The sequence below is a fragment of the Paramisgurnus dabryanus genome, chromosome 18 (assembly GCF_030506205.2).
Source record: "Paramisgurnus dabryanus chromosome 18, PD_genome_1.1, whole genome shotgun sequence".
NCBI classification, from domain to species: domain Eukaryota; kingdom Metazoa; phylum Chordata; class Actinopteri; order Cypriniformes; family Cobitidae; genus Paramisgurnus; species Paramisgurnus dabryanus.
The window spans coordinates 29,665,131-29,806,384 of NC_133354.1; the positions used below are offsets into that span (position 1 = coordinate 29,665,131).

Sequence of the window (141,254 nt, forward strand, 5' to 3'; positions counted from 1 at the left end):
AAAAATGTTTAAGGCATCAAAGTTGCTGCATTATAAAGAAATTAATCCACTTTGATTACTCCAATAAAGCCACTATCTAGTAGCACCACTGTGCCCGGCAATGACCATGAATAAACAGAAAGGATGTAATATCATGAAATAAATAAGAAATCTCAAGACTGTGAGGAATTACAAAGAACGAACCCAAGCGCAGACGATGTGGACAACACAAAAGACTTTATTACAAAACAAAAACCCACGATGGGGCAAAAAAAATATCCTACAGAATATATACACTGACTAGTGATGGGCGATTTCGAAGCACGCTTCACAAGGCTTTGAAACATTTACGAATCTTTTGTTTCGAATCATTGGTTCGGAGCTTGTTTCAAACTGGCCAAAAGGGGAGTTCGTTTCAACACAGAATATATTTTTAATTATGTCTTAATTAAATTAAATACATTTTTCTTAAACATATTTTTAGAACAATCTTGCTATTATTTTGTAAAAAGTGTAAAACCAGCAGGTGTCGCCAGTGTGTATTGCTTTCGAACGCTTCGAAAAACTGAATAAATTTACGAAGCAATTGGTTTAATTGATTCAAAGCTTCGAAAAGCTTTGTTTCTTCCATCACGAACACTGACAAGACTATACAATATATCACACAAAAACAGTAAACTGGACTAAAATAACATATAAACGATAAAATTTACTTAACTGGATAAATATTTGCAGGATACTTACAGGAACAAATCAAAACGAACATATACAGAACATAGAGCAGAAGGACTTTAAATAGAGAACTAATGAGGGGAACAGGTGAAAATAATAACAGTTAAGGGAGCGGGTAAAAAGTGACGAGACACGGAAATACGTGGTCAAATATAACTAATACAGAGGCCACGCAATTCCCACACTAAACATGGTAGTGTCAGAACCCTGCCACAAAGACTAGATATAATACAAGACAAGATTCTGACAGGATCCTGACAAAGACTTCTTTAAAACTACAGTAAGGGCTCTTTCTCTGTGATGTATATTAACTGTCAGTATGCAATTTTTTTTTAACTGAATTTATTAATTGAAACTATGCTGTCCATACATAGCTGCCATCTGGCTTCAAATGAACTGAAACAGAATATCAGACCATGGCTAATATGAAAAATCTTTCATAAGAGATAAACATCAAAACAGAGCACTTGAATTAGATCTACAAACTTAAAGTGAAAGCACAATATTGGGTCTTAAATATTTTCCAAAAATGTACAGCGCATTTGCAACCCATGTACAGATCAAATGTATACCCACATAAGTAATTCTTGAAAAAAATCCAGAGGCTAAAGCATAAATGGTCCATTTGGTAACATACTTGGGGTTTGGGTAAAAATGACAGTCATCGAAGGCGAGGTCTAGACTGCTGCACTTAGAGAAGTACACATAGTGAAAATCACCTGTTATTAAGGTCAAACCAGACGTGATGACTTTTCTAGCAGTGGGAAAAATGGCTTGGACAGTTAAGTAATGCCTCTGACACTTTTGGAAAGAAAAACCTTAACCTTAAGTACTTTTAAGAGGCGTAAGAATTTTTTTTAGCAACTGGGAAAGTGGACAAAACATGAAGAGGGAGACAAAAAATGTTGCACACAATACATGACAGTAAGTTAATAACATGCAACACATTAGATCGTGCAGGAAGTTTGTGACCGATCTTATTAGAGACATTTATTTAGTCAACTAAATAAATATAACATGGCAAAGATGAATGCACATTTATATAGGCGATTGATTCAATAGATTTATAGCATTTTGAATAAAAACTTGTCATGGATTTATTGCATTTTGTGGAAAAAAATAATCCGTTTTTATAAAAAATCTTTGAAAATCAAGTTATGGATTTGAATTTTTTATGTTTTTATAACCTAAAGATGCTATGTGAAAGTTTGTAACAGAAAATAGTGGTTTTCATCTTGACACTTTCTTGGTATAGAAAACACGTTTTTACCGAAATTTGTCAAAATGGATTTATTGCGTTTTGGAACCAAACACTTCATATATACTATGTTAGCTACAGATCCTTAAATCTTGCCTGGCTGCCAAACTTCTCTTCGCATGAACAGTAATCCATGATCGCAATCTCTCTTTATTGAACTGAAGCATTTTCATTTTTAACAAGGTACACTGTAAAAAATAAAGCATTTTGTCATTTCAACATATATTTTTATACTAATTTAACTTAAAAAAATAAGTTCAATTTCAACTTTTTTTTATAAGTCATGTCAACTATTCACAGCAGTGTTGTTTTCACGGCAGCCATTTTAGTTTTAGTCTTAGTCTTTTGGATGAAAATGCTTTTTAGTTTTAGTCACATTTTAGTCACTTTAGTCACAAGTTTTAGTCGACGAAAACACAAAAAGGTTTTAGTCAAGTTTTAGTCAATGAAAATGCAAAAAGGTTTTAGTCAAGTTTAAGTCAATTTTAGTAAAATGTTTAGCTAGTCATCGTCGCGTTAGCGTCATAAAAAAAGTGCGTCAACGAAATCATTTCGTTATCGTCATCGTTGACGAAAACAACACTGATTCACAGGTCAAAACTTAAAATAGTATGTTGAATTGACATGCAAAACCAAGTTGTTTTTACTTTTTTTTTTACTGTGTATTCATTCCAGAGGTCAATTTAGCCACTAGCCATGGGTGCGTTTCCAGAACAAAGACGTTACTCGCTGCTGAACGACCATAGTACGATGCATAGTTGGAGAAACTAACTACATTGTAACATCTGCTTTCTGAAAGCATAGTAACTTTGTCGCACATTTGTCGTTTGAATCATGTTGGTTTCACAATATAGTTGATGATGTCATGTGGGAGGTGAGGTGCTAATTAATATGTGCAAATCGATTTAATGTCAGAGTACTGCTGTAAATAACACATATTGCATCAGAAGAGTGATTTGTTATTGTGATTAAGTAATCTGTTGTTTATTTTCAAGATATTCAATTAATTCGCAAGTTCCCTCTTACGTCACTCCTCCCAGGGATTCCCCAGGGTCTTAAAGCCCGTATGTCTGTGCACATGCGCAGATTTCAAATGCAGCGCTTTAATTCTGTTTACAAACGTAAAGACGTAAAATAAAATGTTTATATGTTTAGAATAATGGATATTGACTGTACTACATGTTTTTTGCTTATTTTGTTCAAAAGCATGATTAAAGGAGCTGTCCGCAGTGTTTCTACTTAAATTAATCCCTTTTCAATTGCCTTTGTGTGAAGGGGTTGTAATCTCACATTAAAATGATCCACTTTGCGGGTTTTGCTATTACCTCTGAAAAAAACTATTATTATTTTTATGTGAAAGTACCGGGCCGGATTTGGCGCGAAATCCAGTGACGTCACCTGCATGCGCGCTCCCGAACCTCTCGCCTCGTCTACTGACTTTGCGCTCAACAGCGACGACACTGATAACAGACTGAAACGACCTGCTCCCAGCACAACACAGACTCCACATACTGTGAAGAAAAAAAGTTATCTGCTGAAGGACGTAAGGCCAAACGTGAATCGGATCAACTTCGGACAAAAACACGGATTAACATTGGCAGGGCATTTGAATTATGGAGAAACCTCCGCTTTGTTTTGGGTATAAAAACGGATCCGGAGTTGGCTACAAAGCTTGTCAAATATATTTCGATTATGTGCTTTAGTTTTTTAGATGTTGTTTCCGTTTGCTAGCCTTCGCTTTAGCGTGTTTGCCCAGCCGTCGTCGATCGATGATGTAAAACTGCGGACGCGTTTGTTTGCGTGCGTCCGCTTTTTAAAAGTCCTTAAACTCGTACAGTCTGACATTGATGGAAACTGAGATTATACAGTGTGACATGGATTTAACTACGATATTGATCGCACAGTGTGGCAAGCATCAAGCCTAAATGACTATTTAAAATAGCACAGTGTATACCAGGCTTTACTGTTATACTGAAATTGTTCAGTGTAGTTCACTAATTGTTTTCGTTATCTTACCGTAAATTTACCTACGTAACACCACATTACATAGGCTAAATGCAGTCAATTAAACGTTGCAGTGGGAGATTACCTGAGTTTCCAGCATGTTGTGTGATGCTTTCTCCGGTGTGTTACATCTCAGTCTGGCCGTCGCTCATGAGTTCGAGCACGCGCTTGTAAACTTATTGGTTGCAATCTGAAACATCACCGCTAGAGGCTGCTGTAAATTACATACAGCGCCTTTAACGTAAGTCTACATATTATAATAACAAGGAACGATGCTTCTAACGACAGGTGAAGAGCTGTCATTCAAACCACACAAGTTTGCGATGCAGCTTGCGAATGTTAATTTGAACTATGGTTTCGGGAAACACCAAATTGTTGAACTTTTGTTTCAGTCGAAACTTATGACAGTAGTTGGCTAACAATGCTTTTGGGAAACGCACCCCAGATTGATAAACAAACACAGACAAAGATACCTTTGACCGGTGCGTAATCATGGCAACGCACATTTTACAACTAACCAGCAAATAACTCTTGATTCTTGAAATCACCTTTATTTACATAAAATGTTAGACAAAGAAAAAAAGCGAATGCACTCAATGTAACACCATAAAGTGAATTTTGTTCCAAAGTCTACTTAGCTGCCCCATAAGCCTTTCTTCATGTTTATACATGACATCACTGCACAAGCTTTCAAAGAGAAACAATGAAAGTAAAAATGCTGACGTGACTGAGGAAATTGAAACAGCAAGATTGTGCATTTCTTGTCAATTAGCACCCTTCTGCCATTTATCAATGACGGAAATAAGCACAGTTATGACAACAAAATATGTGGGAGAGCATCACTAGAATATAAAAGTGTAGATAATGAACAAATGGGGGGTGCGACCCAGAAACAAATTTCTGTTTTTCTCAGCCCTACAAACATGATAATGATTACTGACTAAATGAATCACAGGACCTTTCACCCAAGACTATATTCAGATGCAGTAAAATTGCTGTATTAGGCTATTATAAGTATTTTTTTTTTCAAAAATTACTCAGCTAATTAAAAGATTATGATAAATTAAAATGCACAGCAGACATGAAATGGAAACAATTTGTACATGGCTAAAAGCAAAGTTATCTTAATCATAATCATGCATTTTCACATAGCTCATTTACAAACTCACAGCGCTTGTAACAAATTGATGCCTTTCACATAAAAATAGAACTGGAGCTCCTTTATCTAATTTAAAATGTCATTGAATGTTTTACATCAAATTCAAATCAAATGTTCATATATATATATATATATAGAAAGATTGTATTTAGAAGAGAACACATTTCATGGTTCCCTGACCTGGAGGAAATGTTGGTACTGAGAAAAGAAAAGCAAAATCCCAAATTAGACAATGCTGAGGGCAAACTAAGGCTTTTAAGAGCAAAAACGTTGGTCCAAATTAACCTCAGTCAATTACATCTCTGAATCAACTGCTCTGGGTTATTTCAGCTCTTAGTGGAATAAAGATGGTGATGTGCATCTACAGTGGATATGGACAATAGCATGTCTCTGTCTATTCATCTTTGCACTCTACAGCAATTCTTTTATCAGCATCGCTCACATCTTTTCTCCATCAAGCTTTCTTCACGACATCTTCTCGCTGGAATAACACTTTCACCTTCAACAGACCTGAGAAACATACTTTTGCACGAGCCAGGTTTGCTAGCAAAAATGACACACTTCACATGATCTAGGACACATCACGCTTAGAGGAAGCCATTTTTACACTGTAGTTGTGACTTTGTCACCAAAATAAACATGACAATTAACCCATTTAAGCCTGTATGTGAAAACAGAGAAATCTTACAAATGAAGCAGAAACCAAGTATTTCCAAAACCGCTAGCGTAACCGGGCCACAGACTAATGCGGGGTTTATTGTTACACAGCTTCTTTACATAATTACACAGGGCTGAGCTAGTTAAATTAATTAAAGACATTTTTCACACAGCGGGGTTAGTTGTAACACAGTGTTACAACTAAGCCACATACAATAATAATGAAATGAAAACACTGTACATTTCATTAACCAAAATGTTAACTGTATCAGGTGGAATACATTATGACAATTATGCTTTAGTTTCTTAATTGTGCAGAAAATGACTACATGTACTGATGCATAATAAAATGATGGTTAGATGAAGGATCCATGTGCGGAGATCTATCTGTTATAGACAGATGTACAATTTACAGTTTTAGTATATAAATAGAATAGTATTGAATTCTTTGCATTTAAACTGAATTTTCTAGCAAGTGTTACAACAAACCATCTGTCTGTTACAATGAACCCCACCTATGGTGTAAGTTGATACATTTGCACTTCTGTCACTTTCAATGTAATTGTATGAAAATAGTTGGTTCTAGAAACTTTAAGTATACATTTGTAGAAGGGATGTGTGTTACTTAGTCGGATTAAAATTCAGGCATTTGAATAGGTTAAGATTTAGCTCGTAATTTTAGGGCAAAATGTAGGGAAGAACCTTCCCAGTCTTATTGTAGATGCGTATAAATAGCAATACATACGCCAAATTCCACTTTGGCTTGCATATGATAAGCCAGTCCTTCTCATTCACTTAAACAGCGCATCTTTTTTTGTCGTTTTATTTACTGGTTTCTCATTTTTTTCTGTTTTTTAAACCATTTTTGCTTGGGTTTAGGGTTAGATTTCAGATTTCCTTAAAGGTGCTCAAAGCGAATCTGTGAGACGTCACTTTTTGTTGATGTTTGAACTGTTTTCAAACAAACGGAGCATAGTTATTGGCTGGAGCCTGGAACACTTTGTTATGGTTTATGGTGGTAGGTTTGGCCACTTTGTTTTTATTGCAGTTTGTGAAGCCTGGGCTGTCTACAGAGATCGCGTTTTTTTACAGTTTGATCAGCGGACAGGCAGCAAGCAGATAGTGAGGAGATGTTTGCTGTATTTAACAAAATATTTGTATGGTCTAAAACGCGTGAATTCGCTTAGAGAACCTTTAACCTCCTAAGACCTGGATCAGTTGGAATTTTTTTGATGTTTGCACCATAATCATTTTTCACCAGTGTTGATCTCTCTCCATTGGCTATCAGTCAAATATCGTATTCATTTTAAAACATTGCTGTTTGTGTATAAAGGCATTCACGGACTGGCTCCATCTTATATTTCTGATCTTCTTCTGTTCCAGCGTAATGACTCTTGGAATCTTCGCTCGTCTAACAGTCTTCAATTAACTGTTCAAAGGACATGGATGAAAACGAAAGGCAATCGTGCCTTTTCTGTCGCTGCTCCGCAATTATGGAACACCCTCCCACTCTATATAAGATCCGCACAATCTTGCGCTGATTTTAAGTCTCTTCTTAAAACATATTTATTTACCGTCGCCTATGGTCATGACTTATGAGTCATGAGTAAGCAAAGTGGCATAATTGTTGTGTAGTCTTTGTTGTCATGTTTTATGTAGTTTTCTTGTATTTCGTTATATGTCTACATTTTGTACAGCACTTTGGCCAACAACTGTTGTTTTTAAATGTGCTTTATAAATAAATATGACTAACTGACTCACTGATAATACTTAAATCTGTGTAACTGGAACCTGTTGTACTCAAACATGGACAAATTCACTGCTTCTTGTTCTTAGAAAACATTTTGGTTATTATATTTGATGGTTCTTCCTAAACCCAAAATAGGTTGTAGAAATCTGAAAAAAAAAGACAAACCAAAACCTGGGTCTTAGGAGGTTAAGGAGGTTATTTAATATACAGGTTTCTCCATGTTTTTTTCTATATTTAAGCCATGGTCGCTTGGAGTTGGGGTTAGAATTGGGGTTTGGGTTAGGATGTCAAAAAATTGAGAAACCAATAAATAAAACGACAAAAAAAAGATGCGCTGTTTAAGTGAATGGGAAGGACTGGCGTATCATATGCACGCCAAAGTGGAATTTGGCTATGTATTGCACGATTTTCACACTTCTTGCTGTTTATACGCAACTTTGTAAGACTGGGTTCGAAAAACCGGGGCGAAAGTAACAAAGTGATTTTCTCAGAGTTCCTGTCGGAACAAAAGAAAACTTGTTCCTTTTGTCCCCCTGCTAATGTTGCATTAAAAATTATATTATGCTAATTTGATTTGATTTAATTCACAGTGTTTATACTGTACATTTTTTTTATTCTCAACCAGTTTGTACTGTAAATAAGTAATAGACAGGCAGGAAGAGGGACCAAGACATACACTGTGGTAATGACACAAACCAAGACAACGATCCAGCAAATGAACATATAGGTGACCAGGATATATATACACAAAGACTAAATGGTAACAGGTGTGATGATTGGTAATCAGTCCAATGTCCAATGTATCAAGTCCAGATGACAACAATCAGAACAGAGACAACAGAAACACGGTTGAAACCGTGACAAAAAACAAGTGTAACACAAAAATCTATTTTGTTCTGTTGTGTTACTTTTGACCCACCGGTGTGTTACTTTTATCCCAGCTGTAACAATTCGCTAATTATACTATTAATACTTAAGTTTTCAGAATTCCTCCTGGCATTAATAGACAACACTTGTGAATTACTGACCACAGCAAAAATATATCTCTGTCTTAAACATTATCTTTTAAATTAAATGATATTTTCGCCCCTGCTCTCCCCTATCACAACACACTTACAAACCGCATTTGGCAAGTTAACCTTTGTGCTTGTTGTGCCCCAAAAAGTTTTCTTGATCCTTTCATGGAAAGGACAACGATGCTGTTATCTTGATTTTGATTGGCAAAAAGACTGTAAGTGCTGTAACCAAAGATGTTTTAGGAGAAAAGACGCATGCTAGTCTGCCCATTTCTGATTCTTGTGAAGTTTATTGTGCCTGCCGACCAACACCCCCCCCCCCCCATTTCCCCCACCCCCTACAAGAAACATTTTCAGTTCTACACAATTTACACAAATGACATATTTTAATTCAAAACAGCAAGTATTATTCATATTATTAACATTTTATCCAAAATCTAACTCAAATAGAAAGTTTTTTATATATGTGACATTTTGTCGGTCATTAGAGGGGCTGCATGCATAAAGCATAAGAAAATATGACTAGAACACACATTATAAATTCTGCAGGCAAGCAGATGAGCCCAGAATATGAACAAGCTTTTTTGTAATACTTTTCATTTTTTAAATATTTCCAGAAACCCACAGGCATGTAAATGGTGACCAATCATAATGATTTATAAAAAAACTTGCCTGACAGCAACGGGATGTCGGGGGTTTCAGAAGAAATCTCAACAATGAGCTCAGATCTGTCAAGTCAAGACCAGCTTGACAAGCTAAACTCATATCCAGTATAACTTATTTTAGAAGGAAAGTCTGGCTAATGCCTCACACAAGACATAATACAGGATGTAAAATATCAATCATGATTCCAAAAACGTTTCGCTCTCTTATGCAAATGGCCCATGGCAGCTGGTAAGGGCTTTAATTGTTTTCTGCTAATGTGTTTTTCATAAAGGGAAAAACTTTAGCTGTAGATTATGGATTGATACACTCCTAATTGCCCAATGAGCTCATTCATGGGCCCATCGAAACACAAGCGGGAGTCCACAAAGACAGATGCTTCATTCAGACTCACCAAATTAATCAAGCAAAACGACACAATACCATGATCAGGACAAAATAAAAGCTAGAAGCTCATTGTTTCCTATGAAACAAAGCAAAATGCTTCTAAAAATCCCATTTATTTCCTTCATAGAGAAATTATTTTTTGAATTAATCTATAAGAAAAACCTATCATTAGATCCAAGATTGTTAATTGTTGTACATGCTTCTTTAAAACTACACTACTATGCAATTTGTTGTCTCAACAACCACAATGAACAACAATTTTAACATTATTTAAAATGCATCAATAATGCAACCAAAAAAATATATAAATTATAAACTAATCCCATAAAAGAACAATCTAAGCTGTTTCAACTACAGTTAAAATAAGTAAACATATACATTTTAAGTGCAATAAACACATTTTCTGTCAAGTCACCAGCAGTGCCGGCGCGCTGATGAGGGGGCGTCTGAAATACAGAGAGGGGGCGATCACATAATTCTCCCAGCTAGAAAATACATATAGCTTTGGTACGTTCCTTAAGTTTTAACTTGGCAATACAACCCCAAAAACTGCAGCTATAGTGAGCAACGTACAGAGCTCTGAACAATCTCACTATACTGTATACATCAACAACAAAAACACATATTAGAGCACAACACTGCTTAATGGGAGCTCAGACCCAGAGGTAGTTGCTGTAGTTTCTTTATTTTTTTTTATCCATTTTCGAATGTCCATGGTGAAATTAGTTAATGCAATATAAAAACTTGAAATTATGGAATGTTCGTAGCCTTTGTGATTGCTTTCCGTAGTGCAAGAAATTTTACGGAATGTTATTAGGGTTGGGGAGCTTGGTTTGTCAAGCGACCAATCAAAAATCGACCTTGCCTCACAGACCGTCCTTATATTGGATATTTTGCTATTGCTATTATTGCTAGGAAGACAATACACTAGGCAAATGTGATTTTTTAATAGCACATTTTATCATTAAAATCCCATTCAACATTATATTGGATATTTTGCTATTGCTATTATTGCTATTTTAGCTTATTTTTCAATGCACTAGGCAAATGTGATTTTTAAATAGCACTCTTTATCATTAAAATCCAATTCAACATTAATGGTGGGGGGCGGGATAGTGCCGGTGACGATTTATCCCCCCGCGGCACCGGCCTTATATACATATATATTTGTTAAGTAAACCCAACACATTATTATTTTTTCAGTGTGTGCCATTTTTACTTAGTTTTACAATTTGTTACTTTATTTCCAAAATTCCAGAACTATGCTACCTACAATCACGAAAATGTAATCTTTATTTATTACTTAGACCTTAATATGTATTGTTGGCATATAGGAACTAACTATAGTTGTATTTTTTAACTCTATAAAGGAAATTAATAGGACAAAATGTCTGGAATCAAGACTGCTATACAGCCAATGTTGCAGTTCATAGCTGATGGATGTATTTTACTTTAACGGTGCCAAAGAATGCATTGTAATAATATGTTAAATTGTTCTTTGATAGAAGCTATGTAACTTTATTAGGTGCAAACAAACAAAAGTTTTAACATGTCCATTTACCACTCTAGGATTTGTCCTTTGAACGAAATAGCCTATTTTTGCCCTATTTGAAAGGGTCATGAATAATAATATTGAGCTCTGCTCTGATTGGCTCTGAGGTTCATGCCAGTAGCTCACATTAGTAAACATCTTAATTGTAACATCACAGTCTGTGTTATATTGAGATTGGTCTTCTGCATGCACAAGGTTTACATAAGAATGAGGAAACAAAATGCGTTTGAGACTCATGATATGTCATTAACTTGTACAGAACTCTTATTATTCATCTATGCCTAGATAAATTGTTAAGTTTTTTAATTCTATGGCACCTTTAACCATTAAAGCCTAAACTTGAGACATTACTCCACTGAAAGTTAATTTTCAATCCTGCCCACTCATTAAAATGAAAAATCACAGATAAGATCTCTTTAATATCTCACGTTTTTATAGCAATGAGATTTAATGACGGCCAAAAGAGCTGAAATATTTTTCCTGAAAAACAAAAAGAAACAAAAATCGCAGAAGAAATCTGAACAAAGCCACACACAGAGCTCAGATTTGCCATTACAATTATCAGATTTCATTATTATTGAAGGGTTCAATAGAAACTCAAACATTTCTCATCCATTATTATAGCACAAAATGCATTTTAGTGTACTGCAACATTGTCTAATTTCTTAATTAAATCTTTTGAGCCATGAAAGAGCAACTTCTAATTGATTTTTTCTTCCTGAAGGAACTTTACTCTGGCCATGTGTCTGTGATACCCACAGAATCAATGACAAACTTAGGAAAGCAGGGAAGAGACTCTCAGTATATGTGCTTTCATCACACACCACCACAGAACAGGGGCCAAAACACTTTAAGTGATTTAAGACCTTTACCAATAACTGCCAAGCAGCATGCATTAAGATAATGAACCAGAATGAAGATCTCCATAAAAAAGCTCACAAAAATCTGCATCATCTCACCAGTTATAAATGAACGCTTAGCCAATTCATCTGGGTTTCTCTTGTTAAGATGAAAACACATTTTCAGTATCAGTCGTTTGGACATCCATTGTATAGGAAGCTCACCTAAAATGCCTCAAAATGTTATCTACTGTACAGTGGCATATTTATCATTTTGGGGCCCTAAGCAAAGTCAGAGGACCTGGGGCCCTCCATGCCACAGCATTGCCCACAGTTTTTTTTTTTTCCATTTGAATTGCACAACAGTAATACTGATTTTATAGAATTAAGTTAGACATACAGTTGCAATCAGAAATATTTAACCCCCAAAGAGTTTTAAGGATTTATAAATAAAAATTCGGATGACTTCTTTATGAGTTAAGTGATGCATAAAATCAACACAGAAAATGTACGATGTAGTATTTGTGTGTCACAGTATATTTTGTTAAGATAGCCATGTCACAATTATTCAACCCCAATATAATATTGTTATTTTTAAAGCTTTCTGACAGATTTTATGGCCTGAAGTGGAGCTGAAACATCATTAAGCCTATAACAGTCCTTCATTTGCTTTAGCTGTGATGCATATAAACCCCAGCCATGAAGATTTTCAAGGTGAGTTGCAATCATGGGAAAGACAAAGGAGCTTCCAAAAAAGCTGAGAGAGGAGATTATTTCATCACATCTGAAGTTTAATTTCCAAAATATTAAACATTCCCAGACACACCATTGGGAGCATTACAAGGAAGTTTAAAACTTATGAAACAGCTGCAAACCTGTCTGGCCATGGAAGAAAGCCCACAATTTCATCAAGGGCCCTTAGCAACTTAGTCAGGACAGCTAAGAAAACCCCGTGTGACTGCAAGACAGCTACAGGATGACCTGATGAAGGCTGGTACAAGTGATTCAGTGGCAACTATAAGATGTGCACTGAATAAGCAAGCACTTCATGGCCGGACCCCAATATGCACTCCACTCTTTACCTCAATGAACATCAGGAGTAGACTAGAATATGCCAGGAGGAATTTGGATAAAACTACAGAGTTCTGGGAGACAGTTCTATGGACTGATGAAACCAAACCAACTTTTTGGACATATGGACCAGAGATATGTCTGGCGTGCAAAAGGTCAGGCTTATGACCAAAAGAATACCATTCCCACGGCCAAGAACAAAGGTAGGTCATTGATTATGTGGGTCTGTTTTTCTGCGGCAGGAACTGGCAATCTTGATCTTGCACCTGGCATCATGGATTCCAAGAAAAAAAAAACAGGTAATTTTAAAGAAGAATGGGATGCCTTCTGTTGACCAATTAAACATTGGTGATCATTGGATCTTCCAGCAAGACAATGCTCCCAAGCACACCTCCAAATCAACAAAGGCTTGGTTGGGGAAAAGATGCTGGAGTGTCCTGGAGTGGCCTTCTCAATCACCAGATTTAAATCCAATTGAAAATCTTTGGTGGGATTTGAAGAAGGCAGTTGCAGCACGGAAGCCATCAAACATCCCTGAGTTACAGACTTTTGCATGTGAAGAATGGGCAAAGATTCCAACCGAGAGGTGTAAGAAGCTTGTCAACTCTTATCGAAACCATTTCTTAGAAGTTATAAAAAATAAAGGACACTCCACAAGGTACTGAAGCTGCCACAAGGTACAGAAGCTTTCATTTGAACTTCAAAGTTAAGTCAACTTCTGTTGTCAAAACAACCCAAACTTTTTCCACCTCCCTCCCCCCTTTGTACAGAAAAATATTTTCAGCCCTGATCTAACAAGCTCATCTAACAAACACCAGCAAACAACATTGTAAGTTGGTTATTACATGGATTTATAAAAGTAATCACATAGCTCTCATGTTCCTCTTGCAGAAACAGACTTACTGTGAGATACAAAAAGCATATAGACTAGACATACACTAAAGATGAGATTTTGATGACATTGATGAGACAGAATATGATTTTATGTTACCTCTGCATGGTTTTTTAATCTATCATGATGTTTCTACCTGTGTTTCACGACAAAAGAATATGCATGTCACTAATCAAACCACCAATCACAGGTGTGAAGCCCAAAGTCTCAAAAGTCAACTTGACAATGGAATGAATGTTGTGCAGTTGCGATAGCATAGATAAAGTCGAGCAAGCGCTCACTTTAGTACTTGCATGTGTGACTACATTTGTGCACATTGAGCAAAGGTGTGCTTTCGCGTCTTTATACCCATGAACTTGCCTATATGCACCCTTGCAGGGATGCTTTTCCGTCTTTACATAAGTGGCTTAGATTTGGGTTTGAATAAATGCAACATACTTTCAAAGCTATGCTTACCACGCCCCCCCTCCCCTTCATGACTCCACACACCCCCAGTTGGGAAACCAAGCACTGCCTTAAGCAAGAGTCTTCTTTTTGTCCATTTTCTATGTATGTGGTCCGCAATCATTAAATAAAAATTATTAAATAAGTTAACTGCTAGTAGAGATGCGCGGATGGGCTATTATTTCATCCGCAACCGCATTACAAAACTCATCATCCGTCCGCCATCCATCCGCACCAACGTTTCTGACCAGTTTTCAAAACCGCACCCGCCCGCCATCCGCTGACTGGGCGATGCAAGACGCTGCTGATGACAGCCGCGAGACTAGAAAGCTCTAGAATATCAGCAGTGAACTCAGTCTCCGATCGGCGCACACGGGACAAAAATAAATAAATAAATAAATAAATAATGCCTAAATTAAACGCACAAATTACATAGTCTGCACTGGTGTCATCCTGATTTACCACTTTGTAAAACTTATTCCAGGCAAACCTTTTCTGACCTTCTATTTCCTTTGTTTTTAATTCTCATTTTTTGAGGCGTTGATAAGAGCTATGTCAAAATGCGTCCTCATTTCTCTGCGCTGTTAATGATAGAACGAATGGATTCTTAACATGCCGAGGCTATCCCAAACAATTAAAACCTTTATTAAATAAAAGTTTATTAGAAAACTTTTTCTTGTCACTGTTTTAGTATTATAAGTTATGTTTTGTGTTAATATTATTCTGTTTATGTTGCGTATATTTGCAACATAAGATTGATTATTTGATATACTGTTGAATAGTTTAATCTACATCAATGTGTCATATTCTCTAAAATAAATTAATATTTTTGATTACATATTTATTTTAATAAGTCAGAAATGTCTCCGCTGTTTTCTGCTGACAGGCGCGGTGGGGGCTACTGGGGGCGCGTGCAACAGGTGACGCAAATTATGGGTCCTCAGAAGGCTAGACCGTCTCATTTCAGTTCTCTTTGAGAACTTCTGAGGCTGCCACCCTGAAAGACAGAGTGCTCACCTTTTAAGGTTGCATGCTTAGAAGGACACAGCTAACAAGCAGTCGATCCGCCACCCGCCCGAATCTAATTAAAATATTATTTTTCGTCACGTCATCCGCCCGATCCGCGGTTTATCCGCGGAGTCCGCGGCTGTAACCGCCAACCGCGCATCTCTAACTGCTAGTGACCAATAGGGGCCCCCCCAAGCCCGCGGGGTTCCCATGCAATTGCGTGGTTTGAGTGGTGGGTAAACACCACCTGAATTAACGGTTTCACCGTAGTACATTTATATTTATTTGGCAGAGCCTTTTATCCAAAACAACTTACAATGCAAGGTATATTTTTATCAGTATGTGTGTTTCCGGATCAAACCTATTGATGAATATCAGTCATGTGACCTTTTATGTCATTCCAGTTGCCTGCTGCCATCTTGAGTACATAACGAGTACCAGTAGGCTACTGACCAGCATTGGCTAGCTTGCTACGATTTAAGGATTTGTTATCTTTTACTGTCTAAGATTCTTACGGATACGGGAAATGGCTGCGAAAGACAACATTTCGCACCTCGACTGTCATGAAAAGAAATCCTACTTTAATAAAAACAAATATCTTGGTTAGGGTGTGATGCCAACACTAAGAAGGCACGACACAACATGAAACTTTGCTCGAAGTATCACCTGGATCTCTACACATGAACGCAAGCATTGAAAACATTGTTTGTGTAAACAGAGTTTACTGAAAAGAAAGGTTTTGAACAACTGACTTTGGCTGTTATGGTGTCCATCTTGAATTGATTTCCGAATGTGAATGAATGAATCTCTAATGAAGCTCCTTTTCAACTAGAAGGTCAATATTGTTTTTCATTTGCGACAAAACAACAAATTAGCCATGCATTTATATGGAACTATGCTTAGGAGCTATCTATCTTTACTCTCCTCCCTCCTTACGTCACATTCTGAGATCGATACATCTTGACTGGCAAGATGGCGGCGAGTGGACGCCAAAACAACCAAAGTCAGTTGTTCAAAATCTTCTTTTTAGCAAACTCTGTGTACACAAACAATGTTCATAATGCTCCAGTTCATGTGTAGAGACACAGGCGATACTTCGAGCAAAGTTCTTAGAAATGCCCAACCAGGGACAGGAGTTGAGAATTAGCAATAGCTATAAACTCTATATGCAGCGCATCAGTTACAGGCTTTGAACTATAACTATGTTTGCTTGTATGGTCCCTGTCAAAAAAAAAACAAAAAAAAAAAAACAAAGTACTTGATGGTCACAGCATATTGAAGGCATAGCTTCTAGTTCTTTTGCGACCACTTCAGGTACATAAAATGGCAGAAGCCAAGTTTGAGATGGGAGTGACGTCAGCTGATATTCATGAATCTACCACTGAGCTATACAGGAGCAGAGTAACAAACTAAAAATCACAATAGGAAAATGTGGCTACCTCAGTCTTCATTACTTTAGATTTGTGTATCATTATTTTTAACTGTTTAAAAGTTTTTTTTAGAATGCACGTTTGCAATTTTAATACTGTAAAATCAAAGATCTCATCAAAAGTCACTTTTTATGCACTTTTGTGCCACATTTTTTATTAATTGTGTTATTCAGTTATATTGTTACACACAAAGCTAGCACAACAGATCAGAGTTTGTAATTCACATGCCACTTTCTTCATCAAATATCTTTTAAAACTGTAAATTCGGGTTAAAAACTGGTTTTCAAACACTCGGCCCATTATATGAGTGTGTTATGAGAAAGCTATAAAACACCAAAAATAATTAAAACGGTTGCTTACCAAATACAGTTCTGGCAGGTACTGACTCTTTGTTAATCCAGAAGGAGACTTGTGACAGAATCACTGTCATAAAGCATGGGATGTATGTTTGGATCAAGAAGAAACCCATCTTCCTCTGCAGGTGGAAGTAGACAGTCATAACAATGTATTCACCTGCGAGTGAAGGACACAGGAGATCTTATGACATATTCAAACAAGCCAGAAAGTGTAGGGATGCTATAGAAACTAATAAAAGATGTTACACAAAATTCAAACCAAGATAACACAAAAGTTGTAATTCAACCGAAAAAGAAATGAGATGGGGTTAAACATTTCTGGAAATTTGTGTAATAAGAATTGAATGCAAAATAAAGCCCTACAGTATACCTGTATTTGACTTTAGCTTCTCGCTTGACACTGTCTGACCAATGAGATCATACTGTAGCAGACTGGAGCTTTCTTGAGGTACTTCCACAGAAAACAACGGCCCTTTCTTCCATGTATATACAATCTCAGTCATAGGGTATGCATCTACAGTATGGGAAACAATAGTTAATATTAAAGGCGCTCTAAGCGAATCTGTGTGACATCACTTCTTGTTGACATTCGAAGTGTTGTCAAACAAAATGGAGCATAGCTGACGGTACATTCACATGGGGCGAAAGCGTTAACGCTTGACGGAAGGCTTGTCTGAAGCGTGGCCAACAGCTAGGTACAGTGGCCGCAACCCTTTTCTCCGGTCTTCCATACACGTAATTGACTGGCTCTGCCTAGGTTATTTGCATAAGGCAATCTGATTGGCTGAAGCACGCGTTGCCGCTTGAAAAGTTGAGAAACGTTCAACTTCTGCCGCGAGCAACAGCACTGACGCGGCGCCGACGGATCCACAATTCAGTTCCGCAACGCATGACATTACCCATTAAAAGTGAATGGGAAGTGTTAATGCTTACGCCCCGTGTGAATGCACCGTAACTCCTCCCCTCCCTTCTGTGCTTTATGAACGAGTCATGAATGCGCCCAACCCCCACTCCCAAATCCTTCTTGTCGTTTATTGGCTGGAACACACTTTGTTATGTTTCGTGGTGGTAGGTTTGACCACTTTGTTTTTGTTGCAGTTTGCGGAGCCTGTGCTGTCTACAGAGACCGCATTTTTTACAATGTGTTCAGAGGACAGGCAGCTAGCAGATAGTGAGGAGATGTTTACTGTATGAAACAAAAAATGTTTTATGCCTAAAACGCGTGAATTCGCTTTGAGCACCTTTAAATCAATTAAAAGGGAAACCTGAAGGAATACTGTGTTTCGACACCTGAGTCACACTTAAAATGCATTAATATCTTGATCTTGAGTTTATAACACAATGTCCCGTTGGTTTATTATTTTCTTATTTAATGCAATGAAATATTGCCATTTTTAAGAATAATTGAAGTGTCTAAATAATACATAGTGCCTGAAGAGACTTACAGCTGCCAAATTTCAAAGGGCACGTATGGCCATCCATTGGAAAGTTTATCAGTTGCATGGGACATTCTGCATTGATGGTTAACCTGAAAAATAAATAAAGGACCAACACTGGAATTTAAAGTTATTGAATTTCCGTCTACGTTTTAGCAGCTAACTGGTAAAATGTATGCTTATGAGTGTACAATAAAATTACTGTAGCGTTATATGAAAAGCTAAAAAAGAAAATGTTATGATATTTTCAATTCTACTGCCATTTCAATATACAATCCATCTTTAACTTGGAGAGCAAATGGTTTGGCATGCAGCTCACCTCATAGTGTACAGGACAGTTCCGTTCTGCATGATGCGAAACAGCTTGTTGGGAGTGGTCATGTTGTGTGAAATAGAGCGTTTGCCATTTCGGAAAAACGTGTCCGGTGTCCAGATCTTGCTGACCATTAGGTTGTTGAGACGTAGGATCTCAATCGGGCCCTCAAATTTCAGCCTGTCGTCTATCCAGGTTTGCCGAAAAAACACATCCATTGTGTATTCCTAAGAAAACAGATGTACCTCAATGTATTTTTTGCGCTGTCCTTTATAACTGTATAATCTGAATTATCACGCAACATACAACATGTGATAGTAGCAAAAACAAAATTATTTCTATTTTAATATAACAGATACTATTTGATAGTAGACACATTAGAAATGTGTCATCGGGTTTGAAACAGGCTAGTATGCATTCACTCAAGAATAGTATTTTTATCTTTTTCTCCACTAATCTTAGCAGAGTCTTATCTATACTGTCTTTCAGATTGTCACAGTATATCACATGGCAGATGAGGTGGCTTTGGACACAGTGAAAGAATGGTGTAACAGAGGAAAGAAAGCTCAGATGGGACCTTGACTGTCAGGGATTGTCAACCAGATTAAAATCCCTAAGCTGCTGTAATGACATCCTGCCCAAATGTCAGAATAATGAAGCCTCGGACTGACTTTACTAGAGGCTGTGGGCACCGAAACCATGCAATTACAGTGGATGTTTGTTCATATGCATGTAAATAGAAATAATGTTTAAAAATAATGTCACATACCATTTCAACATCAGAGACAGGACCAAAGCTGGTGACAAAGATGTCAGTTTTAACCTCTGTGACAGGACCTACAGTGTTTCATTTACCAAAAAGAATATAATGCAAAAACTAAAATGATCTCATTATATATTTTAGCAAACTAAAATGATAAATTAATAATGCACTTTCAATAAAAAAATATATTTTGTACTTAGAATCCGTTTAAACTTGTTCTGAAAGACACAATGCTACAAATTCCGATTGATGTTCAAAACAAGTCTTTTTTAGTAAACGTCAAACTTTAAGACGTTATTAATAATAGTTCAAGATATTAAGTATTTCAACAGTAGCGATTTACAGTACCTCCAAATCCAGGTCGCAGTCTGTTGTCATATCCATTTAATAATCTATCCAAAATGCGCGTAATGTTATCCAAATAGATTCTCGTCTCAGCCGGTGGATTTGCTAACACCTGTCCAGCACTGTAAACAAACTCACAACTTTATTACCGCTTTCACACACTAATAAGCTGAAATTAACACACAAACAAGCAGAAAATTAAACATTCTGCACATCCAAAGTCAGATAAAAACTACTTTCTACTTACCAAGACAGCAGAAAACACGTGCATAATAAGCAAGCCATGCTTTACGCGCACTGTTCCCTTGTCAAATGGTATTAGTAGCACATCCCATAACTCGTGAGGAGCTGTGTGATTCCAGTTCTAGTGTGGGAAATCCTGAAGCTTTTGTGCGGAAAGTCTTGTTGGAGTTCTTTAGTGCGGTTGCGCTTCTTCTGACTCCCGCTGAAGTGAAGCTGAAGTGTTTTTAAAGAGGCGGAGGAGATGCGACCAAATGACATTGACAATGATCGAATCAAGCATTATGAGAGATTAATTGGGAAAGATAAAGAACTGTCAGAAACCCAATGCTCTGCTGTGAATGGATACACAACCCAAGAGCTGGTTAGATTTTTGTATCTGTTTTAGACTATTTTGACAGTTTGAACTTTGAAGAACTTTCTTTGTGGGTAACATTAGATTATGCAATTTCATAATATTTAATATTTACATGTGCAGTTGATGCATCCACAAGCGATTGATCTTAAAGGGGTCCTATTATGATTTTTTTAAAGATGTAAAATAGGTCTTTGGTGTTCCCAGAGTGCATATGTGAAGTTTTACCTCAAAATACCCCACAGATAATTTATTATAACATGTTAAAATCTGCACTTTGTAGGCCTAAGCAAAATTTTGCCGTTTTGGGGTGTGTCCTTTAAAATGCAAATGAGCGGATGAAATACAAACACTGATCGCAATGATGGTTCTTTGTTGCAATTGAAAATCAAATGTGCTGTCAATTATCCTTTCTCTCTTTCTTTCTCTTTGCACTAAACGGCAGTGCCGTGGTTGGATGGTGCAGATTAAAGGGTGATATTATTGTAATTGGCCTTGTTACCTACCTCACAAAACAGGCAAAATCTGAACAACCTAATTTTTTACATGCAAGAATGGTTTACCGAAGCAAAGTTACTGGGTTGATCTTTTTCATGTTTTCTAGGTTGATAGAAACACTGGGGACCCAATTATAGCACTTAAACCTGGAAAATGTCAGATTTTCCTGCTATGACCTCTTTAACAAGGCAATAAACAAGAGAAATGTATTACAAAGTTTCAGTCACAACATTCAGACAGCCAGGATATGCAGAGCAATTAGCTTTTTTCCAAAATACATTTAAGAATCAGTAAAGTAAGTTTATACTCCTAATTACTTGCTTCACTAATAAAGGGACAATATGTAGTTTTTGTGTTTCATTATTTAAAATCAATGTATTTATTCATAAATATGTCCTCATTAGTGTCAAATGACCTGTGCAAATGATCTGACTTTTCTTTGTAAGATTAGAATTTCTTTTCTTTATTTACATTAAACGGGTAAGTCCAAGGAGGCGTCGTTCCGCCACACTGATAAACTATAATCCTGCGTTCACCAACCGGGTTTTGAGGCGTCAAAATCACGTCTACCGTGCCTAGTTTGCTGCTTGAACAGTTTGAATGCATTCGCGCGTCTAGAGCGAAGTAGACGTGTGGAAAAAGCAAGCATTTGACGCGCATCAGAGGCAAAATCCGCTTCTTGTGGGAGGGGCAAGTGCTATGTGGTTGTCTGTTTGCAAGATGACTGATGTTGATTGTTCATTTATCGAGAGAGTTACCAGTTTGTATTTGGTCACCTTACTATAGGGGGAAAATAAATGGCCCGGGTCGATAAACGGCGTGGGTCGATAAACGTCACGTGACTCAAAAGTGAAATGTGTATTTACAACTTACCAGGTTGCCCAATGTCCTCACTGAAACTCTTCCAAGCGAGGTCCTTTTTATGTCCGTCTCTATAGAAATAAGAACTTGTGTCGTATAGCTCCAGGTGACTGCTTACGGACAATATCAAGCGTTCCTTCATGTTGAATGAGTGACTCCGGGCGCGGCTGCCGCCACAGCAGCAAGCAGGCTCCTGATTGTTAACACGGCGCGAAATTCCACCAAAGTAAAAAAAATTCAACTCGGGGCAATTTCGCGTCAAACGCAAAATGCACAAAAAACACCATTTGCGCGTACTGCGCCATACGCTCAATTCACGCCATTCGTGCGTCTAGGCGGAATCGCGTCTACCGCGCCGCGCCAAATGCCTCATTCGTGCCATGAGACCTCCAGACGCGCATCAACGCATCTTCACATTGACTTAACATTGAAATCACTTGCGCCTCCTCCGCGGCTGGTGTAAACGCAGCATTATAGCAGAGAGGGACAAAAAGCACTAGCCTACTGCAACGTAATTCCACAACGCGTTTTCGTTCAAAACACGTGAACTGAAACAGATAATATATAAGATAATTATAATTACACGCATTTGGAAAAGCGAGGCGCTAGAGAACAATATTTGTTTGTATGCAAAATACAATTTCACCACTAGATGGGGAAAATCCTATTGTCCCTTTAATATTAAATAACTGTGTTATGTGATGTTCGCCTGCGACTACTAAGGTGTTATGAAAATAAAAAAAAATCTGCCAATTATTTGTGGATATAATTTTCATATGAGATGATACTGCATACTGTATGACGTATAGATATACTTTTAATGTTTGTATTCATATTCTCTAACTTCATCATATAATTATAAAGAATATCAAAAACCTTCAGGAAAGCAAAGCGTTTTTTGGATAAGTATGACATATTGATGGTTTATATAACATGGTTTATTTTTGTTTTGTGATCATTTAATGCCATATATCTGGTGCTGTCATTTATTGCACATGGTTTGTAATGTATTATAATAAAATGGCCGGTCTGTGCTGAGAATTGATAGGATCATGGGTGTCAGTTTCTCATATAAAATTTTTTTTGCTTCATTATGCTAATCCACAGCAAAGTTTAATGCATCAGGCACCATTTGATGTATCTTATATTTGATGGGCCATGCAAGCTAACTGTCACAGAATGACCATGCATGGGATTAGTAGGATGTACCTCAGCTGGTCCACCCATTCTGTGTGAAATGTCATGCAATATATACGCCAAACTCCAATTTTGCTGTAACGTGTGTAGTCAAAACATGAGACGAAGGCAGGATCTAAGTGCAGATGAAAACTTTAATAATACAAACCTGAATATAAATCCATGAACCATGAAATCTTTGACAATGACAACAATGGTTGCAAATGTGGACATGTACAAACACAAAGCAACTACATTCAATAACCAACCCAAAAGACAATGGAAACATTAGTGCTATATATACAGACAGCGAACCAATGAGAACACGACACATCGGGGTCAAGGAACAGGGAAACTAGAGACAAACATGGGAAGACATGATATCAAAATAAAAGACATGAACATAAGAACAAGAACTTCAAAATAAAAGACATGAACATGACAAGACAAAACCCTTCCTGTATACTTAATACGGCACATCTTTTCATGCTGTTTTATTTATTGGTTTCTCGCTTTTTTGTTTTTTAAACCATTGTTGCTTTGGTTTGGGGTTAGATATGGGATTTGCTTTAGGATGTAATTTAATATATACGTTTATCCATGTTTTTTCTTTTTTATTCAAATCATGAGAATGGGCTGGCCTTAACATAAGAATAAGAGATGCTGCTATGAGCTCACTTTATCCAGCCTGCTGTACACACTCAGCAATTTTAATTGCACAAGTCCAAGTTTTATCCCAGAAGTAATAATCATGAGGACTTTAAAAGACGGAATGATAGCAGGGGGTTAGCTTTAATTTGACTATTGAACAATAAGGTTGTTAGAACGTGGCAAGCCAAACCACAGATCAGCTGATTACTGAGGCATATCATGAACAGGGAAGAAAATCCGGATGAGCCGATCACTGGAGCATGAACGGTGTAAGGGTGTGCCAAACCAACACAGATCCTTGGCTTCTGGTCACAGCAGCGCTTCAACCCAAAGCTCTCTGTTTGGTCAGTATGGGTATCAGTAAACAATTGTGTTGTTGTTGGCCCTGACAGAGGGGAAAATATGTGTGAACACAAACTCACATAGCAGTCGCATTATCCAGTTAAATTTTGCGTAACCTTTTTTTTTAAATACACACCCTTTAACAAATACTAACCATACTTAATGGAGTATTATGTGCTTTAAGTTTGTCTCATGAAACTCATTTCTGTACGGAGCTTGTGATTATTATTCTGTTGAATGTAATAACTGTCATCAAATGGAACGTAAATCTGCTACTCTTGTGTTTTCTGGGTTAAAGGATGATGCAGGACATGAAGAAATGTTTTCTAGTAAGTTGGATTTATGTTATGGGGGGGGGGTTTAAGAAAAAATGCAGTGATTCTGTGGATTAAAACAAACCTACTGTGAACTACTGGAACAGCTTAGAAATGGGCAGTCCTTCACTATCTATAGGCCACAGCTGTTCTGTGTTTACTTTCTGTTGTCTATAAAAATAAATCAATTTAGCTGAAGTTTGACGTTTTCTTTTTTAATTATATATATATACCGTAAACTGTTTATTTATGTTTCTATTGTTGAACATGTTTTATCATCTCAAATCTTGATTTCTGTATAAAATGTGCAACTCATACGTATTCTTTTCAAAATGCAAAATCAATTGTGAATTGGAATAACATTGAAGATAGTCTTATTTAAGAGGTAGTCTGTCTTTTTCTGCTTTCAGTCGCTCACAACAAATACGTGTTATGATTCTTTTGATGAGTATTGATTTTGGTAGAACATAAGTAAAGTCAAATAACACCGGGTGGCTTCTCTTCTAGCCGGGAGGAGAATAACATTATGAGGGTTGGCTTATAGTTAACTTGAGTGCAAGTGTCAGACATCTACAGTACTGGTTTTGACACATGCTCTTATCAAAATTACAAAGTATCGAATTACATGGCGGTTAGGAGTGTGAATGCAGTGCGACTGCCAGGATTCTGGAATGGAGAAGGTAAAATCGAAAAACGCTTTTATATTCCACCTGACAAAGCGCTTCAGGAATACAATGAATTTCAAAATGGATTTTTTTTTATCAAAAAAGCTATTGAACACTCATTCCTGCAAAATGATATATTTCTGCACTTGTGTCAAACATCCCATTAATGTATATAATAGATCCATACAACCATCCATACAAAGTCAACAGTTCCCACTCACAAGTGATGTTCTAGTCCTTATATATGTGTCCTGTCCCTGCTTCAGTGTAAGTCTGTTGAATTTTATCATCCGTTTCATAATCCTCTAGGCAAAAATCATAAATCTAAACTCAGAAAAATACCAGCACAACCTGAGTTACTATTTACTGTTGATTTGTGAAATATTTCAATTAAATATTATGAATATGAGTATTAACAATACTAGTGATGCTTGCCTTGATAAATACCATATTCAAACACTGTTTCCTTTGTTTTCCTTACACTTTAAAAACAAACAATGCTAAATAGCACTAAAAGTGGTTCTTGGCTCGTAATCATAGAGGAACCATTTTTAGTGCTATATAGCCCTTATGAAGAAAGCACCTATGAAGAACCATATGGGGGTCATATAGCACCACATATAGTTCTACATAGCACTTCTGCACCGGTGCTACACTGGTACTTCATCGGTGCTATATGGCACTTAAAAAGGTTCCTCTAGTGCTATTTTCTAGTTCCTTTTAGTGCTATTTAGCATGGTTTGTTTTTAGAGTGTATTAATTAATATGGCTAACTAGGCACATCATGGAACTTTTTGGCCACTAGGGGGTGCTAGACATGTATTTTTCATGTCTAGCGCCCCTAGAGCCCACAAGCGCCGCAGCACTGTCGCAAAGGAAAAGAAGACAACTCTTTAGGTCACAAAGTGTGCCTTTCAGCATGTCATGTCTCATATAATATAATTTCATGGGTTATATTTTCATCCAACGGCAAAAAAATTGCGTAGCTCACGTTTACAAGCCAGTTGTAAAGTCCGATTTATAGTCGTGCGTAGGCTATCCGTAGCTGTGCGTAGCTCTGCGTAGCCTGACGTGCACCTCGCAAAATTTTTAACAGCGCGTCATGTTCTACGCGGAGCGCAAACGCTGTGATTGGTCCACCAGAACCCCTCCCGTCAGGTAAAAAAACTGCGTCATAGGTATTTCCGTTTGCGACGATGAAAACAAAGACGGACCAAGTTGAGGAGTGATTTAACTCAAACTGCAAAAAAAGTCGCTGTTTATTTTCTTCCATCATTGCTGGTCTTCTCAAATCATACACAACAAGTTGCTGTTTCTTCTTCGTTCGTGGGTTAAAGCAACACTATGTAGTTTTTTTACCTTTAAATAATGTCTCTAAAATTATTTCAGTGATAGAACAACTTTTAACTGGACAAATTGTACTGTTGCTGCAACCTGAGCAGCCTCCTAGCTGCTACGTGGCGGTGGAGGATAAAGCACACAGCCCCGCCCCTCCCCCTGCCTGCAGAAGAGTGTCTGATACCAGGCACTGTTGCGCTTTTCAACCCCATGGGGGAGCTGTAAATCATTTTTACATGGAAACTACATAGTGTTGCTTTAACTTGCCAAGCTGCTTCTTCTTTGACGGTTGCTCTGCTACTGTGGTTACACGTGTGGATACTGCCTACCAGCGTTCTGCGCGTGTTTGCACAACGACGCAAAAGTATAAATGAAAAATAATGCGGAACCTACGCCGTAGGACCTATGCACAACTATAACGAGCCCTTAACGGTGGTCGCTTGGTTAAAGTTTATATTTAAAAAAAATTTGCCCTAAAGGGGAATCAAACCCAGATCACCCATGTTGCAGATCCATGACGCTACCACAGCGCCACAATTCCACATGATGTAAGTCTCTCTCTAAACTCTCCAAGTAGCCTCCAGTAAAATTCACATAAAAATAGTGTTTGGGCGCCAGACAGGACTTATATATGCAAGCATTATAACATACTAGTACAAAAGCATGAGGGCCAAGTCAGCATCCGTCAGAAACCCCTACTCCTCCTTCTTTAGTTCACACCAGCGAGTGAACGCTGGCCCAATATAATTGATCCTCGTCCTTCTTTTTATTCTGTCACTCTTCCGTTTTCTCTTTCTGGTCTCCTCCAACAAAACCTTGGGTTTCTTTTCTTAGTTGCTGCTTCGGCCATGACAAAAACATCAGGAAAATAAATAGTTGCGCTCTCACGTCTGAATTTGAGGAAGTGGAGGAAGTGACAAAGGCGTAAAGCAGATTTTTGTAGTTTTTTGTTTTGTGCTCGGGTTACTATCCGAAAACCCCAAGTTTAAAAAAACGATACAGACGCCGTCAGGCTATGGTAGACATGCCATTCAACCTATTTTACAGTAAGTTGATGTACCATCACAAGGGGCTTGAAAATATATTATTAAGGTTGAAAAACTACAAAGTGTCGGTATATCAGTTTAAGGCAAGGTTACTAAAAGAAAATGCAAAGCTAGCTCTATAAACAGCTGTAAATATGTCACTAACATTTTGTGTATTAGCATGGGACATTAATGGTCACGGGGTAAAGATAACTCTAAACAATTGACCAAGATAAACATTTATTTCAGCGTTCTTATATATAATCTAAAATATATAATGAAGAAAAATTCTATTGTATTTCTGTAATCGCATGTTATCTTCTTATATCAGTACCTTAATCTAAATTAATTCATAAACTTGACTGCAAAATAAATGACTGCGAGATGGGCAAAAACTACTGCTACTTCATAAAGTGTCTGTGGTAATCTCTGAGTTTAACAATCATAAGGAATAGCAAGGCACTGCATCAACTTTGTTTCATTGTGTTATTTAATGTTATAAATTTTAACCCATTCCATTGTAATGTGATTTTTAGCCCCTAACACATAGAAAAGTATGTAATAAAAACACAATACATTCATCAAAAATCACAAATCTTTAAAGGAAATGTCACTCTCTTACATCATGTTTTATAAAGAAAACAATGAGAACACAGCTTGAATTTGTATCACAAACATAGTGCTTGTTTAAAGTCACTTTAGGTTCTTCTGTTGCATTTCTTATTCAAGTGTAAACAACATTTTACTTTTTTGCAGTTAAATTATTCTTAGCATATGACTTTACCTGAGTGCGAATCACTGAGATTTAAGTGGTGTTTCAAGTTTGCATGCCCATTTAGTCTTAATAAGTAATGGTAATTAAACTTGGCTTGCTGTTCTCAAAGGGAGTTCGAACACGAGGCTCCAAGTTCAACACAAACCCCTTCCACGAGATTGGAGAGAAAAAGGGATGACGGAAGAACTTTAACTGGGAAGGCATGGAGATTGACGCTCTTAATAATTACTGGGACTAAATGTTAAGGCTCCTCCTGAAAGAAATTCATTTAATTTGTGATGGGTTGATGTATGCTGCATTCAATTGTTTTTAAAATCAGTACAGCATTTTTGTAGATTCACAGTATTCATTCATTTTTATTACACATGTGTACAGTAGATTTATATATGTATTCTGTATATAGGCCATACTTAGTTACACAGCACTTAGGTTGGTGCTACAGCATTTTTTTATTTTTGTTTTATTCAGTGGTGGGTGTTTGGTGGTCATTTAGCATTAGTTATTTGTTCGTAGTTAATGTAAGAGATTTGTTTAAACTCTGACCATCTGTATATACAAGTTAAACATGTTGCCATGTGTGTTATTACTTTTCTAGAGCACCAGGGAAAGCTTATGCGCTTTTAAAAGACCTTGGCCACATCTATAGATAAGAATATCATTGAGACCTAGGGGATGGATATTTTTATATGCAACCATCCACAACACTCTAGCATTGCCTAAACACGGCCCAGCAACAAAAAAATATGCCCTTGGACACTTTTTCATTTTATTTCAAGTGCCAGTGAACTGTTACATTGTACATTAAATCAGTACAGCATTGCTTGGCTTCTATATCATGCCTTGAAAGATTTTCAATATAGACAGCAGGTATCTCAGACAGGATCATGGCACTCTGTGGATTTTTTTACTACTGTCTGTTTGACAACCTAGATTAATTTTACGGGACACTGTATATTTTAGGTGCTGTTACAGTACATTTATTTTAACCTTATAAGTTTCAAAGGCCCTTATCAGTATGTAGTATTCAGAGTGAAAATGAAATGACTATAATTCTATAAAATGGCTATACAATTCTCAAAACTTGAAATAAGAAACTTATCCCACAATGATTATTTCACATGGGTGTTTGTTTGAGAAGTAGAGGGGTGAAATGAAGATTACTGAGGCATTGTGCAGTGCCAGTCGGAGACTATTGGCTCTGGCTCGCACAGCGGCTAATGTGTTTCTGATGATCAGGGCTGAGGCTCTGTGTGCTGCTGTCCTTAGTCCTGAAATTCATCCACTGGGACAAATGCATTTACAGGTTTGGAGTCATAATGTTTAAAATGATATTGAACTATTGTACATATTTTAAATTATATGAAAAAAATCATCACTTTTGCTATTGCTCATGCTTAAGATTGAAGATTTGAACAAGTATTAAACTTTTGTGCTATTAACAAATGGTAAAAAATAATGCATCTTGTTTCCACGGAAAGATGTGCCATTACCTTTCTAATTGACCATATTTTCAATTTGCACCTAATGGATGATAAAATGAATGAGCGCCACAAGCCTAATCAAGAGACTAAAGTATTAAGGAGATTCAGGGGTGTTCAGTTGACTTAGGCCACTAAGCACCACCTAATAATGCGTCACCAACAACCTTAAACACAGACGTAATGCGACAATATTCAACTGCATCATGTTTGTGTGAATATTAATAATTTAAGTTTTTTTCAAACATTTATTTTTTCTTTAAAAAATCAAATTAATAATAAAGGTAATAAAGGTCTACCTTCAGATCATCCTCATGAATAATTATATAATTTACACACTAAAAATTGGTGCTAAATATAGTTCTGCATATATTCAACATAGGTGCTATAGCACTTAGGTGGTTCCCCTTTGATTCATGTTTAGTGTCATTTAGCACCATTTCTTTACAGCCAGAAAATGAAAATTACCTTCAAAGCAGCAAATCATCAGGTTCTAAAGAACAGATCACGTGAAGCACAGCAATAATGGCTTTTAGATGTTGTGCTGAGGGCGGTTCGAACTCCCTGCATGAGCATTAGTCAGGATTTAATCTGGAAAGTTGGGAATACTTTCATGTATAAATAGATACAAATTCTATATTCTAAATTTCTAAACAAATAATAGATGGATTGTTAGATGAGGGATGGGTAGATACTGTAGATGGACGGATGGGCGTATGGATAGATGAATGGATGTGTAAATATCGGTCACAGTCCTGTCTTGTGTCTCCCCAGTCCATATCTCTTATTTTGAAGTTGTCTTTGTTTGCCATAGTTGTAGTTCTTTTTTCATTGGTTCTTGTCTGATAATCTTCCCAGGTGTGTCTTGTTGGGTGTTTCTCAAATGCAAGGATGCATTCTTGGAAGGCTGCATATTTCGGCTGCCACGTCATCACGCATTGTCGAAGGACATCTCAATCCAAAAAATGCTTTGAAAGTAACCTCTGTTTCGTGACTTTCATTTGGACACTTTTGAAGGATGCATGAACTGTATCCTTCGTGTCCTCAAATCACGCACAAACCTTTTCACACATTCAAAAAACTTCACAAGAATTGGCACTTCGGTCACTTATAAGACTGTCTCATTCTAGCGTTTAAAGATGTGGAGGACTCTAACCTTGAACTGTCAGAAGGATTGTAACTAGGAAGGAAGCAGCCTTCTCTTGCCCCCTGCTCTTGTCTGCCTTCTTATCCACCAAATTTTACAGAACAACCCACCACCAATGGATCCAGCAGCTTTTTAGTATACAACCATGAGACTTCTCATGCACCGCCAGGGCTCCCACTCCCTTAAAGACCACACCCAGGACTTTCTAGACCTTGTTCCCGATACACTTTCTAGATACGTCACTCATTGTGTTCTATCACAGCAATTTAAATGAACCACTCAAGTCAAAGCTTTTGCAATATGATCCTAAAAGGATGTTTTTTTTATTTTTGTTTTGTAGTGCTGGCCCTGGCGTTGAGCAGATCCCTTCACTGTGTACGAGCTGGAGGCAGATGCCTTGCTTAAACATTTTACTTTTTTCGGGGGAGCAGTAAGCATAAGTAGCCATAAGGCTATGGAGCCAAGCTAGTTGCAGAGGCCTGTCTGCACCACATTAATGACTGCCACGCCCGAGCCAGTTTCCAAGATGGCTCCCACACCCGAGCCAGTTTCCAAGAAGGCCGCCATGCCTGAATCACCAGACAAGATGCCGGTTTCTAGACAAAGGTTTCCGATATCTAGTTTGACCGATTCTCCATTGGAATCTGTACGGGCGGCTGGTGTCCCAAATCCAGCAATTTCAAGTCCTGTGGGCCTCATGGTTTCTGATGTATGATCTTTGTCAGGTGTACAACAAGTGATGGTTCTGTGGGGTGTGTGGTCTACACTTAATTCTTCAGTTTTCACAGAGGTTGCGGCAAGCCATGAACCTTAGTCTCCTGAGTTTTCTGCCATGGCGAAAGAGGATGAACCTGAGTCCCCTTTGTTTTCTGTCCCAGCCAAGATAGCTGAACCTCTGTAACCTGGGTTTCCTTTCATGACCGTGTGGGCTGCATTCTTGTTCCCTGGGATTCCTGTCACAGCCACGATGGTCACTCCTGACTTCCCTGTATACCGTTGGTCAGCTAAAATGGTCGCCCCAGAATTCCCTAGACTCTCTGCCCTGTCCAAGATGGCTGTTCCCGAGCTCCCTAGTCCCTCTGCCATGACCAAGATGGCCGTTCCCAATCAAAAATGGTAGCTATGTGACCAAACATAAAACAATCTAGATCATACAATGTTTATATGTTCCTGAAAATTGTGAATTCCAAAATAAATAAAAATTCGAGGGACAAATGAAGTCCAAGTTGTTTTAGGGCATTTCAGTGCAGAATGTGAGAATATCTATAATTCATCTAAAAATCCAAATTGAAGACCAGACACAGGGTCTAGATTTTTAAAATATTTTTTTTTTGTTATTGCTAGAATTGTGAACTCCAAAATGACAAGTATTTAATTTTTGTTGGACATCATTTTCAGCTTTAGTGGAGCAGTGACTGCATATCCCCTAAAGTTTTCTGTCATATACTGTATGCTGCTGCCAAAGTTACTAAAGATAAAATCACTACATAGAAAAACATTCATAATGACTTTATTTGCTTTCTTTGCCACTCTAGCTGTCACAGCTTATCACACATTTCCAAACTATTGCCACTTTTATATTTGTGAAACCTTGAACAGATTTATTTTCATAACTAGTAACAGAAAGAATGCCTAAATCAACAAAAAAATGTCTGCCATCACACATATGTCTATTTTTGTATTTGTACTGTAAATATTCTTTGTTATTTCAATGGGAAAAAATTTTACCGTAAAAAAACAATTGTTAATTTATTACCTGTTAAAAACCTTCACATAATCAGAGAAAAATTTAATAGATTCAACAAGATATTGCATTTAATTTTATTGTCTAAAATTGTACAGTTTGTAAATCTAAGGAAATGTATAATTTTTACTGTAATGTATTTTAACCTGCAAAAGCAAACAATTAATGATATAAGTATTTTGGGTGTTTTATGTTACATTTGTGTTGTTTAATTGATGTTTTATGATGCAATTATCTAAGGTCACTTAATTCATCGTGTTGGTTAACTGTATATCTTTTTTACCAAACAGATGAATCCCTGCTAAAACAAACAAACAAAATATCACAGAAATTCTATTGGATTTAATGGTTTTAACAGGAAATTCATTGGTTTTGATGGATACCATAATGGTCTCTGTGGGTCTCCACTGTTGTGTGTTGGATTCTATTGTTTGTGCAATCCTAGTGAAAAAAATGCCCAAAACACACTACAGAAAGGATTGCAATGGTTGTACAGTTTTTCTCAGTTGCTTTGGGGCATTTCTCAGATCAGAAAAAAAATGTCAAAACACTTTGTTCATCCCCCACATCATCAAGCAAATTCTCATTGTTTTGGACAAATTGCAAATGCTTTTACAATTGTCTGCTGATTGCTACATTCTCAATTGCTTATGTCGTTTTCATAAAAATACATTATACTGGTTTCTGTTGAATAGTCTTAGTCCTCAAAACATTTAAGAATTAGTTTATCGTACAAGGCATGTCATGCAAAATTGTTAACCTTTGTGTCATAAACTGTTAAGCATATTTTCTATTGTTGTTTTTTTTGTCTTTTGTAAATGTGAACTGAATTGATAAATTGCTGTCAAGTGAATCCTAAAATTTTGAAATTTGTAATTATTTATTTGTACTTTATTTTTTTCAAAATCACAATTTTTTAATTTGTTAACAAAAATAAATGTCTTCCACAGTTTACATCAGAAAATACTGACACACTTAATTGTGTAAACTTGAACAATGAAACACGGACATGTCATTTTGTATACTGTACTTTTAAAGTGATGAACTAAGTATTTAAACAAGTTTCAGGCTTTTGAAGGACATACATCATGTTGTGCAGTTTGTAAGAATTGTTCTGAGAAATGCGTGCATTATTTTGCAAATTTTAAGAATGATTCGAGAAAAGCCCCAAAGCGACTGGGAAAAACTGTAATGGTAAAAGCTAATGATATTTTAATGGTAACCATTAAAATTTCTGTGATGGTTTCTATTGCTTCTTTCAGCAGGGATATTACACAGCTGCCACGGCTACCACTGCCAGATTTTGTACCGTAAAAACAATCGTTTTTTCACAGTGTGGGGCCTGTTCATTGACTTCTATTGTTTTAATATTGAGCTCATATTTCCCCTAATCCTTAGCGCATAGAAGCTAACAGAACTTTTTACTGTTTCTTTGTAGTTTCCCTTCTTTTTGTAGAAAACAAATAAGCTCTTATGTGTATAAATACCACCAGGAGAAAACGTCTCTCTGCCAGGACTTGACCATCATGTAATTTATGGAGACTTTAGTTCCTGGAAGCTCATGGTGAGTTACAGGCAAAGAGATGTGATTTTTTTTATTTTATTAAAAGCCAATACATGCATTGATTTACAATATTACACCAATATGTGTAGGTAGTATTTGTATGTTTTATCATCAATGTTTTTTGACAAATAAAATACACTAATATGGGAAGATTAGTATGGTTAGCTGCTGGTATGTGCCTTGTTTACATGTTTTACATTGCCTCCCACAACTTTAAAGCTTTAAAATGCATCACATTGTAATGTTTATGCATGTTTATAATGTTCAATTGACTGTGTGCTGTGTATATATCTTGGGCCTGTTACATTTATAAATATACAAAGAACAAGATTAATAAAAAAATTGTAATACCCCTGGCGGTTTTCTTTTTGTTGTTAATGTAAACATCTGATGGAAGATGCCATCTTCATCACTTTCAATTATTATTAATCCCATTAATACAAGTTATTAATACATTCATTTGTTGCATTAAAATTAATTAATCAGCAGAATCACAGTGCCAAAACACTCCACCCTTTCGTTTTATGTATAAATATGCACTATGTACCGCCACTGCATTTAATAGCCTCTCTAATTACACAAGAATTTATGAATCAGGATTAGAAAAAAATACGGTTAAAAGACTACTCGTGGTTTGTTATGTGTTGCTAATGTTATCCCCAGCCTGTCCTAGCCTGACCTTTTTCTACTAACATCCCATAAATGTACTCATTTAATGAGAAATAATCCACTACAAATGCATTGAAGCACAAAGTGATTTGATTCACATGAAGTGCTATACAATCTTATTTTTTAAACATCATAATTCTTAAAACGTTCATTAAGTTCATCACATTCATTCATATTTTTTTTTTGCTGCAGCTCTATGAGGCTGACGGTAACTTCTGGGAACTCTTGAGAGGCTTCATGATCCACCATTGCTGTAAAACAAACTCTTCCACTTCAGTAAATGGAGTTGACACAACTCTCTTCCTAAAGGGCTCTGTTTAATCATGGGTGAATTCCAATCGGAAGTGATCGTCTCCATGCCCTATTCCCTTTGAAGATCAGAACTCTTGATGTATTAACTCTAGGGGCAGTTGTGCAAAGTAGATAAAATAGACTTGGAGAACAGAGAAATGAAAAACAACATCATTTTCTGTTTATCCGGAGCGACTGTTTATGTGGCGTCCCCTTTTCAAAGTGCCATTTGAAGGGGAAAATATCCCATTTTGAACGCACCCAATGAGTTTGTCTTAAAGGTGACAGTGACTAAAAAACCAATTTTACCTTGACTTAATTGAATAACGTTAGTCTACCCGCATTCACGAACATACGAAAAGTGCTAGACATTCTGAACATCTCCGTTTCATAGAAATTCCTCCTTTAGAAATGTCCGCCAAAAAATGTCCCAATCTGAATAACGGATACTTATTGCGCATAAATGTATCTCACTGCCCCCCAGTCTCATTTAATTCCCTCCCCTTCAAAATAATTTGCATACACCTGGCCTCTCGCCTCCAACGGGAAGTAAATTTCAGCAGTGTTCGTGAAGTTCACGTTCCCAGGTGTGCTCTTCTGTCTGTTACATGTTTACATTCAACAGAAGTTAACATTCTTTTGAGTGGCAGCAAAGGCAGCCAATCAGCATCAAGTGCTTGAATTTGATAATGAGCTTGCCAGTTATGCTGAAGGGACGCCAAATAGGTGCAAAACCAAGCGTTTAAAATCCCCCACCCTAATATAGCTTTCTGAGAGAGGTTTTTAGGAAGCTTCTAAGGCATTACAGACCCAACCAAAATGTTGTTGTCTACATGTCACATCACAGAACAAGGATAAATACCCCGTTCAATCATTCTATGTCACCTTTAATTAGCCCTCTAGCTTCTGAGGTAATGAATCAGTATTTTGTGTACACAGGTTCGGGCACTGGTGAGGACTTGGGACACTGTTCATTTATTTTGCTGTGATGTGACTGCTTAAGCACATTGTGATGATTCACAGCTGTTATTCATCAACAACCGGCAAAACCAACATCTCTCTGATTTAATTTTTAAACACCTGTTAAAGTATATTATGGAAACACTTTCATTATTCTCTTCTTACATATCCATGCATAAATTTGGAGGAATATTAAATGTAAATAAAAAATAGATTGTAGTCCTTTCCTGTCTAGTAATGTGTGTTTATATTGAAACTAAAACAAATGTTTGTCTTTTCAAAAGTTGCATCGCATTTTCTCGGTTGGTGAGTTTTATGACACTTTCATGTGGTTCCCCCAAATCTTACCCTGGAGGGCCAGAGCACTGCAGAGTTTAGGTCCGACGCTGATAAAACACACCTGAGCAAACTAATCAAGGTCTTCATGATCACTAGACAATGGCCCTGTCCCAAATGGCACACTCCGGACTTGTGGACCTCTTCAGAGTCCACACTTTGATGACATCATGTACTGCAGACCCTAGGGACCCTTGACGCAAGTCCAAGAGGGTGCACCTATGTTGTATTTTGGGACAGACTCAAGTGTCACGCCGGAAATAGGAAGAGAAGTTGCTCATCAGTGTGAACTCCTCCCTTCCGTCGTCTGATTGGTCTGATTTCTCTTTCGCAAGGACTTCTGGGTTGGTAAAGTGCACGAAGCCTGCTGCAGTGTGGGCTTCGCTGAACACCGCATCAAGGGTTAAAAGGGGGTGCTGATGAGCACACTTCAGAGCGTAAACATGACAGATAGAACACCCTACGGACTCGTAGACTAAGCGAGCACGCGCAATTTAAGGCTATGAGATCGCAAGTCCACATGAAGTGTGCCATTTGGAACAGGGCCACACACAAGTGGGTAAGTTTGATAAGGGTTGGACCTAAACTCTGTAGTGCTCCGGCCCTCCAGGGTAAGATTTGAGGAACCCTGTCCTACATTATGACCATTGTGCCTGTTTATTGGATAACTGTAAGGCATTTTGTATTGTTGTCTGGTTGGATTGTTGTTCTGGTTTTTGGATTAACCTGCCTGCCCTTGATATGTTACCTTGCCTGCTGATTTAGATTTATCTGCTTTTGTGTTTTCAATAAACTCCTACACTTTATTCCATTTTCCCGCTCATTACATCATATGTTCAGATGTTGTAATTGTTTCTTTAATCTTAAACAGGACAGAACTTATGAGGTGAATCCAGGGATGCTTTTAAAGCACTATTGAAGTAGCAAAGGAGCTACCATGTACTATATACTAGGCACTCATTGTCTACTTTTCCTTCAGTAATATACATATATATATATGTACGTGTGTGTGTGTGTATATAAGAGCTTTTAGTATTTATTTAATAAGTCAGTCTGCTCTGCGTAATCATATTAAGGTTAAGAAACATGACGCCATTTACAAAACTAAGTGAAACCTATGCTGTAAATACTATTCTCCCATGATGCAAAACCCTACTAAAAGACCAGCTAAAACCAGCCTAAGCTGGTTGGATGGTTTCAACTGGTCTCTTAGCCTGGTTTTACCTGGTTTAGCTGGAACACCAGCTGACCCATAGCTAAAACCAGTTGACCGACCAGCCTGTAAGACCAGCTTTGCCAGGTTGGAAGGACCAACTTAAACCAGTTACATCCATCAGCTGGGTCATGCTGGTTTAAGCTGATGGGTTGGCTGGTTTTCCATCCTGACCAGCTAAAAAGTGTCTAAAACCACTCTAAAATCATCCTATTACATTAGCTTAACCATGCAGGCTGGAAGACCAGCTAAAACCATACAACCAGCGTAGGCTGGTTTAGCTGCATAGGGAAATAGGTGACAACATTACTCAAACAAACACAGAACACAATATGACTTACAGTATTTCATGTCCTTTTCACACACTCTATGTCTGTTTGTGCCATTAAAACAAGTCTTCACTTCTGCTTTTTGCCAGGCAAAAGTATATGTTAATGCTTCATGAAGCCCTCATGCCAAGAAATGGTTGCATTTCTGTATGATCAACCTACATTGCTTGTAATGCTGTAAATCTCCCTGTTCACTTTGGTGTTTCATTAGCTTCCCCTTTAATATTTCCCGGTCTCTGCCTAGGGAAGTGCTCTTCCAGCAGCAGCATCAGCAACACACCGCTCCTGGATGCTGCGCTGGAGTATGTGCGCACGCGCGCCACACTGGAATTACTGCACAGCGCACACTTAAGTTGGATCTTCAGTGTCTTGACGCAAACCATGGAAACATATAAAAGTATGACGATCTTCAGAATACGAAAAATGAGCTTTATGCGCGTCTGGACGTTTCCCGTGTTCGTAGCCGTGGTGTGCGCGCAGAGGTAAGTCTAACCCAAAAGCTCTTCTCACTTCACATGGATGTCTGTACTCTACACACACAACGAAACTGTTCTTTATGGATGCATCTTCATCTAACGGTGTTTTTTTCCTGTTTGCAGTGTTAATGATCCAAGCAATATGTCACTCGTAAAAGAAACTGTTGATAGACTATTGAAAGGATATGACATTCGCCTGAGGCCAGATTTTGGAGGTAAAAGCACGAAACATTTCGGGTTTTAAATAGGCATGTTATGTCAGCCTTTTAACATCACATTTGAACTTTTATACAGTACAATCATCGGCGAGCACACACGGACAGTTGCGCATTTCGTGTGTGGAGATGATCGACTTGCTTTCACTTTGGTTTGTTATTCTAACGAACAGCTTCGCAAAGTTGATGGCTTTATAATAGCACCTATTTGCATGTTTTGTCCAATAATATGTATCCAATAAAACTGTAACAGATGATTTCTGAATCGTACAATCAGTTTATATCAATAAATGGTCAATACATCATAACAGTTCATCGATTCTAATTTAGTTCTTATTTTTTATGATCATTGGAATATCGTGTACAGCACATAAGTGTGTTATAGGTTAGCCTAGTTGTTTTACTGTTCACTTTACCCTAGATGTTATTAGGCTGACTTTCAGCTTATATTTCAGATTGCTCACATTAAAAGTCAATTATCTTTAACGCCACTGGTATCATTTGATTTGGTTTTTAGGTCCTCCAGTGGGAGTGGGGATGAACATAGACATAGCCAGCATAGACATGGTTTCAGAAGTTAATATGGTAAGTCTGTATCATGCTGTCCTGTTTTGGTTATTTGAATTATGATGACACAACATGGATACTACATGATATTTACAATATAAACATGGTTTATGAGAAAACTTCATGTGTCTTTATAAACTGATAGGCTTAAATAAAGGTGTTTAATTTCCAAAAGTTGTCAGGGTTATGTTTAAGGGATGGGTTTAGGCTATAGAAAATGAGATTAGCTCTGTATAAAAACCATTACATCCATGTTAACCATACAATGCATGCAAATGTGTTTGCTTATGTTCTTATTGGTGGTAGGTTGAGTTCATACTGTTTATTTTGACACATTCCAATGTTGGCTTTATTACATTGTTATGCTACATATTGCTATGTCCTGTACATTATGTATGCCACTTTTTTATATAAATAAAGCTCACATTACCTTCTGGAGATGTTTGATTGTCAGGAGAACATTTACAGTATGTGGTTTCTATGGCAGCATCTTTCATACCGCATATCGACTGCAAGTTTTTGTATGCTTATGGATAGGAACAACAATCCATCTGACTTGGATTTTATAGTCTATTCTTTGCAGCTTTTTGGGTTAGGGAGTTTTTTCTTTAGATACAAGAGCATCCCCTAGTGATGGTTATAGAGTACAACATGTACAGTAGCATTGTGTTTGATGTCTGTTCCAGTGATAAACAACTGGCAAGTGTGTTGTATATTATGTTCTGTTTACTCTTAGCAGCCTTTCTATTAGTCAAAAAAACCACAGATATTCACTTTGAATTGCACATTGTACATTTTTTAATCTGTAAACATAAATACTTGTTTGAGATGCCTATGCTTGAAAGCAGCTCCTGTGTGTGATTATACTCGTTGGAATTAAATCACATACTAGTCATTAACGTTCAAAGCAAATGTGTGTGATTACATGATTGAATGCATGTACCGTTTCTGATTAAGCGATACTTTGTTTCTGAGTGTGTGTGTGTGTGTGTGTACACAAGCTTAAATGATCTCATTTTAGGCAGAAAGAAAGCAGAAACAAACAGATTCATGCTTTATACCCTTACACCTTTAGATTTTTCTGGCTTGGATCTTGCACGCATTCATCTGTAGCCAACATTTCTTATGCATTGGATAAATAGCTAGAGCGAGTGTCCAACTCACCATGAACTATGAGATCAGTCAGATCCCTGTGGCAATAAGGAATTTTTGGTTTTGGGCTTACGTAAGCCCAACGTCATAATGGCCTGGCCTTTCTATTTAAAAGTTTAATCGTACCATAATGGCTTTGACTCCATACATCTGCGAAAAATAAAAGGAAGAGAAAAAATAAAAGATCACTGAATGTAATGTTTTCGAACATGCATCAGATTACATAATATATGTAATTTACTTAATATAAAAAATATTTTTTTTAGAATATCTATTATTTTCATATTTATAAACACATCAGACGCATAATGTGTATTTGTGAGCTCAATTTTCAAAGTGTACTCCTGATTCCAGATGGGACAATTTTAACTTGATCCTACATTTTTATTAAACAATAAGTGGCTTTTGATTATGAATTATGAACTTAACCTAACTTGTTAATTTAAAGTAACATAAAAGATATTTATATGACTTACTAATCTATCATTTTTTTACAGTATCTTAGGGTTAAAGTCAGTATATGTACATCAAAGTTGATTTGGGACAAATATCATGTAAATTAACATAACTGTGTGTGACTTCAATTCTGTGGCTTCGAACTTCCAAAGTCACATCTCAGTGCTTCTGACAGACGGCGAAAGGCGCTGCTGGTGTGCGTTCACTGATAGGAAACAGCCGCTGTGTCCCAATCTGCCTATTTATACTATGCTCCAAAAATATATTGTCTTTGGTTTGTGAAATTATATACAATTGCATAAATAGTATGCACGTACTGGGACATACTAACTTGTAACAGAAGTGATTGTGAACAGTCACACACTTCAGAATACAACTTCTCTGTGCATGTAGGCTTTTCCTTATTCATTATTTCTGTAATCTTAACTCTATACTGTATTTTAATGTATTTATTCAGGGTATTGTCACAAAATTCATCCATCTCGTAATAAGTTGTGGATGATATCAGTCGTCATAGTGTTTATGGATCTTCACCTGGTATTTTTATATTTTGGAAATAGTAGACCATCCGTGTACTTTAAGTATACTCATTTCAACATATTATGATTTTGGACATACTAATTCTAATTTAGTATACTATGTAGGATGTATAGTATGTGAATTGTGATGCAGGGATTGTTTTGACATGTTTCAGACATGACACAGTGGTTTGGTCCATTGCCATTTTAGGGCATGGTATGATAAATGACCTGTTGTTTATTTTGAGCTGAAACTTCGGACACATTCTGTGGACACCTGAGACTTATTTGAGACCTGAGACCTGTATTCCATCTTGTAAAAAGGGGCATAGCAGGTCCCCTTTAAAGTTCAGATTGATGCGTGGTTTGGGGGCATGAAAATTACCAGATTAGATCACCTTCACTAAACAAGGCTCTAGGTTTGGAAAGTTGACATCTCTTGGATTTTGACACTTCTGGGTATGATTCTTTTATACATCATAAAAATGATCATTATATCACCGCCTCCAGGTGACTCATGGCATGCATAACATTTTTGGATAGCAACCAAAATAGTTTTTATGTTGCTCGTCTGTTCTTTTGTGTATCTGTAGCAGTGGCCGAAATCACTTGCTATCCCCTTTATAATGAACTGCAGTTTTTTGTAGTGCTGTTCAAATTCTGTGAACCATTCATTTTCTGCATTTGTTAACTCTTAGGCCTAATCTCACAGGAATCTTTATGTATTTTATTAGAGATTTCCTTCAAAAAAACAGGTGATTTTCTCCCACACATATAACTCAAGTGGTCTTTTGGAGCACATTGTGGGTTTTTTAATGTCATCGACACCACAAAAATCTTATAACTACTACTGTTGCCTAATGAGAACATACAGTATAAAGGAATCAATAGTGGTCACAAACATGGCTCTTCTCTATTACATGAGCTAGACATAATGGGCTATTTAACTGAGGTTTTCGCCTAAATAGTGTACTTACTGCACCAACTATTAAAGGCGGGGTGCACGATCTCTGAAAGCTAAGGTTGACATATGATATCACCTAAACAAACACGCCCCTAACCCAATAGAATCTGGACCTAATTTTGATAGACCCGCCCCACACACACTGAAAAAAATGATTCATTCAATTTCCTCAATTTTTTAAGGTAAGTGGTCGCAATCAATTTATTTAAGCTACATTTAAACAAAAAAAAAAAAACAGAAAAACAAAAAACAAAACGAAACAAAAAACATTTGTTTAAATGTAGCTTAAATAAATTGATTGCAACCACTTACCTTAAAAAATTGAGTAAATTGACTAAATAATTTTTGTTTCAGTGCATACGCAATCCAGGCAACGATGTCGGTTAGTAGACACTCCCCTTACTGTTGATTGGCTACAAGTGTGTTTTGGTACTCGGCTCGACTCTCTTTTCCAAAGTGTTTTTCAAAAATCGTGCACCCCACCTTTAACTAATAGCGCTTTCCCACCATCGGGACGAACTGTTCAAGTCTCATGGAAAGTTGTGTAATCATCACTCAAAATTTTATTAAATTTTAATAAAATTTTCTCATAGTTTTTCCTATTTTCTTACCGTTGTCGCTTGGGTTTAAAAACACTTTCTATTAAATTTTTCGACATCCAAACCCCACCTCTAACCCCAATTCAAGGTGACAATTATATAAAAATAGGGGGGGGGGGGGGACGAGAAAACAATACATAAAATGAAATGAAAAAGAAAGTCGTGCCACGGACACGAGAAACTATTTATTGATATTCGCGCGAGTGTGACGAAAAAGACATTCGTGGTCAAGGTCTGAAAAAAGCTGAATTTCGTGCCATGGACACAAATAAATGTATAAAATTTTGTGTGTGACTATAACACGGCTTTCCATCAGATCATGTTGTCAAAGGACAATATTATCAGCCCTGCAGTGGAAGAAAAACTATAACCATACGGGGTGTGTTTCCCAAAAGCAATGTTTGCTAACTATGGCCATACCTTTCATTGGTTACAACAGAACATGTAACTATAGTTAACATGAAGGTGGAAATGCCACGTTATACAGTACTATCATCAATATGTTTCTAACTCTTACCCTGATGGATACATAGTGTAATCAATGCTCAGTTTTCGGCTACCTGCATCAACGCACTCTTCTTGCATCTCCAGTTTCTGTGTCTTGTGCAATAAAAGCCTCACACCGGGGTGTAGGGCAGTCATTGAATTCAATAATCGTGTCGAAAAAGTTAAATTATACATGGACTTATATGAGGCTAGCTCTGATTTAATCTACCTCAGATGTGCTGATGTCAAAGGGCTTTCTGCCTTCAACTCACAGACCTACATTCAATTTTGTTCAGGTATACAGTCACATGTCTCAATCATTAAAGGTCCTCCCACAGTAGGTGTTAGATGCTATAGGTCAGACATGGCCACAAGGCCTATGACTGGCCGACAGAGACTTGCGAAAGCTTCGTGACATTACCAACCCGCTATTTTCTTAGAGACTGTTAGGCGTGTGGTTGCAGGGAAGGTCACCGTATTTACAGCGCCTTGGTGTGTGTGATTCACTGAAAGAGAAAAGAATACAAACAAAGAGGTAAAAGTGAAACAAAGCTCAGAGGCTAATGTAAAGCCTAATGGAATTTGAAGTGCCAAATTTACATTTATGCATTTGGCAGACGCTTTTATCCGAAGCAACTTAAAGTGCATTACTAGGTACATGTATGCATTTTTATCAGTATGTGTGTTCCCTGGGTTTGAACCCATGACCTTTTCGATGCTAACACAATGCTCTTCCTCAAAATTGAACACAAATGAAGTTACCAGGTATTCAAAATGTACCTTTTTGTCTATAGATGAGTCCCAGGTCTTATAGTGTCTGATTCATCCACGCATGCTATATTCTATACAAATGTCTGGCTTTGCTTTTTTTTGTAAAAAAAATAAATTAAATTAATCCACGACTGAAACTTTTTTTATGCCTGACAACATCTAGGCTGGATAGGTTAGCCAGTTAGTGTTATGAGACATATATTTGGGGATTGTTTTTACCTTTGCAGAAAAAATAAATGTATTAAAATTTGTTACATTTATGCATTTTGCATTTTTTTTTTCTGAGTGACTTGCAGTGCATTTGAGGTATACATTTTATTAATACAGTATGTGTGCTTCGTGGGAATCATACCCATGACCTTTGCACTGCTAATGTAACCCTAACAATTGAGCTCCAGCAACATAACTGTGTCAGGTGTTCCCATTAGTAACTCCGTAATTTAATGCTGCTTGATGCTTTTGTAATAACAAAGTGTCTTTATTTAATAAAGAATGCATAGATATGCACTTAAACATGAACTTGTGACATTCAACCTCTATCTAAAATCCTAAGAGTTTAATATATTTTTTCAATAAAACCGGATATGCTGCTAATAGAAGCTGAAAAGCAAGTGCACCATGTCAACCCATCAACGTTCACAGAACATAGAGATGATTGAATCAGTGGAATTTTCCACATCATTCCTTCCGAGCTGATGACATTACAGGGATTCCTCTGCAGATAAGAAAGCATTCATAAACTGTGAGGCTGAGAGCTGAGCCTGCATGATGGAGGATTGTTGTTAAAAAGATTAGGATGGGTTCCAAACATTTGAAGTCTAAATCTAAAAATATGGGAACAAAAATGATTCTTAGGCTTTAGAAATGGTAATCTGTTTGCATAGGAATCGTGATAATGAAGTGCAAGACTGATTATTTCCAAGTCCCGTGCCATTTTGCCATTTTGGGTACCACTGTCTGCTCTGAGGGACATTATCATTTGTGAGCATGAAATGGCTGAAGCGGCATATCTGTTCTAGTTCAAGCATGTGTGTGCCGTTGACCTAGCTAGGCTATGCTGGTTAATACAGAGATAAAGAGCATGTTTCCCCTTTAACTTATAAGCTGAGAACACTAGTTTTTCTTTGTCTTTATTAAATTTGATGACAATAGATGATTAAAGGCCGGTGACTTCTTTTCCATGGGGCGCAAATTCAAAATATGTGTTTGGAGTGTCGTGTGTGTTGCTCGCCATTTCAAAATGTGTGTTCTTTGCGTCATGTGAACAAAGTGCATCATGCCTCTTGTCAAAATATGTGCCTGCTGCACATGCATCGAAAGAGCTCAGGGCCGATTCACACCGGCTGCCTGGCGTGTCTGTTGAGGTGTCTTTCGCATGGCAGCTGTGTGCCGTTTTCTATGCCCTTGCTTACCAGAAGCGTTTCTGACGCGGCGCTGCTGCTAGCCTATTCTGTATACATGTATGTTAATGTTTCCTATTGAGAAACTGACCTGACGCTTCCAAGACGGTTGCGTGTGGAGTGAAAAATAGCCGTCGGTCCTATTCCTAGCATGCATGCGTTTTTGAGACCCTCACGCCACGCAGCCGGTGTGAATCGGCCCTTATGATAGAAGAGACACTCACAACCCTACTAACAAATCCAGCTAAGACCAGCATAAGCTGGTTTAAGGTGGCAGTAGCTGGTTTAAGCTGGTCCTCTCTGCCTGGCAAAGCTGGTGGGTCAGCTGGTCTTCCAGGCTGTTCAGCTTAGTCCATCTAGACCAGCTTAAAAAGTGACCAAAATATAGCTAGACCAGCTTGCTATGCCAGCAATACCAGCTAAAACCAAGCTGGGAGACCTAAACTGTGATTACACATGAGATTAAGCAAGTACCTGGCAAACTTGAGCTTCACTTTTATTATAAACCCCTTAGACATGTGTGCAGCAGGTGTCAGGATCCTGCCTGATCCTTGTTTGTATTTAGATCTAGTTCAGCATGGCAGGGTTCTGACAGTACAATGTTTCATGTGGGAGATGCGTGGTTTTAGTATTGGTTTATTCTGACCATGCATTTCCCGGGTCTCGTCACTTTTTACCCGATCCCTTACCTGTTATGATTTTCACATGTTCCCCTCATTAGTTCTCTTATTTAAAGTCCTTAGCCGTTTCTCAAAACCAAGTACGCCGAACTCGGACTTGTGTCCTTCGTAGTTCGAACTTGCAGACTCGGAAGAACGAACTCCTGACGCGAAATGCATTCTGGGAAACTTCGCTCTCATAAGTCCACACAAGTCTCCTCTGATGCATCCTCCATAAAATGGGTGGATCAAGAACACATCCGGGGATTTTATGTGAACTTGGGCTTGATGCGAACTTTGAATTGGAACAGTACTTGGGCCGCGACTGATGACATTTCACAAGTCCACAAGAACACAAGTACAGACAAGAACGCATATTGAGAAACGGCTCTTGTGTTTGCTGTTCTGTGCACGTTCGTTTTGTATCCTGTGTCCTTACGTTGCTTGTCCTTTGCCAGTGAGTACTTTGTTTAGTCAAGCCTAGTTTAGCTTTTTGTTTATCTAGTGTTTAGTCCAGTCTAGTCTTGTTCTTTGTTTAGTGTTTTAGTCTTAGTATATTTTCCTGTTTATGTTGTTTGCCCCCTCGCGGGTTTTGTTTTTCCTTTTTGTTATAATAAAGTGTCAGTATTTATTCATCCCTGTCTGCGATTAGGTTCATCTGTTACAATTCCTCACAGCAGGCACTTATTTTGACAAGATGCAAGATGCACCAAACAAATATTTTGTAATGACGAACCACATACATGACGGGCTAAACTCATATTGTGACGAGTTTCGCATCGTGCGCCCTCAAAAAAAATAAATCACTGATGATTACCAAGTAACTGGTAATAAAACTACATTGATCAATGTAATAAAAAAACAACAAGATTACCTGATCTTTGTAGGAACTCAAGACAATTAATTTAAACAATCTAAAAGTCCAAATGTGCAAAGTGTCCTCCTGTGTGTTTATACAAATGAAGAAAGTGATATCCAGACCATAAAGTCCATAAACTTAACTGGAAAGGTTAATTAAAATACACAAACTCCACAGACCAGCAACCATTTATTTTAACTATACTAGTCAACATTTGAAGTGGATCAAAACCTTTCATAAAAGTTGTCTTAAAATATTGGACAACATGCGTTCTTGTCTTAGGACACCTTTGATAAACTTTTTTGATCCACTTCGAATGTTGACTAGTGTATATCATAAGCTAACAATGTGCTCTTGCTGCTTCCTTTTATACTGGCATTTCTATTTCCTGTCATGTGATTCCTCACATGACAGGCAGACCAGGCAAAATAAAAGACATAAACACGTTAAATTGCAAAAGGAATAAAATGGCTAAGAAAACATGTAAAACCTATTAATACTCAAATATACATAAAATAGGGATTTGTTGAGTTTTTATAGTGCCACTACATGCAGCAGACAGGTAGCTTTAGCTCAGCTGGTAGTGCACAGCATTAGCACAGCAAAGGTCATAAGTATATCTTGAAGTTGCATCTGCCAAATGCATGTGTGCAAAAGGAAACACCTTGCACTGACATATCTTAAAGGGGCCATGTCACAAGACTTTTCTAAGATGTAAAATCAATATTTGGTGTCCCCAGAGTACACATGTGAAGTTTTAGCTCAAAGTACCATATAGATAGTTTATTATAATGCCATGTTAAAATTGCCACTTTGAAGGTGCAAGCAAAAATGTGGCATTTGGGGTGCGTCCTTTAAAATGAAAATGAGATGATGAAACTCAAACACTGATCACAATGATGGTGGTTTGTTGCAATTGAAACTTAATTGTGATGTGAATTATTTTCTCTTTCTCTCTTTCTCTCTGCACTTAATGGCTGTGTCGTGGTTGGATAGTGCAGATAAAAGGGACCATTTAAAATGTCTGCCCAAAAAAAATCAATTCATACTCCACACTCCAAACAGACGGGGGCAGTATACCTCCAGAAAGTGAGTTGGTCTATTTTAATTTAGCAGCTGCAAATTTAGCAGCATATATCAAGTTTGATTTACATTAGCAACTAAGTTATCATTAGTCACAAAAAAAACATTCGGTCTCATTAAAATTGCAATGTTTTCCGCTACGTTTCGTGCGTCCATTTGGTGTTCATTATCATCGAAGACATTTCAAGCTTCTTAGCTAAATGTTACATTTTAGCATCAGCTTGGTAGATAACGGGTGAAAACCGGATCGGATCCGTGGGTAGAGCTATCTATTAAACGCTAACAGCTAAGGATGTGCGATAATTTGCATGCGCTAGTCATTGCGCTTCTCGTCAGTGAAGCCGGTTTCTTGATTAAAAGTGAATCGCCATCAGCTGCTTTCAGATGGAGCCACATTTACTGCACAAAGCCGTAGTTTATGTACAAGCTGAGCATAGGTTATCGCAATGCCTATTATAAGTGAACTTCTAGCGAAATACTAACAGCATCTTACTTACCAATCGAATAGAAATGTTGTCATTTCGGAGTCGAACCTCATTTCTTTTATGTCCATTAGTTGTCTCCAGCGATGAAAAGCAGTGCCAGTATTTACTCTGGTTCGGTTACTTTATTTATCATATTTTATTTGTGATTCCGAGCGCGTTGTTCCCTGCAGCAAATGTTTGTGGTAGTGGTAAATGTCTCTTGCTTCAGCCATTCTTCCGCTCTCTTCCCTGAACTGAAATACGTCCGAAACCCCTATTGCAAGGCAGGAAGGCATCAAGGCATGTCCGAATCCATGGCTGTCCGAATTGCATTTCTCTGAGCTGCCTTCATGAATCTTAAGCCAACAAGTCAGCTGCCTTAGTTTTCGGACGCAGCGGTAGTAGTAGAGGGCTGTACTCCCACACATGCGACTTATTCGTGTATTGCAGTTTGGCTGGTTATGTGCGTGGCCCGCATACCGCTTCCCATGGTCGAAACTGGTATTACAACACCAGTCGGGCTGTAGCTAGTAATTTAGCATGCTAATTCAGATGCTAATTTCTGCGGCACTATACCTTGTCATTTTTTTAATGACATCTTCTCATTCTTTTGATGCGTGTAGCTAATTTTTTAAAATCTTTTACCTCAATTATTACAAATGGCACGTTTAAGGAGTGGTATTATTATAATAAGAACTCCTTATGACATCACAAGCAGAGCCAAATTTCAATGACCTAATTTTTCACGTGCTTGCAGAGAATGGTTTACCAAAACCTAAGTTACTGGTTTGATCTTTGTCACTTGTTTTAGGTTGATAGAAGCACTGGGAACCCATTTATAGCACTTAAATATGGAAAAAGTCAGATTTTCATGTCATGGTCCCTTTAACATACATCTGTGGCATTGTTTTGTCTCAAAATGCACCCCTGGATGTATTTTGTAAAGTTTGTTTGTAAAAACTTTTTAAATGTCCTAATATAACTAAGGCCCAGTTCTGGATTAATGTAAACCCTATACGGGAAACTTCCCCTAATAGGTTTTTTTTCGAATCGTGTTTAAGTGCAGTCTGTACAGTAAGTGGGTGCTACTACTTAAAAACTAAAAGGCACATAAGTTTACATAAAGTATTCTAATATGTGTTTTACTGTAAACAGAGCAAGTACAACACAAACCAAGTTATACACTTTACTGATGCCAGAGTGCAGGCATTAAAGCACTTATTTCTGATGGTAAAATAACTGAAGGAAACGTATTGTCCATTCCAGGTGTCAGTTTGTATCTATTTAGAAACCTTACACCAGATGAAATTGTTATATTATTTGAGTGAACATTTTTTGGAATACCCAGATAGGTATATTGGCACAGCTTGCAAGTTAAAGCTGTCAATCTGGGTCTCTAAGGCTCATCTTGAAATTGTATTACCTCTTGATAGTATTGATGAGAATTCAACTCAGTACAGTGTGTTTGCAATAAGTTCAGCATGGTTTAAAAGATTTCGGAAACACATCCATTACAGTGTGAACCCGAAGTACCATCACCTGAATGGAGTTTCCATTTCCTGACACAATTATCCCAACTTTAGATGTTAACTAACAGGAAAACAGTGAAGTTTGTGCTTATATAGACACTGTGTAAGTAGATGTATTGGGTAATTTGCCTCCCTGGACTGTGCAATAGCTGAATATGGTCATATAATGGATTCCATCAATGCTAATGCATTTTTAATATCAGAAGAAAGAGTGCATGATGTGGCTGAAATGCGTGATGCTGCTGTGTTTCGCGTTAGCGAGTAGGTGTTAAAGAGAGATGGACTGTGCGCGGCAGATTGCCAGAGTACACAATTTTTGAGAAGAGTCGAGGGAATTTAATTCTCAGACAAGAGGAAGGAGAAGCTGGGAAACTTGATCACTTTATGCTAGCTTTACAGTTAGGTATCTAATGCAACATTGCTTTCAGCTCTCAAGACTCTGTAGGCTCATTAAGTTTGATTTATTTTAAATGGATTATTGTAACATGGAAAGCTGTACTTTCATGTTGGGAATCTGTTTTCCATTATCCATGTAATACCAGCAATAGATAACATCTGATACAACGCTATTTTCAGATAGCATACCCTGCAATAGCCACATAAACTTAACTTCATTGATGAATTTCATCCCTTCAAATATACAGTATTTTCTTTTCAGTTCAACTTACCACCAAGTTGTGTTTACTTGTGGTATCTTTTATCTGAAACATTAAAGTGTGACAAAAAAAGAATAGGCCTAATCAGAAAGGGGGTCAACACTTTTTCACACCACTGTAAGGCTAAGACAAAATACAGCAAGATTTGATACTCTAAACCTATTAATGTGTACTTAGACTTGAAATACATTACCAGGACTTGTGCTAAGCATTTTATTGTATTTAGATAAGGGACTCTCACTTTAGAGATATGCAGAGCAATAATTGTTTAAATTCACTTAGGTCAGTATGCAATTGCAAACGAACTACAACTTTTCCCTCAGGACTTAATCAATACTTTTTTCATTCTTTTTAAGAACGGATGCAAGTATTGATTACATGCAAAGTGCTTTTTAAACCTTATTGTGCATGCACAATTTAACAGCGACATTGTGTGGTGGATTAACTAACATTTCATGGCTAAAATGTTAGAAGGGGTTAGATGCATAGATTATTAAAATACTAAAATAAATTGTTCTTATAAAAATTTCAATCACTATATACCAGGGCTCTGAACCGGTTCAAGGAACGAAAACGAAAACCGGAAACGAACGAAATTTTAACAGGAACAAAAACGAAAACTAAAACGAAATCAATTTTAATCGTTCTGAACAGAAACGTTTATTTAAAATGACCATTAACCGGTTAATAACGTTATTTTATCGTTTTCTTTAATATTGTACTTATCAGTGACCAATCATGATTTGAACAGTACAACATGTGACTTTGACGCATCAAGCGTGAGTGACTTTGACAGACACATAGCGTGAGTGAAATGCCCGCGCAGCAGTCATCGAGTCTCCGGCCCGATAGCATTTGTCTTAAACAACCACAAAGCTACCCATCAAATGTTCAGAGGTATGTTTAAGTTAAAACTTGCTTGGAAATATGAAGATGCAAACTGTAACTCAAAAAACCCAGGGGACTTATACCACTGTCAATTACTTTTTAGATGGGTTGCCACCAAGAAATTCCTTTTCGTTATTATTCGTTAGTCTTAACAAGTCTGTCTGCAATATTGAAGGATGTGGGGGAGAAGTACAGTAGCCGGGAATCACTGAGGTAACTTACAGAGGCACATTTAACACAAACATCCAGCAGAGTATGCTGCGGTTTCAATCAGTAAAAGACATGGTTGAAAACGGGTCGTTTTTTTCAGCTGTTTATACTTAAAATGAATGCAGGTATTTCTTTTGTGGTTTTAACAATTAATGAAATGTTGAAGTTTAGTTATATCATGTGTTATGTTATTATTTTTGTGTGAAAATTAGTCTGTATGCATGTATTTGTTAAAGTATAGCCTGAATTAAAATAACGTTATTAACCGGTATTTTTTCTAAGTAAACCGTTTTCGGAACGTAAATGTTCAATGAGGAACGTAAAAACGGAAACGTTAAAATATCGATTCTGCTCGGAGTGAAACGATTGAAAATTTTTTTCGTTTTTAAGCCCTGCTATATACACTATACACTCAAAAAATTGTTTGTTCAATCAACATAATTGAATTAAGGAAAACTTTTCCACGAAATTAGATTAGGCTTGTACAACAAGAATACAATAAGTTAATTTAAACAAATAATCTTTTGTTGCACCAACTTAATAAATATATTTATATTGGTCATAAAAATATCTTGTTCAATAAACTAAATACAGATTCACAGCCCAGTAAGTAATAGCAACAAAAATCATTAATGTGGTCCCAATATAAAATTATTGAGTTCATGTATTTTTTTTTTTTTTTAATTTAAGCAGATTGAACATTATAAAAATAGGTTGAGACAAAACAAAAATAAAAAAATTTGTTGTATTAACTTGTTTCATTTAAGTAAATTAAACAAGGTGCAAAAATATTTTTTTGAGTGTATAAACATTTTTATTTGATTATTTAAGATGTGCAACTTTTATTTAATTATATATAACATAATAAGCTTGCATTACTTTACAATTACAACAGTGAAATATAAACTGATCATGAGCATATGACTGGGATAGCATCATATTTCTTACGCTTATGGTTTATAGTTACTTGGAAACCAAGATGATGGAAACAAACATTTAAGAGATGTACATTTCTGTCACATATCCAAATGTCATATACTTGGGATGATTTGTTAGACAAGAAATGTAAATTTTTGTGTCTTTATTACAGTGTTATAACACACTGAAAATGTAACTAAGTATTAAGGAATATTAATAAAGATGTAATATAAAATAAGTTGCATGGCAGGTCTTAGGGCTGATTGTTTGTAAATATCAATGATTTACTGTTACTACTGTAGTAAAACAATAACAGGGCTTGACATAAACACCTGCCAACCCAACAAATGCAGGCAAATTTTAGCAGTACTGTGTAACACATACTGAGTCATTCCCAATCGCCATTTTGGGAATGTAAGAAGTACGAGTTCCGGGAACCAGGTTTGGTTCGGCCAATAGGGTGCCTCCAGCAAAACCTGCTCCTCGTCCTCCCTTAATTTGCACAATGTCTGTGCGAGAATCACTGGGGGAAATGCATATTTGCACATGCCCCGCAGCCAGCTGTGTGCCAGTGTGTAAAACAGCTGGCAGCGAGCAGTCTCCGGACATGCAAACACGTCAACCTGTGTGGCTCCGAACCTGGGAGTGATGCTCGCGAGAGCTCATCGGCTGCATGATTCAGCGTGCCCGGGATGTGAATTGCTTGAAGTGACCTCACATGCTTCTGACTCCACAGAAGAAGATTGCAGGCAAGCTGCGACATGCGATGGCACCTGAAAGGGCCAGGCTCTAGTGGCAGCGACCACTCTACCCGACCTCCCTGGCAGCCAGACCGAGCATAGCCAACATTTCCGGTTTGGATTCGGAAGGTGGCAACGCAACCTCATCCACGGAGCCAATGAACTGGCCCTCCAATAACACGGCTGACATCCGGTCATCCAGGGGAGATCCGAAGGATAGGGACAAGTGCGCCCGAAGGTAGCCCCCTTACTTCCTTCGGCATCTGGCTGCAGCCTCCGCATGTGCCAACCCCACGCACGTCAGGCAACAATTGCAACCATCCGCGGGTACAAGAAATCGACCACATGCAGAAACACATGGGTAAAAAGCCATCTTTAAAAAGACATGAAAATACCCATGTGCACGGGAGAAATACTGCTTTTAAGAAAATTGAAAAATAAAGCCCCGTACAGCTCATTTAGAGGAAAACTTTGCTCTTTAGTTGCTAAGGCTGAGAGGGGTAACCGGCCAACTCCAAAAAAGGTGGCGGCCGGTAATGCTGCAAAGCTTTAACGCCAACACTAAGAACTCTTCCAGTCACACAAAAGCAAGTAGGAGCAGAACAGACAACCACTCTGCTCTAAAGCGAAAGCTGAAATAAGGAAAATAATACAATCCAGTTAATTTCTTACCAAAATCTTTAATAATTTAGCCTGAAACAATTAAGAAAGTGTATTACAGTCTAATGTGGAAAAACACACTATGGTATGCATAATATGTGTAGCCTTTTGTATTTCAGAAGTGGCATAAATGTAAATATTTTCTGGCATAGCTGTTTGACAGCTTATAGAAGGACCCATATTTTTCTTTACCCCATGAGTTTTTCAGTGTTTGACCAAATGTTTTAATTGCACTAGCAATTCTCAGGGAACAGGAGTCTGGGGAATGGAGATGCTCTGTTTGCTGAGACAGTAGATTAGAGTCTTGTGAGACATTGTTCAGGTAGTTGTGTTCCATTACAAGAGCACAGAAGGAATGGTGGCAGTTTCTGAAATGTTGCATCTGCTTAAGGATTCCCCTAAAGGTTCAGTAAAAATATTTCCTCATTCCTACAGTATGACATACCAAACCCAGTTGAATTTTACAAGAATTTTATATGTTAAAAAGCTGAAAAGAAAATCCAGTCCAATTTTTTTTATTATAATGAAACTGAATAAGGATAAGGGACACATAGTATTTTATGTTTTTTTGTCTTGGACAGAACACATCTCTTACTTAAATATTCCCCTGCAGCGAGCCCACTGACTCTATGGAACAAATTTTGTGACAAAAGTAAACCAAAACAGCATTTTGCAAACAAACACAAACTTCTTTGCAAGGGAATCTTAACTCTCAAACAAACAGAAAGCACTTTCCAAATACAAAAGGCAATTTGAGAGACAATGCAGAGGTGTAACAAATAAATGTATTGTGTTTTGCAGTAGAGATTCTCTTAACTTGATTTTCCAACAAGCTTTGACCGGGGTTGCCTCATAAGCCTTGAAAAGTGAAGCCTCTGGCTCTTTGATCGCCCCCTGGTGGCTGGCTGCAGTACAAGTCATAACCCCAAACTCTCCATTCAAACGAATGGGACTCTGCCCTAAATAAAAAAAAATTTACACTTCCAATAAAAGTTTCCGAAAGATGGTTTTGATCCTTTCAAGTAGTTGTTATCACGCTGATATATGTTCAAGTGTTCATTATTGTGGTAAGTTTCATTTTAGCTTGTAATTTGATGCTACAGAAACGGGGCGTGTCGTTATAATTGGCGTGGCTGAATTGGGCGCGCGAGCGTTTGGGCGGAAGTTTGATATCACGGCTCCACCTCTGGCTCCACCGACGATTCCTTCTGTGCATGCCTTGGCTCCAAACTGACGTTTTTACGTAACATGGCGGCGACCGTCGTCGAACATTTTTGGCTTCAAATAATTACAATGGTGGGAGGCGACGTCGCGTCGTCCATCTTTTTTACATTCTATGGTTATGACATTAAACTAGCAATCAAACAAGCTAGGTGACATTATAATCACCTATATAATCGCTAATAGTGGACTCATGGAAAAAATAGATAGATTATCTTTTTATTTGTTGTGACTAATTTATTAATGATTCAGCATCATAAAGAGAAAATAATCAATTCATTTGATGTGAATGTGAATAAAATAGCTTTGAAGGGATGCTTACTGGATTTTCAAAACTACTGAAGTACTTCTTTCTCTCTTACTGGACTTGTGTGTGTGGGTGAGGTAAAGGTTGAAAGCAGGCAGCGGACCAAGGCAAATGCCCTCTTCACACTTACTTACTTATTGTTTTACTACCTTAAAAATATTTTAAGTTTAATTAAGCAATATCGCTCGAGTAGGAGTGTGATATAGCTCTATATCATCATGGCTGTGATTAGGCCAGAGGCACGAGGCCGTAGGCCGAGTGCCGGAGGCAATCACAGCCGTGATGATATAGAGCTATATCACACGACTCCGAGAGCGATATTGCTTTTATACAACAGTTCGACGGCACACATTTGAAAAACGAAAACTAGAAAACAACAACAGAGTTATTTTAAAAGCCTCTTTGTTTGAGAACTACTTCTTCCGCCATGGATTTGAGGGCGGCCAGAATGACAGGTAAAACTTTCGGCTGCTTTGAAGCTCATAACAACTCAATGGACGGAAAAGCCGTTACTTTATATTACCGTTTCTTGATCACAAAGTGTAGTTTTAAGATAAGTTCAGTCGAGAATGTATATGTATTATATTTAAATCTGCAGTCGATTAGTAAAGATAGCGCCTGTTTGAACGTTTGCTTAGTAAGATTCGGTACGAATGAGAACCAAAGCATGAGCGGACGTGAGTGTTCACTCGCCCCGCTGACCACCGCCCTCTCTGGGCTACATCTCTGACTGGGATTCCCTGGCTCTCATGTTGGCCTTGTTTGTTTATGATCGTCAAAATGAGATCAAATCAGCAGTATTTGGTGTCATGATCAAACGATTACTTTTTTTTTTAAATTCATATTAGTGTCTTTTGTGTTGTTATTGTTTTGGCGCGAGGTAAAAGTTAATAAAACTTTACTTGTATAACGTTACTATTGCTTTCTCATTTATTCTTAACGTGATACGAGCACTCGATTATTATTATTAAACTTTGTTCTTGTCAGTACTATACAAAACGGTTTTTTATAAGTGTCAGAGAGATGTTTTTGCATGCTGCTTATAAATATACCAGTGGCGATATCTCATAACATGTTTTAATAGTCACGTCACGATAAAGTAAATGATCAATGTCCACATTTAAAAGCTGCGGTGCTTACCTGCAGTTCCACGGTGTTTTCGCGTTCTGATAAAAGATATAGCTCCAGAAAAAAACGAGTGTTTATATTCCTCTTTCCAAGTGTTAATCGTCCACACGATGTGACAAGACATTTCTCCCATTAACTTTAACGTAACATCCAAGAGCGCTGATCTTTGACAGAATAATTACTTCCGATTGGGGATTCACAGACTGATTTATGAGCTAGTAAACTAATGAGACACACGGAGAGTGATTCAAAACAGCGCGTCTGTGTTTTTCCATTCAGAGATGAGCCTGCTTAGGACCTCCATTCACTAGGTGGCGGAATAATATGAAAGGTAAAGCGGTTACAGTGCCGTTATCAGCACAATATCGCATAGCTCTTAGCCAATCAGATTCGAGAACCAGAAAGAACTGTTGTATAAATTGTTATATTATTTACAATACACAGCATAATTTTAAATTATATTTTTGAGGGGGCATGTTTGTGTGCTGCTGTGTGTCCCTGTGTGTGTGTGTGTGTGTGTGTGTGTGTGTGTGGGTGCGTGCGTGCGTGCGTGCGTGTGTGTGTAATAAGCAGAGTATACGGGAATTGGGCAAATGCCTACAGGTAGTGTTATAGTTCTCGAGACCGGTCTCAAGACCACTTTTTGAAGGTCTTGGTCTCTTCTTGGAATCGACCGCATTTTTACTCGGTCTCGTCTCGGTCTCAGACAAAGAGGACTCTGAATTTTATTTCAAGACCGGTCAAGACTACAACTGATGGCACATCACAATTTTATTTTTATTTTATATTTATTTATTTAAGTGTTTTAATGCAGTGACTTGCACTGGTCTTGGTCTTGACTTGGTCTCGGTTTAGGTGGGCTTGACTAAAACACTACCTACAGGTGTATAATACTGTCACGGTTTGTCCGTTTCATGTATTGTGTCTGTTCTAATGATTATCACCTGGACACTTACTCATTGATTGCCTGTCTTGTTTCACCTGATGTCAGGCTCTGTTTACACGTACATGGTTATTTTTTAAAAACTGAGAGATTTACCTTCGTTTGTGCCCCTCGTTTACACGCAAACGGAGAACTCGCCTCTGAAACCGATTGTTTCTAAGAACTCCGGCCAGAGTGGAGATCTTGAAAATCTTCGGTTGCACGGTTGCATGTAAAGTGATACAAACGGATGTTTAAGCAGGCAACGTCACAGAGAATGCGCCAGAGCCCGCACCTACGTCAAAAGTGCGACCCATGTTTACATGTGACTGCTACTCTGAACGCTTCCAAGATCACATTTATGTTCGTGCAAACTCGTTTCGTGTGTTTGTATTTGCAAATACAGCTGCTCCATTATGTCGAGGAGCAGAGACGAGTGCTCTGAGGTCAGCAATTTTACGCGTGTTTGACTTCATGCGGCGCTGCAACGGATGATGTCAAAGTACCGCGAGAGCAATTCGAAATTAGACCTCTACGTGTGATTCCTCAACTCGCTCTCGCGGTACTTTGACGTCATCGATCACCTACTGCAACAACTCCTCCCTCCAACATGAAGAACCAGTTCGCGTCACCACCAGCGCTGCCGGTGATTGGCTTACGTGGGCTTGAGCTTCTCTTGACGGCATATATTCACTGGTACGTGTAAATAAACACTTTTCTGAAAACTGACATGTGTGCACGATATTATTTTTGAAACCGGAGAGGTTGAAATGTCCGTTTATGAAAATTACCGCCCACGTGTAAACATAGCCTCAGTTAGTATGTGTATTTATACCCTTGTCTGTTCCATACTAACTTCCGTATCATTGTCTTAACTTCCATGTCTGTTCCTGTGTTCCATGTAATTAGTGTTTCTGTGTTACTTACCTGATCATTGTTATATTCCTCGTGTTTTGTTTCTCTTCTTATTAATAAATATTACTATGTCCCGTGAACTCTGCGATTGCATCCTGATTCCTGTAACCAGTCATGACAAATATTTAAGCTGTACATAAATTAAAAACAAAACACTGTGCCGTAGACTTTAGCAAAGTTGGTTAATAGCGCAATCGTTCTCGGTTGCCTCAAAATAGCAAGACTCCAACAATGTGCCTTAACACCCTGTTTTCAGACTAGCACACTCCTAGGCAAACAGTTGGGTGCAAGTGCATTTGCTATTTAAACAACGTGGCACTAGACATGAAAATGATAACTGCTTCAGGCTGAAACTATACTTAACACTTGTGTCTAGCCTGGCATTGCGTCGGGTGTAAGATAGGGCCCAAAACGTCAGAAGTAAATCCAGAAGATTATGAGATGAAGAATCACAGTTAACCAAAATATGTGACTGTTACGTAACTGCAACACAATCTGATGACCAAACTTTTATTAGGCAACTTAACTCGTTACGTCATGGCAACCAGAAAATTGAAATTCTTGGATTTGTCACCACAACGTAACTTTCAGACGTTGCCAGTTAATAACAGCAACTTTGGGACGTCATGTAATAGTTGTCAGATGGTATAATTTTTACTTTTTGATTTGATTTTTGATAAAAGATAAGCTTGCCTTGCATCAGTATTGCACTGTAAAAAAATTCCGTAGAAATTGCAGCTGGGTTGCCGGTAACTTACCGTAGATTTAAATTTATGTTTTTTACTGGCAACATTTTGTTCAAAGTTAAATGAACATTAAACATTTACAAGTCTTTGTCTTTCAGAGTAAAACTAAAAAAACAGCATCAAGCAAAACATTCTGGGAAACAAAATCTGAAGCAAAAAACAGAAAAAGGTTGATGATGATTTCTGGTTCCCAGAATTCTTTGCATGAGGCTGTTATTTTATAGTTTTATTGTGTAAAGATAAAGACTTGTTAATATTTAAAATTTATTTAACTTCGAACAAACTCTTGCTAGTAAATAACATAAATGTAAATCTACGGTAAATTACCGGCAACCCAGCTGCAATAACATTGTAATTTCTACTGGGTTTTTTTTACAGTGTGTGCATAGAAATGAAATGCGAGAAGATGATTGAACATCAGCTAAAAATTTACATTTGGTTAGAGCAAGTTGTTACATTTTAATTAACTCTTTCCCCACCATTGATGAGTCATCTCGTCAATTAAGAGAAAACATTTGCCTGAAAAAACATCTTCCTGATGAATCTTTATGGTAATCTGAAATACCGCGATTATCCCAGTTTACTATATAAAAAACTGAAGCAAAAAATTATTTTTTTAATTTTACACTCTGTGTATGTTATGATCATCATTCTAAATCATTCTTAAAAAAATGCAGTTATTTTGCCCCAATTTTTTAATTTTTTAAGAAAAATATCCATATTTTAGAGTTTCTAAACAGAAAATAATTAAGATATTATAAAATGTTGTTCCTGTTTTGTTTGTTTATTATTTGTTTGAAAGCAGAGGGTCTGTTCTTTCATTTGATATATTTGTATGTTTATATATTTTTAGAAGAAAATTTTCCTGAAAGGTATTTTGTGAAACTTTTGTGAAAATTACAAAAAAGGCTGGTGGGGAATGAGTTAAAGCTTACGAAGATAATAAAAAAAAATTCTTTGGATAGCTTACAAGAATTTATTCACATTAAGACCAGAAACTTGTTTAAAACCAGCAAATTAGGTTATGCTAAACATTGCGCTTTCCGTTCTCTCCTGCTGTTAGATTATTATTATCTTCAGCAGTCTCCGTAGTCCTGAAGCCTCTCCTTCACCATCTCCATCTATCTGTGTTTACCACACCATGCTGTTTCTCCCATCACTTCCTCTTCCTCTCTCTTTATCACTCCCCCTCCTCTCAGTCTCCAGAGCTCTTTGATCATCAGCATCTGAAAGCACTCATGGATTTTCAGCTGTGAAATTAAGCTGTCTTCCAAACCATGTCTGCAATTTTTAATTAAAGATTTAAAACGGGTGACTTTTTGCACTACACAAATAGCAGGAAATGTTAAAAAGGTTCAAAAGACATGTTTTTTTACTCATTTACAAAAAAGAGTATAGGTATAAATAAAAAGTGTTTATATGTTTATTTTCCTTAACTCACTAGGGCAAGATAGTGTCTTGTTTAAAATTCATCCATGCATCCTTTTTGAATTATTTGTTCCCAAATGGAGTAGTGTCATTTTTTCTACTCGGGTTAAGGAATAACACCATCGTGACATTTAGAGTTGTGTTTTCTTATTTTTTAGCTGTTCATGTGGCCATATGGTGTTACGCATATACAGCTTACCAACATACTACTGTTAAGATTCCAGACACGTTTTGAATCCTAATTTGTAATTCTTTTTAGCTGAAACAGTGAAACAGTTTAACCCATTAGGACATAACAAGCTCATGCTAAATCTTCCTTGCTGTCTGTATACATGTTGTAGAAACTGGCAACAGATGCCCGAGTCACTTAATGACAAACACTAACGTACTTACAAGAGTTTATGAGGCCTTATTATGAAATGATTCAGCCGCTACTTGTCAGTCAATTAGCTGTAAGCGTTTCCACCATCCAGCCGGAGGGCTGCGGAAATTAGCTTTTGAAACTGTGTGTTGTTTGGCAGCGCATGCGTGCGTTTTGCTGACAGTGAAAGATGAGCACGCCATGCAACAATCAGCGGCTCGTAGACTCTGAATTGTTTGTTATGTCGTGAGGGCTACTGTGGGATTGACAGCACATTATGGCATGCTGCTTGTTATGCTATGATAATCTCCCACCTGTCTCTTAAGTTCCATGCGCTAATGGTACAGTACAATCCATTCCAGCGCAGTGGATAAAGTCCAGAATGACAAACAGATGTGGCTATTTTTAGATTGAACGGTCATGAAGGAACTTGATTGTGATGCCAGATCAACTTTAATTGGGAAAAGTTCACTGCTAAATCATTGCTTGATTGCTTGGACATGACGGCTGGCAGTTCTAGAAATAGCAGAGATGCATTTGCTGATAACATTGTTCAGTTGCATGCACCAAAACACACTAAGATGATGTACTAACATGTTCTTCATGAATTAAATTTCTGTGACACATTTTTTAAAACAATGCAAAGGTACAGCATATCTGGGTATCAATTAAAGGTGCATTGCGTAGCATTGCATTGCATTACTAAGTTGTTTAAATATTGCCTAGGCTGCACAAGCTCAACAGCTTTTAAAATATGAACACTGTGAGACTATGAAAATGTCTGGCCAGAGTTAAGAATGTGAAATGTGTGAATAACTGCTTCTGAACGTTTCTGGAGATTTCATAGCTTTCAGTATAGGTTCATTTCACTGCTGATATTTCTAATAATGGACTTGACTAAATGGTAATGACACAAACAATTCAAAATTCTTTAACAGCCTTTTGTTTACAGCATGCAGTGCAATTTAATGGGATATTGATGTACAATTAATCATTAGTGTTAATCCAATTACCACTTGACTAATGGTGACTAATTTGTGAACATTTACAGCCCATAGCTGATAGCTGTTATGAATATCTAATGATTTTGATGTGTTCCTCGATCATCATGGCTCAGTTCTCCAGTGTAATATTACCGTGCTTAACACTGATACTGGGATGGAGAAAGTATAAGACAACACGGTTTTCTGGCAATGAAGACAGATGTCAAGAATTGCACCCGTCTATGCTTATTTTTAACAAATTAACACACTACACTGCTCTGTTCACACGCTCCTGTTGGCACGCCCCCCTTAACAAGATTATTTTCCAAATTTTAATTGTGCCTTCGGCTGGTGTGAGTTACAAAGGTGAGAAAAACAGTGTCATAGATAGTGAGACTGTGTGGTATTTTCATCGTTTTAGTTGTCTTAACTCATTAAATCCTCAAAAAGAGCGGCATTGCTGTTGCGACACCCAGAAAGCAGCCATCTGCCATAACTTGGATTTTACAGGGTTTTAGAGAAGTGTATTACTACCCAAGGGCATTGTTTTGGGTAGGGACACTAGGGACATGTGCCTACCACAATCCACACTTAATTGTCCTCCCGGGTTTTGACTGTCTGTGTTACCTATTTGTTACCTATTAGTACCTATTTGTGCGGATCCACCACATGACGTGGTATCAAAACAACAAAATCACAATATACTATATATATATATCATGTACGCCCCTTCGCTAACAAAATTATTCTAACCACTAAAACTTGAAAACCAGGGCGGTTAACGAGCAGGAGACTATCATGGCAGCAGCCAGACAGGATCAACAACAAGGAAGGGTAGGCCTGGTTTGCAGTTCAGATTTGGAGTGGTCAAGACAGGTCAAGGATGGAATGCAGTATTTGGGACTGAACCTCAGCTTAAGGTTAAACAGTCCAGGGGCCTCATTTATAAAGCGTGGGTGGGCACAGATAGTAAAGTTTGCGTATCCAAAAATCCACGGCAAAGTCCATATTTATAAAAACTGTCTTTGATGTGGAAAAGTTCTAAGCGTCAGGTCAGGATCTGAGCAGACGTACACACTTTTGCTGCAGGTTTTTGGAAATATAAGTCATTCTTGCTCCTCGAAAATGATTTAAACATTGACAGGCGCTCTTTTTTATGTCTATGACATTAATTAGGCATCGTTTAAAGGCGGAGATCTGAAACTGCTCAGCTGCGCACAAGTTCAAGATCATTTGCAATTTATAGATTTAAGATCTGAAAGAAAGGGGTACACGCGTTTTCTGTGAGTATGTTCGGCTTATGAATCACACGCATTTTTGATAAATGATCGTAAGATCAAATGTTGATTTCTACGCAGCATTTTATAAATGAGGCCCCAGGTGTGGAGGGTTTTCCCTAATGAAAATTAACCATGGTTTTGCTTATAGTATTTAATACACCAAAAATATGTAAAAAAAATCCGTAGAAATTGCAGCTGGGTTGCCGGTAATTTACCGTAGATTTACATGTATGTTATTTACTGGCAAGAGCTTGTTCAAAGTTAAATGAACATTAAACATTTACAAGTCTTTGTCTTTACAGAGTAAAACTAAAAAAACAGCATCAAGCCAAACATTCTGGGAAACAAAATCTGAAGCAAAAAACAGAAAAAGGTTGATGATGATTTCTGCTTCCCAGAATGCTTTGCATGAGGCTGTTATTGTATAGTTTTATTCTGTAAAGATAGAGACTTGTTAATATTTAAAATTTATTTAACTTTGAACAAACTCTTGCCAGTAAATAACATAAATGTAAATCTACGGTAAATTACCGGCAACCCAGCTGCAATAACATTGAAATTTCTACGGATTTTTTTTACAGTGTAGGTAAGCAAGCATTTGTTTAGGGCTGCAACTAACGATTATTTTAATAATCGATTAATCTGTCGATTATTTGTTCGATTAATCGATGAATCGGATAAAAAACAAAAAACAAGAAAAGCATTCATTTCCAACCCCTTATTCAAAACAGACCTAAAATCTTTAGAAATTGCCCAAACATGTTGCTCCTTGAACACACCTGAGCTGTTACAATAATAATAAAATAAAATTGGACTAACAAAAAAAAACTACACATGTATGCTTTACATCTGCCAAATATATAGACTTTTTTATGATGCATTTCCCATCAAGAAGCCTCTTTTGATGGGATCCAAAAGATAGTATATGAGTACACTCTCAGAAATAAAAGTACAAAAGTTGTCACTGGACAGTACCCTTTCAAAAAGGTACACATTTACCAAAAAGTGCATATTAGTACTTCAAAAGTACATATTGGCAGTTCAAAGATACATATTTGTACCTAAATGGCACATATTAGGACCTTTTATAAAGGGTACTGCCCCAGTGACAGCTTTGTACCTTATATTTGACTTTATGTGTTTTCTGTGATCGGATCTCTTTGTTAAAACTGTTCCATTTACATTTGGCCACATAAATGCGTCTTGTGAAAACGGAAAATACGTCTTCTACTCCCGCGCAAAATGCAAATACACCATTCATTACTTCTCCTTAAAAAATGTAAGACGATGTTTATGCAACAACAGGCGGCACTTACTGTATGTGGTACTGTATGTTGGGCCGGGCACGCGCGTCTCCTTGCTCGGCATGAGCTGGAGCGCGCAGTACAGAACAGCAGGAGAGTGATGGCGCGATGATTTAACATACAGGTCCATGATGGGGAAAAGCGTTTTATTTCTTTGTTTAATATCATTAGAGTTTTTTATTCGTTCTAGAAACTTTTTTTACTCGCTGGCGTCGCTCCATAAAGCATAAGCGTGTCGTCTTTGTTTGTTTACCTCTTTGCCGGCTATAACTTCCAGGTGACGCGCTTACGTTTGGGAGGAGTAAAACACTGACATGTGGTTTTCCTCTACCTTTGCTGTTTTTTTATCTTTTCTCCACCGCCCTGTCTTTTCTCCGCCCTGTCTATGAGGCGCCGAACTCTGCAAGCAACAGTGCGCGAGAGAGACCGACGCTCCGTCCCAAACCGCATACTTCCATACTATATAGTAGGCGAAAAGCACTACTTCTCGTACTCTTTGCCTACTATATCGTATGGAATTAGGCGGTTTGGGACGCAGTGCGAGTGTGTTCACTCCGCTCCGCGCTTAACTGAAGTTATTCCTTTTTTTTATTAAACGTCTCTGCGTCATGCGACACAACGAATCGATTATGAAATTCGTTGTCAACACTTTTAGTAATCGATTTTTATCAATTTAATCGATTCGTTGTTGCAGCCCTACATTTGTTTATTAATATTATAGAAAGCTTTGTGTAATTGTGAACTTATGAAGTAGCCTGTTGCGAAATGAATTGATTGAATTAAGTTAAGCATGAGGTTTATGTGGGCTTTACTGTGTTTTAAAGATTAGTTTAGTACAGGGAGTATTTGAGCACATGTTGTGCTGTTTTCACCAGCGTTTTTTTTTTGCGGATTCTGGGACCTGCACTAGAGTTCTCAACGGGTAAAAAATATAAGCAAATGAGTCGGGCCTGGTCGGACCTCGGGCTTAATCTTTTACGCTCCCTGAAAAAATATTAATCATCACTGCTGTTGTTCACCGTAAAGAAAGTCTGGCCTGGCTGCTGCGTGCAAGGTGCATCACAGAGAGGAGCGGGGGATAGCAATAAGCTCCGGGGTGGATCAGCAACGGATCCAGACCGGGGGGGGGGGGGATGGGGGGTCGGCGACGTCGGGCCGCGGGTCGGGTTCGGACAGATAATTCAAGTTGATGTGTCGGGTCCAGGCTTTAAAAGCCACGGGCCGGGTCGGGTCGGGTTGTAATTTTCAGGCCCGTTGAGAACTCTAACCTGCACCTGCCTCGTCGCCCCTCTGCTCTAATATGAGTTTTGCATTCCAGCACCTTTTGTTTTACAGATTAAGCACTGAATACATGACAATCACATATATAACTGGATGCCTGGCCTAGATGCCGGAGGGCCCTAAGCAAACCCATTCATTGTTTCTGCTTAACCTAGTTAGTTGTTAACTAACCACATATCTTGAATTATCTTACAGCTGTATATTATTGTCATATAGATGTCATATAAATGTTTGCAGATTATAACATGAAACCTGTATTTGCTGTAAAGCAGTTTTTATTCAATGTGTTGTTAGAAGCAATAAAAAATAAACCTGATTTAAAATTAAATTAATTTAATGAATCACATTAAATAAAAATACACAATGTTAATAAAGTAAGATTTAAAAAATTAACCAAACTAAAAGACAAACAAGTTAACTCTTTCCCCGCCATTGACGAGTTAACTGGTCAATTAAGAGAAAAAACTTCCCTGCCAATGTCGAGTTTTTTCAGCAATCCATATTTCCGCTATTATCCACCAGGTGGTGCTCTTACCCAACTTATAAAACCTGGAAGCAACCGCTAAGGCCAAACAGTTCAAACTACTGAAATCACAGAGGATAGGCAAAAGGGAGAAAGTAGACGTAAAATACGCCAACATGTGATCTGGGGGGGATTGGTGTTGTTTCTTGGGAGGTTAGGTTGAGTTCAAGTGTGTGATAGTTGTGTAACATGAGTAAGGTGAATGGTGGAGTTTCAGGTGTATATGAAATCCAGATGATTACCTTATTTGTGCGTGGCCATAGTGGAAACTCAACAAAGGTTTAAAGAGGCAAGCAGGTGGTGGAAGTCGGCAGTATGCATCTTTCCTATGTGGATGTTAAAGTCACCAAGTAGTACTATGGGAGTACCATATAGCAGGATAGCAGCACATACAGGTCCTCCAGGAAGTGACCGAGCTGACCTGAGGGATGATAAAGAACTACAAAATGAATTTTAACGGTGTGGGTGATAGAAACAGCATCTGATACAGAAGGGTGTTTTCACACCAGACCTGTAGTAAGCTGTATTTCCATTCATTTTAGATGAGCAGACCAGTTTCCCCAACCCTCCCTGAAATGCAAGGGGTGTAATTGAAAATATGGTTAATGGAAATGGCAGCTTGTGTGGCAGTGTCCTCTTGTTTTATCCAGGTTTCAGTGAGCACCAAAATACTGAGACCAGAATGTCTAGCAGTAGCTGTAATGAAGTCTGTCTTTTTTACAGCAGACTAACAATTCCACAGACCAACTGAGAAATTGTGTAATGTAGTAGTCTTTCATGGAAAGAATGCGCAAATTTTTGGGGTTGCATCGCCAATGCCGTGAAGCATATGATTTATGAGTGGTAGTAAGAGACGGGATTTGTAAGCACATTGCCAACGTATTTTAGAGAGAAATGAAATGAAAACACAAGTAAAAAGGTAAATAAAAAGAGTGCAATACTCAAGTGCCTTGTCTGTGTTCTTGCTCAGTGGAGTCACACAGGTAGAGTCGCTGGCCTTTACACTCTTCGGTCTTCACACAATGAGAGCTGCACATGATGGGCTGTTGCAACCGCTGCCTAACTGGAGTGGACTAACTGGTTAAATAACTGCTTGAATTGTTTAATTGAATTCAGAAGGACATGCCTAACAAAATTTAACAAGAAAGGACCAAAACTAAGACAAGAAGGAATGAGAACAATAGCGACTTCAGGACGTGACACGGGATAAAACAATACACTGTTTCCTAGCAACCAGACTGAGCTGTTTAACAAGACACTTATGTGCTTCTGCAAACTTCTGCTGGTAAACTTCCACATCAGGTAAATAGATCCTGCATTTGACAGTTTCAGATATATAACTGCTAACTCTGGTTTCACACAATGCATACGTTAACGTTAGCACTGATTTCAACAGAGAGCATTCACACGTTACGTGTGAGCAGCACATGTGAGCATCACAGAAGTAGAGTTAAAGCAGCAGTGTTGCTATCACGTCAACGGAGAGTCTATGCAGCATCCATATATGTATATATAGGCCTACTGTATGTTTTGAATGATTCACTTTGTATGAATGTAAATTAATTACCTACCTTGTATTCTTACATTTATTTAAACATAACAGATTCTTTCCAAATGCACATACAAATTAACAATTTTATGGCTGCTCATGTGAACCAATTTCCCCACAGGGGATCTTGTTATCATCAATACAGTTTTTCAGTCATCACAGATTCATATATCATCATCATCAATTTTCCTGTTGCTTCAGGTCATGCCTGCAGAGTTGGGATATTGCCTCTTTGGTTGTTCTTGTCAAAGGGTGTAGTGTGTGAGAGTATGTACGCTTGTATGCATGTCATCTACGCAATTTAAATAAACCCCAAATATGTGCCGCTGCCATTGTTGCTACTAGCACAGGAAATAATGGACACAAAATAATAATTTTGTCTAACTCATTCATCGTCTTTTATCAGCCTAGATCAGTACAGATCCATGTGTTTGTAGAGGGCTATATCTCAATTCCATTATTAGATGAGGCTGAGGGTAAGGTAAACAGCATATAATAGCGCTTGAGGAATGTTCTGGAGGAGGACATCTCTCCTCCGAATGTCTCAGGCAGCAGCAGGGCCTAGAAATCACCCACAGCGACATGCAGAACGCCTGCTGCTCTGAACGCATGGTTATGAATACATCAATGCACATATTCCCTAATACCTGACACCCACTGCATATAATAATAGACTGCACAGAGTGCATGCAAAAAGACATTGGTGGATGCTTTGCATAGGCGGAGATGTGGGAGAAATAGATCTAGAACACTGTTTTCCTCGATTTAACTTTAGACTTTTATGCAGTAAACCAGATTCAGAAGGATCATGCGGTGCATGTGTTTCACAAATGACAAAATTGCAAAAGGGCCATTTGAGTTTCTGCATTTCGCAATTTTGAGCTCAGTTAATGTCTTGGGCTGTTGAACTAAAAAAAACCTACTAACATTTACAAATATCCTGCTGTTTTTTCAGATTTAATTTTGAGAGATTGGGCTCTATCATACACTCGGCTCAATGCGGCGCAAGGCACAGTAAAATATTACTTTTTGCTGTAACACAGTAATATAACTCGTTACTAATACAATTTTGGTAATATTATACTGGTTAGTCTACAGAAAGCACGCTACAATAACGCATTTTAAATTAGTTATTATTTTTATTTTCAGGATTTGACTAATGCTGCGAGACCATCACAGCGCCACGGGAAAATCTGTGGGTAAAATAGTACAGTATGTCTGTTTTCAGTTGCTGTATGCATTCTGATTTAAATTTTGTATTTGAACTGCGGTGCACATATCTTTGGCAGTGTTGGGAACGTTACTTTAAAAAAGTAATTAGTTATAGTTACTAATTACTTCTCACAAATAGTAACTGAGTTATTACCTGCGTTAAATTATTATAAAAGTAATTAATTACCAGGAAAAGTAATTACTGCGTTTCTTAAAAAAAATTAATATTTCAAATAACTTGAATTCCCCTTACAAAATTAAATATGTTAAATGACTAAAATGGATACTAAAAAGAAATCACAAATTTTGTGGCAGCATGTGACGATGTGAGGTGCTTTATTAGATCAGAATTACTTGCCACAGACGTGGAGAGACTTTTTCTTCATTGCACATTACACAAACATTCTTGCCTTTCACCTCAACAATGGAAAAGTAGTGCTTTATACTTCGTGTTTGCGACCGCTACCTTTGAGCTTGTTGTACTTGCCATCGCCCTGTCGCCGGTGTTTTCGAGTGATTGATGCGCGATGACCGGGCTGCATGTCAGTGCTTTGAGATGGGGCACAGTCAGCAGCAGCACCGCTGCTCGTTGAGAAGAGAAAATGACGCGTATTTTCATGTCAGTCTACAAATGTCTCCAACCACGCCGGAAAAGATAGCTAGATTTGTCCTATAAAGTCGCTAAAGTGATAGAAAGTTGCTAAATCTAGCGACAAAGTGACCAAGTTGCTCAGACTTTTTAACACTGCTGCTCGCTCCTCTGACTTGGACTGTGCGTGTGGGCGGGCCTTTTTGTAATCTTTGCATCTGGTTGGCTACCGATGGAAATTAAGCCAATCATCATCCGTTATGTGTCTCACAACATACACAAGAGAAAAACAGTGTTTGGCTGAGAGAGTGAGCATACGCGGCTGAAAATCACTACAGTAAGATCAATTTTAGTAATGCGCAGCATTTTAATGTCAGTAACGATAACGGCGTTATAACGGGGGAAACAGTAATTTATTTGATTACTCGTTACTGAAAAAAATAACGCAGTTACTAACGCCAATTACTTATAACGCCGTTATTCCCATCACTGATCTTTGGTGAACCGCTTCAAGGACATGCTGCGGCACACAAAATTTGCAGAATGAGCGCGCGGGCAAGTCAAAGCAACAGAAATTGAGTTTCTATCGGCCTCCCGTGGTGCTGCCTTGAACCCCGACTTTTAGAAAGCTAAAATCCCTGTCACAGAAGTAACAATTAATTTACGTAAAAATGTATCTTGTGTGACCGATACGCTGTAATCAGGTGAATTTAGATCATGGTTTTGAATGTAAGCCAATGGCGCCCTCTGCTGGCTGGGAATACCAAGATGGCGGCTTGAACTCTGCAGTGGGTTCACTTCTCGCTGTTACGTTAAGCGTTCTATCAAAATCCAGTCATTTCTATAGATCAGTGGTCAACACCAGCAATGACAAGGTAAGCTTACATTGCTATGGTTACGAAATACAGTACAGAATAGATAGATATAAAGTTTTATTACAAACAGCAAGCAACCTAAGCTACAACATAACATTAATGTAGATCTAAATAGAATTTAGGCCATTTAAACATTGCTAGTTTAAATTTTATGGTTGCCTATATATTTTAGGCATTGTTTGCAATCTTTCTCCGTTTTTCCGTTTGCCTGAGTTTTATTGAGCAAATAAGGGATGGTTTCCCAGACAGGGCTTATCCTTTACAATCCCTGTAATGTTATTTCAGTTAAAGGGAAACTGTAAAGATATTAAAAAAAGCTTTAGCAAATCATAACAATCAATCATACATTCTTTGTTGGGTCAAATAAAAACATTTTCTGGGTTCATTAAACCCAACGGCTGGGTTTGTCCCTTTTTGACCCAACTCTGGGTTGAAAAACACAGTATTTCTAGAGTATAGCGTCATAATCATGACCCATCCAGCAAAGAGCAAAACCAGCCTAATTAACAATTTAGTTCTGTTCACATTACCATCTCATTGTGTGGTTGAATGGCCACTTTACTCTTCACATCATCCTAAAACTGCTTCTGTGAATGGGTTTAAATGATCAAATAAATGGTCTTCAATTATAGAAAATTGTTCCAATACCAAAACTGAGGCACAAACAACTGGCCTGTATGAATTTCATTAAAGTTGTATTTTATAACATTTTATTCAACCTTCATCTTAGCCCAGATTGCTTAGTTTTGAAATACATTTTAACCATACATGATCAATACAAAGTATGCAGTTATTGCAAAAAAAAAACATTTAAAGTAAAGGCAGCCATCTTCAAGATAAATCAAGTGTTAATTCAACTTAGTAACTGGTAAAGCATGGTGCTTACAATGACAAGGTCCTAGGTTCAATTCTCAACACACAAACTTGGAAAAAAGTAAGCACTGTAAGTCAATTGTAATAAACGTTTCTGAATTATGCATACATGTGATGTAATGTAAATGTAACATTCTTATCTAAGTAGTGTCAGACAACATCTTCATGAAATGATCAGCAGAGCGCCTTTATACGTCACAGTGGCTTTGAGTGTGTTTTTCATATTTTAGAGACACTACAGTTGTAAGATGCATGGGGAAACATATGGCATTTCATGATGAAGCCAAGGCATAGTGTGCTCAATCTGTTCAAAAGATTGGGTTTTAATTTAAGTAAATGAGATCATTGCTGATGTACAGTAAAACGAAAGATCTATAGCATAAATGTGGATTATGTAATTAGGGTTATTTGCTTTTAAATGTTTTAAAGGGGACATTTCATGAAAATCGGACATTTTTTAGTGCTATAATTGCGTCCCCATTGCTTCAACTTAGAAAATGTGAAAAAGAACAACCCATTAACTTAGTTTTTGTAAAACATCCTCTGCAAGCATGTGAAAAAATAGGTTGTTGAAATGTTTGTAATGCCAGAAGGGGATCATATTATAATAATACCCCCCCCCCCATATTCTGCACTATCCAATCATGGCATTGCTATTTGAGAGAGAGAGAGAGAGAGAGAGAGAGAGAGAGAGAGAGAGAGAGAGAGAGATTGAGTTTCAATTTTAACAAACCACCATTATGGTGATCAGTGTTTGCATTTCATCAGTTCAATTGCATTTAAAAGGAAACACATCTATTGTATTTTGAGCTAAAACTTCACATGTGCACTTATTTTAACCTGGATATGAATCGCATCAGGCTTTAAAGCACATCATAACACTGAATCTGCTTTCCTAAGCCTTTAATTTTTTCTAATTTGCTATGGGTTCTGAAAAAGGCTATGGCTCTGGTGCGACTTCATCTTAGTTTTGCCTTGATTTAATTAATCATTACATTTACTTGCTCCACCTGGTGGCACATGTGAGCATTCGTGGAACAGTCCTGAAATGGTTTTGCTTATATAGAAACTTCTCTGTCCTTCTTGAACCTGACTTTCTAGCACATTTCTGTTCACTATTAAAAAAAATCTGTAGAAATTACAATGGTATTGCATCTGGGTTGCCGGTAAATTACCGTAGATTTAAATTTATGTTATTTACTGGCAAGAGTTTGTTCAAAGTTGAATACATTTTAAATACTAACAAGTCTTTATCTTTACAGAATAAAACTATACAATAACAGCCTCATGCAAAGCAGTCTGGGAACCAGAAATCATCATCAACCTTTTCCTTTTTTTTGCTTCAGATTTGTTTCCCAGAATGTTTTGCTTGATGCTGTTTTCTAGTTTTATTCTGTAAAGATAAAGACTTGTAAATGTTTAATGTTCATTTAACTTTGAACAAAATGTTGCAAGTAATAACATAAATTTAAATCTACGGTAAGTTACCGGCAACCCAGCTGCAAATTTCTACGGAATTTTTTTACAGTGTTGTAGTGTACATCAGGGCTCTTTCTGTGATTCATGCTTTTGTCTCTTCACGCCTCAGTTACTGTATTTTTGGATTTCTCATTATTCTCTCTTATCTTCACTAAGTTCAAAATTCTACTACTAGACTCAAGGGAAAACAAAAATGTGATCACATTACACCAGTTCTTATTTCATTGCACTGGCTCCTAAAAGAAAAGTCATATTTGAAATTTGAATTCTTCTTGGATATGTGACATAGAGGGCACTATGTTTGTTTTGCCTCATTTGTATACTTTTTTTGGACAGCACTTGGTCAGTTAAGGGTATATTTAAAGTGCTGCAGTATATAAATAAATACTGCATACTATTATTGAATAACAGGTGCTATTCTAATTACCAATGGCGGCTTCCCAAATCAACTGCTTAAAGGGATAGTTCGGCCAAAAACGATATTAAACCCATGATTTACTCACCCCCAAGCTGTCCGAGTTGCATATGTCCATCGTTTTTCTGACAAACACATTTTCGGATATTTTAGAAAATATTTTAGATCTTTCTGTTCATTAAATGTAATGTCACGGGGTCCAGCAATAGTCCACGACCTTCAAGTCCAAAAAAGTGCGTCCATCCTTCACAAATTAAATCCAAACGGCTCCAGGATGATAAACAAAGGTCTTCTGTGGGTAATCCGTGCGGTGTTGTTGTAGAAATATCCATATTTAAAATGTTATTAACGTTATAAACTACCTTCCGGTAGCGCCGCCATCTTGGAGTGATCCGCATTCAGGATGAGAGCTTACGCAGCGTACAGAGTTTCTCTGCTGCTGCTCTGTGCCCCCGCCCTCCGAATTTGTCATACGTCACTAAGAAAAGTGCGTACACTACGCTAATACTCTCTCCTGAGTCTAAGATGGCGGCGCTACCGGAAGGTAGTTTATAACGTTAATAACATTTTAAATATGGATATTTCTACAACAACACCGCACGGATTACCCACAGAAGACCTTTGTTTATCATCCTGGAGCCGTTTGGATTTAATTTGTGAAGGATGGACGCACTTTTTTGGACTTGAAGGTCGTGGACTATTGCTGGACCCCGTGACATTACATTTAATGAACAGAAAGATCTAAAATATTTTCTAAAATATCCGAAAATGTGTTTGTCTGAAAAACGATGGACATATGCAACTCGGACAGCTTGGGGGTGAGTAAATCATGGGTTTAATATCGTTTTTGGCCGAACTATCCCTTTAAGATCTGTGTAATGTTCAAAAGCCAGCCTAAAGGTATAGATCACACAAAAATTAAAGTTCATAACCGTCATTCCAAATCTGTTTTCTGCTATTTTTCCTGTGAACAAAATGAGATGCTTCTAACAATCTTTGCACAACTCATATAAGAAAAGTGCAAGGTGATACCAATTAAACATTAAATTGCTCCATTTTCTATTTGTTTAGCCAGTTTGTGTGAAATTTAAATTTACTGACAATATTCCCCTTTGCTGGGACTCTCAAGACTCATCTATTTTCTGCATATTATGGCATGTTCAGTTGTGACACAAGCAGGAGCCACTGGCATCACTGACATGCATATATTTTTTTTAAATCTGAGAAACAATGAAAATAAGAAATTATTTTCCCGCCAGCCAGCGCCAGCAAGCAAGTTTGATGCCTCCCAGAAAATGCTCTTTTTTTAAATATATAAACAAACAATATATTAAATGAAAGAACAGACCCTCTGCTTTCAAACAACAACAACAACAAAAAAACTTTCATCCTACCTTCATTAGTTCTCTTTTTATCACCTCTAAAATATTGGTAGGTTTCTTTAAAAACATCCAAATTTTAAGCAAAAAGCTGAGATAATTACATTTTTGTGAAGGACTTTTGATAGAGATCAGATGCAGAGCAATCCTTAAAACATACATAGAGTTCTTTCTCTTTCAAGTGAGGCGTTACTTTTGGGTTGTATAAGTTGGGAAGTCTACCTGGTGGATAATAGCGATATTGCGGACAGCCGGAAATTCTCGTCATTGGCAGGGAAGCGTTTTCTCTTAATTGACGAGTTATCTCGTCAATGGCGGGGAAAGAGTTAATAAACCGTGTTAGAGTTGTATTTATTCATCATCAAATAAAACAACACTTTATAATATAACATTCTGGAGTACTTTGATGCTATTTATTTGTCCTTGCAGCTTGACAATGTCAAAACAAAGATAAAGATGCTAAACATGGTTTTTGCAGTGATGCAGCCAACCTATACTCTCCAACCCATACGATTGTTTTGGTCATTTGCCATTCCCCCAAATACGACCAAATGTACAGCAAACTTCAACCCGGTGGCATGGCAACACCGGCCCCCCTAGCAAAAAAAAACAGACCAGCCCTCCCGGGCCTCCCAATGACCAATCCGGGCCTGGCATAAACGTTTTCAGCGAACCCCTAAGTTTGTGCCAGGTCTAGGCCTTGTCTTTTTAGTTACAAAGGATCATCTGCATCAAACTGGTTTTCTCTCTCATCAATCCTTTCAGTCAAGATCAACTAAGTTTATCAAACTACGTCAGGACAGTTTCTTTAAATGGGCAAGACATAAAAGTATCATACTTAGTTTTATTCACTGATGCATCACGCATCATTATACCCTTTTAACTAAGGTGCATTCGCATTAAGTAACTGATGAAGACAGGTATATGACTGACATACAGGCATTATTCAACAATATTCAAGTCCAATATTTGTCAATTATTCTTCTGGAGAAGATCCCAAAACCTACTTGTAAGTTCAATGTTTACTCATGACTGTGTATCTTTTCTGCCACTGTTTCAACTCCTACTGGAAAATTGGATAGAACAAGCCAGGCTATTGGCTGATCAATTAAAAAAAAAAAAAGAAAAACACAGAAGGATTATAGACAGAACTCCTGAGGGAAGTTCTTCGTAATACCTGGAGGCATTAGGAAACCCATTTGGAACTTCATTGAGTTTCTCAGATTCATCCATTCTCGCTTTGGTCTGCCTTGAACTCCAAGGTCCACAGCAATATCCTGTAATAATTGGAACTAATGCAAGCTTCTTTAACATCTGACCATGCTCAGCCAAGATGTTAATGCGGCAAACCAACCAAATTGAATGAGAATTCAGCCCTCACTCCTCAAGATCTGTTTCAAAGAGAAAGTTCCTGAGCCAGCTTTTATTCAAATTTATAAAACCATGCATACTCCAGAAACTGGGGAAAATTGTATTCCTAAATCCTAGTCAGCAGAAAACCATGCAGACTCCAGAAACTGGGGAAAATTGTATTCCTAAATCCTAGTCAGCTGAAAACTGTGCGTGTGTCTATCTGCATTGGAGGCCAATAACCAACCAATCTAAGCTACTGTATAAGGGCTTGGATTGGGCTAAATAAAAAGTGTAAACAATCAAATAATATCAACAGGAAAGTGTCAAAGTAGTGCCCCAATAGTTGACAGGGTTTTGGAAGTGGTTTATAAAAGCAACCAATTTATGTTGAGATGAAACCCCAATGGGGACACCAGAATTGTAAAAAGGTGTAATATGCAAGTGCCCCTCTAGGTCTATGTAGGTATACAAATGTCCCCTATAAAAAACTTAGATATGATTACTTGCCATGGTAACAATAGGCTGCTGTACCAAAGTAGAATACCTCAGCAAGATACGTCAACATTTGTATTTTTCTGGAAGTATCATAAGCTGGTGGAATTTGATGAATACAGTCAGTAGTATATGTGATACTTCCAAAAATTGTTGGTGCATACAGGAGTTTCCTAGGACAAATACACCTCTTTTCATGCAGTGATATTATAATTTACACATTGGCACGTCTGACATCCCACTTCTCTGTTTTGCTAGACAACAATGCTCATTCACCAGCAGCAGGGTTCCACAAGGTTCTGTTCCTAATCCAGTACTTTTTTTACTTTGTTCACACATGATTGCACCTATTTACACAGTTCCAATACTCTCATCGAATTTGCAGATGACACAACCATAGTGGGTTTTATAAGAGTTCCAGTTTTTCCAGTTTTCTGTGATGGTTGGGGTTAGGGGAAGGGAATAGAATATACAGTTTATACAGTATAAAAACATTAGGTCTATAGAATGTCCCCACAAGACATGGAAACCAGAATGTGTGGGTGTATATATAGTATATCTTAGAGAGTTTTACTATGGGTATTTTAATGTAAAATGTAAATTATTGTTATTTTTATTTTAGATGCTGCAAAGTGGATTACTCCAGCAGAATTTCGTTGTATAAACATATGCATGACATAAAGACTTAACTGACTTAACTTACTTTTGCCAATCAGAAGGAATAGGACAGTCGCTAAAGTTGACAGCTGGAGCATCTGGTGTAACTGTAACTGTGTCTGTGGGAAAGACTTTAGCGACTACTGTGTATGTGTAATGCGTATGCAATTTTCCCCGCACATAATGGGATTTATAAAACAAGGGGAGTGGTTGCCAACCATTTAGGGAGTTGATGGTGGTATTAGATCCACATATATTGATGACATCAGGGCTTACATAAAAGAACTGTTGGCTGCAGGCATTATAACTGAATCCAGGAGCCCTTGTGCCTAACCGTAATTGCTTCGAAGAAGAATGGAGCCATATCTATGTGCATAGTCTACCAAATTCTAGAACAATTCCTGACCAATAGACCATTCCCAGAAAGGATAACGCATTGGACTGTCTGTCTGGAAACAAATGGTTATCTGTGATGGACTTTCATAGTGGCTTCAATCAAACAGAGATTCATCTGAAAACAGCATTCATCTGTCCTCTAGGCTTATATCAGTTTAAACTCATGATACAGGAGATCACTGGGGCTCCAGCCTTATTTCAGCAGCTAATAGAGAGATGTTGGAGATATGAATCTTCTCCAGTTCATTGTTTATCTTGACTACCTCTTTGTCTTGGGCCGAATGCTAGAAGAGCATAAGGAATGACTGATGAAAGTTTTGGATCGGCTGGAAGAATATGGGTTCAAGATGTCTACAGATAAGTGCCAGTTTTGTCAGTTGAAAGTCAAATGTAGGACACATTGTACCTGCTGCCTGATTAGCTCCTGATCCTGAGAAGGTGAAAGCTGTTTTTCATTGGAAGATGCTGCAGGATTTAAAGTCATTGAGATCCTAAAAACTACTCTGCCATTGTGAGACCCCTGACTGACTTGACCAAAGGATATCCCACGGCCAAAAGTCAAACTAAAGCAGTACAGAAAGGCAAGTACTACAGTAAGTCAGAGTCATTTGGTGAGGGCTGGGACCAATGGTACACAGAGGATTTTCATAAGAGTCTTATATTGCCTTACACTTGCTCCCTTAGTGGCCTATGCAGATTCAGCTAAACCTTATGTCCTACATGTTGACGTGACCCTGGGTGGATAAGGCGCACTGTTAAAGAAGAGACACCCAAAAAAATTGCTTCCGAAAGTCACTATTCAATTCATCAGTTGGAATTTCTGGTACTCAAGTGGGTCTCTGTGGATAAATTCTATGAATTCTTATATGGAGCAAAGTTCAAGAACTAATAACAATCCCATCACTTGTATTCTGACTAGCTCCAAGCTTAATGCTACATGACATCCGTAGCGGGCTGCCTTAGCCATTTATGACTTTAGCCTTCAAGCCAGGACATCACAACCTTGATGCAGATGTAATGTTGCGTTGTCCCACTAAAATCATCCCAAGAAAGGATAGACCTACCAAGATCGGGGTTAGGACTTGCAACCGATCTGCAATAGTAAAGCTACACCTGTGTTGTTGTGCTGTGAACTGTGGAAAAAAATACTATTGTACCTTAAAGAGGCCTTGCACAAAAGGTACCCTTTAAATTTATGTGACTTAATCTTTATAATTTTTTTCTTTTAGGATAGTAAGAGAGCCAAAAAACTTTTCTGGTGTTGCATGGGATTTCATAATGATGTTTACAGCAAGAGATAGAAAGTGAGTTTGAGATTCTCGGCAGGTAAACACAGAAGAATTTCATCATCACCTCTGAGACACTCCGAGCTGGTATTTTGGTGCCATGTGCCCCAGACAGATTTGTAAATGATGGAGCGTCTGAACAACTTTTTGGAGTCTTTGCCAACTATTTGTATTTCCCAAAATTGTAAAACTAAAGGTTTCATAATATTGGTTTAACCTTGGCGAAAAAAGAATGTATAGAATTACGATATCTTTAATTCAATTAGCTTGATTTTAGCTTAATGTAATCCTAATCATTGGTTTTATAATAATTTTTATATACAATCTTTTTTGACAATAAGTTTTGTTATTGTCACAAATGTTTCTACAAAAAAATAGTTAATTAAGGAATAAAAAATGAACACAGAAGAGATAAAACTTTAGTGTGAAAATTAGAGACACCAGTAAGAGAGATCTGAGAAGCACAGGTTTAGGTTCAATATTCTCATTAGTATCTTTAGGAAACAACTGATATATGGAGATTTTCGTAAAATTTTAAAAATGTTTTATAAAAAGTTTGTAACATGTTCAGCATGGTTTTGCATAGCTTAAGAGAAATGGCATCAACAACACAGTTTGATAGGAGAAGTACATAAAATCATTAAAAAGTTAATGTTTGGATACGATATTGTGACTCCAGCGCTGGTGTGTGTACACATATTTGGCTCTGTTTTAAAGATCTAAGCGCATGGTCTAAAGAGCACTGGGCATGGTCTAGAGAGCACTGGGCATGGTCTAAAGAAAGAGCACTGGGAAAAATGGTTGGCATTTTTTAGAAGTAGTTCTGTTTATTAAAATTTGAATATGCAGTTTGGTTGTAGTATGATATATTTTCTAAATTATATAAAATGATTGAACAGTAAGCATACCGTTTTGTAGGTTCATGAGTAATTGCTTCTGCACAGTTGCACATTGAATGCAGTCTTAAAAACTAATTTTGACGGTTTTGTCATCATCATCATCATACAGCTCCCATTTTAGAATCTTATGAGCAAATGTATGTATGTGAGTCTTAGGACATTTCACTCAGAGACCTGCCGCCTTTAGCTATGCTAAGAGTAAACTTTAATATGCTACATATGGACATACATGTTTATTGCTATCTGGTTTGTTTTGGTACAACCGTTGATGTCTACTGTACATCACACTACAGCAAGTCAACTTTCTCTTTGAAGTAAAGTATTAATCTTGCTTTCATACTACATCTTTTTTGTTTCTTTTTCAGGATTACACATTGACCATGTATTTTCAGCAAGCTTGGAGAGACAAGCGCCTGTCCTATTCTGAGATTCCCCTCAACCTGACACTGGATAACAGAGTAGCTGATCAGCTGTGGGTGCCAGACACATACTTCCTGAATGACAAGAAATCTTTTGTTCATGGTGTAACTGTGAAGAACAGAATGATACGTCTCCATCCCGATGGTACAGTGCTTTATGGGCTCAGGTATTCCAGATGCTCTACTCTTCCCACACTTCATCCATTTGTTTTTTATTATTTGTCCCTGCTATTATTCCAAACCCTTATGATTTTGTGGGCACAAAGGGTTATGTTTACATTTCCAAATTTGCCAGATCCTTTAATCCAAAGCAATTTTACCCTTTTTCACTGGCAGTCAAACCAATGACCCCTTGGATTGCTAATCTGGTTGAGCTAAAAGAATTATGGGTGTTTTATATATCAGAAGTTTAAAGTTCAAGTCTGTATTTTTTATGAACCAAAGCCATACAATTGGTTTGTGTGCTATAAAAATATATAGGTTTGGAATAATGATGATGGTTGAATAAACAAACATCTGAATGTTATTATGAACTTTTTCCTTACTAAATGTTAATTTATTAAAACATTCTGATTTATTTCATTGTTTCCGTTTGCACTGCAGTCCAAAATGTACAACACACATTTAGATTTCCAAGAAAAGCAATGAATCTACTCTGTCCACTTCTAAAATGTCTTAATATTTGACAGTAGTTGGATTACATGAGCAAACTGAGCTAAAACTTAGGCATTTTATCCAAATTTACACTGAGCTAACATAACTGTGTAAAATGAATGTATACAATGCTAGCTACAGGTCCTTGAGTTCTTGCCTGGCTGACAAAACTCACCGCACATTTGTGATCCATGCTCATCGTCTCTCCTCATCTTTAGGGAGATTTACAGCAGGTAAAATAAGTATTAAACATATTTGACATGAAAATTTTCATCAGATGTTGGTAACAACCCATTGAGGGCTCCACAATCCTGTTCCCACTTGTCCAGGACAAGTGAATGTTTTGGATGGCTTAATGAGAGAGAATTTTACTTCCCAGACTGGACAAGTAACTTAAAAATGCCCACCACAAATAGATTTTTTACTGGTGGATACAACGCAAGGGTTTTTTCCCCTGGGGGAACCCATTCTGTACAGTATGATCAGGGTTACACACAAATGCCTTCTTTCCCTAACTATATCCCCAACACCTTGGGGGCACTATGTCTCATGAAAATAGTGACGACGGATGCATCTCTCAGGGTTCGGGGAGCAGTATTGGATAACCGCTCAGCAAGGGTGGCTCAATGGAAACTATTATCACTCTTGAAACTCAGAATGTGGGAGCACTCATCGAGGAAGAAGCTAAGGCCAGGGTAATTGAGACTCCACCCCAAGGTGATGGGGCAGATATAGATGATATACGGTGGAGCAGAAGTCGACCTTTTTGCATCTCGAGAGACGACCCATTGTCCCCTATGGTTTTCTTTCACAAATACAGTACATCCCAGCTTGGTCTGGATAGTCAGAGTATGGTTTTCAGACCCCCTAGCCCTGGTCAGACATTGAAAATTTCTCTTAGGAGGGACCTTCTAACACAGGCTGATTGTGTTTCCCTATAATGTAATTTCAAGACGCAGTGTCTTGTCTCCTATCTCAGGGAACAGTGCTTAAAGATATAACCGAAACATTTCCTTTGCCTCCACACAAAACTAGATTAATATCCGCTTTCATCACACACACATTTAAAATATCTTTAATTCAATTGCGCATGTCTCCCCTTACCTGAATTGTGCGCTCAGAGTGCATCCCGTGTATCTCCATATAGTATATAACAGAGGTGGGGACAAGTCACACATGGTCAAGTCCAAGCAAGTCTCAAGTCTTAACCATCAAGTCTCGAGTCAAGTCTTAAGTCACAGTTCAGATAAATCAAGCAAGTCAAGTCAAGGGTTCACCCTAAGCAAGTCAAGTCGAGTCCTGATAAGTTTCAAGTCAAGTCAAGTCACAGTACTAAAATAAATAGGGGTAGGTCTAAACTTAGCATTGGGTAAAGAAATCGAATCAAATGAATAATAACACTGTCTTTATTGTATGAATTAAATATAATTATAGTTTTTAGAGCTACAGAATTTATTTTCTCTTTATCTTGGGTTGTTTGATTAACATTAATGACACAGACTTGAGTAGTTTAATTGAGGTTACTGTCTCTTTAAGAGAAGCACAGACTGGTTTCTGCCCCTAATCTATACATAAACTTACGACATAAAAAAATATTTTTTATTAGAAAACGAATACTGTGTGGAGATCATTTTGTTTGTATGAGCCCTGTCAAAAACAGAAAGATTTTATGTTTGCTTGTTGTTAAAAGTGTCTCTCTTGTGTGTGCACTATTGAGGGCACTTAAACCTGCGCACACACACAAACAGAGGACGAATTCAAAACAGCGCAGCATAAACGTTGTTTTTCATTGCTTTGTTCGCCAAATGTATTTTAATGGACTACAGTGTGAGAGACAGTAGCGCAACTCTCTCTATAGTCTACACATCAAGTGATCTTTGAATGGTGTAGGGTTGATCATGTCTGACAGGACCAGACATATCGTTATTCAGACATATTCGTTATTCATACCATTATTCAACCACACATGCGTCTGTGCTTAGTTACAGAAAGCTGCTCACTTTAGGGATTTTTTGCGGTTACATTTTTTTAAAATTACATGAATGGTAACATTTATAAGCCTTTGAAACATGTGCAAGTGATAAACTTTTCCTATTTAAATTTGCGTGTCAATCTGCGAATTGAATTACATGCAAGCCGAACCGTGGGTTGTCGATTTGTGACCACGGATCAACTGCAAGCGCAATGCTTTTTATTTTCCACATGTAGTCCACTCAAACACTTGAAAATGTGCACATTTAATACAGACATTATCTTACATGTAATATAGAATGACCCGCTCATTTTAAGATGCCCTTCAACATAAAAATTCAGGCTACGCCACTGTTATAGCCAAATTCCCCAATACATATTTACGAGTGGTATCAGTAATGATAATTGTTACATTTCTAATAAGCATAATATGCAACCATGGCCAAATTATGACAAACATGAAAGATTAATTTATTACATTAGTAATCGTTATACAGTGAAACTGACTATAAAGAGATTACTTTCTTACCTTATGGTTCTTGACGTATTGTGCAGAGTTATAGTGACAATAATACATTTTTATTTAATGAATTTTATTGTTGTATGTTTATTATAAGTTCAAGTCATTGTCGAGTCTTCCACGTCAAGTCAAGTCTCAAGTAACTTGTTCTCAAGTCAAAGTCAAGTCAAGTCATTTTCATACTTTAATCAAGCAAGTCGCAAGTCCTGAAAATTGTGACTCGATTCCCCCATCTATAAGCTTGTTTAATCTAAATTACTGCAACCATTGTAGCATTAAAGAAGATTATAATTTAATGTTTTTAGAGTTACAGTCGACAAGAATTAGTAGTTTTGGTTATCAGAAAAATTTTGGTTATCAGAGTACTTTGTCAAGTCAAACATAAAATTTACAACAGTTACACCAAGTACTTTGAAAATTATACTTTTAAAAACTAAAACGTTACATGACTCACTGTGTTAACTAGACCCAGGTTAACCCACAGCGTATTATTTTCCTTGTTTGTTTTGTAGCCTTTTTTTCAGCTATTGAACTGAGCAATTCAAGAACAAGACATGATTTTGCTGTAATTTTATAATGGCATTGTAAATCAGCTGAAAGAATATGCTTCATCTGAAATATAAACAGATCATTTGAACAACACCATCTGCTGAGAATTTGCTGTAAGATTTGTCAGTCACAATATTCGTTTTTATCCTGCAATATACTGAATCAGTGAGATTTATTTAATAGGCTGACACATCAAAAAAGCATTTGTAATCACAATAAATGTGAAAGCTAATTAACATTTATCTTCAATTTGGACAAAACACACCATGTGTGGATAAGGCAATCCGAGACTTTGCAAATTTAAATGTTTTTTACATTTATACCTTTTTGACAGATCTTGATGAGATCACTACAGCTATTTTCTATTTGGTCTAACGGACAATGTTACTCCTGACCCTGTGTTACAATATTCCCATACACATTCCCTCAAGTTTATACTGTTTCCTTTCAAACAGCCTCTAAATAAACGTAAGATAATAAACTTGAGCCGTGATCATATCTTCTGACGCAAACCTTCGGAAGTTCTCCAGTGATATATGAAAGGAGATTGCATCATTAGTGATACCAATAACACAAATATCAGATAAATTCCTCTTTCAGACAGTAATATCTGTCATGGGGCAAGGTCTGTGTTCATGAATGGCTTGGTTTTGTTGGCGTCATGTCCACATAATCATCATATGGGCAGACAAAGTTTTTAATTTCTCTTTTATAGTTGAGACGCATCACCACGTTCCTCCTCATCAGTTATATCAGAGTACCATCTCAAAGTCACTTTTTTAAATTTAGATGATATAAATGACATCATACCACATTGTAGATGAGAAAGTCCTGTCTCGTAGAATTCTGATATAAAAACACACAGATTATTTCCATGCTTATTAATCATGATGCAAATCAATTCCAATCACATTTATACATTTCAAATGATTCACCCATTCCACAGAATTCACACAATACTGTCTGACAAGTTTTTTGTCCTACAATGTTATTTACAATGCTAGTATAACCTATACCCCTATCCTACATTCCAGAAAAATATCACCTGACCCTTATGCAGCAAACAGATATTTTGGCAAACAAAGCCTAAACAAGAAAACAAGACCAGCTAAGAATATTTTATAAACAATAAGACACAGATAGTTTTAAATATTGTCACCTAAATACATTCAAATTTTCAAATAAATGATTGATTTCCTATAAACGTACTTAATAATCTTAAAACTTAGATTAAACCTCAAAATAGTATCAAAGACATTTAACATCAATATTATATTTTGTTGCTATAAAAAATAAAAATTAAAGAACTACATTTTTAACAGTTTAAAAGTACAGCAAATACATGTAATATGCAAGGTGCACAGGTCAATTTTGTTACCCTTCAGACCCAACGTTGTAAAATTATAACATTGACATAACAAGCTCTAATATAATGTAATATAATCTAATATAATCAAAACATTCAGCTGTATCTTAAAATACGCATGATCTAGACATATAACTAATCCCAGAAAAAAATATTTTAGAGATTTTACTTAAGTGATTGTTGATTTATTTAGTCCAGTAAAAAAGGTTATGTTCTTCAAGGCAGGTTTGCAGGTTTTGTAAGTTCACGGCAAGGAAAACAAACCTATTTACAAAGTCTACCATTCAAAATCATTGCAGGGTTAAACATTAGGGGCCCTATCTTGCACCCAGCGCAATTGACTGATGCTATTTTGCAGTTTCAAAAAACAATTGCGCCACTGACCAGAAAAAAAGTCTAAAGTCAGTGGCGCGTTGCGCGTTGTTCATTATGCTATTTTAAGGGCGCATGCTTGACCATAATGTATAGCGTGCACAACGCGCATACACTTTGCATCTTATCTACACAGATGCAACAGTTATTTTTGCAAATCATAAAGTGTTACACTAAAAAATATTAATACACGAGATAAGGGAAATCATAGTGGTGAGCATTGTGGTGATAGTTTTTATTTATTGTGTGGCTGCGTTAAAAAATTCTCATGCAAATAACGATTAAAATATTTTCATAAGTTTGTTGTGTGGCTGTATTACGTTTATTTTATCTAAATAATAATTCAAATGTTTTCATAAGATACCCTAATGTATATGAACTTGATTTGTAAGAGTACTTTGGGGTTGGACCTTGCTTGCGTTTCTTGGGTCCGATTTCAAAGCCCCCAAACCCTTTCAGCGGTGAGGGTGGACGCAGCGATGCCCTCTGCTGGCGTCTGTGTAGAGGCAGATGCACCTCCCGTTACACGGCGTGCCCGATTTATGCTGGCAAGCTTGGGATTCCCCCGTCTCCTGACATCATTGTAGCACTTGGCGCAACGATGGGGATGCCAGCTGATGAGACTGTGGCTATTTCCTCTCACGCCTGTTTAACCGACGCTGATTTGGGCGGGTTTCTCCCATCCCCATACAAAACAACTTCTCTGTCTTTGACTGCTCTTACAAGAACGTCGGTCTCCTCGGCTGTGAACCGCTCCTGGTAAATCCGTCATAATAATAGCAACCTGCCATGGAACTTGCGCTCATGCGTTTAAAGGGAATGTTGGATAGCGTTCTGATTGGTTTAATTTACGTTACGCCCAAACCACACCTATGAATAATGAACCTACTTCAGACCAACCCCTTGTTGATTTGCGCCCGGCGCAAGAGTTATTTCTCACGCCGGGAAAATAGCAACAGCGCCCAAGATCCGCCCACAAACTCACTTGCGCGTTGCGCTTTGCACTTGCGTTAAAATCATTAAAATAGGGCCCTAGGTCTTGTTAAGTTGTGTAAATGTGGTTTTAAAAAGAAAAAAAAGAACATGTACAGGAATACTTAAACTGATGTTGTAATATTACAACCAAGTGTTTTACAGGGTTCTTCTTCCACATTCTTCTTTGACATTTTTGCAAGAAATTGAAAGCTATTTATAACATTATTAGCATTAATGCAGAGCCAAACATGGAGCAATCTTCTTCTTGTGTTATTTGGCAGCAGTTGGAAAGCCAGTCTTTCAGTGCCACCTATAGAGTGGGAGAGTATATACAATAAAATTGGTGCTTCAGTCTACGTGCAGTTGCTTAACTGGACCATGTAGTGAAAAGAAGCATTAATGAAGCTTAAAGAACTAATTTCTTTCACCACTTCTATGTGGACGGCCCTTGTTCATATGGAGGTAAATAATACTGCTCACCTCTTACAAATTGCATGACCCCCCTTTTTTTCGGGAAAACCTTTCCTATCGTTGTGAGCTCAGCTGACTTTCAGAGACATGTGTGGACAAAGTCTTTACCTCTGGATGAATTTCTTTGTCAATATTTGGATCAATCAAATTTGCCTTAAATCTGATTTGCTTATCTGGTGCTGGACTTAAATTACAATGAAGAAAGAACGTCTACAGTAGGTTAGATGGGTTAACCAGAACCACTGGTCTGGTTTAGTGAATTGCCTAATTAGGCACAATTAGGCAAGAACCGATACAGTAGGATGATGACATCACAATATTGCAAGAGCAATTCGAAATCAGACTACTCCGTATAATTTCTCAAATCGCTCTCATCGTGATTTAATGTCATCCACCTGATGGTTATTGCAGCACCGCCTGAACTCGAACAAGCCTAATAACAGGCATAAAAACATGTTCACTTGTATGAGGGACAGGTGCACTAACACCTGATTGCATCAGTAACTTGACAACCCTACTTTGTACAGTCTCTGTCAGTGTTTTCAATGGTTGTAATGTCTGGACAAAGGTGATGTCAGGTAGCTGCTTGAAGATCTCGCCTTTGAAGAAGACTTTTGGTTTTATACTCGAAAAAATACTTAAACATTAAAATACCTTTAAGACATAATAATGAATAATAATAATAATAATGCAATGAAATAATAATGAAAAATGCTGACCAATACTTCATTACAGTATATTACACCTTTGTTAGAGGACAACATTTAGTAAAACAAACTTTTATTTAAAATATATTGTCAAATGACATCTATGCATGAATACAAACTAGACAAATGCAGGCAATGTGAATATATACAGCCCAGTGTATGCTGGCAGCTACCTGCAGGCAAGTGTATCCTCTGGGATGGTGCCTATCCTTGTCTAAGCACCTATCTCCCGCATTACCCCTCATCACAATCCCCTTTATATGAACACTGAGGATTCAGACATACTACTTTTTTCATATACTGTTTTCTCCTACTATATAGTAGGTATAAAGAGGCAAGATAAAAGCTGGGGTCATTGCTAGCTTTTGCTTGTCTGCACAGAAACTTTGCAAGGATAGAGAATGGTAGAAAGTCAAAATTGTGGTCCTGCTTGTACCATCATCCATATGAAAGCTTCTCTACTTTAGAGTTTACTCCTCTAGCAGTATCAAGGTATGAAAGCCCCTACAAGTATCCAAGTATCATTGATTCTATGACAGAAAGCAAGTAACTTAACTCCATAAGTCTTTGATGTTCTTTGGGTGCTGTTTTGGAGAATTTTTCCAACCTCACAACAATGCCCCTTCTATGGCTTCTTTTGATTCATACATCTCTTCCAGCCTTGCCCATATCATGTCTAACCCTGCAGCTGGGTCTCTAAAACTTACAGACCTAATACTATGAGCATATTTTCCTCTGAGCCTAGCTGCTTAATAAGTTGGTCCATCCTTCTCCTGCTGTAAGATCCAAGGATTCAGTTGCACCAAGGAATGTTGACTAAGCTAAGTTCTTGCCAGATATTTCGCCAAGTCTTTTGAGGCAATATCATCAGTGTGACTAACTGGACTGAATAGATATTTCATTGGACGCATGTGCAGTGACGCAATAACACATCTGGTGAACTTTACTTCTGGTTTCAGTTTTTTAATGGTCTGACTAGTTGCTTAACTGAACTCTTGGTAGCACTTTATTTTACAGTACGTGTACTTACCTTGTATATATATGGTAAATAAGTTGTACTTACTGACAAATGTGTGGTACTTACTTTTAGGTATCTACATGGTAATTAACTGTGTGTAGGTATACCTACACTATAAGTATGTATCTGTTATTACCCAGTACTTATCAAGAGTTACATAATAACTACCAAGTATGTACCACTGGTAAGTACAGTAATGATACCAATTAATTACCATGTAGATACCTAAAAGTACCACACATTTGTCGGTAAGTACAACTTATTTACCATATACGTACAAGGTAAGTACACGTACTGTAAAATAAAGTGCTACCGAACTCTTGAACAAATACCTCGTTGAAAATAACAAATGTTTTTGTTTCCTGTGTAATACGCGTGGTTTATTTTGCTTGTTATATAAATAAACTACTTTAAAAGGACTTTGTTGTTATTTATTCTTAGTGGAGTTTACCGGAAGTTACGCGTTGATCACGAAAGCCGCTTGTTTATGTTGTTACTGCTGAAACCGTCTTTATGAACTTGAACAGTTAAGTTTATAAGACAGAATGTAATATTATGAGAAACAAAAGCATATTTATTAGGCCACTCAATCAAAAGTGTAAAAAAACAAGTATACTTAATACATAATTATACTTTTAAGAATATGTCAGTAAACAAGTATAGGCCATACACTTTCTAATTTCAAGTTTGCAGCTGCTGCTTCCATCACGACACCTTCAGCTAAAGCCGCCTCTGCCTCTCTTTCAGCCTCTTTACAGAAGGTGGTATTGTTTGTTGTTGTGTAGAGGTGGAATATAGCTATTAATGCAGTTTATTTACTCGTTTCACTTCTGAGTCACCTGCTGTGATTCGTCAGCATTTTATAATGAAACCTTTAGATTAAAGGAAAAATCTAAATACAAATTCCTTATTGCCTTAGATGTACCTAGGCTATTAATAATACAGTATATTCATCCAATCATGCATTTAATGCATTTATAGCACTACTGCTTGCTCTCTTTTCTTTGGAAGTCCCACTGGCTACGGGAACTACATCTGCAAGACAGGAATACAAGGTGATTCAGGCCCAGCTAGAAAGTAGGACACAGCTTTTCACTCATATATCAATCCAGGAGGGTTGCTGCAGTAATCATACTGTATGCAGCACTACATACAAACTCCCTAACTATGTAATCCAGTGGTCCCAAAGTCCCAGCGTCTGCTGTCAAACATATAACATAATTCGGCTGCAGAAAGATTTTTATTTACTTGGTTTAATATTCGTTTGTTTATTGTTGTAAACGTTTAAGGGGCCATTTATATGTTTTGTCTAAATACGCATGTTAAACGCGAGTAAAGGTGCTTCTAAGTGCAAGGTTTCAATAAAAAAAGTTATTTAACATAAAGTTATAAAACAATGTATAAAAAAGATTAAAAACACTGTTTATAAGTTTTTAGGAGGATTTTTCTCCTAGGAGGTTTTTTCATCCCCTGGAGAGAGTCCGCCACCTTTGGCTTAACTTACTACTTCACTGTATACGTTATATTATTACGACGCTCGCTTTTCTATGCTTTTCCTACATCTCACAGTAACCGGAAATACGTAATCGTCGTGTAAGCGGAGTTCCTGTCAAGCGTCAACTCACTAGAAAAACATAAACCCGGGCAAGTTTAAAATGTGTCAAAGAGTCTACACAACTTCGTTAACGGATTTGCCAAATATTACATTTGCTGATGTGACACGACTAATGGAGGAAAACTTTTTCCATTAAGAATTTGTCCATACATTTCTAGGTAAGTAGAGAGCGAGTATAACTGTTACTGAACTGTTAACTAAAACGACACATTATAAGTCTCGCCGGATAGCCTGAATCCACTTCTGTATACCTTCACCATCAACAGGGAATTGATGAAACAGATACGGCTTTTTACATTGCCTTGACTGCGGAGGAAGTAGATTTCCGCGACGATTGCGTATTTCCGGTCATAAATACGGAAGTTGTGAGAAAGGTCTATTAATGTAAAGCTGCTTTGAAACTATTAACAATTGTGAAAAGCGCTATATAAATAAAATTGAATTGAATTGAATAAATATTATTATATGTCAAATAATAGAATCTAAATGCAGCAGCCTATACAGAAAATGTGTTTTTATTGTTTTTTATCAAACATAAAACGATTTTAAACTTTGGCATTGCCTTATTTTTCCATGGCCCTGCTATAGACTTTCTTTTCCGCGGCATTCTCACGGATTGGTTACTCAACCGCTTTTTCCTATTTTCAAACCATTGTCGCTTGGGTTTAGGGTTAGATTTGGTGTTTGCGTTAGTATGTCACTTTAAGAATTGGTTTATACAATTTTTTTTAATGTATTCTTTTATATTTTCTAAACTTTAACCAATTGTCACCTGGCGTTGGGGTTAGATTTGGGTTTGGGTAGGAATGTCATTTTATGTAAATCTAACCCTAAACCGAACTACAATGGTAAGAAAATAGGACAAAACAGTTGAGTAACCAATCCGTGAGAATGCCACAGAAAAATGAGCAAAAAATTCTGTGACTATGCCACGGAAATTCATGAGATCAGGCTGATTTTCACAGAATAATATTTACATTACGTGAGATGATTTTATGTAGAAACAGAAATCACAAAAAAATACTTTAGCTGTTTTTTCAGAAACTCACTCCATCACAGATGTACATAACCATTGAGATGATGTAGCCGCTCGTATCTGATATTTGCACTCTTTGTGTACACAGGATTACGACCACAGCAGCCTGCATGATGGACCTGCGCAGATACCCACTAGATGAACAGAACTGCACACTGGAAATCGAAAGCTGTGAGTTTCCCAGGATCTCTAGCTTTGCATTAGGGAAACATTAGAGATAACATTCTTCATCCACAGAATAACTTTGTGTGCGTAATAATTTGCCAATTGGAAATCATATTTTTTAAGCAAATGTTCCCAGTTCCAGACCGCATTACTTTTAAAAATTACCGAGTACAATTTTCTGTTGAGGTGTTATTGTAAGTGGCCAACACTCTAAATTCGTATGCAGGTATGTGAAGCAATGAATTACAAAGTCCTGTTACTGTAATAAGAGTATTTTTTTCTCTTTTTTTTAAGTACTTTAAAAAATGTGTACATTTTAAGTTTTGTAACAGTACTTTTACTGCGCTATTTTTTCTTCAGTCATTTCTAAATGTGTTAAATTTTTCTGTCATTGTTATCATAAACGGAGAATAATCCATAGAGTGCCGCACGAAGTCGTACATGCCTAATCTTGCGACCTCTGCTCTTAACACCTGCTGCCTCCATCTTTATTTTAGTCCTGGAGTAAGGTCAAAAGTTTAATGGATGATTCCAGAGTAAAGCCAGCACACCCATTTAAACTATTTTTTGCAATGAAAAAGGGCAAATACTGTTTGTCGTATCTAATATGTAATTACAATAAATGAGATACAAACCAGTGACAAAATAAGGGAAAGTTGTTGAAACTAAATAAACATTTATTATGTACATTATAATATATATATATATATATATATATATATATATATCAAACCCAGAGAACACACATGCTGATGTGCAGTCCAAAAGCATTATACTTAATAGGTCCAAACATAAGTAAAAATTCAAAACACGAACCATGATATTCATGAACATAAACATGAACAAACACACAGCAACTATATTCAAAACCAACGAAAGCCAATGGAAACCCGAGGGCTATATATACAAACAGTGAACCAATGAAAACATGACACATAGAACAAGAGAACCAATGAGAACATGACACATCAGGGAACATAAACTTGTTTCCTCATGGGGACCTCAAAATGTCCCCACAAGGCCACGAAAATATTCCTATCTTTGTGGGGACAATTGGCCCCCACACCGTGATAATTACCAGGCACACACACGCACACACACACACACACACACACACACACACACACACACACACACACACACACACACACACACACACACACATGCACACTTTCATGTACACAACCACATTGCTTACAAAAAAATCTCCATCTTCATCCTTATCTCCATTCTCTCTCTCTCCCCCTCCCTCCCTCCCTGCAAGAACCTTGATTTTTTTATTTACTATCATAACCATATTGAATGAAAAGCTGTAAGCATATTGTTTCTAGCAGATAGTTGTTTAGAGAGGTTACCAAGAACACAGTGTGGGTGTAAAGGTCCAGTCATACTTTACAATTATCTGAATTGGGATGACCTTCATCTCTATAAAGCCAAGAGGTTAAGAGAATATGGCAGGCTTCACGTTACAAAACCCATAAGTAAAAAAGGTTCAATCATAACTAATTTTGACTATTTTATATCATGTACACTGGTAAGCAGCAGAGATCCAACAGGAATCCTTCAGCATCTGCCGTTACCCATGGTCCATTGACTGATGTCATTAAAGTTATGGCAGCTCGATCAAAGTAGGGCACTTGCTAATTGTGTCCCCTGAACTTAAATGCACTGGCTGCACTGTTGGGCATATCTAAATGTTGGATCCGAAATCTTCTTGAACTTTTCGAAGTGCTTTCTCTTTTAAGTTTAAAAGTTGTATTTCTTTTAAGTGAATACCACAAAGGCTTCTAGGATCAGAGTGTGCTATGTGTGAACTTACAGTATGGCCATTATTTTCACTTTTACAAGTCATTACAGGGCTAAGGTCACTCATTTGAACACAGATTAGTCTGTTGCAAAATCAGATGAGAACCACTGCTATAAAATATCACAGGATCTTAAAAATGCTTTGTTGATTTCACTTCACAGGGGATTTGGGAAAGCACTTCAAAAGGGCATGAAATGAATCCTAATTAATGTGAGCACATAAAGTTTCAGCACACAGTACACATTTCCCTGTCTGCTTTAACTGGATTTATGAGTTTATAGTGGAGTTATGTTGTCTGTAAAACATTAAAGGTCACATTACATAGATGACCAGGATTACACAATTTTTGTTCTTCTTACATTCCATCACTGTTTTCTTTCATTATATTTCCATATAATTGTTGGCTGGGCTGTGCTGTATATGTCATGCACAGAAAAAATGTATTTTGGCTTTGCCTTGAAGATAGCTATAACACTAACACTGTCAAAATGTATAATCAGACTTGGGGGCGGTTTCCTTACAGGGCTTATTCTAAAATGCATGTTTGAGCTGCTTTCATTTCAAAACATCTTGCACATATTTTAACACACATCAGTGCCATTGCTTCATCTAAAGATCCACACCATTATAGGTTTGTTTGTAAAAACTACTTTAATGTCCTAAAGTAACTAAGGCCTAGTCTTGGATTAGTCTAAAGACTGTCCGGGAAACCAGCCCATAATGTTACTCTAAACTAAATAAGTTGTCTATCTGTACTGATATCTTCCAGCCCTTTTAACTTTTTTTTAAGTTTTATACACAAAATTTCAAGTTAATTTAACTTGAAATATTATGTAACATCAGTTGCTCTGTCCAATTACTTATGCTTTTTTACATTTTCAACTTAATTTATTCTGTAATTTTGCTCTTTAAACGTATAAAAGGTGTGCTGTAACTCCTAGGGACATATTTTTTCTTTAAAAGAATTTTTTTTCTTCTGTATATTGTGACAATTTCGCTCATTTAAATAATTACCACCCAAGGACTATGGAACAAAGGGGGTGGAGCCTGATGTAGTTGGTTTAGCAATATGTTGTCCAGGCCCAGATTAACACAATGCAGTGTTCTAGGGTGACCACATTTAAAGTGCCCCCCTCAAATATTTTAAAAGTCTTGTCATTCAGGGCTCCAGACAAACTTTTTTGTTACTAGGAGCACTGTAGCCCTTGACTGAAAGTTTTAGGAGTGCAAGCAGAAAATTTAGGGGCACACATTTAATTCAGAATAGTTATGAACCAAATAATTAATAATTAATTTATTCATTAACTAAAACTCAGCCATAAGAATAAGTCTAAAGGGGGTTGCACACTGGCCGCGCAGCTCAGCGTCGCACCGCATCGAGTCGCGTCTAGGACAACTCGGAGGTATTGTAAACCGGAAGTGCACATTAAATAGCACGAGCTTCTTCAGATAGCGTCTACTTCAAAATGCAATATATACGTTAGCAGCCAATGTTAATCCTTAATGATTTGGGACAAATATGAGATATATATGTGAGTGGTGCTGTGTGACAGGGATTTGAGCAACTTCCTGAGTCAAAGCTGGACAGCGCGGACAGGCGCCATCTGGCGGCGCCGGTGTGCGTATACTCATAGAAAACAATGTGTTCGATTTTTTTAGAACGGCTCGGCGCTGAGCTGCGCGGCCGGTGTGCGATCCTCTTAAGACTCAATTTACAACAAAATATAGATGTCTTTAAAATTAGCCACAGAGAATCCAAATGCTAATCTTAGGTCAGCAGCTAGTAAATACAATCACTATATTTAGGTTGTAGATTTGTTGTTGGTAGCTTGCATTATTTTAATACCTATATATTTATTTTATTTAGCTATATACAATTAGTTATATATAGTATTATCCAGTTAGCATATTGTAATGAGAGAGGAGTGGCTTTACATCCTTTCATCCTTTACACATTTCTCGTATTCTATTCAGTTTTTCTGACCTGGGCACCTAAAGTCTTAGACCTTATTCTCAATCTCATCTATAATGTTTTTGTGATAACGTAGACTAGAAGTTCTGCCACTTTCTCTACCTCTCATTTCTGCAATGTCTAACTGCTTTCTCACAGTTCTGAGTGAGATGTTAGGTGCATTAACTTCACGCTGGGCTGCCTATCGGTAAATTAACTGAGGGTATGGTGTCATAAAACGATTGACACATTGTGCAAATGAGCAGTAAAAACCGGGTCATGCATCCCGTTTTTTTTTGTCACGGGTGCCCCACACACACCGTCTTAAAACTCGATCAATGGTTGCAGTTTTGGTGCCCCCCATTGCCTGGTGCCCCAGGGCACTCGCCCAATCCCGTCTACAAAATGACCCAATTTTGAGTTGTTGTTATGCAACCATGGGGTATAATAACCTAGCAGTTGGATTAAAACAACCCAGCATTGGGTTATTTACCCATTCAAAAAATAAAGTTTTACTGTTTGTTTACAAAGTTTTTAACTTTCATGCCCCCCAAATACTTAACTGATCTACGCAAGTACACCTGACTGCAGCTTGCAGATCGGGGCGTGGATGACTCTAGGGAGGACCTGAACAGGCAGTCCCTCCCATAACGCGTATCATTGGTTAGTAGCACAGTAATGACGTCGACGCCACGGTAAACAGGAAATGCGGTTGAAAACTGTGCGATCTTTAAAATGTGCGCTACATCGCGCTGACGTTATGAAATAATACTTTAATAAAACGATTTATTATTAAAGAAAAGTATAAAGTAATAATGGAGTAGAGCATATAGTTTCAATTATGCCTGATCTAATGTGAACTTTAAAGGAATTTCAGAGTATTGTGTAATATCTGTGTAGATTTAAAAAGTTTTTCACATTATGTTGCACTTAATTGTGTAATTACAAAATTACCGTAAACATTAATGGCACCTTATATATTTCGTATTTTAATCACTCCTCTAATAGTTCTTGTTTATTTTTGTGCTTAATATAGGCTATTACTAAACATTTATGCCTATAAAGTAGTATGAAGTTAAACTACATACAGTACATTGTCAATCTCTGTATCCCATAGTATGCATGCCACTCAAAAACACCAAACCCATACCAGTGATAACTTTTATTTCAAAACAAAAATAATTGTTTAAAAGACATAATACACACATACAGATAATCACGTACATTAACCGTACACACACAATCTACACAGCCTGAAGTTCCCCTCCATCATTGAAAAAACAATCAAATGAGCAATAGCCCTGAACCTCCTTGTCGGAATAAAACCCATTCAGGACTCCCCTTCTGCCATCACCTACATATCCAGGTGGGCAGTCCTTGTATATTTCAAAGTCAACGAGTAGGGCACCCGGAGCTCTTGCCCATATTGTCTGGAAAATGCACTCCAGTTCACAACACCTAATTTAGATAAAATACAGAACAAACAATATTGAATCATTTTGAAGAAATTGGCAAATTGGAAATACGCATAAACATAGTAAAGAGTCATGCAAGGAATTTTTTATGTATATGTTACACATAATACAGGAAAATGTTAGACAAAATATACTTGAGTGTTATTGGCTTTGTCTTTAAAGTACCTAAGAGACTCACTTTTTGTTTATAACAACATAAACCAGTTAAAAAAGTTTGTTAACACAAGCAACACAAGCTTAAATCTGACTTGAGAAAGCCTATCCTAAAAGTTTGAAATAGAAGTTTGAAGAATTTCAGTTTGCAGATCAAAGTAGTTTTCAAGCTGAAAGTTTTGAAGGCAATACCGTCTATCAGACACAGACAAACAGACAGATGGACGGATAGACATGACAGATAGGTAGAGATAGATAGACAGACAGATAGATAGGAATAACAAACAGATAGATAGATTGCACAAACAAACAAACAGAAATAGATGGACAGACAGACAGACAGACTTTCTCAAGTATCTTTTAAAGTACTCACAATTTAGATTTAAAAAAATTACTGTTTGGACATACAAAGGGGACCTTTTCTCTGAACTTGGGCTTGCTGAAAACGTCTCTGAAAACCTTGCATGTCAGTGAAAGTCACCATAAAGCCATATTGTCCTCTTTGTAACGACTCCCATCAGGATCTGCCAGAGGATGTAAGGTCAGGTGGCATCTGTTTAAAGTAGCAAACAGTCAGTCCAAAATGTAACTTTACATATAACTTATTAAAAGTGTAACTGAAAAATTGACAGGAGTTTATAATAGGAGTCGAATAATCCACAGGCCGGGGATTTCATCACCTCTAAATTGGAGAGTAAGAACAAGAGTAGCATCATTTTCAAACCCCTGTTATTTAGGTTCAAGATTTGAAATGGGAACCAACACCTGCTCTCTACGCTCCTCTTTTACTGGAGTTGCTCTTTCAGCATCTCTGACCTTCAAAAGTTTAAAATATAAAGTCTCATAAAAACAGTTTGTTCTTAATGACATCCCTTAGGACCATAATTGAAATCCACTTGTTTAGATTGATACATGTAATGAATTTATCTATAGTTAAAAACATTTATTTCAAAATGCTAAATTTAAGCATTTGGTAATTGAAGCTTCAATGAACAGTATGTATAAAAAAAAAGAAGAAAACAAACAAACAAACAAACATCCAAGGGGGAATTCTCCAAAAGCAGCAGACACTGATGTATGACAGGCTAAGTTAAAAATTAATACTGAGTTAGTTTACTTTTAATTATATGGGGGGTTTCTATTGTATAGGCTATTTCACTAACCTCTGTCAAATCAAAGGTCCCTGCTGTCAGAAAGCTCAGTGAATACTGAAATGGTTTCCTGATCAATAAATAAATGTATACTTATCAATAACATATCAAAATAGTTTACATTTAAAAATGTATTCATACAATCAAAAAGTCCTAGAATATAACTTTGTTGTTGTTACTATTAACTCTTAAATCCTATATTTCTTCTTTTGGTTCAGTTTTGCTTTGTTTTATTCATAATCCCACCAAACCGCACCCGCGCGCACGCACGCGCGCACACACACACGCGCGGTCCTAGTTATTTTAACATCACACTAAACGCCACTTCAAAATTAAAAATTGTAAATAAAAAAGAACAAAAACAGGAGCTTGTACTCACCATGCAGCGATAAACATCGGAAATGAAAACTTGCTATAATCGACGTCATCATGACTTCACGCCACTAACCAATGAGAAGCAGTGTGGGCGGGCCTGCACGTGCAGCACCGTCCCAGATGCATACCCGCCCAAATCTGCAGACTGCAGACAGGGGCTTCTCGATCTACGGACACCATTTACTCCATGTAGATCTTTAAGATCCTGTGATAGGGGGTTACTCACTGTTCCCAGATCCAGACTCAAAACCCATGAGTTCGCCATTGCTGACCCGAAACTGTGGAACAGCCTTCCCACTGATATCAGGCTGCACCCTCTTTCTTAGTTTTTAAAACTAAACATTCTTATTTTCTATGGCTTTTAACATTCCCTGATCTTGTGATTGTTTTTTTTTTTATTTTTTTATTTAATTTTATCTATGTTTTCAGTCATTTTAACTTTTTATGCTTTAGAGAACTTTGGTATGCTTTAAAAATAAACATTGATTGATTGATTGATCGATTGATCATCATATGATATCAGAGTATTGCGAGAGCAAATCGAAATGTTACAAAATGAAGCACTTTTAACATTGCTCTCACTGTAGGCTACTCTGATGTCATATGCCAATCAGTCTGCTCAGCACCATATTAATTCGATCCCACAAAGCGTCAAGATCTGGATAAAAAGCAAGCCTGCCCGGATTCTACTCAACCAGATACCATCAGAAAACTTTTCCTGCAGATTAGAGTCACGTCTTCGTACCCCACGTGTGCGTGTTAGCACTACAAGTCTGCGTGATGTTTGCTGTGACAGTTTTTAATTAAAGATAGTAAAAACCATTTGATATTTGACATCTATAAACAATAATATATTTATATACAGAATATAATTATATGGTTTTGACATGCACATTATCTGCTGCTTCACTCGTTTGGTTTGGTGTATTTTGAGTGTGACAGTCCCTCTATTAGAACCAATCAATCACAAATCATCACTTTATGCTTCTTCTCTTTCTCAATGGATGAACTGAATCAATCTGATGATCAAATGTTATCATAAATATATAAATGTATTTTGTAAAGTTTCTGACTTTACAATAAACTTCCCAGTGTCTGTTTTCAAATGAGACCAAACTAACAAACCGTATGCAGCATCATTCAGCAAACATGCCTTTAAAGATTGCCAAAGTTTGTACAGTGCCCAGTTGTGGAAGAACACAGTCGCTGTATAACCTTTCCTCGGAACCTAACATTAGGAATTCGCGGTTAAAGTTTGTTTTTAAAAACGTTCCAGTTTGCGTGGGAAAAACAAAGTGTTTGTTTACTTCATTGTACCTCTGATTCATTTGTAAAGAAGCCACACGTCAAAGCTGGATTTGCAGAGACTGTGATTTAAAAGCAACGTTGAACCATCAATATTGGATCTGACATGAGTAAAACATTTAGTGTCAATGTTGCTTTATTAGAGATCTCTAGATATGTCCTCATTGTGTGTAATGTTTAAACACGTATTTTTGACTGTTTTAATTTACAAAAAACAATGAACAATTAATAAAAGTCCAACACCCAACTTAATATAACTATTACAGTATATAAATTATTTAAGAGAGCTGGAGAGGTCTCCTAACCTAGTTAAGAGTAACGAGGGCAGCAGAGAGGCGGAGATTACAACACTCAATGTAATATAACTGTAATATACAGTTAGAAATATACAAAGTTGGTGATAAGGAATGACTTAGCAGCCGCAATTTAGATTCTGATGCCCGCTTACTGTGTTGTTTATGGTAATTAAGGCAAATTGCGTTTGAAAGGTCCAACACTAAACAAACAGCTTTTTTTATCATATAACTATGTAATGTTACATGTTCATAAGAGCAACCTTACAAGCACATAAGAATATACAAAGTTAGTACTTACCAGCTGCAGTTTAGATTCTGATGCGTGCTGTTAAAAAGAATTAACATCCATTGAACATTTCTCAACCAATCAGAATATATCAATAATATATATATCAGAATATATATTATAGACGGTTTCAGCAGTAACAACATAAACAAGCGGCTGTCGTGGTCCGCACGTAATTTCCGGTAAACTCCGCTACGAATAAATAACAACAAAGTTCTTTAAACGTAGTTTATTTATATAACAAGCAAAAGAACAACACAAAGATTACCTAGGAAACCAAAACATTTGCTATTTTCGACGAGGCATTTGTTCAAGAGATCAGTTTAGCAACTAGTCAGACCATTAAAAAACAAAACCGGAAGTAAGGTTCGGATCCAGACGTGTATCACGTGCTTCCGATGAAACCGTCTATATAATTTTTTATGTATCATGCTGTTAACACTTAATATATTTGTTACGAAATAAACAGCAACACAAGTTGACTTGTAGTCAATTTTAAGAAAAATCAAGAATTTTCTTTTCAAGATTTTTTTGCAAGAAATTACTTTCTTACTTAGTATTTTTGTCTTCTTCAATCAATATGTTTTTATTAGTCCAGTTTTTAGACAAAATGTATCAAATTTATGTGAATTTGTGGATAAAACAAGTGAAAAAAATCTGCAAATGGGGTAAGCTAATTTTTTTAGATTTTTTCTTGAATTAAGTGTACGAAAAAAGATCAAGATTTTTTTTGTCTTAAAAATAAACTTATTTTCTTAGGTTATTTTGCTCATCAAGAAAATGCATCTTGACTTGAGAAATTTTAGATATTTGTGCTTAAAACAAGACAAAAATACTAACTAAAAGTCATTTTTTTTGCAGTGTAGGAGCAACTGTTTGTACTAAGATTTTTTATGAATACCGGCCCTGAGCCCGTACATAAAAATGCTGTTCAGAGGAAAATTTTAGTTTGAAGTTTGTCAAAAATCTAAGAATGATGCAAGATTACTCTTATTCATAGACTTAAGAATTAATGTGATTTATAAAGCCCTCTAAGACTAAGGCCCATCTCCTAAATTATTGAAGAGAGCTGGAGAGGTCTCCTAACCTAGTTAACAAGGTAAAAGTAACAAGGGCACCAGAGAGGCAGAGATTATGCATTTACAACAAAGAATGGGATTTTCATTCTAATGTATTTCTATAGCACTTTTGACAAATTTGTTGTTGCGTTGTTGCAAAGCAGCAAATTTACAGTAAATACATGTTAATAAAAAATTTGATTAATTAATATAACATTATGAAATATTAAGAGTATAGTTTTTTTTACAATGTAAATTATATTATATTACACAGTAAAATATACAGTATAAAATGTAAAAGATGTATTTTTCAATGTTTTAGTTTAATGTCCCACACTGTCCCATGCAAACTTATTTGTCCCACATTTGGTTTGTTGTGTGGTGGTCACCCTATTTTTGGGTGAACTATTCCTTCATACAGCCTTATATTGCCGTGGTTCCACTCATTTAAAAATTCTTAGCATGGCCTAAATGATTTAACACATTAAATAATGGATAAAGAGTGGTGTTTCTATTAGCTTTTTGTGTTCCTGAAAAAGAGTAAGAAATGTCCACTCTCACAGTGTATGTATTAACAATTTATTGATCAGAATTGATTTCTTTATTAAATGGAAAAATATCTTTAAGATACTAGACAAGCTACGAAACATTTAGATTTCTTCAGGTCAGCAAGTTATTAACCTTTGTGAGTGTGTTCGGCAGACATTTGTGTGCAGTTGTGTAGGGGTTGTTTATGTAGATTTTTTACACATATTGTCATAAGTTAATGTAGTACACACAATATTTTGAAGCAGGACCTAATATTACAATATTTACTCAATGTCAGGAAATGACCTTTAATGTTATATGATTAATTTATAGACTTGCTCTGGAGCCTTGTTAGAGTTCTTTGCATACTGTTTGTTCTGTGACATATTCTAAACAATTAATCCTCCACAATCTCACAATCTTTTTTTGTCTCACCCTCAGATGGCTACACTACAGATGATATTGAGTTTTACTGGCGAGGTGGAAATCATGCAGTAACAGGAGTTGAAAGAATAGAGCTTCCTCAGTTCTCCATCGTTGACTACAAGCTCATCTCTAAGAATGTGGTTTTCTCTACAGGTAATCACATTAAACTACAGGTCACTAAAAAACACATAATTTAATTCACAAATTAAGCTTTACCCCATAGCTGTTCTATAGTTTTTGTCAATACTGACAGTATGTTCATGTCATGCTAAAGTATTATAGCGAGGCAGCCAGGGACAAATCCACATCTGTTATACGAACTATGGCACTTTAAAGGATAAGTCAATTTTCTTAAAAAAATCCAGATAATTTACTCACCACCATGTCATCCAAAATGTTGATGTCGAGAAGAAATTATGTTTTTTGAGGAAAAAATTCCATGGTTTTTCTCACTTTAATGGACTTTAATGGACCCCAACACTTAACACTTAACTCAACACTTAACGGTTTCAAAATGCAGTTTCAAAGGACTCTAAATGATCCCAAACGAGGCATTTTTGACAATTAAGAAAAATTAAAAACATGCACTTTTACACCACAACTTCTCTTAGAAAATGGACTAATCCTTTAAGTAGCCAGTTCAATTGCCTGAATCGTAGAGGTACATCGATGGAGAGAAACAGTCCTTGTACTCCATCCGCAATAACTCAGCTCTAATATCTATTTTGTGACAGGCCGATCTGTACTGACCAAACTGTACAAATTTTATAAGCACATTTGCAGCTTTTGCTGATTTGCATAAATTCTTTAGTGAATTGGGAACGAAAACAAGGCAAGACAGCACATGAAAATAGCATTCATTCTTAGTGAATTGTCCCCTTGGTTGTCTAACTGTCCCATTTACTAGAGCTTTTTAAACTTTGATGTTTCCACCACCAGGACCTCTTATATACATCTCATTTAGTAAGCAGTTGAGGTAAGTTAAATAACCATACAGAAAACAGCACAAAACAATGACCTGAGTGGAAGTAGCAAATGGCCCTGCAGAGTCAAAACTGTGTTCCAAGCTAATTAGTAAAATGTTGTGTGACCACTTTATTTATTTATGGACTACATTTACATATTTAAAAATTCACATCATAAGGTTAACTCCAGATTTACTCTAGGATTTTTCTCTTTTCAGGCACTGCCTGACCTTACGAATGACAATTAAACACCTCTATCAAGTTAGCTAGCTTTAAACATGTAGGCTATTTATCTAGCACCTCTTTTAACCCCCCCCCCCACCTCTTTAGCTTCATTAGGATCTTTTTATAATGTTATATTTACCGCATTTACAAAAGAGAAAGTTGCCATGGTGATAACGTTCCAAATAACAACCAACTAAAACTGATAACAAGCCTTATCCAGGAACTCCTGGTCATCCTGACGAGTAGAGTTTAATATAAATATGTCAAATTATCATATATGATGTTTTATTTTCAAATTATTAAACCAAACTTTTTTCTTGTGGAAGGTAAGGCCTTTCTTACAAATGAGCTAATAAAATATATATGAAATCAGTATCCATACAGTGAATATCCATACAGTGTCCATATATGTATTCATTTGACAAGTGGCTGTGTAATAAGTGAGATAATGTACAGTTAGCTGACTGTTGTTGCGAAATAATCCCCTTCATCTTTGCTGAGATGTTTCTACACCTCATTTGGAGTCAACTTGTGGTGAATTAAATTGATTTGGAAAGGCACACACCTCTCTATAAAAGGCCTCACATCTGACAATCCATATCATACCAAAAACCAAGCCATGGGGTGAAAGGAACTGCCAGCAGAGCTCACTGAAAGGAATGTTGGAAGGAAAAGATCTGAGGAAGGCTACAAAAATTCAGCTCCACTGAAGGTTCCCAAGAGCACAATGGACTCCATATTCTCAAATTAAAAGGAGTTTGACTCTTCCAAGAACTGGTCGACCGGCCAAACTCTGCAATCCAATGGTAATTCTGCTGGACAAAGTTCCAGAAGGACTAAAGCTCCCCCCATTAGTATGGGATTCTCCTGCCCTAGGTGCATTAAATTGAAGCTGAATTGATCAAAGTACAGAGACTCCCTCAATGAAAACCTGTTCCACAGCGCTCAGGACAAAAGACTGGACCAAGGGTTCACCTTCAAACATAAAAATGACCCTAAGCACACAGCCTAGACAACACGGGTGTCACTTAGGGACAACTCTGTGAATGTCCTAGAATGGCCCAGCCAAAGCCCTGACTTGATTCCTACTGAACTCTATAGAGACCTGAAACTGCCTGTCCACTGACCCTTATCCAACCTAACACTAATCGGGAAAAAGATAATCGGGCTGATTTTGGACTGATTTCCCCCCTTCCGACAATCCTAGCTATGTCCCGATTATCTTGATGGTTCTACAGATTATCTTCTCAGATTTTCCCTTGGTGTGAGGTGTGTTAAGAGTGTTCGAACCTTCGAAGAACGTCGGAGCCGCCCTGATTGCGAATAGTGTATATTAAACATGTTTAACATGATCTGTGGAGGAACCCCCGAGGACAAACGTATGGACGCTCTTGAGATTAGCACGTGAAACGAAACAATATCCAATCAGAAAGCCAGATGATGGAAGATGGAAGCAGTCATGGCGCACCACAAAGGGAAGTTGATGCAAAATGAACTTGTACAGACCATGTTCCTGCTGTCTCCAAACTCAAACCCTTTTCTTTTTTCCTTGAATATTCCGCCATGCTTATTCTGAAGTCTTGCAAGATTTTACGAGATTTCCTGTGTTCACAGTCGAGACTCTGGTTGAAAATCTGTTCATGTGTGGTGTGCTGTCTTTGACACATCGTGGCACACCATAGGAGCAAAACGATTAAATCTAGGATATTTTATCCTCATGTTTGTGGTCTATCACATTTTGAAAATCTTATAAGATGTAAACAATCTCTTGGTGTGTATCCAGCATAACTGAGCTTGAGAGGATTTTCAAAGAAGAATGGCAGATAATTCCCCAATCCAGCTGTGCAAAGCTTTTTGCGTCATACCCAGAAAGACTTGAGGCTGTAAATGCAGCCAAACTTACTTTAACTATTGAGTAAAGGATCTGACAACTTATGTAAATGTAATATTTTAGTTTTTTTTAGTTGTAATGTTTTTATATATATTTTTATTAATTTACATACATTTCTAAAGTTCAGTTTTCACTTTTTTATTATGGGGTACTGAGTGTAGAGTATTAAGAACAAAATTAATTTAAACAATTTTAGTATCAGGCTGCAACATAGCATAACTGAAAAGTGAAAGAGGTCGAAATACTTTCTGAATGCACTGCATGCTATAACCTTGATGCTCTATTAACCTAGATGAATGTACATTATCCTGATTATTACACATTTATGGCCACATGAATAAGACACTGGATTTGATTTCATGTCTTTATCAGCTCATTTGTAAGAAATGCATTTTTGCAAAAGATCAAAGTCCAAACAAGACAAAAAATTTGGTTTAATCATTTGTAAATAAAATCTTATATATGGTATTAATAATGCATATTAATGCTAATTTATGTTTATTATTTATTTTAAATTATTAGTGTTTTGTAAGTTTTAAACTGGCTTTTGGCACAATCGGTTGTCAACAATGAACACAGTAATATAAAAACAAACCACACGTATAAAAAGAAAACAAAATACACCCAACAAACACCCCCACAGAACCCCCTCAACAGGCAGTTTTTTGATATTGTCCAAGATGGATTATTAGGGCCCGAGCACACCGGGGTGTGAGGACCCTATTGTTCTTCAAGGAGTTATTATTATTATTATTTTTTTTCTTTTTCTCCGACTTCAGCGGGACTTTAGAGGGCCTAAACATACTCGAAAACTCATGAAATTTTGCACAGATGTCAAGAGTGATGAAAATTTACATGTGGTGTATGCTTTAGAATTAGGCGTGAGAAAATGGCTCTATAGCGCCACCTACAAATTTTCAACGAAGCAGCCCTCGGACTGTGTTTGACGTACAATTACGAAATTCGGTACGCGTCTGTAGCATGACAAGACCTACAAAAAAGTCTCTTGGAGCGAAGCCGTAAACCAAACAGGAAGTCAGCTATTCTGAGTTATTTTTGTGATTTGGGCGCAGTTTTTGTCATTTCCAGGCGTCATACTTTAACTAACTCCTCCTACAGTTTTCGTCGGATCATCTTCATATTTGGTGATTCTCATCTTAAGGCCTTTGTGATGCTAAATTGTGAAGGATTTGACTCTACGTAAAAATTTGTGTCGGTTCTGGCCCGACAAAGTTTGATGTTTTCCAATGAAACAGGAAGTTGCTGGAACTCATGCATACAGTGTCCGATCTGTCCCAAATTTCACATGATTGCTAAGAGTCCTGACCTGAACACATCTACATAACAATTTTCATTTATAGCCATAGCGCCACCAGCTGGCAACCTGAAGGAACATGTTTTAGCGCCACTTTCAAATATTGAATGAAGCAGCCCTTGGACTGTGTTTAACTTACATGTACGAATTTCGGTATGCTCATGTATTATTACAAGCCCTACAAAAAAGTCTCTTGGAGCAACGCCCTAAACCAAACAGGAAGTCAGCTATTTTGAATTATTTCTCAGATTTTGGCTCAGTTTTTCTCATTTCCAGCAGTCATACTTTAACTAACTCCTCCTACAGTTTTCGTCGGATCATCATCATATTTGGCGAGTGTCATCTTAAGGCCTTTGTGATGCTAAATTGCGAAGGATTTGATTAAATTTGTGTCTGTTTCGGCCAGCCAAAGTTTGATGTTTCGCTATGAAACAGGTTGCTGGAACTCAGGCATACAGTGTCCGATCTGTCCCAAACTTCACATGATTGCTAAGAGTCATGACCTGAACACATCTACATGTCAATAGTCACTTATGGTTATAGCGCCACCAGCTGGCAACAGGAAGTGACATGTTTACAATGATTATCCAATGTCTGATCTGTCCCAAACTTCACATGATTAATAAGAGTCCTGGACTGAACACATCTACATGTCATTAGTCACTTATGGTTATAGCGCCACCAGCTGGCAACAGGAAGTGACATGTTTACAATGATTATCCAATGTCTGATCTGTCCCAAACTTCACATGATTAATAAGAGTCCTGGAGTGAACACATCTACATGTCAATTGTCACTTATGGTTATAGCGCCACCAGCTGGCAACAGGAAGTGACATGTTTACAATGATTATCCAATGTCTGATCTGTCCCAAACTTCACATGATTAATAAGAGTCCTGGAGTGAACACATCTACATGTCATTAGTCACTTATGGTTATAGCGCCACCAGCTGGCAACAGGAAGTGACATGTTTACAATGATTATCCAATGTCTGATCTGTCCCAAACTTCACATGATTAATAAGAGTCCTGGAGTGAACACATCTACATGTCAATAGTCACTTATGGTTATAGCGCCACCAGCTGGCAACAGGAAGTGACATGTTTACAATGATTATGCAATGTCTGATCTGTCCCAAACTTCACATGATTAATAAGAGTCCTGGACTGAACACATCTACATGTCAATAGTCACTTATGGTTATAGCGCCACCAGCTGACAACAGGAAGTGACATGTTTACACTGATTATGCAATGTCCGATCTTTCCCTAACTTCACATGATTAATAAGAGTCCTGGACTGAACACATCTACATGTCAATAGTCACCAGTGTTGGGCAAGTTACTAAAAAATTAGTAATTAGTTACAGTTACTAATTACTTCTTTTAAAAGTAACTGAATTACTCTACCGGTTACTGTATATCAAAAGTAATTAGTTACTTAGAAAAGTAACTTTTAAGTTACTTTTATGTCTGCTTTTTAAATGTAAATATGAACAGTACTGAACAGTCAAACAATAAAATGATATGGATGGGCTATTTTACACATAAGACTCTAATATATCACATACTGTAGGAGCCTATTTTGCTTTAGATTCAACCTTTGAATATTTTTGTTAGAAATTATCTTAATATTTAAACTTAGTTTATTTATGTATATCATTTAGACCATTTAGACAAATATTCTGCATGTTTACAAAAATATTAAATGTGTTAAAATTGTGTAGTGTCTCTTTAAAAATTTGGAGACAATTGTGTCAACATGTCAAATTTTCTAAAATAAATTATAATTTTTCTGATTTCATATTTATTTTAATAAGTTAGAAACGTCTCCGCTGTGTCCTGCTGACAGGCACGATCCGTGTGCAGCAGATGAGGCAAATTATGGGTCCTCCGAAGGTTAGACCGTCTCATTTCAGTTCTCTTCGCGAACTTCTGAGCGCCTTGAATGGGCAAGTGCTCACCTTTTATTGCATGCTTAGTAGGGTGCAGCACTTGAATTGGAACACAGCTTGTGAAGCTTGCCACAGGGACTGCGCTCTTTGGTCATATATTGTTTGTTTTCTGTTGGATTTAAATGATACACAGGATTAAAGGAAGATATTTATTCAGAAAACGGAGTAGGCTACGTGGATTGTTTTGTCGGACGGACACAGAGCGAGTGGATTGTTTTGTCAGACAGACACAGAGCGAGTGGATTGTTTGTTCGGATACGGAGAGACTGAAACTAAAACTAAAAGCAAGCTCACACATACTATGGAGTTTTAACACGGGTGTACACCGCAGTGTGAATATTTTAGTGGAAACAACAATCGCGGATCGTTCTCTTCCATGAAGCCGATGTAAACATCTAAGAATATATGATCATTTCTTAGATTTATTACCTTTGTGGACTACAAATGCAAGTTGATGTCATACTGCGATTGCTTGGTGAAGATAATTTACAAACATGAGACCGGATGGATTATGACTTGCGCACAATTTTTAAACAAAGGTATGTTGTCCCGTTTAGATTTTTCATGTTCATTCTATATGCACTGTCAGCTATGATGAAGTGTAATGAATCATTGCGCCGCCAACTACAGTCCTGCGACGTCAGATATGTCTTGTCTATTTTTTACAAAATAGAGTAACGCGCGTAACGAACTCATTTAAATTTCAGTAATTGTAATTGCGTTACTTGATTTAAAAAAATAGTGGAGTTACAGTAACGCGTTACTCCCATCACTGATAGTCACTTATGATGCCAATAGTCAGTTACGGTCATAGCGCCACCAGCTGGTAACAGGAAGTAACATGTTTACAATGATAATGCAATGTCAGATTTGTCCCAAACTTCACATGATTGATAAGAGTCCTGGACAGAACACATCTACGTGCCAATATTTACATGTAGTCACTCATACACACACACACTCGCTCACTCACTCTCTCTCTCTCTCTCTCATGCTATCTTACACGATGCTACCTCGCTGTCATTTGTAATTAGCAACAGGAAATGTGGCACATTATACTACACTTTTAAATGGTTCACCTATGTTTACATGCTTAAATGCCTATTTACTACTGTTCCCTTTAATTCTTCTCGTGCCACGGCGTGGCGGTGTCAGGTGTGCGAGGGCCCTTCCATCACTGCTTGCAGTTTTAATTACTATTTAGACCCGCTAAATCTGCATAATAAAACCAGTCCAATGGGCAACCAGAACCCTATATAGCCCAATATCAAAGCTTAAAATATCACACTGCTGTACTTAAAAGGCGGAGTGCACAATTTATGAACACCTTGGAAAGGGAGTCGGGGCGACTACCAAAACATACTTGTAGCCAATCAGCAGTAAGGGGCGTGTCTACTAACCAACATCGTTGCCTGGAATGCGTATGTGTGTGGCGGGTCTATCAAATGAAGGTCCAGATTCTATTAGGGTAGGGGTGTGTTTGTTTGGGTGATTTGAAATGTCAACATTGGCCTTTAGAGATCATGGACCCTGCCTTTAAAATACATATTGAAGGGCTGCTGTTATGCATTACACACGATTTTTATGAAAATCACTGTATAGTAGTAATCTTAAAAAAAAAAACAGAGTAGCAAGGGTCTTATGATGTAATGGTCAAGACATTAGTCCATAACAAAAACAAAGTACCCTTGCTTTTAGACTTGTCTATATAATTCATGACTTTATCTAGTCCTGCTTTTCACAGTACATTTAGTTTTCTTTTTCTCTGTCTCCTGCCAACGTTCTTTTGTTCAAGAGTGTGTATGAGTTGCACATTAAACATGTTAAGATTGACATTTATTATCATTCACTTTTACTAAAAGCACACTATATTTATGTGCACTAATGTAATGAACTGTTACCTCAATTAGATGTAATTAAATGGTGGCAGACATACAACTAAGGGGAGTTGTTTAATTCAGTATTATGCAAAATTCACTTTGGTAAATTATTTGAAGACCAGTGTGTGGCCACAATGTATGTAAACAACCAGCCTATAATAGTAAAAATCAACTCACTCTTTTATATAATTCCCATAAATTAGAAGCAGTCTCTTCAAATGAGCCATTTCAGATTCTAGCCTACGATGATGAAATCGAAGATCTTCTCTGTTTGAATAGACACAGCCATGAGTGAGAAACAAAGAGTCTGCCATTTTGTATCTGTAGCAGATTGAGTTTTACAACAAGTGTGTTTGACTTAATGTGGTGCCCTCTTCTGGAAAGGGATCCAGAAACAACACAGCCCTTCAAAAGGCAAAAGACTTTCACTTGCTATAGTGTGGTGTGACACAAAATTGCATGTTTTGCTTTGGCAATTTTAATGCTATATTAAATGATCTGTGGGCTATTTTGATCTAAAACTTCACATGCAGTTATTACAGTTTTTGTACAAATGTGTAGATGTCATGCTCCAGTGGCTGAAGTTCCTTTTACGACTAAATGTACCTAAACATAAACTGTACAGAAATATATAAGTTTGGCTACTAGAGTAATAATAATGTCATTGTGGGGATATTTTCACCTAGGTTCCTATCCTCGCCTTTCCCTGAGCTTCAAGCTTAAGAGAAACATTGGTTACTTCATTCTCCAGACCTACATGCCTTCCATCCTTATCACCATCCTGTCCTGGGTATCCTTCTGGATCAACTATGATGCCTCAGCCGCCAGGGTTGCTTTAGGTAGGCACTGATCTGATCAACTCTATATTTTGTGTTACAGTAATGAGATTATTTTGAACGAGAGATATTTTTCCTTATTGTTTTCTGTTGAGTTTGAGGCGGGTGAGACCTTTGCTGTTTTTATTAGTTAAGGGTTAAATTCGCAGCATAATCCATATGAAATCAGATAAAATCATTTTTAAAGTGTTGTTTCGAGCACATTGACCTTAGTTTATGCTGTGATTTTCACATCTCACTTTCTCTCTCTCCCTCATTTTTTTCAAGCCTCCGCTTGTTTGTGTTATCATTAAATACATAAGGCTGATGGTAGGCAGTGCTGTGCAGGCTTCTTACTGTTCATAACAGAGCACTCTTCTTGATTGCTGTCTGGCCTTATTTATTCAGAGATGAGCAAACTGATGTAGCATTTAATGAAAAGTAGAGCGAGAAAGTCTAGAATGAGTAGATGTATGTTGGTGTTTAAAGCCCTTGTTATTTAAAATCATTAAGCATTTAATTGTTCTGTAAAACAAATGTATGCTAATGTGTACATGTTTGTCTGCATGTATAGGTTTCTCTGTTTGTTTTACCATAGTGTGATAAATGTGTATTGCTTTGATTTATCAAAACGCATGAGTTTGAGTAGAGAGTAGGAGAGAACCTGCAGTGCTATTGATCAAATATAATCATTGGTGTCATATAACTGTATGTAGATTACACATTCACCACTTAGCAGCCCAGCATGGTGATAACAGTAAACAGAGCAAGGTGGAAATATCTGAAGAGGATTCAATGATGTATTCTTCATTGCTAACATTGCTTTATGAAAATACAAACTCTCTTCCTTACAACTGAGGCGTCACAATAATTGATGAAATCTATCCAAACGAAACAAATTTTTGGGTTAGCCTAAAAAAATGTGTCATCCTTGCGGCACTCTTTTACATGGCAGAGTTTGTAAGTGGAAAAGCTGTAAGCAGAGAAAAAAGACAATCAGTTTAGGATAAAACATTGCGTTGTGTTTTATTTATCGAAATTATTATTTTTTAAATTAAAGCTTTGGTTCTCTTTAAAAGTCATTAAAATACTTTATTTGTAACAAACAAACAAGATATAAAGAATTTACAAACGTGTGGAGAGCCGTACATATATGTATGTATGTTAATGTTTATAGTAATGTTCCCAAAGGGAAGATTCATCAGATGTAGATACCCTTGGACACAGTTTTGTCCCAAGTAAATAAACAAATAAGCTGGGATCTTTTTCGTATATGCCCTTAACCGGAAATGTCTCTTGATTGTAGGAATCACCACTGTGCTCACCATGACCACCATCAACACGCATTTGCGTGAGACTCTTCCAAAGATTCCATACGTCAAAGCCATTGACATGTACCTCATGGGCTGTTTCGTCTTTGTCTTTCTGGCTCTGCTGGAGTATGCACTGGTCAACTACATCTTCTTTGGCAGGGGACCCCAGCGGCAGAAGAAAGCAGCTGAGAAAGCAACCACAGCCAACAATGAGAAAATGAGAATGGATCCGAACAAAGTATGTTTGAAATTCTTCGTTCGTTTATTACTCGTGGGTATTGATTGGTCATTCCAAAATGAGTGTCCTTGAGGAGTTTTCCTTTGCTTTGCAAAAAAATAAAAAATAATTCACAACAGATTTTATAATAACTGATAATTTTATTGTCTTAGAAAGCTAACTTATTGTAACTTCTGCTGTAATTATATTTATTATTATTAGTATTATAAATATTAGTTTTTTAAGCACTTTTATATTTATTATTAATGCTACACGAGTTAACCAGACCTATCACTACATAATTTCTATGTAGTAAACATACTGTTTTTGGTATATAACTGTAATTATATGTACAAATTTAATCACTGTGTTGCTGGTCGCAAGTAAGTACTTCATCGTTTAAGGTGATATAACCTTTAATATCTGCACTCATTGGTAGTTTCCACATCATGTCACTGATCTTTTGCTTAAAGTCTAACTTTATTTTTACCCATAATGCTAGTTGTTACTAATGTGACCAAAAAATTATAAGTCTCACTCAACACTGCTTTCATATCACCATGACTTTAATGTCAATGTCCAATTTGTATTTAAACAAACTGATCCTGCATATAAAGGCCATACATGTGAAGAAGCTGTTTGACAAACAAAAGTGTTGCTGATTCTTCAGCATGCGCTGTGTCTGAGTTGGCGTTTTTATGAGTTTGGAGGTTGTTTTGGCTGCTGACTATATAACAGGTAAGTGTGGGTTTAGATTGGTTTGGAAGAAGTATGACACATCATTATTTTAATATGTTGTCAATCAAGACTATTGTTGTTGTTTTTTACATAACTGAAGGTGGTAACCACTGATTCACACAAATTCTTTTATAAAGTATTTTATTACAATTATTCAAGGTCTTGTATATAGTGTATCTGATTGGTAAAGTTCATGTAGTTGTGTTGTGCTATTAAAAACATGCAAATTATGTAAACCCCACACTGGCAGATTTTCACATGTAAAATTATTGCCTATAATGTCTTGTTTTGGAGGATTAATGAAGAGTGATTTAGTAGTGATAGATGTTTAATTGCTTAAATATTACTTAAAATCACAACATGTATTAACAGCAGAATGCTACACAGGCTCATTGGAATTATGTACCTTTGCTTACATTTCTGCATAACCTGAAATATATTTTTGCTGTCATAGTTTGGAAGGCAAATGTAGTCAGGGCTCTAAAAAAATCACTTTGATACTTTCGTCCCGCATTACTTTCACCCTAGTTCTCCCGTACTCTTACATCTCATTCGGTTAGAAATAATGCCTAGTGTGATGGATGTAATATTAATAAACCTGCCAACATCAACATCATCGATTTGATATTTGGAATGACTTATCGCACAAGAAAAAAAATTTTCAGTCGCATATCATTGATTAATGGAAACACTTTAAACACAATAATCCCAATAGTCTTTTGTCCACATTTAGAGAATAACTCACAAGTTTTGCGCAAATCTGAAATGGAAACGGAGCTACTGACACTTACTTAGGCATGCCACACGTTAGCTTGCATATGAGGAGTTCAGATGCAAAAGCCGCTACAGCGAGAGTTAAAGGATTTACAAACGTGTGGAGAACCAAAGCGTTTCAGCACTAGAACAGCTCCATGGGATTTTTTACAACTCATTACTTAAAATGTTTCTCATCTCACCATATCCACAGGTACAGTGTCATCATATACAATAAATCCATAAGGTAGCATTTAAAAAAAATTTAAAAACAGATGCATTTGTTTAAAGCAAAGCATTTATTTACTTACCAGGCTGCAGGTGAAGCAGCTCTTTGCGCCTTCTAACGTCTCATAATCAATCCTCATTTATGATCAAGAGACTCAATAATAATCTTTTTAATTCAATCTTTTAATGTTTCATATTTAAAAGTGTTTTTGTGCTGCTGCGCATTCATCTATGTGATAAGCAAACCCGCGCTGTCGTCCCGTTTATAGGCGCATATTACTACTGCGCTCTTTAAATAACATAAAACACATTGCGCCATTGACTTTAGACTTTAGAGCAGGTTTTTGTTGGACAATGGCGTAGTCTATTTTAGTTGCCTCAAAATAGCAACGCGCCAACAATGCGCCTGAACACACCTCGTTTTCAGACCAGAACGCCTATGGGCGCAAAAGGGGGCACAAATGCATTTGCTATTTAAACAACGCGGCGCTAAACATGAAAATTATAATTGCGCAGGGTGGAAACTAGCAAAAGACACTTGCGTTGCGCATTGCGCCGCATTGCGCCGGGTGTAAGATAGAGCCAATAATCTCAGCCTCAGGCCATTAATACTAGTTTGTTGGCAGAATCTATTAATTAAGTTTAATAAAAAAAGCTAATTTACAAGAAAACATGTCAGCTGTCAACTTAAAAAAATCTTGCATCAAAATGGACAGAACGATATGTACCAGGAGAAACATATTTCAGGTTAGGCAGAAATGTAGGCAGAGATACGTGTGGCAAGTGAGCCTGCCTGGTTTGGCAGAATAACAGCAGTCAACGAACAATCAGAAGAATCAGAATTTTGGTTGCTTTTAAGAATTTTTACTTGTGTTGTTGTTGAGGACTTCACTGAGAAAGGGGCATTTACATTTTGATTTAGAAACTAGAATTTGTTTTAAGCATAATCCACAAATTTTCTGACACCTAGACATCCAATATAAAATGTGTCTTGAATAAACAGTAAATGCTGACACCTTTCTTGAAAAGTAAATGCTTTGACAGTGCTGATTTTGTATGCTTTCAGTGGATGGTGGGAAATGTAGTTCAGCGAGAGGATGCTCTGTATGCCAGAATGAAACAGAGGGATATTGACGCTCATGACTCCATGTGGGAACCAATCTTTGTGGACGATGCAGCATTAGGACTGGGCGATTCAAAAAATAAGGTACATAACTGAAATGTTTATCAAGAAAGTTATTGCATACGGCGCTGCAACACATTTGAGTCCCAGATTTTTCTTTCAATTTCTTTTCCCTCTCAAAGTTCACCCAAAAATTGAAATTATGTTTATTATTTAGAATTACTGCTAACTCAAGAATTTCATACCTACAATATGACTTTTCATTTTTATTTGTTTGAAGGCTTACCTAAACAGAGCACAAAAATAGTTTTCAGTTTCAAAATAAAAAGATACATATCTATTAGATCTGCTTGATACTGGGAAATACTGCCATTATGATTTTTGTTTTCCTGCCAGCGATGGTATTACATACAGGTATCGTGTATCTTTGGGATCGTATAAATGTCTAGCACCATATTCTTTGTGAGGTGAAATGTTATTGAATCTTTCTCTTTGCTGTTTAAAACTGTTTATATGGTGTAACACTGGCAAAATGACATCTGAAATAGTTTTCCTTTTGAATAAAAGCCCTTTTCTGAGATGTGACCAGGGCTGGAATGGGATTCAGCCCTGGAGTTAAATAACTTAGACCTGCCCACTTTATTTCATGACTGACTTTATTTAAATAATCCTTAGTATATAAATCTGCAATAGCTTACTGTTCTCTCCAGCCTTGCAATTCTTTTCTTTTTAAATATATATAATTTCCAATTCAAAAATTATGATTTTTGCCATAGTAGTTCAGCTCTACCATAAGGAATTTTAATATTTTTCCATTATATATTTTTAAAAATACTGAAAGATAAGTTTCAAGTGTAAATATTAAATACCAGTCAGCATATGACAAGTTATTGTTTTGACTTTGTGGTATTATGGTCATTTACATTTTTTACTAATCAGTTGTGGGTTGTTTTACCACAAAGCAGCAGTGTAAAACTTTATTCTCATGCGGGTAAATTAAATACTTGTTTCCAGTTTAAAACAGTTGTTGTGCGAGTCACCTTTACTATCCTGTTTTTCTGCCTTTACCTTTTAGATGGACCCTCATGAAAACATTCTTCTTAGTCCCATGGAAATCAAGAATGAAATGGGTGCATCAGAGTTGACCCTGGGTTTGGGTGACCCACGTGTAACCATGCTAGGCTATGACAGCACCACGTTGCAGTATCGGAAAGCCGGCCTAGCCAGGCACAACTTTGGACGCAATGCGTTGGAATGCCACGTGGCACAGAAGAAGAGCCGACTACGACGGCGTACTTCACAGCTTAAAATCACCATTCCTGACTTAACTGATGTCAATTCAATTGACAAATGGTCAAGAATGATCTTTCCTACCGTATTTTCTTTTTTCAATGTCATCTACTGGCTCTACTACGTCAACTAAATACATGCCACATTTTTGAGTCAGCGTATTCTTCCATTTTCCTGCCCGTTGGTTTTGCAATACAAGCAGGACAGATTTAAATCAGGACTATTTTGTTTAATTCACCTTAATTGCTGGCTGATACACACATTCTTCTGGGGTTTAAAACAAATGGTGCCTGCTCCAAAAATCAAATTTTTATGTTGTAATAGATTTTATTGTGTGTGTGAGTTTGTGTGTTTTTAAATGTTTGGTTTATTTTTAACAATTATTTCTATTAGGAAAAAGCTGTATTTACTTTGCTGCCAAATGATCAAAACTATTATAAAACAACATCTTTTTACCAATAGAAATACCAGTGTCTTTAGTAAGATAGTGGAGAAAATATCCATTGCATTTCACTGTCAACCCTTTTGGTCATTTACAAAGTGGGATTAACGAATTTAAAGAAATGTTCTGGGTTCAATGCACTACACGTACAGTACTGCACAAAAGTCTTAGGCCACCATGCCACTATAAGATTTGTTGTTTTTGCAATGATATAATAACCATATATTATTATTTCTTAGTCTCTTTATTAGAATATCAATACAGAAAATCTGTATTAGGTATAAAAAATGTCTCTTTACACTAGAGTGCAAATAATGTCTGTTTACAAATAGTGACCCTTGTTAGCAAATGCTATTTCCACTAGCTCCGCCCACCACTGTCTAGTTGGACCACTAATGAAAGAAATCAACAGCTTCTGTGATGTCGGGAGTAGACTATATTGCTTGTGAAATTTGCTTTTGACGCAAAGTCGCGGGTTTAAATCCGCCATTGCCGACCTCACTCATCTCCCTTTCCTATCACATTGAAAGGGTGTTTATTGTCAATAAACGTGGATATAAAGTGCCTAACGAGTGTATATTAAGAATTAAAGTATTTATTAGGCAGGGTTAGGGAGCTGGTGTAGTGAGGGCTGCTTGTATCTTAATAAATAGACCAAAATAAGTATGGGTGTTCTTCAAAACTTTGCTAAAACAACAAAGCTGGTGGTGGCATCACAGTACTGTACAAAACTCTGTTGAAGGACCGCTAGACAGATTAACAACAGTAATGTAAAGCTTATTTTTATCAGTATTTTGTATAAATTTTTTACATGAAAAAATAAGAACATGTTGCGATCACATGACCAGAGAAATCGTCCTGTAACTGTCTGATTGTGTGAAACTAATGCCGAGTTCAGACTGCATGATATTCAAACAAGTCGGGTCACAGATGTTTGGGGTAGCGTCCAGTCGCTGCTGTTTCAGACTGCATGATGGATTGGCCACAGGGGGTTTAACACTGCATGACTTAACCATAGGAAGAATCGCCGACAACTTTGTCCCGGACCGCAAAATACGTCCACAAAGTGTCACAATAAGGAAACAACGCGAGGTCATGCGTGCAAGACCTGAGTTCTCACGTGAGACTGGGATAATTTTTTTAAATGGTAGCCCGCAAGAAGCATACCATACAAATTGCATGTGCGCTCATTTGCAGCAGAAAGAAGAAGAAATAAAGTTTAAGAAGGAGGAAATGGTTGGGGAGACTCCTCCCCGAACTTCCAGCTGTCCTGTATGTCGCTCTCTCATTGGCTGTAGGTCATCGCCGATGTTATTTTCAGTCAAAACACATTTCACATGGCATGATTTTGAATTGCAGACAGGTCCAGATATTTAGCATGCCAAATATCTCACTGGTGGCGATTCTCTCAGATCACATCTTTGATAATTCACACCGTGTGATTGTCACTCACTTGCACGAGCATCGATTTGCCTTTGATTTTGGGCATTTGTCTGTGATTTCTCAAAACCTGTCGGTGAGTCAAAATCAGGGCTAAAATCGTGCAGTCTGAACTCGGCATAAGAGTATTACAACAAAGAGCAAACCATGAAATGGAGTCATACTAAATGATACAATTATTTATTCAACAGTGTTCCACAAATATTATTGACAGAGTTTAAAGGATAATTCCGGTATTTAACACTTTGAGTCTCATTTCTGGTTTGTTTTGGATGAACTACAGTGATGGACACAGAAATTTTGACAATGGGTCGTGTCTTGAGTTTTTGACTCGTTTAGAAGTGTCTCTTGACTGCTTCAGAATGGAAGTCAAGGGCCATGCACAAACATGTCATTAAAACAACACTTAACATTCATTTTCAAAACTGTACTACTCACCGAGTGGTTCGTGGTGTTTGTTGATGATTAAAAACAAGTTGTGTAGCGAAATACAGTTTCTGTCGTGTTTTATTTGGCATTTTGTAAAATTCCATTGACTTCTCTTGGAAGACTCATTGCTCGCTGATATATCACTCCGCCGCCGGGAAACAGAAAAGGGTCTGTTTATATGTGGTTGTAGTTTTTTCGCTCGGTTTCTCTCAGAAGAATTTTTTCCCATATTTGATGGCTCAGTGACCAGCTTTAGGTTTGAAGTTGAGCTCGATTGTGACTGTCTATACGCTAGACACCGAGCGTACTTGTATGGCAAAGTGGTTGTCACCATCAAGTGGTCGGGAGTGTGCTAACGCTTCAGACTCAAATATAGCGCGGAAGTATATACGCGGTTGTGAGGTATCTGAAAAAATAGTTCCATTATAGCAAATAACACGGATTGAAATCATACATTGCGCCAATGTATTTGTTTTTAATCATCAACGAACACCACAAACCACTCGGTGAGTAGCACAGTTTTGAAAATGAACGTTAAGTGTTGTTTTAATGACATGTTTGTGCATGGCCCTTGACTTCCATTCTGAAGCAGTCAAGAGACGCTTCTAAACAAGTCCAAAGTCAAGACACGACCCATTGTCAAAATTTCTGTGTCCATCACTGTAGTTCATCCAAAACAAACCAGAAATGAGACTCAAAGTGTTAAATACCGGAATTATCCTTTAACTTGTACTGAACCTGGTACATTTCACTAATGTTTCAAAACTTTATTTTGTAGAACATTTTTGCTTTCAAATGCAATTGAAAATAGGCCATATAAAATACTTAAAATTTTTTACTTCTCCACATAGAGGGGATCATCTATATGATGTTATACTTTGAATATGCTCTGATATTTTACATATGAAGAGTTTCGTTGCAAAACGAGATAACTCCGTTTTTAACATTTTTGTCAAAACATGTTTATTATTATGTTATCATGTTATTATTTTGTTTTATGGTGCTACTTAGCTGTATTTTTTAAGTTATGAAGGTTTAAATCAAAACAAACCAACTGAATTGAATTGATATTAATTGGAATGCACAACCAAAAAACGAGATTTCCGAACAATTAAAAAAACTGAGTTATCTCGTTTTGCAACAAAACTCTTCATATGTTCTGATACTTTATTTAAATGGTAAATTATGTCATCCATATACTGTTCTAGAAAACATTAATTCTGATATGTCACATCATGGTACCATAACAACTTAGGGGTGATTTCCCAGACAGGGCTTAAGCCTAGACCTAGACTAACTTAAATGTAAGTGTTTGTCTTGATCGAAAATAACTTGCTACAACATATCTTAACATATATCAGTGTACGTGTTGTGTCTCAAGATGAACACCAGTAATGTTTATTTATAAATTATGCTTTTAAAAATGACTTAAATATCCTAATTTAACTAAGGCCTAGTCCTGGCTTAAGCTAATTCATGTACGGGAAACAACCCCTTGATGTTTATGATTAAGTTTAGTCTGGATGTGTAATAACTGCATGCTTTGAAAGTTGTCTGCTACTAAATCAAGCAACTAACTCATCTCAAATACTAACTTCTCTAAATTCTCAAAAACTTTACTACCTGCACACTGCCACTTCTAATCATGGGCAATCAGTACTGCAGCCATGTTTCTTTGAGCCAATCACACTGGAGTAGCAACAAAAGAAATACTGATTGGCTTATGCCCCCTGAGCATGCACAATGTCCTAAGATTCTCAATAGTGACTGCACTGAACTATGATGTCATAGGATGTGGACGATGATTTTACTCTTAATCTGATTTATTTTATTTTTTCTTAACACCATTTCACCATCAATGGCTATATACATGGCAAGAACCAGTTAGTGCAGAATTTCCAGTCCTCACGACCCACCTCCCAGACTTCTGCACATGCGGTGCCGTGCAGAACGAGCAGTATGTGATATCACAGTACTGCAAGAGTGATTCGAAAGCATACAGAAGCCACTACTCTCAAATCACTCTCGTACAACTGTGATGTCACACGGTGACTGCTCTGTGCATTGAAGCTGAAGTCGAGCAAACCTGTTTCCCTAGTTAACACACTAACAAGCTAGTGTGTTGAATCAGCAGATTTACTTTCTGCTAATATTTTATTGTGATGGTTCCCCAGCAGACATTCTACTGACCAGTGGCGGCCGGTGACTTCTTTTTTCGAGGGCGCTCGATGCGAAGTTCATCACAACATGTATGTAGCCCGTCATGTGTTTGGTTCCTTATTTCAAAATATGTGTTCTGTGCTTCGAGAGATCATTTGTGCATCACGTGTCTTGTCAAAATAAGTGCCTGCTGCAGATGCATCTAAATGGTTTATGATAAAAGAGACGCTCGCGTTTGCCAGATACTTGCATAATCTCATGCGTAATCAGAGTTTACTGCTAAGTGAGTGTCTTGCGTGTATTTAGTGTACATGAGCGTCTCTTTTATCATAAACAGTTTTGACGCGTGTGCAGCAGGCACTTATTTTGACAAAACACTTAATGCACATGGTTCACATGATGCAACAAACACATATTTTGAAAACGCAAGCAACACACATGACACTCCAAACACTTACTTTGAATTTGCCCCCCTCGGATGAGCAGTCATGAGCCGCCACTGGTACTGACTATACTGTAGGTAACTTTGCAATTACTATCCTAACCCCTTATCTAGGCTTGCCCCTAACAGTCTAGTAATATACTAATAAGAGTTACTTGCAAAGTTACTACTAAACTAACCTAACCCTAACCCTAACCCATGATTTACTCACCCCCAAGCTGTCCGAGTTGCATATGTCCATCGTTTTTTAGACAAACACATTTTCGGATATTTTATAAAATGTTTTAGATCTTTCAGTTGATTAAATGTAATGTTACGGGGTCCACCCATAATCCATGACCTTCAAGTCCAAATTCCGGTAGCGCCGCCATCTTAGACTCCTCTGTATTCAGGAGAGAGTATTAGCGTAGTGTACGCACTTTTCTTAGTGAGGTATGACAAATTCGGAGGGCGGGGGCACAGAGCAGCAGCAGAGAAACCTCCATAGGCTGCGTAAGCTCTCATCCTGAATGTGGACGCGACTAAGATGGTGGCGCTACCGGAAGCTAGTTATTTTCGTTAATAAAGTTTTAAATATGGATATTTCTACAACAACACCGCGCGGATTACCCTCAGAAGACCTTTGTTTATCATCCTGGAGCAGTTTGGATTTAATTTGTGAAGGATGGACGCACAAATTTGGACTTGAAGGTCGTGGACTATGGGTGGACCCCGTAACATTACATTTAATCAACTGAAAGATCTAAAACATTTTCTAAAATATCCGAAAATGTGTTTGTCTGAAAAACGATGGACATATGCAACTCGGACAGCTTGGGGGTGAGTAAATCATGGGTTTAATATCATTTTTGTCCGAACTATCCCTTTAATGGAGAAAGAATAGTGTAGTTATGGTTTACCTGCAGGGGCTCACTGGACAACTATAACAAGCAAATCCTTTTTTCACAGACATCTAGCTATCAACAGAAATTCTGGTTCACACTGCAGCATATACACTGGCCAAGCACCACCCACAGAGACAGGGAAAGATCTTCTGACCAAGACCAAACAGATCTTGCATCATTTCAAATTTATTTTTCAAAACTTATGCTATATCTGCCTCAAAATGCAATCTTTTTTTAAGATTTATTGCCACAAATGACCCTTTGCAAATACAGTAACTTTTATGAACTTGGTATCTTGTCAGCACAACTTTGTTTTGGGTTGAATTTGTGCACCCTGATCTTTGGAAATTACATAGAAGACACCAATAAGATTAGATTTTAAAACTGCCAAACTATTGACATTTTTTGTGTGTAATTTATAGCAAATGCTGACTATGCTTTCCAAGTCTGACATTGAATTAGATGCATAACCTACACGTTTAGAACGCAACAAGCCATTATACAATATTTCTTGAGATTTTGTTTTGAAAACCCAGCACTTAAGCAATTTTATTATTTAAAAACGGATTTAAAAAATTTACTTTCATGTATCGAAAATATATCTTGTATAGGATTGTTTAAAAATATGATTTGCATGAAGTGAGATGTCATATGGCATAATCTGTTAACACATATGGTTATGGTGTTGCTGGAGCTTGGTTTAGAGACAGTACTTTTCTTTCATAATGAAAATCATAGGATGATTTCCTCTGAAAGAGACCTTACTATCTCACACCAGTGTTTATAGTTCATATTTACAATATACAGTTTAAAAGCACAATAATCATCAAATGTAAATGAGGGAAGTACTGTACATTCATACACGGTACATTCACATTCAGTTGACTTTCAAAATACACTTATATTGATTTATAAATATGTGTAACCATGATGGACCAGCATGTAAAACAGTTTCTACAATGCTTCCAATTACAATTTCATCAGATCAAAATGACATTAAAGTTTGTCAAATATGTTTGACAAATCTAAAAATCTTCTTTACCTAAAAATCTAAAATAACAAATGCACAATTGAAATGCTTACATTGATTTTAAATTGATTTAATTTAATGCCCTAATCTCAAACTTAATATTGAATGCACTTACAGTATGATACTTGTAATATAATATTCAAGGATGTGTAAACTTGTGCATGCAGGAAATCAAACAACATTTCTTAAGTTTATTATTATGTTAAATCATGCATCACCAACTTTCCATTTTACTGCATGCACTTCTATATTTATATCATCCTGTAGGCGACATATTCTGAGATTGGTATTGCCAAACCCCCTCGTGATTATGATGAAATCTAAGTCGAACTACGCATACATGCATTTGTAGTATTTTTCTATTTGGAAAGAATTCAAATATTCAATAAAAAATATAACAAGAATAAATAGGGGGTTCATTACTTTTATATTAATGACTTTTATTAACAACCATAATTTATTAAAGGTTGTTTAATAACTATTTGTAATAATTTAGAGTTTTAGGGTAAAAAGATACTTCATACTGACAATTATTTGCAGCATTTTCATGATGAGTATTATTAATTTCTGTACATTCATTCATTTTATCAGATCATTTGTGACGCCATGGGTGTGAGACTGTGTTGGTTCATGCACTCCTAAAAATAAAGGTGCTTTTAAGGTTCTTCACAACGATGCTATAGAAGAACCATTTTGGGTTCCTCAAAGAACTATTCACTCAAAAGAAGCATTTCTTTCTTTACATTTCTTAAACTTTTTGATGTTAAATGTGTTTTTTAGAACCATTCAGCCAAAAATGGTTCTTCTAGCATCATGCAGCACCTTCTTTTTTAAGATCGTGAACACATTCACTCCAATCAGCAATGTTTTTTAAATTCTGATAATCTAATTTCAGCTGAATTTGTTTTGGCAACATATATCATAAGAGAAAATAATGAATAACTTGGGCATTAGGGCTTATTTTAATATATTAAAAAATATGTAATAAATATACAGAATGCTATTAAAATTGCATTCTAAAATACTACGATTGGAGTCAGATGTCCATGTAAATATAAAACAATTTCTAAAAACATGCACTGTAATATTTCTAAACTTTCTGGTTTGTACTTTACTGCCTAACACAGAAGTTATCACAAAGCAATTGTATAGAAAATGCTTGGTGAAAAATCAATAATGTAAATACTTTGCAAGTTGCTTACCATAGTTAAACAAGTACTCGTTTATCCACTTGACAGTTCTTCCACATTTTTTTTTTATTGTTTTTGCCTGCTCTAAAGTCTTAAAAGAATGTTAGTCAACAATGAGAAAACTTGTACTGTTACTGTATGTTTAATTTAACTTCAGTTACTCACTAATGTTTTCCATCTTTACATGCAGTCATTTAAAATGCTACAAGGCTATTTATTACCTTTCTTTGACTTTGTTTGTTTTATCCATCTCAGGTTCTGAAAAAAGAAACAGAATTGCTAAATGCAATGCCTTTTAGTCATCTTAACAGAACATTCTGTAAGCTTGCGTGTGTGTACAGTAAAAGAACCACACAAACAAAAATGTATGAATGTGTAAACATTTGTTTTTGGTGAGGAAAATGCACTGTCAACTATTTGCTTGGTCTGCTTTGCTTTTTGTTTGTGCCACTTATTTTTATGAATATTTTATATATGTGCTGTACTGTAATGCTCCTGCAGTTATTTGAGAACGATTGAGTCAAGAAAGCAAATTGACAGTGCATGTATTTGCACATGTTCACATATTAAGCCTTAGCTTTTTTCACAGTGGAGACCATGATGTCCCACAATATCAGAAACCAAAAAAAAAAAAGAGGGTTATCAGATGCATATGTACTGACAGGCAAAATTTCTTTTGTTTATAATCTATAAACATCTATCAATCATTAATAAATACTGTATATAACTCCAAAAGCAGTTGGGATTACAGTTTTGTTAATGCTAATGTATGTTCTTGCATTGTTTACACACAGTACGTCTTTATGTTAAAAGTCATCTTAAAGCTTTCTTTATGTAAAAACCTTACTGAAAAGACCAACTAAAACCAGTCTAAAATGGTTGGCTGGTGTCTCCTAGTCTCCCCGCCTGGTTTTAGCTGATGAAGATGGTGTAGCAGGCTGGTTTTAGAGGTGTTTTAGGGGGCCATCTTTTAGCTGGTCTTATAGTCGATCAGGCTGGAAGAGCAGCTGACCCACCAGTTCAAACCAGCTTGACCAGGCTGGGCAAAAACGGTTGGCTGATCTTAAAATGGAAGTGGATGGTATGGTCCTCTCAGCCTGGCAAAGTTGGTTAAGCTGGGTCAAGCTGGTAGGTCAGCTGGTCTCTCAGCCTGACCAGCAAAAAAACCCTCTAAATCAGCCTGCTTAACAACTTAGCTAAAATATTTGTATGCTGCTGATCTCATCAGATGAAACTTTATATGTTGATAAACATTGCAGATGACAATGATAGTAATGCCATTCCAAAATAAATGCACAACTTCTAAAGTTTATGCGAAGAAATGTAAACTGTCCAAAAAGAGGAACCTATCAATGGAGACTTTTGACCTTGCAGCTTACAGTTTTTTTTCCAACTTCTTACACACAAACTCCTTAATTGAGACACAATTTCTAAAAACATCACACTCAAACACCAGAACAACACACCAAATCTGCAAAAATCATATACTAATTATCGCCTGGTGATGCAGTTTTCAATTTTATAAAACACTTTTTGCAAATATAAAACAGGATTTATCTTGATTTCCTTTTTCAAACACAACCATTTAAAATGCCACATTAAAATGTCAGTGCCACACACCAACTCCTCACATGTGCAAAAACTCATCACCTAATAACAACTAATCATGGCTTTAGAATAGGCCTATAGCCAAAAGTCAAGTTATAGTTTTAAACAACGGTTGCAAACAATGCAGACAGAGTATGAAAAGTTAAAGGAAGAGCCAGAGGACGAGGTCGAGTTCAAGTCAGAGGAGTTCAAAGAGGAGCAAGAAAAGGAGTTGGAAATAGAGGAATAGGATGACGGGCGGAGAAGAGGAGAAGGAGGACAAAGACCACAAGAAGAGAGGTCTCGGCAACTCCACGGTTCAACAATGAGAGAGGCTAGACAGAGAGTTCAGCCTAATTTAAGTTTATTTACAGTATAATTCAAACCTTTAGAAATTAGAAATAAGAACAGGTATGCAACAATTTACTGTAATATACAGTAGAATATATATATATATATATATATATATATATATATATATACAGTGTAGATTTAAAAATAATCAGTTAGCTCCACATTTGACGGTTTGAATGCTTCAGCGCATCCACAGTACCCTACTCTTTTTTTCAAGTCTATCTGCTTCTCTAAGCAGCCCAGTCACGCGACTTGAAAACAGTTCAAACATCAACAAAAAGTGACGTCTCGCAGATTCGCTTAGAGCGCCTTTAAATGTGAATCATAGTGCATAATTTCACGCGCATCCATGTTCAAGGGTTCACTTCCAAGGGTCTGTTATCAGATCTGTATTTTATATTGATGTGTGCCAAGACATTTTAAAAATTTCAACCAGATGGCGGTTTGCGGCCATGTCCTGAGTATAGTATCCTGTGTATGCTATGTGAAGTGATCCTATACACACACAGTTAGGGTGATATAAAATGACTTAAAACGTGAAATAAGATTTTGGATATATTGCCCATCTCTACACTCCCTATGCCAGTGGTTTTCAAACTGGGGGCCGCGAGATTGTGCCAGGGGGGCCCCAGTTTTATGACATTTTATAAAATACATTCTTTTATCATGAATTCTGTGTAATTAAACCTAAAAAATAATAAGCCAACTAACCAACAGCACTACTAGGTATAATTTTATATGTTTTGTTTAATTAAAATATTACATTTTAAAACTGTTTTTGTAAATTAAATTTGGGGAAAAGTGAGTGTTTTCCCATTAATACTGCAGCATGTCTTATGCAACAATCAGATTTCCCATTTCGTTTGAGTCCATCAGGGTTCACATACCTAGGTGTTAACGTGACTCGTTCTTTATCCAGTCTTGCATCTGCAAATTTTACTCCCCTTATCTCAAAGATTACATCCGATATTCAAAGGTGGGGTAACCTCCCTCTTTCATTAATTGGGAAGATCAATGTTGTTAAAATGAATATTTTACCAAAATTTCTTTTTTTATTTCAGTCAATTCCTCTATTTCTACCAAAAAGTTTTTTCGTCTCGCTTGATAAGATAATTTGTTCTTTTATTTGGGGTGGGAAAACACCTAGAGTTCGTAAAACTCTACTGCAGAGATGCAGATTTAGTGGAGGACTTGCATTACCTAATTTTTTAACCTACTATTGGGCGGCTCACATCCACAAACTTTGCTACTGGTTAAAATCCCCTGGATCCTCTTGGTGTAAATTGGAAATATCATCTTGTAGGGGATCGTCTATACCTGCTCTACTCTATTCCTCTTTACCTATAAAACCTTCTCTATATACTGATAATCAAGTAGTTCTTAACACAATCAAAATCTGGTATCAATTTAGACGACACTTTAAATTTGTAAATGCATCTTCATTGGGCCCTGTGTATAAGAACCATTTATTTCCTCCTTCACTTTTGGACTCAACATTTTCACAGTGGTATGACAAGGGTATTACACAATTTAGAGATTTATATGTAGATGGTGTATTTGATAGTTTTACCAATTTGTCATCTCGCTACGAACTCCCTATTACTCATATGTTCCGCTACTTCCAAACTCGTAGCTTTGTGGCTAAGTGTTTCCCTAATTTCCCCTCTTTGCCTCTAAAACATCAGTGGGAAGCCAGGCTTTCATTTGTCCCTCATCAAAGAGGAATCATTTCAAAGTTGTATGACATTATCTTAGCTCTTAGCGATTACTCAAATGACAAACTTAAGTGTACTTGGGAAAGGGAATTGGGAATACAAATATATGATGAGTCCTGGGAGCAGGCCATAGAAAGGATACGTTCTACCACCTCTTGTGCTCGTCTTGGACTTATTCAATTTAAGGTCTTACATAGGGTACATTTTTCTAAGCTTAGACTGTCTGAAATATATCCGGAAGTGGAAGATAAATGTGATAAATGTCATGGTTCTTCTTGTCATCTTAGCCACATGTTTTTTTTTTTGTCCTGACTTGAAGGATTTCTGGGTGGGTTATTTTAATATTATGTCCTCTGTTCTTGGGGTAAATCTTCAGCCTTGCCCTCTGATTGCTATATTTGGGATTCCTGACCCCTCACTTGTACTTAATCCTAAACAAAAGGACATCATAGCTTTCACATCCTTACTAGCAAGACGCTTATTATTATTACATTGGAAATCTGTTAAATATCCTTCTATCTCCCGTTGGCTCAGAGACGTCATGTATTTTTTTAAACTTGAGAAAATTAAATACACGATGAGAGGATGTACAGTCAAATTTTTCCATAAATGGCAATCTTTTATCTCCTATTTTACTAATTTAGTGTCACTACCCAATTAAATGTGTGCCTGTTATTCTTTTACTGTTTGTATTGCATTAATAACCAGTAATATGTGTGTTGGTCGAGGTGAGCTGAGCCAGGGATTGGGGGGGGTTGTTCTTTGTTTAATACACGATACTTTGTTTATATTCAAATATTTTTGACGACTTTCTTATCAGTGTTTTTTTTTCTATGTATATGTGTCCATGTACATATGCATATATGTCTAAAAGTTAAAAATAAGAGGAGGGGAGTGGTAAAGGGATACATTGTATTTGTGAATGGAGATGTTGTTTACTTTTTCCCTTTCTGTTCTCTCAATAAAAAGAAAGAGAAAAAGAAAAAAAAAACTGTTTTTGTCATAAATTTTCTTTTGGGGGGCCGCAAAAAAATGCACTTTACTCAAGGGGGGCCGCACGCTGAAAAAGTTTGGGAACCACTGCCCTATGCAATATTTGCTTCGTTCACAAGGTGTCTTTGTTAGCTTGGTCACACCACAAGGTGTCACTGTGGCCTCAATGCTTCAGCACTGGCACTCAGAGATTGACTGCTATGTCTGAGGTGAGACACACCCCCCTTATTAGCCTTCAGAAAAAGAAATGAAGAAGTAAATAAATGTGAAAATAAGTTTAGTTCCAACCCAAATCAAACACACCTGAACCTGGCAATCAAGCATTTCAGGCCTACCAAAAATTAAAGTCAGGTGTGTTGAAGCTGGGTTGGAACTAAGGCTATGTTTACACGTGGGCGGTTATTTTCATAAACGAACATTTCAACCTCTCCGGTTTCAAAAATAATATCGTGCACACATGTCTGTTTTCAGAAAAGTGTTTATTTACACATACCCGTGCATATTTGCCGTCAAGAGACGCTCAAGCCCACGTAAGCCAATCACCGGCAGCGCTGGTGGTGACGTGAACTGGTTCTTCATGTTGGAGGGAGGAGTTGTTGCAGTAGGTGATTGATGACGTCAACGTACAGCGAGAGCGAGTTGAGGAATCACACGTAGAGGTCTAATTTCGAATCGCTCTCGCGGTACTTTGACATCATCCGTTGCAGAGCCGCATGAAGTCAAACACGCGTAAAATTGCTGACCTCAGATCACTCGTCTCTGCTCCTCGACATAATGGAGCAGCTGTATTTGCAAATACAAACACACGAAACGAGTTTGCACGAACATAAATGTGATCTTGGAAGCGTTCAGAGTAGCAGTCACATGTAAACATGGGTCGCACTTTTGACGTAGGTGCGAGCTCTGGCGCATACTCTGTGACGTTGCCTGCTTAAACATCCGTTTGTCTCACTTTACATGCAACCGTGCAACCGAAGATTTTCAAGATCTCCACTCTGCCCGGAGTTCTTAGAAACAATCGGTTTCAGAGGCGAGTTTTCCGTTTGCGTGTAAACGAGGGGCACAAACGAAGGTAAATCTCTCAGTTTTTAAAAATAACCATGTACGTGTAAACAGAGCCTAAAATAGGCAGGAGGGTAGATCTCCAGGAACAGAGTTGGTCACACCTGCTTTAGAATTACTTGGAAATTAAATTCAGGTGTGTTTGGTTAGGGCTGGAACTAAATTCTGCAGGACAGTGGCCCTCCAGGACCCAGGGATTACCCACTCCTGCTCTAGATCCCTGCGCTTCGCCACCGAGCGACATCTTCTGGTGCCATTCTAAAAAAGGAAAAATCACTATAACGTACATCCTCTGGATCTGATTCTCATCTGTGAAATGATCTGGGGTGCGTTTCCCAAAAGCATCGTTAGCCAACAAACATCGTAAGTTCCATCTTAACTAACATTGTTCAACGATTTGGTGTTTCTCGAAACCATCGTTAAAACGAACATTCGCAAACTGCATCGCTTACTTGTTTCACCTGTCGTTAGAAGCATTGTTCCTTGTTATTATCATATGTAGACTTACGTTGATCATGCTTTTGAACAAAATAAGCAAAAAACATGTAGTACATTCTATATCCATCATTCTAAATATATTACAATTTTATTAAGTTTTTAAATTTGTAAACAGAATAAAAGCGCTGCATTTGAAAACTGCGCATTGGGCAGACATATGGGCTTTAAGACCCTGGGGAATCCCTGGGAGGAGTGACGTAAGAGGGAACTTGCGCGTGAATTAAATATCTAACAGATAACTAAATCACGATAACAAAATCAGTCTTCCGGTGCAAATATATGTTATTTACAGCAAAATTATGACATTAAATCGATTTGCACAGATTTTTTATTTTTTATTTATTTTTTTGCACAGATTAATTAGCACTTCACCTCCCACGTGACATCATCAACTATGTTGTTAAACCAACATGGTTCAAACGACGAATGTGCGACAAAGTTACTATGCTTTCGTGAAACAGTCTTGACAAGGTAGTTTGTTTCTCCAACGATGCGTACTATGGTTGTTCAGCAATGATATGTCGTTGTTTGGGAAACGCACCCCTGCTGGTTGCGACAAGATCTTCAAACTCTGTAGCAGTCTTTAAGAATGGGCCAAAAACCCATCTCTTCCACTAACATCTTTCCTTTTTTCTATCTTTATCTTTACATTCTCTGTCAAAAAAAATAAATAAAAACCCTTGGGCTTGGCTGTGTATACTGTGTTAGACTTGATGAGACTATGTTCTAGTGCACTTATGTATTGCTGTTCTTGTGTTGTTCTAAATGCTTCTATTGTTACCCCATTTGTAAGTTGCTTTGGACAAAAGCGTCTGCTAAATGACCAAATGTTAACGTAATGTGAATTTTACTTTTTCCCTCTCTTGTCCCGAGGACACTGAAACTAACAGTCACAGTTCTTATTGCCATGAAGTTGCCACTGATCTACTGGCCTCCCATCATCATGATGTCTAGTTGATGTCTGACCAACGCATTTCAACCTCTTCCCTTTATTTTTTTATAAAATATTATACTAAAGTTACTATAGTATTTAATATATAGTAATTTTGCTACCGGATTGCCCAGCGACAACCAATGTCAGAGTCACAATGTTTAAGTATGCAATCGTTTTAATTAGAGGTGTTTAGCCATTGTCAGAATTTTGCAAACTTTATTTAACCAGGAGAAATCATATTGAGACTTATAGTCTCTTTTTCAAATGATCCCTGGCCAAGAAAGGCAGCACTTAAAATGTGTGTATGAGTGTTGTACTGTGCCCTAGTTATGTGATCATCTGTGCCATGTAGCAAATCAGAGCAAGCATGAATGCAAAACAAACAAACAAACAAACAAAAACAATGAAAAGCAAAGAACAACAAAAGCATGGCAGTTTTATAGTTAAGAATGGAGTACACAAAGTTCATGGAGATATTGATTTTTTTACTAATAGAATAATGCAATAAATAATGATCCAATTCCAAACTATATCTGCGTCAGAAGTGCTCAAACTTTCTCATCTGAGATCAACTATTTCAATCAGCTGCTTGTTTGAACTGAAAATTGTTTTACATTTTTAATTGTAATTTTGAAATTAAGTAAAAATAAATAGCCATTTCATACCCTTTATTTTTATTTATGCTTTATATTGGAGACCCCATAGCATCTCAAAAGTGTACTTTGCTATATTAATTTCCTTCATTTCCAGAATAATCGTAATTATTATGTATATATAACACACACATACATTAAATAATTGGTTTTAAAAGAGTCCATCTAGTGTGGTTGCTAAACAGAGAGAGTTCAAAGCCATGTCACATCACAGCTGTGAATCGGTGATGTAACATTAATTTGTGCTTGCAAAATCCATAATGTTGTCAATGGGCACAGCTGGGCAAATATTAAAACAATGTGTATTTAGAGAGACTTGTAGTACCCCCTGCTGGTGATAAAGAGTATATACACTGAGCATCTTTGCATCTGGTCATCACCCCCACAAGCAAATCTGCCTGTTCCCATCACAGAATTGCCTACAAAATTTGTGCTTGCCATTAAAATGCAGATTTCATTTCAAGATTTCCCTCATTTAAATATATATATATATATATATATATATATAAAGCCTAATACTGTAAGTGTGTGCTTTTAATGTGACCACACTCATTTAGCATTTAGATGCATGTTTTAACTATAACATAAACCAAATGCAGATCTAATAGTGTCTGTTTTTATTCACAGACTGAGAGAGTTGCTATACATGCAGCGGATGTAATTACAACTCAAATATAGATTAGTAAATAATAAACCACCAATGTTCCGTGTGATTTTCAAGACTGTTGCTATATGGTTGCTAAGGTGTTATGAGAATTTTCTAGTGAACAGTTGCTATATGCAGAAGTCAGAAGAACCCACATGTTGCTATGGCTACATTCACTCAGCAGCAGAATATTGTTAGCAGTCCGTTCAGAATTTTCAATACAGTTACACTGTAGCTAAAATATGGTTATGATAGACATTGAAAATCCAAAACAAAAAAAAATATTTTATTGTTATATAACAAACAGCATACAGTATGTGTGGGGGTGAGTGAAAGTCTGGAGCGTGTGCAGAATACATAATATAATACAAATTATACAGAATATATATTCAAAAGATATATATATATAATACACAAGGTATACACAATAGATCTACAAAAGGTATGCATTGTATATATAAAATACATATACTACTGCAAGTGTCTCATCTGAAATAAAATAAAATACGAGTCATGTGCCCTTTAAATAAAAGTGTATATTTTGCATATTAAAGGTCCTTGTGACTGTTTTACTATTATAAATGATGTTTTTGTGATGTGAATAAATATTATTGCTACAATGTTGTGCATATTGTGTTTTGCTTTTGTATATTTCTAAGGTTGATAAATTTCTAACCTTGCCTTCAAAGTCTGTGGCCTTAAAAAGATCCATTGAATTGGGATGGACCCACAGTTTAATGCTGCAACCACAGTCACTTTCACGCTATTGTTTTAGGACTCTAGAGGCGGAACTTAGTATTGGATCTTAAAGGAACAATATGTGTGTGGCCAAAACTGATATTGCATTCACAAAACTCGTGGCTAAAACTGGTACTGCAATCACACAACTGGTGGCCAATACACAACATGACAACATAAACATCAGTTGAGGGCTGCAACTCCACTTTTTAAATGACAATATCCTGGCCGGACCGCTGTTGTGAGTGATATAAGTTTTTGAAATGAAAATGATTTCTTAATGTCTAGTGACATATCAGGGCCATTTTATGATTAATTGATAGAAATTTCTTACATACTGTTCCTTTAATTAGTCTGTCAATGTAAGGGTATGTCATTTTATTACAGTTTAGTTGCATGTTTTATAAAAGCTGTAAGTCCAATCCTTTAGAAAATATAAAGCGCATCTTCTTAGACCAGTCTGAAAGTCTGTTAAGAGTTTGCTGGGTTTATCTTCAAAACTCTAGGAGGAGTTAAAAACAACAACTACCACCATTCCATGCTATTGTTTTAGGACTTCTGGTGGTTGAACTTAGTATTGTAGCTTGGATCATTTAAAGGTACCATATTTCAAAGCTTTCTAGAGTTTTATTTTAGGTTATGATGTCCTTATATATGTATGCAGCTTAAGTACAAAAACAATCTCTCTGTATTATTTAAAGCTCTTCTTTCAGCAGCTCTGCTAAGAACAGGTTGTTTTGGCCTATATTAAAGTGCAGCTATTTCATTGCTAAAAAAGCAACGTTATTTTGTGTATTTGGTAGAATACAATGTGTTCACATGGTTTATGGTTAAAAAACAGGGGCGGTTCTAGACCCTTTTTAGGGGGGCTCCAGCCACCCTATCTGTCATCTTAGCCCCTCTAAAATTAGTCTTAATTTTTCTACCAAACTATCAAATATAATTTTCTGAAGTTTTATATTTATTTGTAGAAACAATTTATTCGAAGATAATAATTGAAATAATGCAAAATGGAGGACATTTAGATGAAAAAGAATTACGAGGTTATGAGGCATTCGATTAGCTTTGCTGTTCTGCGCATGCGTCGTAACCGCCAATGGAGTAGTGGAGGAGCGCGCGAGCATCACACACAAAGGCAACGATGATTTTTGACAAGAAAAAAATATATATGCAGTTTTAAAGCACAACTTCTCGTCTAGATCCGGTCGTGATGCGCCAGCGTGACCCCACGCAATACGTCATGATGTCAAGAGGTCACAAAGTACGAACGCGAAACTACGCCCCATTGTTTACAAGTGTTGAGAACGAGGACCGTTCCTACGTTGTTGTATGTGGAATGATAATAATTAATGTCTTTGTGTCAGTTTATTGTTTACAATGGTCCGCAAATGTGCGTTTTATATATGTAACACATGGCCTCTCAACGTCACTACGCATTTACGTTAGGTCGCGCTGGACCGGACCTAATCGAGAAGTTGTGCTTTAAAAGTGCATATTTTTTATTTTTCTTGTCAAAAATGACAATCGTTTTGCTAGATAAGACCCTTATGCCTCATTTGGGATCGTTTAGAGTCCTTTGAAACTCCGTTGAAAAAAACTGTTAAGTGTTGAATTAAGTATTAAATGTTGGGCTCTATTAAAGTCCATTAAAATGAGACAATGAGAAAATGAATGAAGTAATATTCATGAGCCTCTCTTCTGATAGGCCCTGTTGTTTTATGACTGAAAAACATATACTAAATGTTATACGTTACCCCAGGGCCGGCGCCACGATGGGGCGTGAGGGGGCGTCGCCCCCTCACTGGCACTATCCCGCCCCCTCAGATCACCATTAATGTTGAATGGGATTTTAATGATAAAATGCGCTATTTAAAAATCACGTTTGCCTTGTGTATTGTCTTTCTAAAGTGAATTTTAAAGTCTAATTATTTAACAAAACAAAAAAACAAGTGTGCATGTATTCTACCGTGACACACGCCCACTCATGTGTAGCCAATAGGCTTGTTCGAATTCATCAGGCGAAGACGTCAAAATGCCGCGAGAGCGAGACGAAACGACACTTAGTATAATTTCTCGAATCGTTCTCGCGGTACTTTGACGTCATGTGGTTGTTGGTTCTTGCAGCCGCGCCTGAAGTTGAACAAGTTTGTGTTGACGGCTTGAGGCACGCCGACAATTAGCCCGCGTTCTGAGTCTCAGAGGGAAATCAAAATGTCGAAGTGGGAAATTAAATAAAAATTTACAGACAGGAGTGTGAGAGTGACCTGGGCCTGCCCTGTAGCAATGGATATATGGAAAATAGCATTGGAAGTTCTACAAACCGGACTCCGGATTGTCACACATCAATTAATGCCGTGGCGTGGATGAATTATCGGAGCATTTCAGGTGCAAAGATCCAAATGTTCGGCTGTCATTAAGTCAATTCGGGCACCATGAACTTCAGCCAGACTGTACATAGTTTTGAAAAGTTCAGATGTTCATGTTCTTCAGCATCCTTGCAAGTCAACGTACAACCAATAGCCTATTATTGTTCTGCATTTAACGTTAAAGGTAAGCCTGTACGATCTCTCTCTCTCACACACCTGTTTATCAGGAGTAAATAGATAAAAAACAGACATTGTTAAATTTACAATTAACGAATTGGAATTAGCCTATCCTACAGCATAGAGCTGTATATGTAAACGAGTTATTGTCATTTTGCTATTGTGGTTCTCTAGCTGCTTAATCGCTAGCTTATGGTGCATTACTAAGTTGTGGCAGTTAAAATAACTACGTTATATGATCAAATTGAACCAAAATGTTGATAAAATGTTGCGTTTGGACCGTTTTTGGGCTGAAAACCATCAACTCTATTTGCCAACACTGCCCCCCACCATTACGTAACATTTATTTCTACCTCTGGGTCTGAACTTCAAATGAGTGTTGTGCTAATATGTAACGTTAGGTATGCGTTTTTTTGTTGTTGTTGTATTGTTCAGAGCTCTGTACGTTGCTCTATAGCTGTAGTTTTTGTGGTTGTATTACAGAGATGTTTGTTTATAACACTTTAAAACTTAATGTACCAAACCTATGTATTTTCTAGCTGGGGGAATTATATGCATTCATGTGATCGCCCCCTCTGGTATTTTAGACGCCCCCTCATCAGCGCTCGGCTGGCGCCGGCACTGCGTTACCCACACACTAAATGTTAGTTTCTGTATACTAAATGTTAGGTTAGGTTAGTAAACCTAAAGAAAACCTCACCGTGTATATCCACATTGCGTCGGTAGCTGGCATTATGGGGAACATATCCCATCATGTCATGCTAAAAATGGACTTGAAGTAACTTTGATGGAGACCAGCTTTAAACCAACTAGAGCAAGCATGGGCGTAGATTTAGGGTGGGACGCTAGGGACATGTCCCTACCAATATTCATAGAAGACTGAATTGTCCCTAGCAATAATTTCGACCAAACAATTAATCTTTATTTATATATAACCACTAATGTCCGTCTTGTTCTTGTGTTTTCTATTTATTACTTATTATATTTTTGTCAGAAATCATTTAAATTAGATTAGAAATCTTTTGCAATCCCGTTCTGTAAAAATAACGCTCTATGTCAGGGGTTCTCAAAGTCCAAATCTGAATTCCCATAATTTTCATAGGTCCGGAAAAACTTTATGTAAATCATTTGTTTATATAACAAATCAAAACAAATACTTTGGGAAAAACATAAGTGTATTTTGCATTTAAAGTAAAACATTTTTTTTTTTAAATAAACACAAGAAATATGCCAAAAGTAACCAGGTGCAAAATACAGAGCAACCTAATTAGAGAAATGGCACAGTTTGATCTCCATCATATGCATAAAACATGGCAAAAAAAAGTGTGGTTGGTAGGCAGAGACACTGACCAAAATTAGGGGTGCACCTATAAATTGGCTGATGATGCTTGCTATGCTTCTCAATGAATAACGGTGAAATGCCGCTTCATCCAAAAGCCAGGGGGCGCTCTTGGGCAGAAACTTAATATGCGCTGCAGACGAAGAACCAGACACACGGAGCTCCAGGAAATGGCTTAAGGATATATTTATATTGCTGTGTTCTTCAAACCTTTTCAGGTATTTCATGATAATAAAGAATATGTATAAGATTATGTTTGACGAGTGTTGCTTTTTTTAAATGCATGTTTTAAACGACTCAGACAAACAGTGATTGGTAAGGACTGATCAAAAGCCGTAGTACATGAAGTAGCTGTGCATAATATCTGGGTGTGATGGCTACAGCGTCACACGGGACATTTTTAAATAACTCGTTTTATTTTCGGACCAGGAATACTCTTAAATCTAAAAAGAAAAAAAACTAAACGAATGGTTTACAAGTTTAATATGCATTTGTAAAATAGCAAATGCACACATTTAAGCAATCACATAGAAATTAATGCACTTGTAATATGAAGTGGATGCGGTCCGGATCAAGTTGCCGTCGGGTCCGGATCCGGACCGGAGTCCGGACTTTGAGAACCCCTGCTCTATGTGGTACACAAACGGTTAACAGCTTTCGTTCTCTGCAATGCCCGCCTCCGTAAGTCAAATCGCTAATATGATTGGCTTTGCATTTCTTGAGTCCCGCCTCTCTAACGCACATCACTTTTTGATGGGCTTGTCTTTACTCGCTACGTGTGATAGGATGGTTTCACTTTGTACAACGCGCCAAAGTTCACTCAAGACGTGCGTGATTATTCGGGCGACAGGTAAGTGAGGAAGAAAGTATTATTATACCCACTGTAACTGTTTCATGCACAAAAAAGTTGTGCCACATAATGATTCAAGGACAGTGTTTTCACCAATACACGACAATCCCATGTTAACCCTTAGGAGTTGCAAACTTGTGTCAACCTTTTATAAATGGGGTAGCAAGGTTATTTAGGGGGTCCCTAATCCATGAAAGAAAATAACCCCAACATGGTAGAAACATGAATTCATGTCATGATTGCTGAATACTTTCATTACTGCACTGTGGTCATTACTTGCACAGATGTAGACATAATGTTGCATTTTAAACAAACTATTTTTTTCACACCGATTAACTGTCTGTTAATGAAAAGAAGATTTAATGTGAACTACAGAAACATTAATAAACTGTGTTCAGGAAACAGCATGATATATATACTTCAACACTGGGATTTTTTGGCAAAATTAAATTAATAATTAAATATTAATTGCATATTCTTCAATATTATAAAGTTTATATAGATTCATATATGTTACAATGTGATTTTCTTTTAATTGACAAAGACTTAAACAGCTACTGTTTATTAGGCTCTAGGACATAACGAATTGTTTATTATAGTACATTAAATTTGGGATGGCACCGGGGGGTGGCGAGTCAGATGTCACTGAGTAAAGTGCATACTGAGTTGTCTGTTGTTTATGTCAAGTAAACGGTGATAAACAGTTTTTGCAATGCGACCATTTTATTTATGTCCCCACCAATGCCAGAATCAAACCTACGCCCTTGAGAGCAAGCTCAGGAATATGGAGTATAAAGCCGTACCGTGAATGTAACCACGTTGTAGTTAAGCTGACAGGACCTCTGTTTAGTAATAGCCATGCCCAATGACCGATCTGTGAAGCTCACAAACAGCAAAAAACCTAGAGGCAGAGCGGTTCATGAAAATTCTAAGAGATCTGACGGGCCAAAGCGGGTTTAGTGGCCATTTGCCGTCCGCCGGGAGGAGAGCGAGCAGGAAAATCACTTGGACCCTGAATGGTGTCGATAGGGCTTTAGGGATGTACCCCGCTGTCCGCCTAAGCTGCTGTTAGGGCCAAATTCCAAACACAAAGGGTCTATAGAGAGGCATGTTAATTGCCAAATCGTTTAATTAATGCCAGTGCGAGGAGGAGAGTGGTTTTAAATGAGATGGCCCGCAGGTCAGCCGTTTTGAGTGCCTCAAAGATAAGGCTGCATAGTGCTTTCAGGAGCGTGGACAGATCCCAAGACAGGAGCATGCGTGGTCGCGGAGGGTTTTGTTTCCCAATAGACTGGAGCGTGATTCATGGGTATAGCTGCCACATAAACCCTAGGTGTAGCTGCCAGATCATTTTCACTTGAGAAAGGAGATCTTTCCTCAGCGGTATCTGCCATGCCGCTGATTTCAGCATCTGCCTCAGACGGGACCATGGCTGGTTTGCCATAAGGGTGTAATAGTTATACTGTTACTTTAGTTCCAGTATCTATTTTGGGTCTATGCTTAACCTGGGCACAAGGGGGCGCCCTGAGTATGAAGTTGCCTGATAGTCTAAAATGGGAAGAGAAGAAGCATTAGACATGAAGTGATGTGGTTTCAACTAGCCCTGCATTCCAGTTCGTTTTTTATGACCTTCCCTCGCTAACTTCCCTCAGTCTCGTTCACTCGGATGTACGTCATTGTTTACATTGTACAAGTGCCCACTACTGCTGGAACACTTGAAAAAGGTTCAAATGGATCGCCCTTGATCACATGGAAACCTCCATCATTTGAACTGTGCAAAGCGCGAGCTGCTGAAGTGACGTCACAATCGTGTTGCATT

General features: G+C 37.2%; 2 protein-coding genes across 5 annotated transcripts in view; one reads left to right on the top strand and one right to left on the bottom strand.

Moving 5' to 3' along the window:
* The window catches only part of gabra6b (gamma-aminobutyric acid type A receptor subunit alpha6b), a 53,081-nt gene extending 32,491 nt beyond the window's left edge, over positions 1-20,590 (bottom strand). The window contains exons 1-7 of one of the 4 annotated variants that reach the window (XM_065287577.1): positions 20,302-20,588; positions 20,058-20,176; positions 19,716-19,783; positions 18,953-19,173; positions 18,643-18,725; positions 17,568-17,711; positions 17,202-17,354 (exon numbers count right to left, since the gene is read on the bottom strand). In XM_065287577.1, the coding sequence (XP_065143649.1) occupies positions 17,202-17,354; positions 17,568-17,711; positions 18,643-18,725; positions 18,953-19,173; positions 19,716-19,783; positions 20,058-20,176; positions 20,302-20,339 (826 nt within the window). In that variant the 5' untranslated portion in view covers positions 20,340-20,588. Of the gene's footprint in view, positions 1-17,201; positions 17,355-17,567; positions 17,712-18,642; positions 18,726-18,952; positions 19,174-19,715; positions 19,784-20,057; positions 20,177-20,301 lie in introns of those variants that run through there. The other 3 variants (XM_065287578.1, XM_065287580.1, XM_065287579.1) reach the window with 3 other exon arrangements.
* Positions 20,591-38,272: 17,682 nt separating this feature from the next.
* LOC135776711 (gamma-aminobutyric acid receptor subunit beta-2) lies at positions 38,273-119,774 on the top strand. The gene is made up of 10 exons (XM_065287581.2): positions 38,273-38,507; positions 38,625-38,716; positions 39,234-39,301; positions 80,514-80,734; positions 91,910-91,992; positions 102,813-102,950; positions 111,716-111,868; positions 113,151-113,395; positions 116,160-116,300; positions 117,292-119,774. Exons 1-10 carry the CDS (start codon positions 38,407-38,409, stop codon positions 117,637-117,639), a joined length of 1,590 nt encoding a protein of 529 aa, XP_065143653.1. The 5' UTR covers positions 38,273-38,406; the 3' UTR covers positions 117,640-119,774.
* The last annotated feature ends 21,480 nt before the right edge of the window (positions 119,775-141,254 follow it).

What these genes read in the sequence shown, in the direction of transcription:
- LOC135776711 (XM_065287581.2), top strand. Translation starts at nt 38,407, where the DNA reads ATGGAAACATATAAAAGTATGACGATCTTCAGAATACGAAAAATGAGC. An exon ending in CCTGAGGCCAGATTTTGGAG is followed by an intron (nt 38,717 to 39,233) that starts GTAAAAGCACGA and finishes TTTGGTTTTTAG; the next exon opens with GTCCTCCAGTGGGAGTGGGG. An exon ending in TGGGCGATTCAAAAAATAAG is followed by an intron (nt 116,301 to 117,291) that starts GTACATAACTGA and finishes TTTACCTTTTAG; the next exon opens with ATGGACCCTCATGAAAACAT.